The following is a 121,294-nucleotide window of genomic DNA, read 5'->3' on the forward strand; positions in this document are numbered from 1 at the left end:
CCTTGGCTTTCAGAGGTAATGCTTTTATTCCTATTTATTTCTACAGTTTGCTCCTTTAAATTACTCCTTTCTTGGTGGTGGGGAAGTTACTGGGTAGAAATAAGGTAGCCTAATTTGAAACAATTAGCCTTAGCTTTTATTTTTTGATGCAAGTGTTTATAAAGCCAGAGTTGAGGAAAAGCTAGAGATGGGGCACAGAGACCCGCCCTTGCTTTCCCAACCCTGAACGACACACAGTCAGTGGATTGTTCACTCAGTTGTCAGCCTATGTGCCTTCCTAGAGCTGCTGTGATATGTCAAGTTGTGTACAATGCTGGGCATATGAAACTAGAGTATATGATTTCATTCTTTAGGCAGCTGAGAAGACACAACCCAATGAATCAATTTCTTGCCAGCATGTTACATGCCATAATGGAAGTATACACAGGTGCTGTGGAAGCAAAAAAGAGACACCTAGCCCAGGAGACATTGATTATATCACACTGTCATTCTCATTTACACATGTGTTGGGTCTTAGTTATCTATTTTACCAGCATCCTACATAATACCAGCTCATGGTAGTTGACAAACAATTGTTAAATGAATGAATGCATAGCTAAGCATTACCGATTTTGTGAATACAGTCTAGAATGGGAAAGGACCCAGTACTTTGCTTACACCCACAGGTAGCCAACCGGCAGCCACAGACCTGAATCTGATCCACTGTCTTCTGCTCATGCCATGGCTGTTGTTTTTGTTTTTTTTTTAATTGAGTCGTCTTTACTTAAAAATGCTAATTTCCAGCTTCTCTTGTAAGATCAGAATATCTGAAAACACTTTACACTTATTCCAAAATGACTCCAACTGGTTGGAGCTAAGTAGAACTTAGAGCCTATGATGATTAATTTTATGTGTTGATTTGACTGGGCTAAGGGGTGCCCAGATAGCTGGGAAAACAATATCTCTAAGTGTGTCTGTGAGGGTGTTTCTGGAACAGGTGTGAATCAGTAGACTGAGTAAAGAAGATCCACCCTCATCAATGTGAATAGGCATCATCCAGCCCATTGAGGGCTCAAATAAAACAAAAGGCAGAGGAAGGGTGAATTCTGTCTTCCGGAGCTGGGACATCTTCCCTTAGATATCAGAGCTCCTGGTTCTCAAGCCTTTGGACTTTGGGACTTACACCATCAGTTCTCCTTGATCTTATGACTTTGGATTCAGACTTAATTACGTCACTGGCTTTGCTGTTTCTCCAGCTTGCAGACAGGAGATGGTGGGTCTTCTAGGCCTCCACAATTGCATGAGCCAACTCCCATAGTAAATCTCTTTACATATCTATCCAACGGGTTCCACTTCTCTGGAGAATGCTGACTAACACAGATCCCCTTCGATCAAGCACGAGCCCTGAGTTGGCCATGGTCCTACCTGTCATAATGAGAGAACTCTTCTCATTTGTGTTATGGGTCCTGGAGGCATTTGATTATTGGTCTGGACATTCACAGGAAACCCATGTAGAAATAGCAAGTATATCTAGGAAAACTAGGAGAGAATTCCCAGAGTTCTAAGGGCTTATAGAAGTGCAGTGTCAATGAATGCAGGATTGAGCCAAGCTGGAGAGAGGGAGGCTGGCCTGCAGGAGAAGAGATCCTTTACTGGTACCTGAATTGGCTCCTGCCAAGTTTATCTCTGCCGATGAGGAAGCTTTGCCTCTAGTTTCTCTCCTGAGAAGGGAGAATTTCAATCAACCCTGGCTTTTCATAAAGGACTTGGGGCTGCTGGCTGAATAGCCTGTTTGTTGGGGTTCACCCATGGGGATCTGCAAGGAGGCCTGAATCTTCTGATCCATCCAACCTCTCATTTTACACTTGAAGAAACTGAGGCTGAGAGAAGGGAAGTGACTTGGCCAAGGCCACACAGCAAGGTCAAGATCCAAGACTAAAACCAATTGCTTCTCTGTTTTGCTTATTACTACAGCACAGAAATAAAGAAAAAGGGAATGGGAGAGAAGAGGTAGGTGTGGGGAGGCAATATGAAAACATGGAACAAGTGCTCCGCTTTTAGAATAACCAGAACTTTGAGCCCAGAAGATTTCTTTTCTTTTAATAAATAAATGTTTTATAATCTTACTTCTGTGGCTGGTGGGGAAAAAAGTCCTTCAAGTCTCCAATGAATGTTAGGAAAACCTCCATTAAATTCTAGTCTTCAAATCTGAGTCATAATAACTATAATAAACTCTGGGAGTGTTTCTTTAGGGTTTCTCTTTCAGGGTGGAGAGGAGACAGCAAAAAGAATAGGCAAGTTTTCACAGGAAAAACTTGTAAATAGGCAAGTATAACAAGAAAATGTATAAACTGGGATGGCTTCATAATTAGGCATAGCCTAATTGTGCTTATGTGTCTAGTCAAGTGTTCCAGGGGAAGAAGGTGTTGGGGATGAGGGAGTAGGATTGGGTTGCGGGTAGTAGACTATATAAGGCATCATGCTCCTTCCCATGGAGGGCATGTATAATGGTTAATATTAGGTGTCAATTTGATTAGATTGAAGGATGCAAACTATTGTTCCAGGGTGTGTCTGTGAGGGTGTTGCCAAAGGATATTAACTTTTGAGTCAGCGATCTGGGCAGGCACCATCTAATCAGCTGCCAGTGCAGCCAGAATAAAAGCAGACAGAGGAACATGGAAGGAGTAGACTTGCTGAGGCTTCCAGCCTTCATCGTTCTCTCATGCTGGATGCTTCCTGCCCTCGAACAACAGACTCCAAGTTCTTCAGCTTTTGGACTCTTGGATTTACACCAGCAGTTTGCCGGGGGCTCTGGGGCCTTCAGAAGGCTGCACTGTCAGCTTCCCTACTTTTGAGGTTTGGGGACTCAGACTGGCTTCCCTGCTCTTCAGCTTGCAGACAGCCTATTGTGGGACTTCACCTTGTGATCATGCAAGTCAATACTACTTAATAAGCTCCCCCTCATTTATACATCTATCCTATTAGTTCTGTCCCTCTAGAGAAACCTGACTAATATAGCATGTGTATGTGCTGTTCCCTTTGCTTGGAATGCTTGTCCTCACTCTGACCCTAAGCACCACCACTCCCTTCCTTCCTGGAGCTCAGGCCGTTATCCTCCAGGGCTCTGTTGAAATGTTCCCTGGGCACCCCGCACTCTGCTCCACAGCACTCATCACATTTGTCACTTGTGTAATTTGTTGCTTATCCCAGGCTTCCGTATTACACCATAAGCTCCATTAATGACAGTGTTGTCTGCCTTGGTTTTGTTCATGATGAGCACAGTGCCTGGCCCACAGTACCAGCTCAGTAAGTATTTAGCAAAGGGCTTTATGAGGTCATCCCTGGCTCCAGCACCTCACAGTCTTTATGGTGACTGTTCAGAGGGCAGCTAAGCAGAAAAGAAGTTTTCAACAAGTTTTCCCTCTCAGTACTACATGGCAAGTCACATCTCCAAACTGGGGAGTGTGCCTGAAGAGTCAGGTCTGGCAGAGAGAGGATTTATTGCCCTAGGTTTAAACAAGCAATCTCGACATAACTTCCAAAGGCATTGGCTGCTTGGAAGAAGTGAGTCCCTTGGGTCATTCCCTTCATTATTGTGAACTCGTGGCTGAGCAGGACAGAAATGTCACACAGGTGGACTGAGAACAAAACGATTTCAGATACAGGAGCCCCAAAGTGGCATCCCAAGGACAGGTGCTCAGAATTACATGACTTGGTTTTCTGTTGAGCTATTTCTGTCTTGGATAATTATGGCAAGAGCTCTTGGCCAGTGGTGGGAATTAATTGATTTTAATTCTCCTGTAAAGATTCTCTTAAGTAAAAGTAAACCATTTGCAAACTGGAGTTCTTTGAGTTATTGGTAACAACTTACTTTGCACACACCTCATAGCACACTGGTTAATAGCCCCCGCCAAATAACTAATATTTAGGCACTTTGCTAATGTATGCAAAGTGCTTTTAAGTATTATGCTATTAAATCTTCACAACATCACAGGTAGGTATTAGCACCATCTTACCTATTTTATGGCTATCCAAACAGAGGTCTTCAAAAGTTAGAAAATCTGCACAGTCACAGAGCCAGTGGAGCCACAGCTGAGGCGTGGACAGGCTGCTCTCCTACCACCTGCCAGGCCCCTCTTGCCCAGCTCATGAGGTCCAAAGTTTTCTCAACAAACTGCTTGGTGTCAGTGTTGTAACCTGGAGCATTGCCCTGCAGCAGAAAGGTAGGCCTGGACATTCGCATGTCAGCATGGGGCAAATCTGATAATTTCCAGTTGGGATCCAAGAAAAAGAAAAGCTCTCCACATGCCAACAACATTGTTATGAAGCTCTCTTGACCCAGCTACCCAACAGTGATCCCAAACATTTGGTCTCTCCAGTGTGTGTATGGGGGTAAGGGGCAGCTGGGCATGTAGCCTTGTACACTTAGCACTTGGAGAGGTAGGGACAGGGGTCTAAATTAAGTGAAACGCTGCCCAGGGGCTGGCTTTGGGAAGCATGCCCAGCAGCCATGTGGAAGTTCACTGCATTGAGGTGAATTACACCAGGTGGAGTGAGTACAGGAGAAGGAAGTAGAAGTCGAGCCTGCTTTTCAAAATTACCCTGCAGGCTGTTGTCCCCAGAAGAAGAGATCAACCTCAGGGGAGACCAGAGTCCTAAACACAAAACAAAAGAGTAATAAGGGAGGAAGCAAATGAAATTGCTTATCTCATTTATTTATTTTTCTCTCCCATTTCCGCCTATGCTCTTCCAACTGAACTCCCCCTACTCTCTGGTTTCCTGGCCACTATCTGGCCAATAACCTCCACATTAGCATCCCTAGCCCCTCTGTGCCCCCTGTAATCTCTTTTCCAGGCTTTGCTGAGGACTGTATTTACTGCCACACAGGATTTCCGTAGGTGATAACAGCAGGGCCTGGTTGGCTTGTCCCTCTGTTCAGAGCCAACCCTCGGCTTCTTGTGGTGTCTTCTTACAGCAAGGGAAGAATCTTAATTTCTCCCAAGAATGTGACTCCCTTTAAGTGTCTTACCTACACTCAACAACTAAGCAAGCCTCTTGATGAGCAGCCCTTCACTCTCACATCCTCAACACTGTGGATTGAGAATTTACATTTTTTTAAGAAGGCGGGGCACAGTGGCTCATGCCTGTAATCCCAGCACTTTGGGAGGCTGAGATGGGAGAATCGTTTGAGGCCACAAGTTTGAGACCAGCCTGGCCAACATAGGGAGACTCCATCTCTACAAAAAAATTTTTAAAAATTAGCCAGGAATGTGCTACTTCGGAGGCTGAGGCAGGAGGATTGCTTGAGCCCAGGAGGTTGAGGCTACAATGAGCTGTGATCACACCACTGCACTGCAGCAGCTTGGGTGACAGAGCAGGACCCTGTCTCTAAAAAAAAGTAAAAAATAAATGTAAAATCGGGTCTGTTCTGCTCTGTATGTGTATGGGTGCCCCACATGGAAAGCCAAGAGACATAAGAGGTGCTGAGGGGAATTTTCCAAGGCGGGTCACCCACTCACAAATCTCTAATCTGGGGATTGGATTGTGGGACGGACCTCCAGAACCCACCCCTCCAGGACTCTGACAGGCATCGTCAATCCAGGTCCGCACAGGAAGGGGACCCTTGATGGCCATTCTCACAGAACATGTCCCCACCCTACCACATTCGCTCACCCCAGGCTGCTAGCTTTTCACTCAAAAACATATGTGCTTTACAGGGTGATGTGTTCTGTTTTTTAACTTCCTACTAATGTGTAATGCACATTCAGACAAGTACGCAAGTCGCATGCTCAATACATTTTCACAAAGTGGACAAACTTGGGTCATCAGCACCAGATCAATAACAGAGTATTTCCCACGGCCAGAATCTCTTGTCTGCACCCGGCCCCATCACCGCCCACCTCCTTCCCACCCAGTGTAACCACTGTCCTGACTTTGAGCACCACACATCAGGCTTGCCTCCCAGGGGTCACTCTTTAGAAGCTGATTCCAGAGATGCACAGAGAAGACTTTACTTTTTCTTCATCAACAACACCTGAGGTTGGGGAGGTTTGTGGAGCCTGATCTGGGTGTTCTATGTTACTTTTAACTGTCAAGATCCCTAACACCTTAACACCACATAAACCGGAGGAATCATAGGGACAGGATTATCCCAGAGAGAAACACAGTGGTGGGCAGCCGGCCAAGTGTGGAGGAAAGTGAGATGAGATCAACAAGATGAAGGCATTGTCAAGAGTCAGGAGCTGCAAGAGGTCGGGGCCCCCAGGGACAGACTGCAAAGAAGGCAGGAAACTTAAATATAAGCTCATATTTTTACCAAAGGGAGAGAGAAAAGAATTCCAATCCCTTCCTGCAGTCTTCATCCCATCATTGTATCTTTCAATTTCTTCCCCATTCTAGGGACACTATTATAAGCAAAGCCACACCCTCTATCTCTTTAAACACCCATTGCACAATAGAAATATAATGTGAGACACACGTAATTTTTTATTGCAGTAAAAGATACATAACATTTACTATTAGTGGCATGTAGTGCATTCACAATATTGTGTAACTGACACCACTATCTAGTTCCAGAACATTTTAATCATCACAAAGGAAACCCTGTACCAATTACACAATCATTTTCCATCCTCAAAACCATGGTTAGATGCCACAAAGAAGTTGGCAATGCCAAAGTTATATGAGTGTTGTACAGGCCTCTTCCATTCTTGTCAAGGGGAATGCTAACCTTCTCTTCTTTATACAACACTCACATATGTAATTTAAAATTTTTTAGTAACCACATTAAGAGGTGAAAAGAGACAGATGAAATTAATTCTAATGCTTTCTTTAACCCAATATTATATAAGCTATTATCATTTCACATGTAATCATTATAAAAAAATTACAAAAATAGCTTACATTTTCAATTGTACTGAGTCTTTGAAATTGGGTGTGTATTTTACATGCACAGTGCATCTTAATTTCTACTGGCCACGTGTCAAGCACTCAATGACCACATGTGGTTAATGGCTACCATGTCAGACAGTGCAGCTCTAAATAATTCATAAGATGCTATCAACATCCTAAATCATCTTTTTAAAAAGTGATTCTTACATATGCAAAGATTCTAGGCTATGGTTTCAATATAAATTTTATGAATTTTAATTAACGACATTTTAAATGGAAAAATTAATATTAATTTTAACATAGGCTGGGCACAGTGGTTCAAAACTGTAATCCCGCAGCATTTTGGGAGGCCAAGGCATGTGGATCACTCTTGAGCCCAGGAGTTCAAGAACAGCCTGCGCAACATAAAAAACCTCATCTCCACAAAAAATACAAAATTTAGCCAGGCAGGGCTGGGTCCCAACTACTCATGAGGCTGAGGTGGGAGGATGGCTTGAGTCCTGGAGGTGGAGGTTGCAGTGAGCTGAGATTGCACCATGGCACTCCAGCCTGGGTGACAGAGCGAGACCCTGTCTCAGGAAAGAAATTTAATATAAATTCACTTTCTTAATTATAAAAAATAAAATATTTGGAAGCTACAGAAAGAAAAAGTAGCTGTAAGTCCTAAAACAAGAGCAAGGATAATCACTTTTTAGCACCAGGTGTGTTAGGACTTCTTTGTGGTTCTTTGCTCATCATATAGCAAATGAAAACTAAATACCAACACAGCCACTCACCCAGAGACAAACATGCAGACGTTCAAAGGGTCATGACTATCAGCACACAAGGCCAGGCAGGGTGACCCCTGAGGACAGCGGCAGATTTGTCCCATGGCCTGACAACCCTCCTATTTCATCAGCAATTTTCTAGCAAACCAGGAGCTTGCACCAGCCAAATCTAGAAACCTGGACTCAGCCCAGCATCATGGGAAGCTGCCCTGGCATTTTTAGGGGATGCAGTTGGTCCCTTCCATCAGGGCCCTGTGGAAGATACATCTAGAATGGTCATACCTTTGCGCCTCTGCAACCATGTGCCTGAGTGTCCCAACTCCACCACCACCAGAGCTCCCTCCCTTGTGCTGCCTTGTGCTTATTGGGGTGTCCATGAAGACTCCCTTTATCAGGAAGTCTTTAAAAGAAGGGGAAATGTCCCTTTTGTTGAGGACTCAGGTGGGAAGAGGAGTGAAGGCAATGGATGAATTCACTCCCCTTTCAAAACTCCTTCCAACCTTCCAACCTCCAGATCTTTCTAGCATTCTCTCTCCCACACATTTGGACCTAAGCTTAAAAATATGACCTGGGCAATGAGGAGGTGAGTTAACTAGTTTGTATCCAAGAGCCTTTCCAACCCAAACATTCCAGGGTGTTAGGATGCCATTCATTCCTCCACCTGACCGACATACAGACACACACACACACAGAAATCCACACACTGCCTGAGTCTCCAGTTCCACCCCATAGAGAAGCACACAAAGGAAGGAGAATAGGTCTCCTCAGCCCTGCTAACTCACAGGAAATACACAGATGGCTAAAAAGAAGCACTGTTATTTAGCATCCATGCTCAGAAAGAAGAAAATCTAGCAGAAACCAGAGCTGATATCCAAGAACGCAAAAATATTTTTGGGGGGATGCTTCATGCCACAATGCCCCAAGTTGGAAAAAAAATGCGCTATTTCATATGTTTATAACAACATCTGATTTAATATTATACAGTTTTGCTTTGTCACAAACCAGAACAAATACTGTCAGATTTATTACATCCTTCTATTCTGAGACTTAAGTAATCATAGTTAGTAATGGAGCCATTCCACAGCTTAAGGGAAAGCTTTACAATTCTTTGGGACCTATGATTCCTGAGAGGCACGTTATTTCAAGAAGAATTTAAGGTTTTGAAGGTCTCAACAGAGGTTGAAATTCATCCCTTCCATTTCACAAGAAAAGAGTTTCCTCTGAAGCTTGGCTGGGAGGGAGGGAGAGAGGAAAACAAGTTGGCACAGACTGTCACTGAGCTCTTAGCGAATGGGGCCATTGTTCATCAACATTCCCAATCTTTACCTTGCCTTCCTTTAAAAAGAAAGAAAGGAAAGGTAGAGAGGAAGGAAGGAAGGAAGGAAGGAAGGAAGGAAGGAAGGAAGGAAGGAAGAAAGAAAGAAAGAAAGAAAGAAAGAAAGAAAGAAAGAAAGAAAGAAAGAAAGAAAGAGAGAGAAAGAAAGAGAAAGAAAAAGAAAATACCATTGGCACTCATGCTTTTAAAATTGTTAATGCTGTATTTGGGACCCCCTTATTTGTTGATTCACTAAAAGAAACTAGTTGATTTTTATAAGGAAATTAAATTTTCTTACAAAACATGTTTTCTCATTTACTCCCCCACACATGCATGCACACACAGTCATTTGTTACATGATTTGTGGACAATTGTTAAGCCCCAAGCATTGCCTCTGCTTGGCTGACAAATTCAGGATTCGTTAATGATGTGGTCATTGACTCTGTTGCGTGGAGGCTCAGGTTGTGGGTTTGGTACCTTCAGAGCTTCGCTCCCTTTCAGGGCATACACAGTCCTCTCCTGCATCCAAAAGTGGGGCTGTGGTCCCCTGAGGGCTGGGGGAGGTGTGTTTGGATCAGTGTGACCCCATCACTCAAAATGAGCACATCCATGCTTAGCCATGAAGTATTCTAATGGGTTCCATTTTTCTCAGAAAGCCAGAATTTGTTACCCCAGTATTTCTTTAGATACCACTAAGAAGAATGTCAACATTAATGTGGGGTGAGTAAGAGTGATGGAAACTTGGTCTACAGAAAATCAAGTAAAATTTTGAACAGCTTGGAGTCTTTATAAAAATGAGAATTTCTAGGTTCCATTGCAGAACTACTAAATCAGGATATCTGAGAATCTGACAGAGGAATCTACCCATGGTTCACAGGTGATTCAAATACACACACCAGTCTTAAAGGTCCTTTCAGTAAGTCATAAGCAATCGTTTTAAAACAAGACTGTAGGATCAAACCAGTTTCCGGATTAAGGTACTACCACTCTTCGAATTCATTCTTCCCAACTTATTTTGTAGCATTGCCAGAAGGCACAAGCCTTGAGTTCTAATTCTAGCCCATCACCTATAATGTGGACAAGTTACTTAACCTCCCCAAAGCTCAGTGACATGCGTTATACATTCAGAAGAAGAGTGATGATACGTAAGCAGCTTACAAAAGATTTTCACATCTATCCTACCTCACTGGGTCATCAGCAAGATCTAATCGTATAGGGTGGATGAAGGTGCACTGCAGGTTTCATGGCACTTTACAAATGCAACGTACACTTAGAACGTGGTCCTTCTGGGTTTTGTTTGTGGGTTTTAGTTTTATTTTGTTTTGTTTTGAGATCAAAATATCTGCTTTTTTTCTGATAGAAATTCCATTGCTTTTGTATTCCTAAACTACATCCTCCAGCCTAGGTTTTATCAATAATACTGAATCCCAATATTGAATTTATCTCCCCAGCCTTGGGCAAAACTGGAGAACTACAGGCATCTCCCAACTAGGGAAGGGTCTTTTCTGCCAAAATCACCACTTGGACCAAAGGGACCAGGGTCCTAGCACCTTGAAAGCAGCAAGAGCCCAAGTAGAAAAGAGAAGGAGAAAGAGCAGAGCTCAAACTCACTGCTTCCAAATTTACCAATCAGATCTCCCCCAAACAAGAGAGTGTGAGGAGGCAGAGAAGGGCCAAGACTAAGGAATGTCTCTTCATTTGGACATACTAGGGATAAGTGTGGTTATAACACATTTATTGTAGCTAAGTTGTCTGTATCCCCAAATTCCTCAATTTTTTGTTCTTTGAGCCCATTGTGCTTACACATTAGGCCCAGTCATATATAGGAATATATAGATTATAGGGATAGCATCTTCAGAGAGGGAATCAACTCCTACCCCCATCTCCAGTGTCACTTCCATGTAGATCTTTCTAGAAAGGTACTGTGTTTTGCCCCATAAGGCTCTGAGATGGGCCAGTACAGTACATTGTGTTCTTCAAGGCCTTTCTGTAGTCAAGATAAAAGTTGTCGATCCTTTTCTATTTTCCATCTCAAATTATGTCCAGACATCGCACTGCCCAACAGAACCTATCAGAGACTGTGCAGCAAAATCAAGTGATATCACAAAGGTACCTCAACAATAAAATGACAATAAGATGATCTAGATTTGAATATAAACCCCCCTAACACCAAATTACCAAGGAGTCTGAAGTCCAAAATTAAATTCCAAGTTAAGGGCCAAAGAAGGCAAAATGAGAAATTAAAATCTGAAGTTAAATTATCTCACTCTCAAGTTCAAAAACATTACATTGCAATTTCTTATTCTTTTTGGTGTCAGCAAGAGGAGTTCTGAATGAGCTGCGTGGTGTTGGTGTTCTTTCAGCAGCAGTAGCCTAGGATGCCTTTCCAGGAAGGGATTTTAGAGTTGGGATTAACGCAACTCCAAGTCTCTGAAGTGTTGTACCATTTTAAATTATTTTTTAATTGTGGTAAAATATACATAACATAAAATGTACCACCATAACCTCTTTTTTATTCTTTTAAAGACAGGGCCTCACTCTACCACCCAGGCTGGAGTACAGTGGTGTGATCATAGCTCACTGTAACTGTGAACTCCTTGGCTCAAGCTATCCACCCACCTCAACCTTCCAAGTAGCTAGGGCTAAAGGCATGCACCACCATGCCTGGCTAATACTTTCATTTTTTGTAGACATAGGGTCTCACTATGTTGCCCAGGCTGGTCTTGAACTCCTGGCCTCAAGTGATCCTCTTGCCTTGGCCACCACAACCATTTTTTTTTTTTAAGTGTACAGTTCAGGAGTATTAACCACATTCACTTTGTTTTGCAACCAATCTCTGGAACTCTTTTCATCTTGCAAAACTGCAACTCTATACCCATGAAACAACTCCTCCTCATTCTCCATTCCCCTCATCCACTGGCAACTAGCATTCTACTTTCTGTTTCTATTTTATATCTAGAACAGCGTGACTGCTCTAGGTACCTTATATTAGTGGAATCATATAGTATTTGTCCTTATATGAAAGGCTTATTTCACTTAGCATAATGTCCTCAGGGTTCATCCATGTTATAGCATGTGTCAGAATTTCTTTCCTTTTCAAGGCTGAATAATATTCCATTGTATGTATAGGCTACATTTTGTTTATCTATTCATCTGTCAGTGGGCATGGGCTGTTTCCATTTTTTCTCTTTTGCTATTGTAAATAATGCTGCTATGAACATGGGTGCATGTACCTCACTTTTTAAATTGCTCAAGAAGTTCAAACAACACAGGAGATGATCACAGCACAAATTTAGAAAATAATCCAGTCCCCAGTCCCAGATAATTTATCCAGACAAAACTCATTCCTAAAGCCCAATACTTGGTGTTGCCAAAAACGACAGCAGATTCAGAAGGGAAAATCACTTTAGAAGATTCTTTAAAGGGAAAAAGGGTAAATGGTTTTAATTGAAGTGCTGATCATTCATTGCCAGGTGACCATAATCCTTGGAGAGGCTAATTATGGCACCATTTTTGTTTTGTTTTGTTTTTTGTTTTTTACCATATCTGGGGGAAATGAGTTCATTCCTGTAAACAGTCTGCTCTGACAGTAGCATTTGAGACATTACTGCTTTAAATGCATTTTCATGGTTCAAAATAATAGCACTATTAAAAAGTGTTTCTTCAACAAGGATTTGTTTTCTCCCTAAGAAGCTTAAAATGTGGACACCACAAATAATGACCAAAGCTGCTGAGTATGGCATAACAAAGAGAAAACAAAGCACTCATCCTGTCCTCCAGATCATGCCCAGAACACTGTCTGCCAACATGTGGCTTGCCAACTGGAATGATGCAAATGTCAGACCCACATCTGTGGAAAAGGGGCTTGTCCCACAGGAAGCAAGCTATTGGGGGAATGGGGAGAATGATATAATTAGAAATTTAAGACACAGTGTAACTCAGAAAAATGTTGGCTGGGCAGCACATTGCTAAGACTTGAAATCTTTATTTTGTTCTCTTTTCAAAAGCCTTGTGAGCATAATGAGAAGAATATGGCTTTAAGAACTAAGATTCACCCCATCAGGCATTAATGGTGTCCAGAAACTATGTGAACAATCTTACTTGACATCCCCAAGACGTTTATATCTGTCCAATGCAAAATCAGAGGGGGGAACATGTTAATTTTCTCAGCCTTTTGATAGCACATATACAAGATCTCTTAGCCCCACAAAAGCTCCAAATATATTCTCTAGGACTTCTACTGCCTTAAAATATAGACTTGCATTTATCTTGGCCACATTAACGAGATCTGTTTGACCAATACATTTATATTTATGATGACTAAGGGCAGATTATGGTTGTTAAAATTTGTCCTTGGGACATGAAAACACTCTTCTGTCATTAATACATTTTATAATATAAACTATGATGTCAGGTCAACATAAAGGGTAAAAACGTTCCTAAAGTATGCACACATCATTTTTTAAAGCAATTGAGCCTAATGGAATAACAAAGGTCATCATAACAAACCATTACAGCCTTGGTCTTGGCAACTCTGGCCACAGAAGAACCTCCAAGAAACGATCATCATTCCTCCAATGTTATGGCATCCAGACGACAGGAATGGCTCGCAAATGAGTCATACGGGCTCAGATCCGCGGTAGCTATGTGAGCGCTGGACGATCAATTATTCATGTGTTTACAAAGAGCTTTCCTGGTTGATGTTAACCAGAGCTGCCTGCAACGAAGAGCTCTCCAGCTGTCCTCGGCCATCCTGGGCCTCGGACTAACAAGCGGCTTTAATTGCTAGGCAGGTCATGTGGAAGGTGCTCCTCCCCTCGACCCAGTAAATTCAATCTCTCTGAGACTTTGTTAGGTGTAAAAGTGTTAATCAGAAATAATTACAACACAATAATTTACTCCCAGTAAATTCTAAAGAGGGAGACAAAAGTTAGACTTAACTTAGTTCCCACAGGGATCCACCAGGATTGGAGACTGACCAATACCAGGTCAGGGATCGGTAGAGGGCATAACAAATGCCAGGGAAGGGGAGGGACTAGGGGTTGTGGGTTTCACAAGGAAGGTAAGAGGAAGAGCAGTCTAGAATGCTCTGTAAAGGTAAAGGAGCATGACTGAGGACCAGCAAGGGTGAATGCACTAGATTGGCCAACAAATAGCCAAATGTGAGTGAACTTGACCTGTCCATCAAAAATGGCCTTGGAAGAGGCTGAATGGGAAGTCACTTCTCAGTCCTTTTTGTTACTTTACACAGCCTACAGCCTGTCCAGGAAGAATAATAATGTAATTAAGGCAACTCTTCTCTCTGAGCCAGGCTGCAGAGCATGGGAGCAGGTGCCCCACCACCCAATTCCTCAGCTGTGTTTGGAGGAAGAGCAGAGTTATAGTCAGAGCTGTGGCCCAAGCCTCTTCCTTTGAAGAGAGTGTGGTCAGAGCAGACCAAGGGATGCCTCAGGGGCTTTTTTATTATCCCAGTTCCAAGAACATTTGTGGTACCGAGCCAGATTCTTCCTCTTGCTTGAAATTGGGTAACTTTAGATATCATCATAACTCATTCATCCATTCAGAGAAAGTGGTTGAAGCAAACAATCTCTGTTCTTGCAGACAGCAAAACACAGTAGTGCTTTGTGCAGACATAGGTAGAGTCAGGGCCATAGGACTTCTGAGGTAATTCTGCTTTGTAGGGTGGAAGGCAACACTAGTTGAGAGGAGTTACAATAGAAAGGAAAAGCTAGGGCCGGGCGTGGTGGCTCACAACTGTAATCCCAGCACTTTGGGAGGCTGAGGCGGGCAGATCACGAGATCAAGAAATCGAGACCATCCTGAACAACATGGTGAAACCCCGTCTCTACTAAAAATACAAAAATTAGCTGGGTGTGGTGGCATGCACCTGCAGTCCCAGTGAGAGGTGAAGCCAGCTGGACTTCCTGGGTCTAGTGGGGACTTGGAGAACTTTTCTGTCTAGCTAGAGGATTGTAAACACACCAATCAGTGCTCTGTGTCTAGCTAAAGGATTGTAAATGCACCAATCAGCACTCTGTAAAAACTCACCAATTGGCACTCTGTGTCTAGCTAAAGGATTGTAAATGCACCAATCAGCACTCTGTAAAATGGACCAATCAGCACTCTGTAAAATGGAGCAATCAGCAGGACATGGGCGGGGACAAATAAGGGAATAAAAGGTGGCCACCCCAGCCAGCAGTGGCAGCCCATTTGGGTCCCCTTCTAAAGCTTTGTTCTTTCGCTCTTCACAATAAATCTTGCTGCTGCTCACTTTGGGTCCGTGCCACCTTTAAGAGCTGTAACACTCACTGCAAAGATCCACAGCTTCATTCTTGAAGTCAGCAAGACCAAGAACCCACCAGAAGGAACCAATTCAGACACACCAGCTACTCAGGAGGCTAAGGCAGGAGAATTGCTTGAACCTGGGAGGTGGAGGCTGCAGTGAGCTGAGATCTCACCACTGCATAGCCTGGCGACAGAGCGAGACACTGTCTCAAAAAAAAAAAAAAAAAAAAAGAAAAGAAAAGAAAGGAGAAGCTAGCAGAAGAGAAACAGGGCACCCCTCCCTGGCGCATGAAGCATCCTGGAGCACTTTCATCACAGGTATTGTTGTAACTTACATCACAGGTATTGCTGTAAGGGCAAGATTAGAGAGAGTCTGGTTTCCCTTCCCTCACCCTGATCCACCCTATCCATCCAAAAATGCATGTTTGGAAAATAAGCCCGAAGAAAGAGAGTGCTTCTCCCTAAGGCCCACAACAGGAGACCTGGTCTAAGACACTTCTCCACACCTCCTTTAACCTATCAAGTCCCAGTTCCATCCTTTTACTCCAGCAAGAGGGGCAAGGGAGAGGACAAGGGGAAGTGTCCCAAGAGAGGTCTCCTTCACATGGCGGGAACTTTTAACTTCTTCAGTCTTCCCATGAGTGCACCCCTCCTGCTAATTTGGATTCCTTGGCTCACTGGCATTCTGCCTAGAGATCAGAGGATCATTTCTCAAAAGACAGTCAAAAACAGACCTTTGGGAAGGGCAGCATTAAACACAGATGTCTTCATGAAGGCCCCTCCAGAGGCTTTTGCCTTTGAAGAGAAGCGAGGCAAGCAGGACTTTCCAAACTTATTGGTCCATGGAATTGTTTTTAGGAGCATCCCTAAAGGCAAACTTTCAGAATTCCATGGACCAATAAAACACGGGAAATGCAGTGTTAGGGTGTGGTAGCAACACTCCTATTATATCCACAATCAAGGTCTGGTCTGAGAGCCACTCCGTCACTTTCAAGGAACTTTAATGTATCTGTTCTCCACCATCATGGGTTGCTTTAATTTGATACACTCTCAGAATGCTGGGAGCACTTGCCTGGAGTTTCAGCCTGCCATCACTGTTGGTGACAGCCTCATAAATGGTTTCCCAAAGTCCCATTTGGCTAGTCTAATTTACCTAACCTCCCCATGCACTCTTACCAAATTGGCAGACCCTCACAAGCTCATCTCCTCACCCTGCCCCGTTATCAGTAAAAGGAGAAGGAGAGGAGGAGTATTTCTCCATGTAGGACAACTGCCTGAATTCCATCAGCCACCCCCCACCCCCCCGCCACCGATTTCTTTCTGCCTTCGTGTATATAAGTTGCTGCCCTGGTCTTTTGGTTGGAAGTTTCTAATATTTTCTGCAGAAGACTCACAAAAGCAAGCCTTTAGGCAGCCCCTCCAGAGCCTGGCTCACATTGTCCTTTTCAAGACCTCCAGCTCTGAGTTTGTGACTCCCCACTACGGCTGCAGCATAAGTTGCCACACAGAGGAGACGCCCACTGAGGGTGGATATTTTGGCCTGACCCCAAATGTCTGTCATTTGCTGTTGTAAGATATGAAAGTCTGGGATGGCCTACATTCCTGATCCTATATTTCAAGTGGAATAGTGTGCAAATGCTCAGTATCCAAAATAAATGGGATATCAGCTTTGTCTCTGGCATTAACCAACTCATTAAATATAAAATAAACACAAGTAAATGGCTTTTAAATCTCACTGACAGAAAGCTTGGCAACTACTCTGAGATTCTAGAGGTCACTGGAACTTCTCTCTTCAAACAGGAATCTTCCTCACACTGTGAGGCACAGAAGGACAGGTCTGCCCAGTGAGGAGGGCTTCTGGGTGCTCCCTTCCATGTGGGAGCTGCCCTGCAGAGCTAGCTGCCCTGCAGAGCTAGCTACCCTGAGAGCCTGGCCATGGAGAATGATGGTTACTGCCCCGATAGGGCACAGAGAAGTGGCCGTTAGTTGTTACAAGTGGTTAGAAATTCAGGACTAAGGCTTTCACTTGCCACTAATTATAAATACCTAAGAAGAGCCACCAAACCTTGGGTTTCTGATTGCTCCCTACCTATTGGCTGTTCCCAGAGAGCCCATATTCACATGGTTTCCTAAATCCTGTGTACACTCACCCTCCCATGGGTCCCCCGGTCCCATTAGTAATGCTACTTGCTGAACACTTCGCTTTGTCTCAATCTATCTGCAGTTTCAACATCAACTGGACTTGTTGGGGAAGGTGACGGCCCAGGTTCTCTGGATAATTGATGTAATTATTCACCTCATGCCAAGCATGCAGAAAACAAATTGTAATAATTCACCAACTGTAAAACAAGCATGTGCACCTCTTTGCTCAGAACTTTACTTCGGGGCTCAGCTAGATTTCAGCGATTACTGACCTCTTTTATAAAATCAAAGTGAAAAAATGCACAGCTTTTGGTAAAAAGCATGTTGCCTTGATAGTCCTTCAAAGGTGGGTGCTTGCCTGGGAGGCTACGGGTGAGCAGGTCCATTATGCAGAAGACCCAGCTGTGGTCAGGTGTCAGAATTATTGGCTTTGCCCATTTACCTCAGTCAGCTTTCTTTTTTGTTTCCTTTTTCTTTTTTAGAGATAGGGTCTCACTCTGTCACTCAGGCTGGAGTGTAGTGGTGCAATCATAGCTCACTGCAGCCTCAATCTCCCGCTCCTGGGCTCAACCAATCCTTCTGCCTCATCCTCCCAAGTAGCCATAGCCAGGACTGCAGGCACGCACCACCACACCCAGTGCATTTAAAAAAAATTTCGTAGAGACAGGATCCCATTATATTGTCTGGGCTGGTCTCAAATTCCTGGGCTCAAGCCATTCTCCCACCTTGGCCTTCCAAAGTGCTGGAATTACAGGCATGAGCCCCTGTGCCCAGCCTCAGTCATCTTTCACAGTCTAACTTTGTGCCAAGAAGTTAGTAAGATCTGAAACTAGTCAAAGTAGCTTCTATTTATTCACAGTTTTAAAAACATTTTTCAAGTTTAGTCAACTTCCCAATATAATCAAGGGACAAAATGGCAATAAAAAATACACTTCATCAGATCTTAGAGTTATACAATCAGTTAAAAAATAGATATTGGGTTTTAAACAACTGACATATGCTTTCCTTTTCCCCCTTTAAAGGTTTTCAGTAGTCTATCTGAAATCACTGAATCACTTTTCTTCTCCTCCACAGACTTCAGAACTTTTTCACCCGGAACTGGAGAAACAGCACTCAGTCATTAGCTGAGGGGAATGGCAAGGATCCAGGGGACCTCCATGACTACACAACCACCCTCCTGGGCACCTTTAGGAAATTCAATGCTGTTGAGAAGCAGCAGGGCCAGATCCAGATCTATGGAAAATTAATATCTGGAGTGCTTCCTGAAGGTCACCTCAGTCTTCATGCCATTTCAAAAGCTAGCCGGAGGCTTGAGAAGAAAAGGGAAGTGGCATTCCAGCCATATTTGGGGAGCATATTTAATTTTCATTGCGTACCTCATGAACAGGGGCAATAACACATTCTAGGACATTCTTCCAGCCCACCCACTCTTCCTCTTTCTCTTCTTCTCTTTCCCTAACAAGTGGTAGTGACAGGATGCAAGTCTGCGCTCTTGGTAGATAAACGGAGAAGCAGGAGAAAGAACTATTCCACAATCAGTTAAACAGGGAGTTTTCAGAATCCTGTCTTGTCACTTAAGTGACTTACTGAAGTCCTACTAAGTTATTGAGACTATATTTCTTTGCTTTTTGCACTGGGACATTGAAGCATTGAGACACGAGAAGTCCAAAAGAGGAAAAATGTGAAAATCACAAATTTAAAGAAAATGTTGAGGTCTCAGTTCTGAAACACCATGATTCAAGTGTTGTCATTTTTGAGAACATTTTTAAAAGGCGTCTAATATTCCAGGACATACAGTTCCCATTACTGGCCCAGCAGGTACACAGGGTCTCCCACTTTGATGGTCCCTGGGTTTTCCAGCACAAAATACTGCCCAAAGAGTGGTGATTTTCCATATAACTTTCGTTCTGAAGGGTCACACTGGCGATAACTGCAATAGGAAAAGATCATGATGAGTCACAGCCAAGCAGACGCAAGAGCTCAACCAGCACGTCGCTTCCATCCCACACAGGGCCTCCACATGCGCAGCTGGAGAGGGCACGATCCCGTCAAAGGTCAACAGAACAGCGCCTCCTGGAGTGGGGCAGTGAACAGCCTGCCCAGCAAACAATGACAGAAGCATAAGCAATGGCCACATCCCCACGTCTTTTCTCTACGTTCATGTTCCCCCTTTCGGCATTAAGACGTTAGATACTCGGCCGGGCATGGTGGCTCACACCTGTAATCCCAGCACTTTGGGAGGCCGAGGCGGGCAGATCACAAGGTCAGGAGATCGAGACCATCTGGCTAACATGGTGAAACCCTGTCTCTACTAAAAATACAAAAAATTAGCCGGGTGTGGTGGCGGGTGCCTGTAGTCCCAGCTACTCGGGAGGCTGAGGCAGGAGAATGGCGTCAACTCAGGAGGCGGAGCTTGCAGTGAGCCGAGATTGAGCCACTGCGCTCCAGCCTGGGCGACAGAGCAAGACTCTGCCTCAAAAAAAAAAAAATTAGATACTCAATGTGTCTAGACATACTTTATCATCTTCCTTTGCCCTAGGCATCTTTCTTCCTATCTCCTCCATGTCTGTCACCTGAACCACCGTCCTAGCCATCACTTGGGCTGGGAGCCCATCCTTTTGCACCACTGTCCTCTCTTCCCACAGCCTGTCCACAGCTGCCCAGTTCCAAGGTTCCTCCTGTACAACATCATTTGACTTGGCTTGCTTTTCCTCATTCCAGCTGTCACGATCTTGCTTCCAGCATGCTCAGACTATCATAATAACTTCTTAACCAACCTCTCTTCCTCATTCTCTACCTGTTTTCAATTCATTGTTGACACTGCACTATATCACTGTTTTAATTGTATTCTGGTCTTATCATTCCTAAGCTCACAAACATTCCATGGCTCCCCAGTGCCTAAAGAATAACATTCCAACTATTCAGCCTGGTGTGTAGGGCTCTACCTGGCCCCAGCCTGCTTTTTCAGACCTGTTGCCATCTGCTCCTTGCCTATGCCTCTGCAGCTCTCTGTTGGATTTCACCTTGCTTTGCATTATACTGACTCGGTGAGTCCTCTGTGATTCCTGTGGGATGCCCCTCCTCCAGGTCCCCATGCTTTAGAATTGTACCTGCCTCAAGGCCCAACTCAAACACCACATCTCCCAGGGAGGAAGCCCAGGTTCCCCCAGCTATAAGTAATTCCCCCCCCTCAATTCTCTTTGCCCCTCTAACACTCACATGTCTTGTCCTGTAATGTCAGGGCACAAGTTTGTCTGTTCTACAAGGCAGAGTCCCTGGAGAACAGGAACTGTGATTAATGCCCTTGTACTGCTCATGCCCAATGCCCAGCCTCCTACGTCACCTGTGACCCACCATTGTTTGCTAGCTGGATTAGTATGCTCACGAGCATAACCATCTGTCAGAGGTAGTATAAATATGAATATTTTTGTCCAGCAGAAAATTAAAGAAGCCACAGGGAGAGGGCACATGAGCAGATGTGTGGGACTCACATGGCAAGATTCCCCCACCTTCCCCACTGGGAAGAAGTTAACCTTCAGTTTTTTATTTAATCTAACCCTAATTTTACATCATTTTTATATTTAAAACATTTTTAGATAAATCATTCATTTTATTCTGCCTTGCTTTAAAAAAAAGTGAAAAAGTGACTGCAATAACTTGGTTGTAATGTTGTTCTTCAAATCAGAAATGGTTAAGGAGAAAACAGAGGGTCAAATCTAGAACCACCTTCTGGAGACCCGCAGCTCCTTCCCCAGACTGTAACCATCCTGTAGGCAGCACTGTGTCCACTTTGTTCTCTGTTGCATTCTCATGGCCTGGAACAGTGCCTCACACATACACTGTACCACTCAAAAATAATGTTGGTTGAACAATGAATGAACAAATGAATGAATGAATGAAAATAATGAGCTGCTGATGCAGGCTTCCCTGCCTTGCCAAGAGTATTTCCTCTCTCTGTAATCGGGTTTCTGCAATGCCCTTGGACCTGACAAACCAGGCATCTCTCCTAGCCTGGCTCTCCTCTTTCAGCATGCAACACTCATGACATTCTGAGATCTATCTGTCAGAGGTGACCTCTTCAGGAACAGGGGACACATCAGCTGCTTGTATGGGTGTGTTTCTGTTGCTGCCAAGCTCTGTAGTCTAAGAGTCCAGACTCTCGTTATCTTGGGGAGAAATTGAGAGTTGGAGTTCTGCGCATCACACATGGATAGTTTATAAGGAACTTTACACATGTTCTCTCTTTTAATCCTTACAACCTGCCTATGTGGGAATTTGTCTTTTCTTCATTTTACAGTTAAGTCTCAGGGGAGTAACAGACTTGCCTGAGATCACAGATCTAAAGGATCCAGCTGGGGCCAGAGCCCAGGCCTGGCTGACTTCAGAGTCTAGTGGACTCTTCCCACCCAGGATGTAACCCTGGTCATCGACATCTTCCTGAGTACACCCGCAGGCCTGAGAAGAACCGAGGGGTCTCCCAATTTAGTCATCTACACCAATTTCTAGCCACTTACATTTTTCACCTATCCCTTCCTGCCAGCCAAGCACATACACACTCACTCCCCCACCAGGTAGTGAGGAGCAGAGGACCGTAAAGAGCGGCTGCCCCTCCCGGCACAGCCTCCCTAAACTGCACAGGTCGGGGTGAGGGAGTTGCTTTGTGAAAGTGCAGGTGTGGTCACCGACTCACAAGTGGCGGTCCACTCCGCTGTCTAGGAGTAGAAGCGGGAAGAGCTATGGGAGTGGAAAAGGGGTTCTCGGCGGGCCGGCCTGCCAGGGCTTTCCTACAGCTGCCTGGTTTTGCTGCGGGCTCTCACCGCCTCCTGCACCACCTCCTCCTGCGCTGCCGCTGAAGCCCGCCTCCAGGATGCGGGAAGACTCAACGAGGTCACTAGCGGCCCCTTGTGGCACTATGAGGTATTGCAAGCAGTCTATGAATTCGTGTGCACACCAAGTTCAACACTCTGAAATAGTATTCTTTCATACATGGGTCTTCTACGATCTTTTAAATATACGACTTTTCATATGTGTATTCCTGCTGGTATTAATAAATTAAAACTCATTTAAAATCTTCCTTAGTGCACTTTCTCCTTAAATGAATACGAAACATAACTATTCTAATGAGCAGGAAGCCCAAGACACTTTATTTAGCTTAAAACCGAGGTCTCTACTATTTACAAGGTGCAATGTAAATGGAAACAGTTTGTTACCTTTAAAGTGCCATGCACCACAGAGGGCTGCTCCTTGTTTACACTGCCTGGTTTACGCATTCACTGGTCAACGTCCAGGCCATGACTCCAGGCAGAGTATCTGGTCACTGCCTGATCCTACCACTGGCGTTCATGGGACCATAAGTCACCAGGGGCAGAAGCCATTCCTGAGGCCTCATGACTGCCTATCTCTATGGCCAGGTTAAGAATTAAACAGCATTGTTAATCACAATATTTTGGGAAGCCAAGGCAGACACGTCACCTGAGGTCAGGACTTTGAGACCAGCCTGGTCAACATGGTGAAACCCTGTCTCTACTAAAAATACAAAAATTAGCCAGGCATAGTGGTGCATGCCTGTAATCCCAGCTACTTGGGAGACCGAGGCATGAGAATTGCTTGAACCCAGGAGGCGGAGGTTGCAGAGAGCTGAGATTGCTCCACTGTGCTCCAGCCTGGATGACGGAGTGAGACTCTGTCTCAATAAATAAATAAATAAAAGAAAAGAATTAGATGGCATCGTGAATGTTCCCGGGAGAGGTGCCACAATGAACCTCCAGAGGCTGGCCACTGGACAAGTTCATGTTAGGTTTCATTTAAAGCAGCCTCTGCGTATAGGAAGAAGTGCGCTCAGGCTTCTCCTCCTCTCAGAAGGTGTCAAGTTTATAAATGGGGACTCTCAATGACTGCAGCTTACATGGTCACTGTGTACAGTATTTTATCATCTATAAAAATCCTATATCTTGCCTTATTCCAGTCTACCAGAAGAGGTATTACAAGTCCAGTTTATATACCAATAAACAAACTGTGAGTTGAAGAGCCTAAGCAACTTGCCAATGTCACACAATTAGGAGGTGACAGCCAGACTAGGGTGGAGAGTCTGTCTCCTCCCATGGAGCTACCACTGCTATATCTTCTGTGTTTAGCTCAGCAGAGCACAGCCTGACACAAGTGGCTGCTGGCAAACGTCATCACTGTCACAGTATTCGTGCATCCAGCAAAACGTTTTTTTTGAGTACCCATGCAGTAACTGTGCTATATTCTTTCCATTCGGGGCAAGATGTCATGGAAGCAACAATGGCAGACTCCAGCCATTCCTTCAACCATGGGGATCAGTGTGTACATCACTTTCCCTTAAGAAAGAAAAGAAAAATTCCATTTTCATATTTTCCTGTTAGCAGACAGGCCTCCACTGTGCCGCCCGCTGTGAGTATTTTACAGACAAAGGCTCCCCTATGCCTCTGTATTTCTTTTTCTTGCACTGCCGTGCCACCCCGGGTTCTCCCTGTGGGTGACTAACATCAGGAGGCAGGGCTGGGCAGGCAGAGAGGTCTCCCAGCTGAGCGCTTGCATTCCAGAAGCAACCCCAGCCATGGGCACCATGAGTGCCCAGAGGCAGAAAGCGGTGAGGCTCTGAGCAACCTGCCCAACAGCAGAGAGGCTGTGGACACCACTGTTTGCTTCCCTTCCCATGATTTATGGGATGCGGCCAGGACTTTCTCTTCCCGATTTATGACCACCTGTCTTGGGAAGAACATAAATTACACATCCATGGCAATTTAAATCTCAGCAAGAGATAGGAGAAGACACCTAGGCTGGCCGCACTGTCTCCTGGGGTATTAGAAGCAATTAGGGCTGGATTGTTGGGCTTCACAAAGCCTGCAGAAGATCAGGGGGGTGTGCTGGCTCCTTGTGCCCCCCGCCTTCCCACCCTCACTCTGTGTTTAGGGTCAATTATCCTCCTTCTATAAACACAGGCTCCCAGTGGAGGAAGAGGGGCACTGAAGATGCAGAGAACGAGCCCAAACTCGTGAAGTGCTTTGCGGAGGCCGTTTCTGCAAGAGCATAAACCTTCTAAATCCAGAGGGAAGGACGCCCCACACCGAGCAACACACTGGGGGAAGAGAGAGAACAAGATGGACAAAAAAGGATGACAGCCAATTCCCCAAACCACTTGGCTGATTTACACAGAATCATCTACTTCTGTCCTGCCTCCCTTATTTTATAGGGAAGAACACTCGGGCCTGAGTGGGGCTGGGGGTAGGAGCACAGCAGTTGGTGTGCTGCAGATCCAGGTCTCCTGACTCCCAGCCTGGGATCTTCCCGCTGGCCCACCCTGCTTTCTACCCCTATTAGCTCCTCTGTGGCCATGGAAAACAGGAAGATTGAGTTCTGGTTTGTTCTGATGGTGGGTGAGTGCATTTCAAAGAACAGCTATAACCCTGCCCCTCTCATCAATGTTCTGTCACACATAGTGACATTTCCCCCAAAATTTTACTATGAAAATTCTCAAACAGGCAAATGGTGAAATAATTTTACAGCAAACACCCATTTACCCACTGCTTGAATTCTGAGGTTAACACTTGACTGTATATATTTTTTTTTCTTTTTTTTTTTTTTTTTTTGAGACAGAGTCTCACTCTGTCATCCAAACTGGAATGCAGAGGCACAATCTCAGCTCACTACAACCTCCACCTCTCGGGTTCAAACGATTCTCCTACCTCAGCCTCCTGAGTAGCTGCAAATACAAGTGACCACCACCATGCCCACCTAAGTTTTGTATTTTTAGTAAAGACAGGGTTTCACTATGTTGGCCAGGCTGGTCTCGAACTCCTGACCTCAAGTCATCCACCAGCCTCAGCCTCCCAAAGTGCTGGGATTATAGGCATGAGCCAGCGTGCCTGGCCTTGACTATGTTTTCTTTATCACACATGTATCTATCCATCAATCCACTGTATTGTCTTTTTGCATTTCCAAGTAAGTTGCAGACACTAGTACATTTCAACTCTGAACAGTTCAGCTTGAATATTACCTAGAGTAAAAACCATTATTTGCTTTTTTTTTTTTTTGAGGTGAAAGTTACATGGAATGAAATGTACCAAACTTAAATGCTCCACAATATTAGCTTTTTACGGAAAAGCTGTTAATGTTTTGAGTATTGAGAAACATCCCTCAAAATATTGGGATTCCCTTAGGCAGGTCTGTAGCCCCCTCTTTGAATGTTGCTGCAAATCACACCCAACGCTGTTGGAGCCAGGTAGAGATGAGCCGCTTGCTATCCACCTAGGATTCCTTGAGTCCCACAAACTCCCTTCTCCGTAATTCCCTCCACCCACTCTGTTTGACTTCCCTGCTGACCACTGTCTCTCTGCCAGGTGGCCTAGGCCCTCATGGCCACCTGCTAACCTTGCTGCAGCCTGGCCCACACCCTGGGACTTATCTCCTATAGGATGACAGGTGCTGGCCAGAGAGGTCAGGCCACAGCCTCATGCTCAGGGGTGAGGTGACAGCAGGGATGACAGCCCTCCAGCCCAGGGCTTCAGCTTGCCCAGAGAGGGGGCCAGATCTGGGACAGTAGAATTGTCAGGGAGGGATTGGTGCTGATCAAAGACTGAATCGTTGGCCCCCAAAAAGGCCATGAGGTTTGTGAGAGGTGGAAGGAAGGGGAGGCAGACAGCCTCACGTTACAGGGAATGAGTCCAGCACACAAAGCCTAGTGCAACCTCTCTGTCATGCGCTCGTTCATGATGGTTTTGATACAAGATAGTCACATCTCAACTGCATTCCTTCCTCAAGATTCCCAGGGCCCTCCCTTCTACAAGTTATACCTGGGGGTGCCAAGTCAGGACCAAAGCCAAGGAAGGGTCTTACGCAAAGCCAAGGAAGGGTCTCAGGGGCTACAGAGATGAGACCTGACACCTGGCCTGTGACTCAGCATTCACTGTCAAAAGGACCAACGAAGAGAAGCACCCTTAGTTCATTTCCAGAGTTTCAGCAATTTCCTGGGTCCCAAATTTGGCAGATAATAGCACTGAAGTGCTTGGATACTAAACTGTTATTGTTGTTGTTTTCACAAAAGTAATGCAGAGTAATTATAGAAAGTTTAGAGACTGCATATAAGAATAACCCTTTTCCATAATTCTATGGCTGTACCAAAAGAGTATCTCCATTTTGTTTTATATCCTTTCAGCCTTTTATCTACTCATACATTTATATGCTTTTTAAAAAGTAAAATCAAATAAAAATGAAAAAGTAAATAGTGCTATTTTATAATCAACTTTGTAAAATCAACACGGCATCTTGACTATCTTTATATACAATTTAAAATGATTCTCGGTACTGTGTCTTTTACTTAAAATTTTTCCTTAAGAAATTTTAAAGTAAACATAAAAGTAGAATAGTGCAATAAACCCCCACATAATTATCACCCAGATTCTATTTATGAAGATTGTGACACATTTTTAAAATGTACTCATCTATCCTTTTTTTCTTTTTGCTAAAATAATATATAGCAAGTTCCAGATGTCACATCACTTCACTCCTACACACATACTTCAATCAGCTTCTCTAAAATATACTGACATTTCTTATATAACCACAATGCCATTAGGACACCTAGTACATTTTTTGGTATCATCTAATACTCAGCCCGTAATAAAATTTGTCAAAATACATAAGCAATTTTTAAACATTGATTTATTTGAATTATGATTGCTAAATGAAAAATAAAAGTCTTTGTTTAAGCAGACATGTTGGTGTCCGAAACACCAGGGAATGTTTCCCAAATTATCTCGTTAATGGGACCCTCTTGAGTTTCAAGACTATGTGGGTGGTGTTTTCACTGCTTCCTCCTATGAACATTAAGCAACAAATATTGCTTCTGTTCCCAGCACCTAAACCCGAGGATGAGCCCCGTCTGCCCAGTCCTACCTCTTCAGTGTTTCCAGCGGCTCCTTCCTGCTCATGACACCGGTGTCTGGGTCCACTGTGGTTAAAATGCATCTGGACACACACACAGAGCATCATAAGGGGGACAGAGCAGAGTGACCTTATCCCCACCCTCACCCCACAGGGACAGAAAAGCACCTTACCTGGAACAAGCCATCACCCTTTTCAGTTCCACGTCACCAATAAGAAGCTCATCCCAAGAATCCTAGGGGACAAAGCACAAATTCCCATGAGCACCTCTGGGCCCTGCCCCTGACACGTGTGCAGAGACTTCCCAGGAGCCCTCGCACCTAACGATGTTACCCACATCAGCGATGGCAGCCTTCTGCTCTCCCCCAGCCCTGCTCTGCCAAGCGAAACCCACACACCTTGGCGTTCCCTCTCTCTGGCTTTGATATGCCAGTTCATTCCTCTGAGATGAGATTTCTCTCTCCTCTCACTTGTAAAAATGTCATGGAAACTCACCTCGCTCAGGGAGGCTCTCTGATGATCCCACTTGACTGGTGGTGGGAGGTGGGGTGCACAAAGTGAATGGGGTGGGTGAAAGTGGGGAGGGGGACAGATGGGGGCATTGCTCATTACTTCAGATTATATCAGATCCCTCCATGCCTGCCTGAAGTCATATGGATCAAGAGCCTTAAGTCACTGAGTATGTGCATGTCTCCCTTGGTCAGATACGGACACATCAGGAGCAGGACCAGCAGCCTCATTCCTCTTTGATTTTGGCTGGAGCATTTACGAAGCACTGCAGCCAGGGGAGCTGTGGGCTGGGTCAGTGGAGCCTACTTTCCACGACAAACCACATTAGTGGACCAAGGCCCTCCAATCCAGCAGCCGAGATAGGCCATACATACATGGAATTCTAAAGATCAATATTTTATTTTTAAATGCCAGAAATATTTACAAAAGCACTCCAAGGCAGCACGTCATGTGTTGGTTTAACTGTGCTGGCAATACTTACTCTGGGGATTCAGAGGCACAGCTCTCCAGGCTGGTCTGGTTAGAGGAAGTTTTATAAGGAATAGGTAAGATGGGTGCTGAGTCTAAAAGGGCAGAGAGTTTGAGAGGCACAAAAGAAGGGTAAGGGGACTCCAGGCAGAGGGGACAGCGATAAGAAGGAAGGGCACCAAGGAGGCAAAGGACATTTGATTATAGTCCCGACCTTCTTACCCTTGGAGAGAATTGCCCACCACACGAGGGCGGAAGGCAAAGACCTGAAGTTAAAAAGCAAACTGCCTTGTCCTTGATTGATCATGAGCTCAGAATTTTAACTCCAATAGTGTGTGTTATTCTTGATATATATGACACAGGGGTTTTGTTCTGTCGTAAATCATAAAATGGATCTCAAGCACATATTTTCAACAGTCCAGAAAACTGGGCACAGCGGATTAGCACAGCCACAGCCTGTCCTGTGAACATTTCTCCACAAGGGGGCACTATGGTCACAAAAAAACACATAAAACGGGTATAAAAGGAGAGAAATAAGGGTTCCACATAGGAAATTAAGTTATTATTAATTAAAGAAATACTTCCAGAGCCCCTTCTATGTCCAATAAAAACTATTGGGGATTGAGTCAGAAGCACTGATGAGCCCAGGAAAGTCTTCCTACAGCACCTGGAGGGAGGTGACCAGTTCAAACAGGACAAGCCTGGTATGGGAGAGGCTCAGAGCACACCATAGCTTCAGAGAAGGGAGGGAGCGCTTTGAGGTCCAGCAATCAGAGCAGGCTTCCCAGGGGAGGGGGCTTTTAATCCAGGCTTTTAGAGAATGTCAAGAGTTTTAAGTAGGGAAGGGAGTAAGATTCTCAGTGACCAGGAGACACCAGTTTGCAGTTTGCAGCTTTCACTGGTGATATGGTTTGGCTGTGTCTCCACCCAAATCTCATCTGGAATTGTAGCTCCCATAATCCCCATGTGTCATGGGAGGGACCCAGTTGGAGGTAATTGAATCACGGGGGCAGGTCTTTCCCATGCTTTTTTTGTGATAGTGAATAAATCTCATGAGATCTCATGAGGGCAGTTCCCCTGCAAGCACTCTCTTGTCTGCCACCATGTAAGACGTGCCTTTGCTTCTCCTTCACCTTCTGCCATGATTGTGAGGCCTCCCCAGCCATGTGGAACTGTGAGTCCATTAAGCCTCTTTTTCTTTATAAATTACCCAGTCTCGGGTATTTCTTCATAGCAGTATGAAAATGAACTAATACAGTTGGTAATAAAGGCTGGAAAAGCAGACTGTGGCAAGGTTACAGAGGAATGTAATGATTGAGTGGGAAGTTTGGACCTTTGCGACATGGAGAGCCACTAAAGGCTTCTGAGCAAGGCAGCAACACTGATGATCTGTTACAAACTTTTAGAGCGGGAGAGAACACGCTGATCAGCTCTGGGAGGCTTGGCTGTGGCAACATTCAGGAGGGAGCACTCAGTGGTCCAAACTTGAAGTAGCAAACGTCCGATCTGGCTGGTGGCTAAGAATAGAAAGGGGAGCTGACATGGCTGGGGCTGGGAGGAACACAGCAGAGGGAGGAGCCAGGGCCGACTGTCATGCTCTGAGCCTGGGTGAAAGGAAAAAACATGCTGCCCTGGATAGAAACTGTGAAGTCAACAGAAGGAGTTTGGGGGCCAGGCGCAGTGGCTCATGCCTGTAATCCCAGCACTTTGGGAGGCCAAGGCGGGTGGATCACCTGAGGTTAGGAGTTCGAGACCAGCCTGGCCAACATGGGAAAACCCTGTCTATACTAAAAATACAAAAATCAGCCGGGCATGGTGGCGTTTGCCTGTAATCCCAGCTACTCAAGAGGCTGAGGCAGGAGAATCGCTTGAACCCGGGAGGCGGAGGTTACAGTGAGCTGAGATCATGCCACTGCACTCTGGCCTGGGTGACAGAACAAGACTCTGTTTCAAAAAAGAAAGAAAGAATGAGTTTAGTGAGGTGGGGTGAGGGTGTAGGGGCTGGGGTGGGAGCACATAAGTCTGAGTTTCTCTGTCAACCAACAAAGAGTTGGAACTGTGGCGCAGCACTCCAGAGGGAGTCCTGGGTGGACATTTGAGGGACCTATGTCAGGTGATAGAGGGCAATGCTGCAGGAGACAGTGTGATCACCAAGGAGGGGAGAGAAAAGGGTCAAGGCCAGAACTCTTGGAAGTAAGGAATGAGGACAAACAGCAGAGAAGCAAGGGCAGTACAGCTAAAGGAGAAACGTTTCAGTAAGTAGTGCCCATGTGTCCTCAGAGCGGGGTGGTGGCGACTGAGAAACAGTCACTGACTGTGGCAGGTGGGGTGGTTGTCTCTACTGTGGCTTCAGGGAGAGTGAGGTGTAAGAAATGAGTGTGGGGAGTGCCGATGATGAAGGGAGGCAGAGAAAAACCACAGTTGCTGAGAAGGTAGGTTCCGAGATGAGGAGTGGGTCTGCTTTCTGGAAACTTCCATGCAGGTCCTCGGCCTGCTCTCCCAGCTGCACCCTGGCCCTGCCTGCTCTAATCCTTCTCCAGGCTCCTGGCAGAGGCAAATGTGTATCATGCAAATCGGATTCAGTCACTCCCTGGCCAAAAATTCTTCCCAGACTCCTCAAAACCTGACACCAAGTACCTGTGCTCTCAGCTCCCCTCCTCTCCTGAGCCCCAGCACTGCAAGATGGCCATTCTCTCCTACCTTCATAGCCCTGTGTATGCACCCCTCCCTCAGTGCCCCCCGTTCTCCTGGACAATACTTACCCAGTCATTCATTTAACAGATAATTAATGCACACCTTCTATGTGCCAGGGGCTCTCCTAGGGACTGGAGATACAGCAGCCCCTGTCCTCAAGGAGCTTGCATAGGGGAAACAGACAATACACTGATACCTGAGTACACATGGCTTGTTAGGTGGGGTGTGCGCTGTGGGGGGCTGGGTGAGCGGGGTCAGTGAAACGCACAGCAGGGGACTGAAAGAGGCACTGGAGTGAGCCATGAGGCCTGTGAGGGAAGGTATGCCAGGCTGAGGACCCAGCCAGGGCACAGAAAAAAGGCCAGTATGGCTGGGGCACAGTGAGACAGCAGAGGGGAGTGAGAGGAGAAGGGGCTGGGAGCTGGTGGGGTGCAGGTCATGTTGGGCCTTCAAGGCAATCCATAAGGATCCCATCTTTTACTTGAAGAAAGGTGGAGAACCATGAGAGAGCTTTGAGCAGACGAATCACATGATGTTACTTACATCAACAGGGTAACCTTGACGGATGTGCTGAGAACAGCCCATGGATGGTGGCAGGACTGGGTCAAGGGCAGGGCAGGGAGGCCAGTGAAGCCAGGCTGTTGCAGCACCAGTGGTGACTGCATCCGGGTAGAGACGGGAGTAGGGGGGAAGGCCCAGCCACCAAGATCTGTCAACTGTACGAACTTAGGATGTGAGAGAAAGAGAAGAAGAAAGGGTGGTTCACAGTTTGGGGCCTGAGCCAGCGGAAGTCAGAGCTGTTGTGTGCTGAGATGGGCGAGACAGCACAGCAGGCTTTGGGGTGGAAACCTGACCCTCAATTTCAGACATTCCGATGTTGGATTAGACATCCACGTGGAGATATGGAGAAGCAGGGGAAAGCTCGGGCAGAAGGATATAGTTAGGGGTCCTCAGGGCAGAGAAGGTCTTAAAAACAGATGATAGAAAGAAAGAAAGAAAGAAAGAAAGAAAGAAAGAAAGAAAGAAAGAAAGAAAGAAAGAAAGAAAGAAAGAAAGAAAGAAAAGATCAGAAAAGTGAGTGCAGACAAATGAGAAAGGGTCTGAGACCGGAGCCCTGGGTGCCCCACGCTTCAGCTCACCCCATAATGCAGGTGTTAGTCACGTCCCCACGTCTGGCTGCTCACCACCCTCCTGGCCGTATCTCACTGGGCTGTGACTGCTTGTTCACTATCTGACCACACTGAGCTCCTTAGGAGAAGCAAGTGCATTTCTTCAACCCTTGTTCTCATGTGTCTATTCACAGTGCATGCCACACAGTGGCAGCAACCCACTCAATGATGGGTGAATTACTAAAAACAAGGCCGGCTCAGCCACCACTGTGTTACCGCCCAGCTTCACATACAGAATGTTCTCAATTAGGAAACACTCAGAGATAGAGAGACAGGGGTTTTTAGAGTAAGATTCAACTGAAAGAAATCTCCGAGATCTGGAGTTCTACTCTGGGCCATCTCCTCTTCTCCTGTCATCTGAATCTTACTGTCACAGAATTTTGGAGTGGAAATGCCTTCAGCATGACCCTCGGTGCACAGATCACACCAGGGGGAAAGAAAGCTTAAAGTCGATCATAGGGAAAAAGCTGGTGTCTGAGCCAAACTCCCAGGAATGAAACTCTTCCTTACCTCTCTGCGGTACTTAATGTCCTAGAACTTTTCCACAAATTGTCATCGACCTTGATTCTCACAGCTCCCATCAGGCAAGGGAGTCATTGAAATTGCCCGTGTTTTACAACTGCAAGAAGCAGATGCCTCGGCGGGTTTGGTGACCTGTCCAGGCTTGTACGGTCACTTGCTGACGCAGGTGGATTAGAATCCAGCTGTCCCAGCCCCACACATATGCCCTAGAATTCTCAGGGTTCCTCTGGCCTTGTACAATTGGGGTTCAAAACCCAGCCCCTCCTTGCTGTGGTATAGCCTAGGGCAGGCCACCTCACCTCCCCAAGCCTCTCTCTTCTCTCCTGTAAGATAGGAATGACAGCTTTATCCCGCTGGGCTGCTATGAGGCATAGAAGAGACAACATACTTAAGCACAACACAAGTATTCATTCAAAACCCTCCCCATTCATTTCTCTTTTCCTGAGAAGGAATGTTCTCAGGAGAAATGGCTCTCTTAGCCGTAGCTGGTGGGAGATGAATATCAAGGAGATGGTCAAAGGCAACCAAACACTGATTATTTTCCTGTTGTCTAAGTCAGGCTGGCCCATGGTGCACAGGAGCAGGACAGGCAGAACTTCCTCGTCACAAAGAAGCACTGAGAGATGCCCAACCCAGGACCATGGGGGACATGCACACAGTCCACCAGCCTCACACTAGGAAGTTATCCGCCATCTTTAGAAGAAACGCTACCCTTGGAAGTTTGGAGCAATGAGTATTTTATATGAAGCATTAGCGGTGGATTTGGGCGTACTTTTATTATCCTCTATCGACTGATATTGCTTTTCTATGTCTCATAAATTACATTATCCAAATTGACCCTTCAACAGACCCTTAAGGTAACCCTAGGCAGAAATATGATCATCTCATTGTTCAGGCAAGGTAAATGGGACTTAGCGGGGCTGCTCAAAGTCATGCAGAAGCCAGCGCAAAAGCTGAAACCAGCCCTCACATCCTCTGGTTTGAATGTGGCAGTCAAATTCTTAGATTATGTCTCTTTCAGCACATTTTGCCTCCGTACAGCAAAAGTGAAGAACAGAATTGGTTCCTCTGAGTATAAAAGGTTAAAACTCAATTGCTTTGACTCCATTTTTCCCTGTTATGGAGGAAATGGGCAGACGTAAGAACCACTATATTGTCCCCTTTACCTCTCCCTTCTCAACATAAACATGAGGCACAACCAGAGCTCCTGAATTCCTAGCTGGGGGTCAAGGTTTCTATTGAGTATCCACAGCTGGTGGCCATTCACCAAGCCTCTAGGCCACCAACCTCTGCCTTCGTGGAAGCCCAGGGAGAGAATCAGGTTAAACAGCCAAAGGCTATTTATTACAAAGGTAAATTTGCTGCCAGAATCCTGTGGAATCCCAGAAACCAAGCCTCAGGGCTGTTCAAGCCAAGTCACCATGCAGACATCTGAGGGCAGATGGAAGGTGGCACTGCAAGCGTTTCAGGGTAGTGCCATCAAGCTTAGGGGCAACAACCTCTCCCAACCCTCACCCAGCAGCCTTGCAGTAAATGCCTGTCTTCTCCAAGAGAGCCGTCTACTAAACAGGAAGACCATCCTTTAACAAGACAGGAGCACACACTTTCTTTGTTCCATGGCCCACACAGATCATGTAGTCTGTGCAAGAAAATGTGACTCAACAACGAACCTGTCAACTCAGAATTCTCCTTAGAAGCCTCAGATCCTGAACTGCCTCCTTGATAACAGTCTCTGACCCATCAATATTTGCATCCTCCACACAGAAGTCTGCACTTATTAGGTGCTGAATAAATCTAAAAATCAAATTGTTATGTATTACAGAGTTGATAAATAATGCACCCTTCAGAATAATCTAATCCAATGTCAAAGACTCTCATACTTTAAAAAAGAAGTCAAATCCAAGGAAAGATCTAAAGGGGCACAGCGTTACCTCTGCATAGACATCGCATCCTGAAATTACAATATTGGGCCTGAAGTTGGTTGCTTTAACTTTCTTCTCTAGCCTGGAGTTGAGATCCGCCAGCGACGCCTCAGAAAGGATCAAGAATGGGCTGGTGTCTGAGTAAGCAATCTGATAAGGAAATAGACATTGTTGTAACACGTGGCACACCAACTTTCCAGTGATTAGGTGTGCCCAGCTCCTAGAGATAGCCGCCATGCTCCACCCCACCCCACACACAATCTTTCAAAGTAGTTCTCTTGTTCTTTTAATAGAAGTCACAGTGACTCAGAAGTTTTAAATAGCCTTGCTGATAGCAGAAACTGCATGGTGGAATGAAGGGAACAAGGACTCAGAATCAATCCTAAGCTGCCACAAGGCGTGTGCCCTCGGGGATATCACTGAACCTTTCTAAGCCTCCCGTTTCTCAAATGTTTAATAAGGTGATTGAGTTCGATGACCTCATTATGTTTGATTTAAATGTTCACTAATTCCATGAATACTTATTTTATGCAACTTATAAATTAATATTTATGTTGACCATAATTTATGCACTTGCTTGTTTCTTTATTTATATATTTTGAGACAGAGTCTCCTTGTTGCCTGGGCTGTAGTGCAATGGCGCCATCAGAGATCACTGCAGCCTCAACTCCCTGGACTCAAGCAATCCTCCCACCTCAGCCTCCTTAGTAGTAAGGACTACAGCATAATTTATTTTTTTTTATGGCCATGGTAAAAGCAGTATATGGTACTACCAACCCTGCTTTTATGATGAATCCTTGGAGCTTTATGCCATCAAGGCTGATCATTTGAGTCTGTGTATCTCCATACCCATGCCAAGTTGCACAACTGGAATCTGACATACAACTAACTGCAAACCGTAAAAATTCTGGACTCCATGTACAATTACAGAACAGAATGAAAAAAAGACACTGGTGCAGGACAGTTTTGAAACCCTACCGGCATCACAATGCTTACACAAATAGGAAGGTAGATGCTCAAGGGCAAAAATTCAAGAGTCCCCCAAACGAAGAAACAAACAATGCTTCCAAGGGAAGGGCTTTATTTCTGCCTACTGCTTGTGATCTGAGCTACCAGAGGGCTGCCCCGAAAACAACAGAGCCGAGGTCATCAGAGATGCCACCTGAGCCCCCTGGTCTGGGGGTGACTGCTTTCTACCCATGGAGGCAGCAGAAACTCTCACCTGGTCCTTGGGTCGGAACAAATCTGCTATTTCGTGAGGACGTCTTGGTAGCATGTGAGGCTCGAAGTGCACCAGGCGGTAGGGCTGTGACTTCAGGAAGCTAGTTATCCATTGGGCGGCAGCCTCGCCACAGTCCTTGCCCTCGATCTCCAGGCCGTGCACTCTGCAGGGGTGGCAGGAGCAAAGGGCAGACATGGCTTTGAAAATCCATGCACCCTAATATGTGCCAGTTATATCAGAAAAGCTGCTCCTAGCTGTAACGTTACTGTCATTTCTTAATTACCAGAAGATGTAATTTTAGTCCTGGCCCTGACTCCAAACCTGCGTAAGGCCAAATGAAAATGAAAGCAGCACCCCTTTAAGCTTTGCTTTCCCCATTTTAAAAATCAAGTTTTGTACAACTGTGTCTCCCTACCTGGAAGGAATGCAGGGAGGATGAAATGAAATAATATATTTGAAAATGTACTGAGTTCTCCAGAAGAAAACTAATGTATCAGTATAAAGTAAACTTAGAATTACTGCAAAATCTAGTTCACCCAGCTGAATAGCGACCAGAAATCTTTATTCACAGGCCTGGCTATACTTTGCCAGTATAGTAACAGCAACAATATGAAAATGTTCTATAAAGTCTAAAACATTACAGATAATAACTTAATATATAACAAACATTAACAATATTATATTTATTTAATAATAACAATAATAATCTACTGGATTTGATTGCAAGTTATAACTTTGCAGGATTTGAAGTTCCACTCCCCAGCACATAGTCGTATGCAGGGCTGTTCAGCATTATATGAATTTCACAGCTATAGAGAGGAAAATAAATGCTATGGTGTAGGCCAGTGTTTCACAAAGTGCAGGACCATTACCACTGCTGGCATTCAAGAAAATTGTAGATGGCACCTGGGTATAGCATTAAATAACGGTGAATTGCACAGAGAGAAATTCCAGTTTAGTGGTAATAAATCTTCACCTTTTAGCAACACTTGATAATCACCTCTTTTAACAAAGAAAGAACACACCTTAGGTCCAGAGACCTCTGTAGGCAACAGCTTCTAGCTAGAATTTAGTAATGTTTTAGCATATTGAGTGTTTGTTACTTTCTGGCAAATTATATAGGTAGCCATACAAAGTTTGTATACAGGTAGCCATATAAGGTTTATAGGTAGCCACATAAATTTATATATAAACCCATATATATAAATTATATAGGCAGCCATACAAAGCCATATACCTGGCAAATTATATGGGTAGCTACATAAAGTTTCTTTTTTAAATAAATGTGTTTAAGATTAGTTTTTAAGCTGAATCAATTTAAAGAGAAATATTAAGTAAACAAGAGTACAGGCGGTGTATGGTTTGGCCTACTATCGTCGTGGTGTTATGCAAATGCTAGAAGTTTGAGAAAGCTTAGTGGATCAGGTAAATCTACTTGGGTGAGCATTCCATTCCCACAAATGACTAGCTCCATGGCCTCGGTCATAGTTTCTTATTCTGAGACTCAGTTTCTTCATCAATAAAATGGGGGTAGAAGCAGAACTTTGTCGTGATGATTAGGAACAATCCATAAGAAGTCCCCAAACAATTCTTAGGACTGGGATATGCTCAGTAGGTAGTGATGACCTAGGGTCCCCCGACCAAGTTATTTCAAGCTATCTTTGTATAGTTACTCCATAAATCAAACACTTAATCAAACAAAAGCATCCATTCTCTAATAATAATGTATAAATGGATTTTTATATTATAAAATATATTGAGTATAGATTCCTATATTTTTATATAATTTTATTTTATTGCTTTATATCTAAAATGAGAAATCATTACTAACAGTGTCTGGGTTACATTAAGCAGTGAGATTAGTGTATTCAAAGTTTTCACAAATTTAAAAAACTTTTTATTGAAGTGTAACACTCATGTAGAAAAGTGCACTGCTGTAGTATATGACTTGATACCTTTTTGCACACTGTCACCCGCCCCCCATTCTAAATTAACTCCTGAGAATCAGAGGGCTGAAATAGGCACCCAAGGCCTATGAAGTAATGAGACCATTTACAAAGACCAGGAGTGCCTGCCTTACTCTTTTCTGGATCAAGATGAAAAATAAATAAAATGAATAAAATAAACATACCCAAATTTATACACCCAAATGGATATTACCTTTCAGAACAGTCACCTTGGAAAGTAATCATTCTAACCTAATATTAATCGTATCTACTTATTACTACTTTTAAGCCTAACCTCATTTTTTAACCAAAATAAAATGGTCCTGTCGTTTTCTTATTCACAGGGTTTAGCTCCAAATAATTTTTTACTTTTCCCGAAAATCAAATCCACCAGTTCTAGAACCGAATATATGTGGGGGGCTTAGCGTCTGTGTGTGTGTGTGCAGTTTAATGTCTGAAATGCTAATTTCAGAAGCATCTTGTGAAATGGCAGCATTACCAAATATCTAGGTATGGAGACAGCCTTGAAGCTCATCTCCTTGTTAGATGCCTCTTTGTTGGTGCCTATGAGAAAAAAAAAAAAAATCACCCTTCTTTCTCCAGAGTCAAACCCTTACAGCCCACCAAGGCACCCTCTCAGTCTCAACTTGCCATTCGGCAGCCCAGGGCTTCCCTTAGTTGCTTTCATAGGAGGGTGGGAGGGCACACACAGCGGAGGATGTAGACAGGAAGTCTGCTTTGACTCCTTGGGGCTTCAATTGGCAATAATTATTTTTACAAAGTCAAAGCATTTGCATCTATCTTGGGCCATTTAAACATCTGCCCTGTTAATCTGACACTGATTTCCATTGCAATATCTATTTCTAGATCCTGGGGTTCAGGTTCATAATCACCCAGAACTTGAGGCCTTTCAAGGAGTAGAATTTGTTCTGACTTCTTCCTGCTCCTCCCACATTTCTCCTGAGTTCGGATTGGCCTCTGCTGTATCTTGGCCCCAGCACCCCACCTGCACACTGTCCCAAAGAGTGCAAGTGAAGAATTAAAATAAAATTCCAAATGCTCCTATAACCTTTGACCCTTTGACAAAGATAATGTAGGCATGGCTTGAGATGGTTTGAGGTTTGAGGCTGTTTGTCTGAATAATCCATAGCAAAAGTCCTTAATTCTGTGTATCTTATTAGTAGCAGGCAAGGCATGTGAGAAAATCAAGTAACATCTTCGACCATGAAAACAGGCGTACTGCCTGTGATCACGACCCCAGCGCCCCAAGAACTCATCAGAAATCTTTAGGAAACTGTGGGCCGAGGTTACAACTCCCTCATAAGAGAATAAGTTGGGCTGTCAAAAGAAACCTGAGTCCAGAAGATCCTTGGAATCTTTGCTCAAAGAGTCTGTATACTACTGTAGCATGTCTAAGCCTTTTTATTTTGCAATTTCCAAGCATGCCCTTGTTTAGTCTTTTGGGCATGGACCAAATGCCCATATGGGACTGTGAAAAAATTTCAACACAATTTCAAATGAATTAAAAATTAAACAAAAAAATTAACTATAAGAAAATATGGGTAAATATCTAACCATGGCAAATAAACACAAATCAGGACATGGACAAACATGAAATACAAATTGCAATATAAATATTTAAAAGCTTACCTCACTCAGGGAAAAATACAAATTAAATTAACAAGAAATTATCATTTTTGCCCACAAAAATGGCAAAATGTTTTTTAACATAATGGTTAAAATGGAATCGGTAAAACCATTCTGCAAACAATTTAGCAAGATGCATCAAAAGCCTACAGGATCCATATTCTTATTTCAAACAAAACCACTGCTAGAATATTTTCCCTAAGAAAACAACAAATGATATATACAAAGATTTATGCCAAGATATTCATCACATTCTTCTTAATACCTGGAAAAAAATTAAGACAATCAAAATGTTTAATCATGGGGCATATTAAAACGCATTAGAGGACACCCACAAAATGAAATATTATGCCAACATGAAAAATTGTGTCCTTAAAGATTTTTTAACAATATGAAAAAATACTCAACATATGAATTTAAGTATATAAACAATAGTAAAGGATTTTTTGTATTATTTCAATTTGGTTTTTAAGTAGTAGGCATAGAGACTGAAAGAAAATATGCTACAATATTAATTACAGTTATCACAGATAGTTTGTTTCTTTTTTTTTTTTTGGTATTTCCCAAATGTTCAACAATGAATATGTACCATTTTTCTAATCTGAAAAACCACCAAATTCCAAAAAGCATATTATCATTTTTAAAACCCTAAAATGTAGAAATTACATCAGTATTGCATTTTGTGAACTTTTCTGGGTCTTTAGACGTTGTTCAGATCACTACATTTTTTGAGGTGATGCTATTTTTTTATGATAGGCTATAAACTACATGTAACATTCACACTGCATCTTTATTCCAAATGCAGAAACTATAACAATAATATAACTGGACCAACTTTAATTTTCCCATAATGAGATAAGAAATGAACTCTAGACATGACTTCTTGGAGGCAAAACTAGTTTTCCTAGAAGAATTGCTTCGTTGCAGCCCTTCTGATGTTGAGGGAAGGGCTTGTGTACAGAACATCCTCCTGGGTTACATCCCCAGCCTCATTCTGACACGGACCCCTGAGCAGCCGCTGGCTGGATCACTCTTCTAGCTAGAGCTGTTCTTTTCTATTTTGGAACTTCCTTTCATTAGAACTAAATCTTACGGGTCACATAGCCATTTGCAACTCCTTTCCTAACTCAGGTTTGGAAGGTGCCCAGTTTTTCTAAGCCAAGTAGAAAAAGTTCTATGAGAATACATAGATCAAGTCTCACCTCTGCTAGGACACTCGCCCCCACCACTCACACCCCATTTTTGTGCTTGATCTTTGGGTGCTGTTATTTTTCTCTTGCTGACATGTCAATATGCTTTTGTTCTCATGGGTTTCTACATAGCACTTTCATGTCTGTCATCTCCACAAGTTTCTGAAGCTGCTTCCTCCTTTCTCCTTCTTTTAGATCTTCATAATGTTGAGGACTTGGTTCTATATATGGTACACATGCAATCAACGGTTCATTATTGATATGTTTCTCAGGATTCCCTCTAGAGTTTATGCTTTCTCAAAATTGCATGACTATTCATTCACACAAGGGCTACGACCTGCCCTTTCCTTACCTGCACTTGTGCACTGCATTTGAGGTGGGCGTTTTGATGGGCAGTAGTAGGTCCTTTGTGTAGGCTGCACTGAGAGTCAGGGTGTCCCCATCACAGGTCAGGGAAATCAGGACCAGGCGAGGTTCCTGGCGAGCAGTAACCATGTTTCCCTTCTGATTGATCACAAGCCAAAACCTGCCGTTTTCAAAACACAGGATATGTGTGAACCATTATGACAGGAAGCCAGACCCTGGAGGAGCTTCAATTAGACATTGTTGTCATCTTTGATTTCTTCCCCATAAGCCTGGCGTGTGTGAGTTTGAGTGTGTGTGTCTGTCCTAAACATCAGCACACAGGACTGAGTCTGTCACTTAATTTCAAAGTGTTTAATAAACACTCAAGCATCCAACATATATCTGGAGAACAGTTTGAGCTCTTTGATGGCACAGAAATCAAAGATGTTAATTATATTTTCATCTCAATCTCTAGAAAGCCTGATCACTTTCATTAAACATGCCCCAAGCAGATGACAAGAATCTATTTTACGGGAAGACTTTAAGGGCAGGAGGAAGCACAGGGCCTGGCATCTGGTAGGCAATAGGCTCTCATCAGTGGAAATAGCAAGACTGTTGCTTATATTGTTCACAGGGCATGGCGTTTAGCTGAGCAACACACAGTGCCACTTATATCTACCAGTTCCAGCCCCCATCTTTTTAAAATTTTTATGTTCCAATATTCAGTGCTGTCCATTCTGCAATTTGCTAAACTAGACAGTATTTTTTTTTCTGGCCCAGTATTCCTGGCCTACAGGTACTTCCTAGAGAAAAAGATAAATGGAGAAATAAAGGTAATAGAAAGAGCCATTTCCAGAACAAGAACAACACGTTTTTGTAGGTTATCTCTCAGCTACCAAAGAAGCAAAACATATTGGCATTTCAATCCTTACAGTACACACTGATCAAACGATTACAGTTATAGAAGTGAGCATGTGCTTTTGAGATTTGCAGACATACGAAAAAAATATGGCCGGTACTTTAGGTCGTTCGAGATATTTCTTGCATCACTTCCAGCAGGTTATCATGGTTGAGTTGTTCAGCTACTCTAGAAAAATATGCTTAGTATAAGCCCTTTCTGTAACTGCCCTTTTATCAGACTTTGTTTCTGCACAGACAGAGGCCTGCCCTGCCCCAAATCCTTGAGACCAGCAGGTGAATATTCTCTCTAATATTCTTCCTGGTAATGGCAGTTTACATCTTTCTAAAATGCAAATCTAACTTTATGACCCCCTCATTCAAAATCCCTCCATGGTTCCTGCTTTCAGGATAAGACCAACTCCTAAACAAGGGCATGCACAGCCCTTCATGATCCAGCTGCTGCTCCAGCCATTCTTACCTCCTGAGGTCTTCACACAGGCCAGTCTTTTATATATTTATTTTTTAATTGCAGTAAAATATATAGAAAACATAAAATACCTAGCATACTCCTATGTATAGACCCCAAAGAACTGAAAACAGGAACTCAAACAGATATTTGTGTATCAATGTTTATTGCAGCTTTAATCAAAATGCTGAAAAAGTAGTAACAGCCCGAGTGTCCATCAACAGAGAATGGAATTTTTTTAATGTAATTTTAACCATTTTGAAGTGTGCAATTCAGTGGCAGTGAAGTACATTCGCAGTGTTGTGCAACCATCACCACTATTTGCAAAACCTTTTCATCACCCCAAACAGAAACTCTGTACCAATTAAGCAATAACTCCTCGTTTTCCCCTTCCCCCAGCCCCCGGTAACATCTAATCCACTTTGTCTCTATAAATTTATCTACTAGACATTTCATATAATTGGAATTATGCAATATTTGTCCTTTTGTGTCTAGCTTATTTCAATTAGCATTATGTTTTCCAGGGCCATCCATGTTGTAGCACGTATCAGAACTTCATTCCTTTTCATGGCTGAATAATACTCCATTGTGTGTATATACCACATTTTGCTTATCCACTCATCCATCAATGGACCTTAGTTGTTTCCACCTTTTGACCACGTAAATAACATCATAATGAACATTCAACACTCAATGCTGCAAAGAACATTCATCCTATTTATGTCCCAGTTCCTTTTGGGAAATACCTTAGAGTAAGCTTGTCCAACCCGTGGCCCATGGGCCACGTGTGGCCCAGGACAGCTTTGAATGCGGCCCAACACAAATTCATAAACTTTCTTAAAACATTACGAGATTTTTTTTGTTTTTGCTCATCAGCTATTGTTAGTGTTAGTGTATTTTATGTGTGGCCCAAGACAATTCTTCTTCCGATGTGGCCCAGGGAAGCCAAAAGATTGGACCCCCTTGGCATTGACTATGCCAGCCTTTCCCCCAGCATACCCCATCCTCACAAGCCGAGTGTCTTTGCCCAGCTTATTCCCTCTCTAGAAAGTTCTTCTCCCAATTTACTTGCCCAGCAAGTTCTGAATCATTTTCCAGTTTTCAGCTCAAGCTGTTACTTCCTCTCTGAAGTTGTCCCTGACAGCCCCAGCCAGCTTCCAGCACTGCATCCTCTATGCTGGCACCCTGGCACGTGTCACAACCTCTGTTTAGTCGGTTGTCACCTAGGACTGTAAGCCAGTGTTGGCTTCTTTTGATCACACTTTCTGGGAGTGTGTGATGAACGAAAATAAAGAATTTATCATAGTGTCTGGTACAAAGCCCGGCTCTTCTTGTCATCTATTGTAATACGAGCTCAAAAACTGCTTTTTGAATCTAAGTAGTAAAATTCCACTGCCCTTTGCCTCTGGGGCCTACAAAAACTAATTCAGTAAACTCTACCACTTTTCAGAGCCTACTACACAAAACATGGATTTTTTTTTTTTTTTTTTTTTTTTTTGAGACTGAGTCTCACTCTGTCGCTCAGGCTGGAGTACAGTGGCACGATCTCCGCCACAGTGGAGCTCTGCAAGCTCCACCTCCCGGGTTCACGCCATTCTCCTGCCTCAGCCTCTCTGAGTAGCTGGGACTACAGGCGCCCGCCACCAAGCCCGGCTAATTTTTTGTATTTTTTAGTAGAGAAGGGGTTTCACCGTGTTAGCCAGGATGGTCTCAATCTCCTGACCTTATGATCCACCCACCTCGGCCTCCCAAAGTGCTGGGATTACAGGCGTGAGCCACCGCGCCTGGCCCAAAACATGGAATATTTAGGATTCTTGGCTTCCTTCCTGAAGCAAAGATGCATGCATCACTCACCTTTCAACTATGTCATGAATCGCCCTCTGTCTGGGGAGCTGGTAGGAGAAAGGTTACAGCTCCCATTAGTCCTGTGATGCTTGCTGAACTGCGAGGGCTGCTCTGGAAAGGAGTTTCAAGTGCAGCCTCACAATAAGACCCGAGGCTGGCCTGAAGCCAGACCCTAAAGAGGACAAAGCTGCCAGCTCCTGGGTTTTGCAGCCTTCGCTGAACCCCAGGAATCCACGTAGCTCTCAGAACTCAGACAGGACATTAACAAAATCACTCTTTACAAAGCCCCAGTGTGCTGAAGAAAATAAGAGTCCTGGTTCTGCTGCTGTGTGGCTCTGAACTCAGCTTCTTTATCCACAAGAGTGCTTGAGAGAATTGGGGAAAATAGCATCTGCAATGCCCCCTTACCTTTTTTTTTTTTTTTTTTTTTTTTTTTTGAGACGGAGTCTCGCTCTGTTGCCCAGGCTGGAGTGCAGTGGCGCAATCTCGGCTCACTGCAACTTCCACCTCCCGGGTTCAAGCGACTCTCCTGCCTCAGCCTCCTGAGTAGCTGGGATTACAGGTGCCCGCCACCACGTCCGGCTAATTTTTGTTTTTGTTTGTTTGTTTTTAGTAGAGACGCAGTTTCACCATGTTGGTCAGGCTGGTCTCGAACTCCTGACCTCAGGTGATGCAGCCGCCTCGGCCTCCCAAAGTGCTGGGATTACAGGCGTGAGCCACTGCGCCCGAGTATTCGTTGAACTGCTGTCATTACTATTATGAGCTCCGCCTTGTTGCGCTCTTGGAGGGCTGGACTCTACAGTTCCAGCTTTCCCCAAGATCTCAAGAAAATCACTCAAAATAAAGCACCTGGGAACCAATCTCTTTAAGCTAGCCGCCTCCACTAAATGGAGATTAAGAAGTTTGCTCACTGGCAGACACCTGGGAGCGATACCACCCCTCAGCAGGAGCACATGACGCCAAAGAGCCAGTGAGAGGTGGAAATCCGCCCATCCCGGGAAAACGGGTCCACGCGCTCAGAGTCCCAGAGCCCCGGGGTCTGATGCTGGGGGGTGAGGGTTCCTTTTCCTCTTTGGCCTTGTCTCACCCAACTCCCAGTTTCTTTGTAATAGGAGGAGGGACCTGTAAGCAGACTCTGCAGACCTCCTGCGCTCCTCCCTTCTCACCCCCTTGCCCCGAGCCGGATCAGCGCTGCCCCGCGCCCGCGCTTGGCCGTACCTGTCCCGCAGGTTGCCGCTGCGCAGCCCCATGGCCGTGCACTCCGCCTCGCTCACCGGCACCCCCTTGCAGGATTTCACAGGGTAGATCCAGAGCTGCGCCACGGTGCCCACCTGCTGCAGCAGCCGCCGGCGCCGCGTGGGCCATGCGCAGCGCCAGGCGACAGCCCCCAGCGCCACGGCGGTCAGCCCCAGCGCGGCGACCCCGAGCCACCCGGGCCGGGGGTGCGCGAGGAGGACAAAGCGGGCCAGCGCGGAGGAGCCGGCGGCGCCCATGGCTGGCTTCTCCGCGAGGTGGCGGCGGCAAGGCCGGATCGCGCTGGTCGCCCCGGGCCGCTGGGGGAAGGTGCGGCCTTTGGCCCCGAGCCCAAAGGGTGGGCAGCTCCTGAACCCTTCCGGGCCAATCAGAGCAGTGCGTCCTTCTGGGGGGAGGCGCAGGGAGTGGGAGGTGGTGGCTCAGCTTCCACGTGGTCTGCGCCCCACTGCCTCAACAACCTTCCGTCGCTTGCGCTGCAGGGCGCTGTGCCCTCTCCCACGATCGCTGCAAGTGACCAATTTATTTACTTACGTATTTATGGGGTTATTTGACCTAAAATAAACAACATATAACATTTGCAGGACAAAGCGTGACTTTGAAATTAAAAATCAGACAGCGGGCAGCAGCCTCTCCTGGGAATAGTGGAGAGCTGGTCGGCCCTGCCTGGCCTGTGTAGTGTCCAGCTCTCTGCTGCCGCCGCCCTCCCCGCAGGCTGCCCAGGGGCTAGGGAGCTTCCAGAGAGTGGGGGTCTGATGAAGGAGGATGCTACCAGGCCCTCTGCGCCGGCGAGCCAAGGCCAGAGTTCTCCCGGCGGCAGCTCAGAGCGGCAATGGGCGTCTGAGAGCGCCTTCTATGCGTCTCGGGGCCGCTCGACTCCTACCGGCAGGGAGCCTCGAGCTGGAGCTGCATTGGCAAGGGCCTTGGCTCAGTTTAGCACTGCACAAGGTCCCCAGGCTGCTTCCGACGAAGCAAGGGAATGTCACTTGGTCCTGCAGGCACTCACCTCAGTCACTTGTCACTTCCAAATCAGGTTATATTCCAGACAACAATGTCAGCATACCCTGAACAGCCTGGTTTAGGAGTCAGGCTCCTGTTTGATGTACCAAGCTATTAAAGGAAAAAATTACCCAGACACTTGTTAAAAAGGTAAAGAAGACTATTCAAGGCTATTGTAACAGGGGCATCATAATAGGGGAAAGAGATTAGGCTCAACTCTGTATTACAGCAAAGACAGCTCGGGATTTATAGCCAAAGAGCAAAGTTCCTCGGGGTCAATGAATGGAAAATCACTAAGACGAGACATCAAGTGTAGAGGATTCTTGATAAACCCACTTAACAGGATTCTACTGAACAAGGCAAGGACTTACACAGTGAGGGTGACAGATGAGGAATCTGAGCAGACATCAAGGGTGATTAGATATTAAGGATGGGAGAATACTCTGGAAACTGACTAAGCAGGATTCTTGCTAAACTGGGCTCTGCAGGGAGTAGGGTGGCAAGGTCTCATGAAGAAAACGGCTCAGAAGAGGCCGAAGTTTGGTCAAGGAGAGTCTGTGTCATCCCCAGCTCAGCCATGGTCCCCTGAGCCAGGAGTGTACATTTCAAGACTCAGCCAGAATTGCCCATGCAGGGCAAGGGTGCCTTGGATAAGAGAAGCGGGAGTTCGCCAAGAGAAAAGAACAACACTCTTCCTCCAGCTGGCAACTCGCTGCAGAGCAGTTCAGTGCTCAGGGAGGCTCTGTCTTTATTGGCCTGAACACTTATCTGTCCTGTTTTTCTGCTCTATTCTCTTCTCTTCTAACCCCAGGTCACACCCTGTCTGTAAAGGACACAGCTCAGCAGGAGGCACGACTTGATCCTCCTCAGAAAGGCAGCTCCGGGCACCAAATGTGCGTTTCTGTTTATCTCCCTCCTGAATTCCTCTTTGAAAATTTAAGAGGAAAAAATGGCTTCCCTATTTTAATGGTTGACTTTAAAGTTCTGATTTTTCAATTTCATCACTTCCAGAATTTACCCAGGCCTACAGCTCACTTAACCACTTTTACCTCACAGGGTGCGGGGGATGGTGGTGAATTTCAGTCCCAGAACCCAGCAAAGGAAAATGGAGGAGGAGGGAACAGCCACTCCTCACTGACCACTAGGAAGGCCCCTTGCGGACACTGGCCATCCTACCAGACAGGCCACCTGTGCGCCTGCAGCTCGCAACACCCTCGCCCCCTGCCAATGACAGAAGCCAGTGTTTGTGGAGTCAGATTGTGTCTCTGGAGGCAATCAGAAAGGGTAAGGAAAAATAAATTGCAGTGACTCAAATTCTAATATAAAGAGAAAAACCCAGGAAGAAGACTCATAAATACCAAAGATAAAGCAGGGTTGAGATTCACATTTATTATTTGCAAAGAAACCATAAAATTGTAAGTAGGTGAATTCATCCATATACTATTTCAGTGAGTATTTTTGCTTAAGCTCATACCAAAGTTGTTCATTTCTTTGTTACCAAAAAATTATTTGCGCTGAAAAAAATAAGTTCATGCTGTCTTCCTTGCACTCCTACTCTCAAAATTCCATTCTCTTTTAAATGTCATCCTCTTCTTTATCTTACTTGGAATTCCAGGTGGTATATCTGGCAGTTACACACAGATTACTTTTATATGGCTTAGTAAAGGTGTAATAGAGTATGAAAACTATAAGAGAATTTCCATACTCAAGTACAGCCCAGATCCCATAATGCTAGAGTGAAAAGCACGAGTGGAAAGTCAACAGGACTCAACGGCCACGTAAAGACCAATATTTGGCATTTGTGAGTGTGGTAATTGTCCTGCACATCAGGACACAGTGATCTGTTGCTTCCCATTTCTCCCAAAACATAGACTGATTGGTAATAAAAGGCACACATTTTAAAAACATTTTTTGCAGCTTTTTAGTTGATTCATTAAACTTGCTTTATTCATCAATATTAAAGTCAGGAAGTAAGAGCATAATAGCCATGATAACATTCAAAATAGCATTTTTGATGATGTTAATTATTTTTAAAGCCTTCAGTACCTAAAATTTATATATATACTTTCATATTCCCACCTCTAATACTTTCCTTGCATTAACCTGGAGCATACACAACTTTGAAAAGTCAAAAATCAAGATCCAGTTGAAGGCTGGATAATAAGGATTTGCTGATGTATCGTTGCCGCTGTTGTTAAGATCTCAGTCAATCCCTCCTGGTTGCTGAAGCCTGAATAAATAATAAGAATCTCTGGTTATTTGGTTGTTTATCCTACTGTTCATAAATAATTCAAACTCCCACAAAACAGTCACTTATTGAGGTTACACATATAAATGTATGGTGCAGTGCTGTGCAGAAAGCATGGCCCATTAGCTCTAACTCACATCAGCTCCCAGGCCCTACATCAGCTGACCTATCTGAGCCTTTGTTTCTCATCCATAAAATGCCTATTATCATATCTATCTCACAGAGATCCTCTCACAGATAAAGATTACACAAGGCCTTCTGGGGAGCAGAGACAATTGGAAATTGAGGCTGAGTGAACCACAGATGTTTTTGTTGCCTCCATCCACTGCAAAACAGGATCTGGTTGGATGAGTTTGTGACCAAGTGATATGGAAAACCCTCATTCGTTAAGGTATCTCACAGCCATTGGGCTCCCTCAGATGCAGAGAACACATGAAAGCCCTTGGCTCACACACTGATCCAGGTCCAGTCAATCATGACTGGAACAGCAGGACACAGGATCGGTTTCACTCAAGCTAGATGGCTCAGGTTTGGGTCCACTCTCCCCAAATGGGGCTTTTAGAAATGCCAGGCACTTAGGAGCTTCACAGTTTCCTCTCTAGTGTATTATTGTATTTCATCAAATCCAAGATATACCAATTGTAAGATGCACCGTTATTTTATGCATCACTGATAATTTTATGCATCACTGACATTTTTCAAAAGGCATCCTGAATGTTATAAGAAGCTGACTGATATCAAGAGATGTTAGAATAGGATCTCAGAACTGATGAAATATGGTTATGGTTATGCAAATACCCAGTCAAAACAGTCATCAATAGAAGTGTAGTTCCTTTTTGCCCACCTCAAAGACAAAGCCTGTGTCATCTTTATACCCACTATGGAACCTAAGACTGGATCAAGATGGAATGATGGCAATAAAAAACATAACTAATATTTACTGAGCACTTTATTTGTGTTGCAATGCTGCAACTTTATATGAATTAATACTCAAGATAACTTTTGTTGCTTGTTTTGGTAAGTACTATTATTCCCACTTTGCAGCTAAGGGTACTGAGACTTAAAGAGAAGTTAAACATCTCAACCAAGTTAGGAAGATGCTTGGATTACAAACCGAAGTCTATCTAATGCTAGATCTAGACCTTCTAAGCCACTATGTTACATTGTCTTTAAGGACGGTCAGGTTGTGGGTGTCAGGACCACAAAGGCAAGTAACACACATGAGAAGCTCAGGCCAGAATCAGAGAGAAGGATGGTCAAGAGTTTTGGAGATGAGGTGACTTTAAGAACTGGGTCATGGATTTTATGAGAGAACTTGCTTAAAATCTCCAACTTAAGGTCTTCAGACCAACTTTCTTATTCCTTTAATTTGGGAGTTAGGCTTTTGCCTCCAGGAGTCAGGGATGTATTGGACACAATGAAATCAATGTGAGAACATTATTTTCTAACTCTTGATTCAGGACCCAGTCACCATGAGGCACTGATTTTTTTTTTGAAACTTCAATTATACTTTAAAAATACATTTGATAAAAAGCATTCAATTTAAACATTTTCCCAAGTTGATGTTGAATAATTTAAACATTTCCCCTTCTATCTGAGACAGAAAAAATAAATACATAACTCTGAGAATGTACATAACTCTGAGAATCAGTCACCTTCATTTCCCTGTTCCTTAATGACATTCTGTAATGAGCTGTGAACATATACCTGTCTTTCTGCTGAGCCTCTTCCATCAGCATTTTACCATTAAATGGGAAATAGGGGTGGAGAAGGCTGAGGTAGGAGTACACAGATTACTGCAGGGAACAGAAGTTAAGGGCATTTTCCAACTCCAAAGATCAGAATACAAAACTGCTCATTCTCTCAAGAATTAAAGCAGCATAACACAAAAACAAAAAAATTAACACAAGAAAATGCAGCAATGGCTTCAAGACAGCGTATTCAGAAGCAAAGCTGACCCTTTACCATATCACCCTAGTGGATCCATCACTACACCATCCGATACACAGGGTCACCAACTCTCAGGCTTCCAGTTTTTTCCACTGAATAATAGATCCCAAAAAGCGGAGACAACTTGTATAATTCCCTCTCAGAAGGATCACACAGGCGGTAGCTGAAACAAGCAAAAATTCAATCATCAGACACAAAAAGGAAATAATAATCGAAGTATTCTCAATAGAACTCAAGTTTGCCTTCCAAGTTATTTATAAATACACAGCAAGAATTTTCTAAAATGTTGATAGAGAAGTCTGTGGACAATTAGTCAAACTGCAAATAATTCTAGTTTTTCTAGAAGTATCCTGAAAGTCTACGCAATTTCTCCATGGCTTCAGTTTAAGTCCAAAAAGAAAAAAACTTACATGTAAGTATAAAATAAATACTTTGTCTATATGGGTACCTTCAACTTCACAACTCATTGAAACAAATGCCCCTAAAACTCAAAATGGAATGGCCCTGAACTCTACAAATCTTCTGTTTAGTGCATTTAAGCACCATGCTTTCAACCCCCTCCAGGTTTATAAGCCCAAAGCTGGGGTTCAATGGTGAACAAAAATTCAGACAGACATGCAGTTGGCAGATGGGTCTGGACTACTGCAGAAGTTAATTTTTTTCCAGTGTCCTGTCTAAAGAAAAAAATAACTTCTATAGCATCTTAAATAATTATCACTACATCTTAAAAATCAAAAACAAAATAGAATTGTAAATCTGAAGGCATCATGAAATAACCTCTTCTCTAAGCTAAACCCATTGGAAACAATCCACAAAACAGAGGAAAGAGAAACAAAATAGAATACAGCTCCAAAGAATGTTAAGCCTAAATCACTATCTTCATTGGGAACTAAAGTCAGCCAAACTTCTTTAAATAACAAAACAAAAGAGAAATCCTTAGCATAAAAGAAGCTCCTTGGTTAAAAAGCTCTGACAACCCATTACATTCATTTTTTCTAATATTTCATTATGCAGTTTCAATTGTTCTCATATTCCTTGATATTGATTCTAATAAAGGAATTTGAGTTGCAATAAACATGATTAAATAAAGTGTTTGAGGCCTAAATTTGGAAAGACACATATAAATATTATTAAAAATTGATATGAGAGATATTAAAATTTCAAAATGTAGTATTATAGAATTAAAAGTTTATCAAAGCTGGGCACGGTGGCTCATGCCTGTAATCCCAGCATGTTGGGAGGCAGGCGAATCACTGAGGCAAGGAGTTTGAGACCAGCCTGGCCAACATGGTGAAACCCTGTCTCTACTAAAAATACAATAATCACCCAGGCATGGTGGCACACACCTGTAGTCCCAGCTACTCAGGAGGCTGAGGCAGGAGAACAGCTTGAACCCAGAAAGTGGAGGTTGCTGTGAGCTAAGATCACGCCACTGCACTGCAGCCTGGGGGACAGAGTGAGACTCCTCTAAAAAAAAAAAAAAAAAAAAAAAAAGTTTATCCGAAGCACTAGAGGATCCATCCAGAAAAAGAGAGGAAGCAACAGTGCTCTCATTAACTAATAGACACAAATCAGTCAGAAGGTAGAGTGGAAGGTGCTCTGGAGAGAAAGGTCATATCTTCCCTAAAGCAAACATAGCACCTAAACCCATAGGTAGTTCTGGGGTGGAGATAATATTTAAAATACACTGGCCATGGTGGTATTCTACCTCTTCAGGGTGTCCAGTGGCTCTTTCCTATCTATGACTCCAGTGTCTGGGTCCACCGTTGTCAAAATACACCTGTTATGCAATAACCAAGGGTTAGGTGATGCTTAGGAACCAATGAGTGGGCCATACCACAGTCCTGGGGCCTAGCTAGGTTCCTTACCTGGGGCATGCCATTACCTTTTTCACTTCTACACTACCAATTAGGAGTTCATCCCAGGTATCCTAAGAGAAAAGAGAAAGTTATCTCTTATAATGGTGGCTTCATTAGTCTTTGAGTCTATTTATTCTTCAGCTCATATTAAGTATGAAACTATTATAGCAGAAGAAAGCAGCACAAGGTGACACCAAGAAATATCTCCCAGAGGACTCAAAGGGAGGCAGCATGCTGGCAAGTTCAGGTCCACCTCTTGACTCCCAGTCTCAAAACCCTGATTCCATCATCGCAGAGATGACAGATCTTCTATAGGGTGCAGTTTGCCATGAGAGTCATAAATTAACAGGAAAGTCGATGTGTAGATATACAATGAGAAATGTATATATACAATGAGAAATGCAAGACAAGCCCACACTTTCCTTATAGCTAAGCTGCAGTGGAACCCAAGTTACAATCTGAAGGTCCTTTGAAGAGTGGGGACATCACCCAAGAGAAGGCAGTCATGATTGACACATTCACTGCTGCCACCTTCACAGACAGGCAGCCTGCTAATGGTGTCCTGATCCCACTGCCACTGACTGTGCCTTGCCTTCCCACCCTTGAACGTGGGCACCACCAACACTTGCCTCAGGGATGAACTCAATCCTCACAACTTTGAGGGAGGCGCTATCATGAGCCCCATTTTACCCAAAGAAATGGAGGACTAGAGAGATACAAAATTGTCTCAAGGTCACACTGGAGGATATAAAGCAGCTGGGTTTGAAATCTTACTGATTCTGAATGTAGGACTTTGAACCACCCAGCTTTTAACCATATATATGTTTATATGTGCACACACACATATACAGAAACATATATGAGGAATATAGAGATTGTATTATATATATAAAATATGATTTGTTTTTATACACACACACACACACATATATATACATATATAAGGTGGTTATGTGGATTATATTGTAGGGAGGCAAAATATCACCTCTACCTTCTTAGGGTTTTTCGGCTGGGCCTGATAATTAAATTGACATAAGACAGATCGACAAGAGAAATGCATACATATTTATTTAATATAACTTTTACGTGGCACTGGAACCTTCATGACAAAATGAAGACGCAATTAGAGTTGAACACTTATATACAGAACTGGGCAAAGATGTGGCAGGACTAGGGTACTTAACTGGGTAGAGAGGGACAGGGAAGATGAGGATTGGCTTGACAGGGTTTGTACACATTGCCCTCAGCCTCAACTTTTTGTCCTTGATGATAAGCATGACACTTCCTTCTGGTATTGGAAGACATCTTTTACACAGGAATTTCATCTCCTGCTTTTAAGAAACAGAAGGAAGGGCAGAGTGATCTTCTTGCACCTCTGTTTTTCAACTGTCCTTAACTCAAAAAAGTCAATATGCTGGAGCAGCATATTTTGGGGTCATGTGATCTTTACTCCTTCAATATTACATATACATGTATAACATGATATGGTTTGGATCTGTGTCCCCACCAAATCTCATATCGGATTATAATCCCTACTGTTGGAGGTGGGACCTGGTGGGACGGAATTCAATCATGGAGGTGGATCTTTCATGAATGGTTTAGCACCATCACCTTGTTGCTGTTCTCGAGATAGTGGGTGAGTTCTTGCGAGATCTGGTTGCTTAAAAGTGTCTGGCACTTCCCCTTCGCTCTCTTGCTCCTACTTCTGCCATGTAGGAAGCTGGACCCCCTTTGCCTTCCACCATGATTGGAAGCTTCCTGAGGCCTCCCCAGAAGCAGAAGCCGCTATGCATCCTGTACAGACTGCAGAACCACGAACCGCTTTTCTTTCTTTCTTTTTATTTTTGAGACAGAATCTCACTCTGTTGCCCAGGCTAGAATGCAGTGGCGCAATCTCGGCTCACTGCAACCGCAACCTCCACCTCCCAGATTCAAGCGATTCTCATGCCTCAGTCTCCTGAGTAGCTGGGATTACAGTCACGTGCCACCATGCCGAGCTAATTTTTGTATTATTTCGCCATGTTGGCCAGGCTGGTCTCGAACTCCTAACCTCAGGTGATCCGCTCAACTCAGCCTCCCAAACTGCTGGGATTACAGGGTGTAAGCCACCGCACCCAGCCTAAACCTCTTTTCTTTATAAATTATCCAGTCTCAGGTATTTCTTTATTGCAATGTGAGAACAGACTAATACATATATCCAGACAGATTACAACTTTTTGACTTTACGATGCGTTTATTGGAAGGTAACCCCATGGTAAGTCAAGAAGCATCTGCACACGGGAGGGGGTGTATGTAGAGCTATATAAAGGTTTCAGGCCCCTCCGTGAATAGGGAGGCCATCTGTATTCTTTATCTTTAAGGCACCGTGCCTGTCTCTGCTGATACCTACTGATTTAAGGTTTGAATTTCACAGGGCAATCCTCTGTCCAGGTCTCAAGGTAGGAGGCATTGGGGTACGGGGCCTCACTACTGCCTCCATAAATCAACAACCATAGACTGTGAGTCTAAGGAATTCGGAGAAAAAATCACCTTGAGTTAGGAACAAAGAAACATATTCCTACTCCCCTGGCTGCTTCGCTTGGGCAGGAGGCATAAGAGGTCTGAAGTCTCTGCAGGAGGCAGAGCAGGGCAGTGGGTAGGGACTAACCCCATAACTTTTCTCCCTCTGCCACTGATGACCAGACCATGTCTGGTCCTCCTTCAGTGGTAAACCAGCCCCTCCAACCCCCTCCCGGGCTTGTAGTGGTGCTTCAGCAAATGCAAATGGTTCTCCAGTACCTAACCGGGTCTTCAAAACTCAGAAATCTCCTACAGAGCATGACCACAGCTACAGACTAAAGTAAGGAGGTCTCCATGGATGCACTGGGTTCTAAACCATCCTTTAGGAAATTGCTGCTTTGTGGAAATAAATGCCACGGTCCAACCAACCAGTTGAGGATAACTGCGTGTACACATCATGTGTAAGGAATGGAATCGCCATGTCCTACTCAGGACTTATTACAAGCACTCCTAGCCAGTAACTTATTGCGAAAAACTACAAGACAACCACAGCAGGTGGCTAACCTCCTGGCAGATCGTGACCTCCGATGGGGTGTGACCCAGGAAGGCAGCTACTGTACTGGGAAGTAAGGATCAATGGGTACCCTGGCCTGAGAGGCAGCCAGGAAGGCTGGGCACATACCACACGAGGGCGCTGTGGACCCAGGAATGGAAGCCGACCCAACCGCCCAGTGCTGAACGGACCCTGGCTCTCCAAGTATCTTCCGTTCAATATTTTGTGTGTGAGAGCTGAAGAATTTAAGATTTCCAAGACACATAACGGTGGCAATTCTGCGTCGTTATTATGATAGAAGGCAGGGAGTCTGACAAATTCAGTTAGTCATCTATTCTCACTGTTAGACAACCACAAGGCCGCGTTTAAAAGAGCAAATTGTCTGGATTTGTAAGAATCGTCCGCAACACCCCCAAATGCCAGCTCTAGTTACTTCCTAAAATATTAATCACCACCTATAATCATATATATTCTCAACCTAATCTGATCATTGTCAGCATTTTGGTGTAAAGCATTATTTGCAGTAAAACATTATCCTAATTAAGTTTAAATGCAATTATTAATTCAGTTATTTAAAATAATAAATTGTATACTATTAAAATAAATTTAATAATGCATGAAATTAAAATTTCCATTACATTCTACTAGACATACAAACAGTGAAATATGCTATTCAGCAAGTTCCAGTGTCTTCTCAAAGGAAGACATACACGTGACCAACAAGCACATGAAAAAATGCTCACTATCACTGATCACTAGGGAAATGCAAATCAAAACCACAATGAACTACCATCTCACACCAATCAGAATGGCTATTACTAAAAAGTCAAAAAATAACAGGTGATGAGGCTGTGGAGAAAAGGGAATGTTTATATACTGTTGGTAGGAATGTAAATTGGTTCAACCACCATGGAAAGCAATCTGGAGATTTCTCAAAGAACTTAAAATAGAAACATCATTCAACCTAGCAATCCCATTACTGGGTATATACCCAAAGGAATGTAAATCATTCTACCACAAAGACACATGCACGCGTATATTCATCACAGCACCGTTCACAACAGCAAAGACATGGAATCAACCTAGATACCTATCAACAGTGGACTGGATAAAGAAAATGTTGTATACATACACCATGGAATAATATGCAACCATAAAAAAAACACAGATTATGTCCTTTGCAGCAACATAGATAGAGCTGGAGGCCATTATTCTGAAAGAATTACTGCAGGAACAGAAAACCAAATACCACATGTTCTAATTTATAAGTAGAGGCTAAATGTTGAATACACATGGATACAAAGAAAGGAACAACAGACACGGGGGCCTACTTGAGGGTGGAGGGTAGAAAAAGGGTGAGAATTGAAACACTATCAGGTACTATGCTTATTACCTGTCTGACAAAATAATCTGTACACCAAACCCCCAGCAACACACAATTTACCTATATAAAAAACATGCACCTGTACCCCTGCACCTAAAATAAAAGTTGGAAAGATAAAAATAAATAAATAGGTAGAGAAAAAATTCCAGGGTCTTTCCTAAACACAAAATCAGCTCGAGACGCTTAGTGCGCCCCCTGCTGGTAATCAACCTTTCCGCAGTCTGCTGAAATCCAGGCCCCAATGACATTTACTTAAGAGTGACGGGATAAAATCATGGAGTTTTGAAGATGAAAGAAGCAAGGAAAGGAAGGGGAAAAGGCAAGGAGAAAGAGGAGCACTATACATAAGGGGCTCAGCTCTGAGGAAATAATCCTGAGGATTTGCTATGAATGAATGTGTGCACATCTCGTAAATACTAAATTAGGACTAGAGCACCCAGAGAGAGAAGTGAAATAACGGTGGGGCGGGTGGGTGCTGTGGAACACACAACTGAGGGTGTTTGTCTGTTTGAAACCTTCAGAGATCCATATAGGCATTTGACAAGCAAAAAAAATTGGATGTATGAAACTTAAAATGTAACTACTAATAGAGAGTCTCCCTCCCTTTTTTCCTGTCTCTCTCCGTAGACACATGTGAATGTGTGTACACACACAAACACACACACACACACAGGTCTATATAGACACACAGATGCATGGCTAAATCCACACAGAGAGAGGAAGTAGATACAGATGTAGAGAATATATATCTCTTCCTATATAGTCCATCTCTCTATGTATAGCCAGAGAGAGAGAGTGCACAGTCAGGTGAGAATAGAGGCCAAGATGAGTTCTTAAATACCAGCTGACCACAGAAGGACAAGACCACTGAGAGTGAGGTGGAAACAGCCTGCATGGCCTGCCGTGGCAATGGGCTATGAAAGACATCACTTGTAAGAGCACAGATCAGAGCAGCAGTTCAAATTAGATCCACAACCACCAAGCCTTTGGGAGCCTGTTCCTCGAGCCTGCTGCCACCGTTGTCCCAGCCCCTTCATCTGCTTAATCTCCGTCGCAGGATTGGTGCCTCCCTTTCGCTGCTCCTGGATTTCTATGTATGTGTTTATGATATTGTGTTATATGCACAATTGTTAGAAGCAACTTTAAACTATTTTGTGATAAGTCAAGGGAATAAGTAAATAAACAAGACTATTCTGTTTCTAAATCCATAGCAATTTTTCTGACTTGGTATCAATGACTCTACATGATTATAGAAAGCTCAACATCACCTACTGGAGACTGGCTAAATATACATGGGACATATGTGCAATAATCATTATTCAGGTATTAAAAAAGGGTGTTCCCAGTCTAGACAACATGATATAACCTCGTCTCTACCAAAATTACGAAAATTAGCCAGGTGTGGTGGTGTGTGCCTGTGGTCCTAGCTACTCAGGAGAATTGAGGCAGGAGGATGGCTTCAGCCCGGGAGGCAGAGGTTGCAGTGAGCCGAGATCACATCACTGCACTCCAGCCTGGGCGACAGGGTGAGACCCTGTCTGAAAAAAAAAACGAGGATGTGAGTCTATATCTGTTAACACTGAATACTTTTCAAGGTGTTGCTGAGTGAAAAAAGCACGAGGTACATTTTATATGTGTGTGTGTGTGTGTGTGTGTGTGGATGATTCCATTTACATAAAAACATCTGTATACATAGCTATGTGTATACATTTATAGCAATAAATCTGGAAGCTCCTCACCAAGATTTAAACATTATTTGTTTTTCATAATAAATTTTCTTCTTTTGCCTTTTTTGCTTTATTTTTTATAAGAGGTATGATCCCAACATCACATCTTAAAAATAATTTTTGTCTAGTTTATTAGATTCTCTGTGACATCAAATACATGATGTCTTTTCCAACACCAATTTTGCAATTCTCTGACACCAACTGGGTGTCCAACAATTCAATTCAATTCTGACACTCACTACTAGAAGCACGCAGAGATCCCTTAGGTAAGGGCTCAGTCCTACAAGACTGCCCCTCATCCCAGATGCCAGCCAAGTCCAGGCCAGCCATGCCTCTCACCAACCGGCTATAAATTGAGGGTTCCCACAACCCCCTCCTAAGGTTTGACAAGTTTCTAGAATGACTCCCAGAACTCAAAAAATGCTTTACTGTTGTTCCTGACTTATTATAAAGGACGCAACTCAGGAACAGCCCAATGGAAATGCTGTGTAGGGCAAGGGATGGGGATGGGGGCTCTCCGAGTTTTCATGCCCTCTCTGGGTACACCACCCTCCCAGAACTTCAATGTGTTCTCCAACTCGGAAGCTCTCCAAACCCCATCTTTCAGAGGTTTTTTGGAGGTTTCATTTCATGCAAATGATTGATAAAATCATTGGCCATTGGTGACTGAACTCAACCTCCAGCCCCTCTCCCTTCCCCTGAGATGAGGGCTGGGTGGGGCTGTAAGTCCCAACCGTCTAATCATGGCTTAGTCTTTCTGAGAACCAGCTCCCATACCAAAGCTGTCTGGGGACACCCCTCTTTCCCCAAGTCATCTCACTAGCATAAAGTCAGGTATGATTGAAAGGGGCTTGCTATGAATGACAAAAGAAACTCCTCTTACCCTTGTCACTCAGCAAATTCCAAGAGCTTAGGAGCTCGTGCCAGGAACCAGAGACAAAGACCAAATATATATTTCCCATTATACCAGAGTTAAATGATCTCAAACCAAAAGTTATTTTTTCTATTCTTAAGACATACAAGCTAATGAATATTCCTTAATGTCATATTTCAAAATTTAATCACTCTTCTTATAAAGAAAGACCATGCCATGGTTCCCGCAATTGGATCCAGTTCTTATCAAGCAAGTCTTCAGCATCCACTGCCCCCAAACACACACACACACACACACACACACACACACACATCCTGCCCAGAGTGCCTCTTTCTCACTGGGATCCTGCAAGTCTGATGTCCTGCCTTCAGCTGCAGCCCTCTACCTACTGAAGCCTTGATCCCACTTGGCCCTGAGATCCTTGCAGGCAGACACAGTGAGGTCATCTCTGTAATCTTAGCATCTATCTCAGAGATTAGCACTAGGAAACTCTCAAACATTTGCTGCAAATATGAATATTTTAGAATTTGGGGACTAAGACAGGATGCCATACACTGAGAATTACCAACTTACATAGGACATTACTTTTCACTTACTAAATTAGTAAAAATTATAGCAATGCCAGCAAGAGCACAATGAAAAGGGCACGCTTATGCTCACCTTGAGGGAATATAAATTGGCATAAGGTTTCTGGAAAGCAATTTGGCAATATACACAGAGAGCCTTTAAAATGCTGCATTAGCATTTCCTAAGAATATTTTTGGAAATGTAGATACCGACCTGCAAAGCTGCTCATTATTTATGTAAGAGAAAATGGAAAACACCCTAAATGCTCAATCATAAGGGAATGGTTAAACAAGTTATTGCAGAGTCACAGGATGGACTAATATGGAAACACTGGAACCACGCAAATGAAGGATTTGCAAAGACAGAGCTGGTTGCCATGTGCCATTAAACGAAAATGGTGGAATTTAATACTATTTATACAATATCATATAATCCATACTGGAAACACAACAAAATGTTATCACAGACTACCTTTTAATAGTATGATGAGGAATAATTTTTTTTTTAATTTTACTTTAAGTTCTGGGATACATGTGCAGGTTTGTTACATAGGTGTACCTGTGCCATGGTGGTTTGCTGCACCTGTTAACCCATCATCTAGGTTTTAAGCCCCGCATGCATTAGGTATTTGTCCTAACGCTCTCCCACCCCTTGTCCCCCACCCCCTAGAGGCCCTGGTGGGTGCTGTTACCCGGTGAGGAATTTTTATGCGTTTCTTTAATCTCTACTGTGTTTTTCAAGCTGTGCAAAGAGTATGAGTTACTTTTAAAAATGTCTTTCATAATCAGAAAAAAATCAACTATCTGAAAAGCTTCTTGAAATTAATCATTAAAATGTTTTCACAGCCCTGGTTCCAGACTCCCTGGGCTTTTTCATGACCCCATGTTTGAATGGCACTGTGTGGAGACCGAGTGTGCTTTATCCTTCAAGGATAAGTATCCTCACATTACACAATAGCTGGTGTATGCTCCTACGGAATCACATGAGACACATTTCTGTAAACCTTAATGCATATTAAATCTGTCTGGAGGCATCTGTTGTTTGGGACACTTGGACCTGGAAAATCCTAGCAGAAGAGAAAGACAGAAGCCTAAGGCTTTTTTTATTATTATTATTTGAGACAGAGTCTCACTCTGTCACCCAGGCTGAAGTGCAGTGGCACGATCTTGGCTCACTGCAACCTCTGCCTCCACGGTTCAAGCAATTCTTCTGCCTCAGTCTCTCAAGTAGTTGGGATTACAGGCATCCACCACCATGCCCAGCTAATTTTTGTACTTTTAATAGAGATGGGATTTCACCATAGTGGTCAGGCTGGTCTCAAACTCCTGACCTCAGGTGATCCGACTGGCTCAGCTTCCCAAATTGCTGGGATTACAGGCATGAGCCACAGAGCCTGGACTGCCTAGCGCTTTTTTAGAAGCTGGCTTCTGTTCTCTGGAGACCACCTACTCTTAGAAACACCAGCAACAGGCTACAAAAAGGGAAGCAGAGCTCTTGAGATGTGGCCGTGTTGCTCTGAAGTGTATTCACTGACTGGGACATTCTGCAGGCTGACGCGGGTCTGTGTGTTCCCCCCACATACCAGTTTCCTCTCAGGGGAGGTTACGGCCACGAGAATTTTAGTGCCTACTGGACATAAGACATCCTAGTCTCCCACTCTGTTCTTGGCTGGGTGGTCCCACATGACCAACAGCAGAGGCTGGGAGGGGCAGCTACCAATTGAATTCCCAAAGGCAGTAGCCTGGGCTGTGCTGGACTGCTTTTCAGCACACTTAGCCCATGCAGTGACTCACAGCCCTCCAGAGGACAGTGAGAGAAAGGTATGGGGGGGTCATGGTCTCCGAGACCACTCCTGCCTACCTCCACTCTGCCGTCTCTCCTCCAACATCTGTATTTGAAGGGCTTGTCTCTTGGGTAGCAATGTAAAGTGAATGACCTCTCCTTACAAGGGATCGATAAGCGTGCGTTCACGTATCACACTCACTCGAGGGGAATACCGTGCACCACCATCTCTGAAGACACACTTCCTCCTTGGTCTGAAATGTAACATATTTAGAAGTGGATGAGGCCTGATAAACACAATTCAGTGGCCAAATCCTTGCCTCGAATTCAGTTCAGCAAGGTCTCACACAAAAGCCTTGTTCACTCAGGGGCAGGGATAAACTAGAAAAAGCATGGTGAAGGACATCTCGAGAAATGGACTTTAAGTGACTGTTAAGATTAAACGACTTCACTTACAAAAAAGCTAGAACACAGCATGTGCAATATGAGTTTTTGTTTGTTTGTTTTGTTTTTGGTTTTGGTTTTGGTTTTGGTTTTGGTTTTTTGAGACAGAGTCTCGCTCTGTCACCCAGGCTGGAGTGCAGTGGCACGATCTCGGCTCACTGCAAGCTCCGCCTCCTGGGTTCACGCCATTCTCCTGCCTCAGCCTCCCCAGTAGCTGGGACTACAGGCGCCTGCCATCACGCCTGGTTAATTTTTTTTTTTTTTTTTTTTTTTTTTTGTATTTTTAGTAGAGACGGAGTTTCACTGTTTAGCCAGGATGGTCTCGATCTCCTAACCTTGTGATCCGACCGCCAAAAAAAAAAAAAGCCAATGCAGCGGTTCTATCAGAGAGGGCATTCTGAGAGACATTTATGAAAAAGTGCCTTTACCAACCACACACACACACAGAGAGAGAGAGAGAGAGAGGGAGAGAGAAGAAAGTGCCCAGGGAATTAAACAACTTGAGGGCTACAAAGAGCCTTTAAAGTCCCTTGGTAGAACCTGTTAACTTTAAGATCAGAAAATCATGCTCAGGGAGGTTAAGGCCAAGCTCATGACGATTTAAAGGCCACTCTGGTCTCCAGGCACATCCACAACTCCTGCCAGTTACGACTTTGCTCCCCTGGAAAATCCTAGCCCAGTGGTTCCCACCACTGGCTGCACACTAAAAACCCCAGAGGAGCTTAAAAGCTCCCTCTGCCCAAGCTGCACCTGAGATGGAGGCACCAGTGTTGTTTAAGGCTGTCCGCTGGCCCGATGTGCAGCCAGAGGGGGACCCCCCGGCCCAGGTAGATCTCACTGCAGGTCTCCTGTTAATCCATCTTCCGCTGCCCACACTAGCTGCGGGCTTTCCAGGGGTGTCTCGCTTACTCACTGGGTCTAGTGATAAGAAAGCTGTGTGAGGCTGTGAGGAAGGAACCTGGCAGAAGCATCTCCTCCTTCTCCTTGATGAGAAAGAGGCAAAAGCCCTGTAGTACTTTGCCGCGCCATCTTCCACTCCCTCTTGCCCAACCCCTAAAAGCCCCTCTGGAAAATATTACAAATGACTCAGGTGTAATCAAAAAAGCAAATGTAGAAGGAGATCTCCTTACGTAAAGGAGTTCTGTTGGCAAATTCTTCAGAAATGTGAATGTATTCCTACTCCATCCACTCCTGATCCCTATCCTCCTGTTTCAATCATTGGAACTTCTCCTAATCAAGGCAAATCCATCCAAGACTCTTGCTGGAGTCCCCTAACAATATACGCATGTCAGAAGCTCCCCAGATGAGGACATGGAACTTTTGCCTTGAAAGGAATGCCACAAACGCCTGCAGGGAGGGGACACCTGCATTCCCCAGGCCCCTGCTTGGTTCTTTTCATTAAGAAAGAAAAATGACTGTCAGATGCTTTCAGCTTGCTTCTAACAGAGATAATGAACATGAAATTCAGGCTAATCTTCATTATGCCAAAGCTGATACCTGTTCTTCTTGTCCATTTTTTACTGAGCACAATTGTCCTGCTTCTTTCAGAGGGCAGCCCCTGACACCCATGACCCCCCAGCCCACCCACAGTGACTGGGGCCCAATACAGGTTTGCCAAATGACCTGAAAATGGCTTTAACAAGGTGGCAGAGTTGTGTAGTTGGCTGATATTCAGGGACTTTTGACAGCCAGCCAGAGTGCAAGTCCTCAGTTGGCCACACGCTGGCTATGCGACCTCGAGAGCAAGTTACTCAACTTCTCTGAGTCTCAGTTTCCTCATCTGAAAAACAAGGATCAAAACACTACCCGCCTCAATGGCTATCAGACATTTTCCACCATGACCCGCAGTGAAAACTACATTTTACATTGTTTCCTAATACCCTCCCATGTGTACACATGAGAGAGTTTTGCAAGACAATTCTTAACCCTTCTACCTATAGTTTACTCTGATATCTTTTATTCCATCCTATACTTCTTTTAAAAGTGTTAGTCAGGACTCAGTACAGTGATATTAGAACCCAATAATGGGTTGTGACCCACAGTCTGGAAAGGGAACTAGAATTAAATGAGATAACGCATGTAAAGGGTTTGGCACGGTGTCTATAACGTAGTAAGTGTTCAATAGCAGTGAGTCATGATTCTTGCTGTTATTTTTGTATATTGTTATCATTACTGCTACTTCAAGAAATCCCTGAAGCCTGGTAGAGACTGCTGTTCTTACACCAGAAAACAGACTTGTTATCTCAAATCCGAACCCATCCAAACTCAGGTTCTGGGGACTGAAAAGTCTAGTGATGATGATTTACAAAAACTGTGTTTCTCAACAGCTGGAAAGGATAGGACTGGGAGGGCCCAATCCACACAGCCTGTAAGCAGTGAGGCTCAGAGTCCAAGCACGGCTGTTCAGCTTCAAAATCTCCCTCTCTGGAAGTTTCCTGGAGAAGCACTTCCTGAGTGAAAGATAACACACCAAGAGTTTTCTGCAAGCTTCTCCACAATTCTTTCATAATGTGGAGTGAGGACTGATACAAACAAGTTATTCCATTAAAAATATCAAGCTTAGCTCATCAGGACAGTGAGCAAAGATCAGTAAACACTGACCCCACAATGGCCAGCTACAGAAATAGGAAGCATCGGTCAATTTTATTATTTCTAAACTTCATTTTGCTGCATTCCCAGAACTCAAGCACACCACACCAACCCAAGGAAGCAGACTTTTAAAAATTGCTTAATATTCTGAGCTACATGGACAAAGTACAAAGTAATTTAGGCCACAAACAGTAAATGTTACACAATACATTCTCCTATTACTCTGTGTTCTTGCAATAAACAATGGCCTGAATTTCATGCTGAGGTTTGCTAATTTTTAATGATTAATTGGCCTATTAAATATTTATGAGTTCTATCATTTTACATTAATATTTAACAGAGTCCTACTCTTTGAAAGAGTTACAGTTTTGTGATGGTACCAGGTAAACAGATTAATGCATTAGGCCTTTAACTACTGGGCTTCCTAATTTAAGGAAGAATAAATCAGCAACATTAGCATCATTTAATAAGAAGGATTTTTTTTTAATGTGCATGGCCAGAGGACTATTCCAGAAAAATCAGTATTCTACCTTATTTGCTACTTCTGTAAGTCCATCATAGTGCAGGAATAAAATGACAAATGGACTTGGGAGCACAAATTCATTTAACAGTTTATTTTTTTCACTTTTAATTAATTAATTAATTTTTTGTAGAGATGGGGTTTCACCATGTTGCCCAAGGCTGGTCTCGAACTCCTGGACTCACACAACCTGCCTGCCTTGGCCTCCCAAAGTTCTAGGACATGCCTGGCCTTTTTTTTTTTGGACTTTTATTTTCAGTTTATTATTTAAAAAAAAAGAAGAAGAAGAAGAAGACAACTCCACTCTCACTGCCTAAGAAAGCAGGATTAGGTTTACATTAGCCTTAGGTTAGGTTTGACAAGTTATAGGAGAGCAAAAATTATAGGTTGGCAAGGTACAGGAAAGCAAAAATGCTTCAACCAGGGACAAGAGTGTCTTTTTTCTTATTTCCTTGGCTCAAGATTTTAAACTAAAATTAATACCAAAATAATCTGTTCTTTGGTGGAAACAAATCAAGAAACATTTTATTCCCTAAAAGAAAGTTTCTCAGAAAATAATGGAAGAATTACAGGATTCCTGTGGAAGAACTGTTGCTTCACGGATTAATTTCTATTCCATGAACTAATTTCCATTCCAATCTTTAGTAACATACATTCTTGAAACACAGAATTTCATTTGTTGTTTGCCAAGCATTTAATGAATCCGATTTTATGTACATCCTACTAGACAATGGGGGAAACTAGAACTGGGAAGGGCAGGTGGGTATACTGGGAAGCCACTGAGGCTTGAGCCTCAGGCCCCTTATTTGCACAGAACCTTTCAAGGCCTTGAACCTAATTTTATTTTTGTTAATTTTATATATTTTTGTTAATAATTTTATTTTTTTCTTAAAGGGGCCCCCAAATTGTATAAACTTCAAGTCCCACCAAGTCTAGATTCATTCTTAGAAAAATCTAGTTCCTTCCCTCAAGAAACCAGTCTCCTGAGTACATCAGGGGCCTCTTCCTCTCTGGCACTCTCCATTGCCCTCCCAGCCCCGATCCTGTATCATCTCTGACCCCAGTGGTCCCTGCACTCTCCTAGCTCAGGGCTTCTCCAGACACTGTGGGCATGCGATTCACCCGGAATGCTGCTGCCAGTGCAGAGGTGTGGGCATTGTCACAGTGCCCATGTAGATTTCAGGTAGGGCCTGCTAATCTGCACTTCAGAAAAAAGACTCTTAGCTAGGTGAGGTAGCTCATGACTGTAATCCCAGCAGTTTGGGAAGCCAAGGCAGGCAGATTGCTTGAGTCCAGGAGTTCAAGACCAGCCCGGGCAACATAGGGAGACCCTGTCTCTACAAAAAAATACAAAAATTAGCCAGGCATGATGGCATATGCCTGTAGTCCCAGCTAGTTGGGAAGTTGGGAGGCTAAGGTGGGAGGATCACCTGAGCTGGGGAGTTCTAAGCTGCAGCGAGCCGTGATCGTACCACTGTACTCCAGTCTGGGTGACAGAGTGAGACCTTGTCTCAAAAAAGAAAAAAAGACTCTCCAGTGACTGGGCCTGGCCTTGGTATTTCTGTCTCAGGCTTCCCCGCCTTTCAATGAGTGTTCAAGAGAGTTGCCAGAATAATATGTGCCTGGCACACTGTATAGGCCTTCAGCAGATATTTATTGGAAGAATGCAAATCATAATTACTTCCTCGCTCAGAATCATTACCAGCTCCTCAATGTCCACAGTATAAAATCTAAACTCCTTGGTGTGGTGGCCTCCAGCCAGCTCCAGTCCAGCCTCCCTAACATTTCTCCTTTACCCCCATGCTCCTGTGATTCTAAAATGCTCCCAAGCACCCCTTTATTCATGGCCTCTCATGTTTCTAGGCCTCCCAACCGCCTGTGCCCGTAAAGAGCCTCCTCGGCCCCCGGCCTGCACACAGTCCACACAAGTACAGGGTGAACAGCATCGCTTCCGGGGAGCTGGACCTGACCCATCCCCATACCCAGGACTCCCTTCTCCAGGCAGATTTAGGCAGTTCTACTTCTACACATCTCTGCTACCTTCTAAGTGTGTACACTAAAGCACTTCTGACACTGGGCTGTCATTGTCTCCTGGCCATGCCCCTCATATTGGAACATTCTGAAGAGCAGGATCCATATCTTTTCATCTGTATCTGGGCTCCTACAAACCATGCCTGACCCATAATAGATGATTGAATTTTAAAAATTAACAAAGGCACAGAGGAATTCAACTAGATAACAAATGACAAGATAACATCATCAAATAGACAACTTCTGTATACATTACTATTGCTCTTTTCTTTTTTCTTTTTTTTTTTTTTTAATAGACAGGTTCTTGCTCTGTCATCCAGACTGGAGTGCAGTGGCACAATCTCCGCCCCCGGGCTCAAGCCATCCTCCCGCCTCAGCCTCCCAAGTAGCTGGGACTATAGGCACACACCACCATACCTGGCTAATTTTTGTATTCTTTTAGTAGAAATGGGGTTTTGCCATGTTATCCAGGCTGGTCTCAAACTCCTAAGCTCAAGCAATCCTCCTGCCTCGGCCTCCCAAAGTGCTGGGACTATAGACATGAGCACCTGCAGCACCTGGCAGCTATTTTTCAAATTGTCAGATAATACAGAATGCCTACATGTACAATGGTTTATACTAGGCTCAGTGCAAAGGCTTATCCTAAAGAACAATGTTTATCAACAAATTAGGGGCCGGGCACAGTGGCTCATGCCTGTAATCCAAGCACTCTGGGAGGCGAGGTAGGTGGATCACCTGAGGTCAGGAGTTCAAGACTGGCCTGGCCAACATGGAGAAATCCCATCTCCACTAAAAGTACAAAAATTAGCCAAGTGTGGTGACATGTGCCTGTAGCCCCAGCTACTCTGGAGGCTGAGGCGGGAGAATCACACAAACCCGGGAGGTGGAAGTTGCAGTGAGCCGAGATCGTGCCACTGCACTCCAGCCGGGGTGACAGAGCGAGACTACGTCTCAAAAAAAAAAAAAAAAAAATTAGGCACATTTTACTCACACAAAAGGAAGTACGGTCATTCAGGGGAGCAAAGAATCGGGAGGGTGTTTAAGAGCCTCTCCTCTCAGAGTTAACTATTTGGGATCTCTAAACTGGAATTGTCACCCCAGCTCTACGGATGCTGGAGTTACAAGTCTTGTGTTCTAATGCCAGCCACCATTTCTCTGCTAGGCAAAGTGTATAACACCTCTGAGTTTCATTTTCCTTATAAAAAGGAGACAGTAACACAAATTTCACAGGGTTATCATAAAGATCAAAAAAGTAATTTATCTGAAATGATTATTTAGCTCAATGCCTAGCCCCCAGTAAACACCCAATAAATGGTATTTGTCATTGTTACTTCCACTGCTCAGAAAGTTTAGCTCACCCCTCAGGCTTAATATGACAGCTAATGCTTCTTATTACCAAGCAACACCCAGCTATATGTATACCACATACAGAGTTCAGGGTTTCTACTGGGTTCTGATGTAGTTTTCCCTTAAGACCACAAAAGTGTGTCCTTGAAAAGGGTGGAAATTTCTGGTGTCAATTCCATAAAAGAGCATGTGGGTGCCCTGGGAGAGAACTCGGGCCACAGCATGGTATGTCTCCAGGGGCAGATTGCCTGTGTCCTCTTGGTCCACACTTTGGGGCATGGGGCTTCTAAAAGTCTCAAATCTTTGAGAGCACTGCTGAGTGATAGAGAAATGGAAAATGGCTTTATCTTACTCTTTATCTTCGCTTCCCTCAGTTATCTCTGAGCTATGATTACATATTCCAACCTCAGATTTGCTACAATTTCGAGTTTTGGCTGTTTGGGGCCAAAGCATTAACGGGTGAGAGCAACGCCCCCCTGAGGCCAGTGCGTTGATGGCAGCAGCAATGAGTGAACGACTCTGCAAGCAATGAGTGATGGCAGCAGCAATGAGTGAATGACTCGACCTTGGTGGATCTGAGTTGGCTCTGGCTAGAGCAGAGTTCCCTTAGCACCGTGAGCAGCACATCTGAGCACGATGCACAAAAGCAGTGGGTCGCTTACCTCCTCAAAAGCATCACAGCCGGTCACCACGATATTTGGCCTGAAATTCTCCATTTTCATTTTCTTCTCTATCCTGGTATTCAGATCTACCAGGGAGGCATCTGTCATGATCAAGAGCGGGCAGCTGTCTGGGTAGGCCACCTTGCCAAGAACACAGGACAGTCAGGCCCCACCACTCCACAAAATGGCCTAGACCAATTGCAAAGCTAAGTAATGTCCACAAGCAAAACCACTTCAGTGCAGAAGAGGGGAGCAGTGTTCAGGAAGGAGAGAGATGTGACTTTGGGCTTGCAGTGGCCAGGAGCTGGAGCAGTTCCTGTCCATACACAGGGACAGGGCTGCAGCCAGGGCCGGCTCTGGGCCAATGTCACTCACCAGGCTTCCTCTTCCTGGGTTCCCACTCCCACCCCAGCAGTGACCCCCTTCCCACATCGTCCTCAAACAGCGAGGACCTGCTACCAACCAGCTATACTCCAGTAATAATTTCCTCAACAACACCATTCACTCACTAGGCATTTACTGAGCACCTACCAGGCACTGTTCTAGGGGGAAAACAGCAGTAAAGAAAGCAGATAAAAACCCCTGCCCTCAAGGAGCTTGTAGTTTAGGGGCTATGGAGAGAAACTCCCTGAGGTCCTTGTATTTTAAACTTTAGCTCATGGCAGAATCAGAGGCTTTGGTCTTTGGTTCAGGGGACAGTTTTCCTTAGGGGGAGGTGCCTTGCCAGCACCTGAAATAAGCACACCTCACAGATTGTGAGGGGCGGGTCAGAACAAAGTCCGCTTCTGTAATTCCAGGAAACTTGGATTTAGTCCCAAACAAACTTCTCACTTTTGTTTCTCCAGCCAGTTTTCTCTTACATCCCCATCTACCTGGGAGTCACCCCCAGCTCCCCCCTCCATAATATCTCCCATATTCAATCCTCCATACACCCTAGAGATCCCACTTTTGAGACACCTCTCATATCCACCTTCTTTTCCATCCCCCGGTACCTCTGCCCAGGCTGTGCCCTCATTATCTCACCAGGGCCATTATCATATTTTCTTAACTGAGGTCCCAAGAGAGGCTCTTTATCCACCGGTAAGGAAGCCAGAAAGGGAAGGGTGACTAGTAGCAGTGAAGGTAAACTCTCTGTAAGCTCACCTGGTAGTTCAGATCAAGAGTAGGGAGAAGTTTTCTTGATGTTCTTCCCTTCATGTTTGTCTCAAATTGAACCAATCTGTACGCTTCCGTTTTCAAGAAGTTGGTGAACCACTTAGCTGCCTCATTGCCACAGTCTCTGCCTTTAATGTCAAGGCCAAATATCCTGGAAAGGTCACAAAAGAACACCAGGTTACTTACTTATATCAATACACTGAGGGATGGTGTCAAAAATGAACAGCTGGACTGTTGGGACCTGACCATCCCAGAGGGCTGTTAAGTGGTCCTTGGGTCAAAGCTGGGCAGAAGCGCAAGAGAAAGGAGTAGAGTGTGCTCTGGGGAAGAGCTACCCAAACCCTAATGTACATGCAAATCCTCCAGGATCTTGTTTGAATGCAGATTCTGGTTCAGTAGGTCTGGGTTAGAGTCTGAGATTCTGCATTCCCAACAAGCTTCTGGATGCCTAAGCTGCTGGTCCATGAAGGCAAGGATTTAGGACACTTTCACAAGAGGAGAGGGGTTGCCCTGTGGCAGATGCACCCTGAGCTTAGAATCCAACAGACCTGGGTCAAATTGGAACTCGGCCATTCTCTAGTTCTGTGATCATAAGCAAATCATTTAACTCCTCTGACTTGTCTCCAGTTGTAAATTGGAGATAATTATATGGTACCTACCTATGCCACTTGGTGGGAACAGATAACTTTAGATAACACAGCGGCCCTCAAGGTTTTCTTGCTTAAATTCCCCTAACGGAGTTTTAAAAAGCTATGGACTCTTCACAGAACTATAAGTTGACAGGTAAACTTTTTCATCATAAGTTTAATTTGTTCTGAAAGACATCATTTCCATTGAATTCTAAACACTGACATTTAAAATAAAATGATTACATTATGCTTTTAAAAGTACGTAATGGGATCTAAATGCCATGTTGGTTTGATATCCACCATTATCCATTTAAACATTTTTGTATTATTCCTCCTTTTATTCATGAACACATATGTATATTATTTTACTTATGTAATTTTATCCTAATGTATTTTTATGGCTATCGCTCACTTACTGTATTTCTTTTGAATCAATTAAATGTGGTTTGTTTCTTAAGCTTTCAAGTGTGAAGAAATGTTTTCAGGATTGAGTTATCATTACAATTACGATTTATATACAATTGATCATAATAAAATAGATATGCTATATATTTTTATAATTACTGAACATAAAAGTGAGATTTTATTTGAACTTAACCCTATAAAATATCCATAGAACTCTGAATGAATCTCACATATTGCTAGAATAAGACAAGGTTCAGTATCAATTTTATTTCTTTCTTTAAATTTAGCCCTGAGGAATTTTTCACACAAATAAATAAATAGAAATGGGAGTTATAGTAATTTCACTTATTCCTTGAATCTCTAGGCAATATTTGTCACATAGTGATTTGTCATCAAAAAGTATTTTTAATGATTTATCAGTAACAATTTGATTGGAGGCACCTTCATTTTAATGTAAGACAAAGAGTTGGAACCCCTGACTAGTACAACAATCTTACCCTGTCATTAATGTCACCCTCTTTATCAACACCAGCATTTTTCATTGTTTGGGTCCCTGTATGCTTTTCCCTCCAAGGGCAATGTCGCTAGTAAGATGTGGGGTGGACAGACAAAAGCCTTTCCTCTGTACAAAGAGGAAAGGTTTATGGTGAGACAGGAGAACTTGCCGATTGTAAATATGATTCACAGGATATGGAAACTGATTCCCCTACCCTCATCTACCATGGGAAGGCCTGCCCCCCATCATGGGAAGGCTCACCCCAGTGTGAGGACTCCTGAGGCGATGCACGTGAGGGATTTCAATGTGGACACCTGAGGTGCTCCCAGTTAGATGAACCCCTGTGTACCCTGCAACTCACAATCCTGGTCTGAGGGTAGAGACTCCCTACCCTCTCACCTCCTCTCCCATCTACTGTCAAATCTCAATGCTGTTCCTTTCACATTTCTTGGGCCTTTTCCTTCTCTCTAAACCCCCTTCTCGAAGCCACCGTTTCACCTCTGATTAATTCTTGGCTCTACAGACATCTCATGATCCTCTCCTGGCCTTCTGCCTTTCCCCTAAAACTGATTCCATCCTCTGTTCAGCAGTTCCTTAAGTATATGCTCCTGGATGGAGCTCTTCCCTCATCCCCTCAGAACAGCACTTGTACGTAAGTGCACACATATTACCAACAGCGTCCACCCACCTGGGGAAGCTTATGGGTGGCACTTTGAAAAGTAGAAAAGCCCCCAACAGGGCAAAGGAATACTAATTAACCAGAGCCCCTTCTCCCTGATGGAAGGCATCCCTCCACCAGCCCTGTCTCCCATCCCTGCACCGGATAGTATCGCTCCCTCTGCCATGTCATCTTCTCCAATTCTTGCAGAATTTTCTGCAGAATCCACTCTCTTCTACATTTTGACACAAAATGTCTCATCAGCAACATTCCATAGAAAAAACTGACCCTCACTCTGGGTTCAATAAAACTTCATTAGTAAGCAATCTCTTAACTCACAAATCAAAAGTAACTCATTAAAATTATGTAAGAGGACATAAAAACTTGAATAGACTCTTACAAAGAAAATCCAGATACTTTTACTGGCAAGTTCTATCAATAATTAAAGAATAAATAATACCAATCTTACACAGCAACCAAAAATGTGTTTTTAAGACTTGCTATGTAAAAGTGGAAGAAAAGAGTAAATGTTTAGGACTAAATCTAACAAAACATGTAAAATCACATTACAGATGAAATTATAAAACTTTATTAAAGAGATAAAATAAGACACAAACAAGTGAAGAAAAATACTATTCATAGATAAGGTGGATTAATACAATAAAGATAATAGCTATTTAAGACCTAATATCTAGTTAAGTGCTTACTGTGTACCAGGTCCTCTTGCAAGTGCTTTATTTAATACACACACACACACACACAGACAAACACATACACACACACATATTTTCACATCAATTTTCTCTAAATTGAGCCACAAATTCAATATAGGGTTGAGGTCATGTCTTACTTCCCCCTACTTTAAAACATTCGCGTCACCTTTTAAGACAATAATCAGGCCATGCATGGTGGCTGATGCCTGTAATCCCAGCACTTTGGGAGGCCGAGGCAGGTGGATACCTTGACGTTAGAAGTTTGAGAACAACCTGGCCAACATGGTGAAACCCCACCTCTACTAAAATACAAAAATTAGCCGGGTGTGGTGGTGCATGCCTGTAGTCCCAGCTACTCAGGAGGCTGAGGCAGGAGAATCGCTTGAACCCAGGAGGCAGAGGTTGCAGTGAGTTGAGATCACGCCACTGCGCTCCAGCCCGGGTGACAGAACGAGACTCCATCTCAATAATAATAATAATAATAATAATAATAATAAAATAAAATAAGTGTAGAATAATACAAAATTCATGACACTTCAGCCTTGTCCAAATGTCTGTGAAGGGACTTCTTTTTTTTTTTACTAACTTGAGGTTGTTGGTTTATGTTATTTGATTCTGGGCTCTGGTGGGCTGGCTGTGGTAATCACTCTGTCACTTACTATCTGTTAGGGGTTAAATGTTTGTGTCTCCCCAAAATTCCTTTGTTGACACCCTCAACCCCAATGTGGGGCCTATGGGAGGTAATTAGGTTTAGATGAGGTGGAGCCCTCATGCTGGGATTGGTACCCTTATAAGAGGAAGAAACACAAGAATGCTCTCTCTCTTCATGCAGGCACCAGGGAAGGTCATGTGAGGACATAATGAGAAGTGGCCATCTACAACCCTGAAAAGGGACCTCATCAATCTACCAGCACCTCGATCTTAGACTTCCCATCCTCCCAAACTATAAGAAATAAATGTCTGTTGTTTAAGCCACCCAGACTATGGTATTTTGTCACAGCAGCTGGCACTAACTAAACACACTACCTATATTATTTCTTCGGTTTTTAGCAGTTCCCTTGGCAACCAATCCATTAAAAATAGTTTATGAATACAGGCTGAACTAGTTACAGCATGTCTAACCAGCTAGAGAGGGCAGTGCGCTGACTACACCTCTACATCAAACCAAATGCACATTTTCACCAAACTGCCAGGGTTCCAGGCTCTCTATTCCCACCTCATCCAGATCTACAATTCATGCATGGAACAGAATTACATAAGAAGAGGCTGCAGGCCGGGCGCAGTGGCTCACGCCTGCAATCCCAGTAGTTTGGGAGGCCAAGGCGGGTGGATCACCTGAGGTCAGGAGTTTGAAACCAGCCTGGCCAACATGGTGAAACCCCATCTCTACTAAAAATACAAAATTAGTCGGGCGTGGTGGCGCATGCCTCCAATCCCAGCTACTCAGGAGGCTGGGGCAGGAGAATCGCTTGAACCTGGGAGGTGGAGGTTGCAGTGAGCCAAGATTGTGCCATTGCACTCCAGCCTGGGCAACAAGAGCAAAACTCCATCTCAAAAAATAAATAAATAAAAAAGAACAGGCTGCAATTGCTGTCTTTTTCAGACCCAGGCAACTCACCTGTAAGGTCTTCCTCTTTCCCTCTTTCCATCCAGGAAGGTGTGTGTGTCCCTAGATTTCTGCCTATTTAGCTGGTAAAGAACCTTGGGGGAAAAACTTGCTCACTGTTGGCAACACAGTGAGTCTACAGGACAACACCCATATTACTCATGTGACACATGTCAGCTACGTATTTACCCATCGCCTTCACTTGTCTTCCAATTAAGCCAAGATGGCTACACTCTTCCTCTTCAATGAATTGATGGGCTCAAAACCTGTCATTTATGGAAAAGCTTTTCTTCTCCCTACACATACACGTTAAAGGCAAAAGCCTTAGGAGGGAAGTGGGTTCAAATCCCAGCTCTGTGTTTTCGTGGCAGTGATCTAAGATTTGGTTTCCTCATTTGTAAAGTGGAATTAATGACCCCCCTCATGGGCTTGCTAAGATAATTACCTGAAATACTGAATTCAGTGAATTATTGCTTCAGACTTTTGAAAATTGGGAACCATGAGTGGTGGATTTCAGCTTAGACACTTTGCTTGAAAAAGCGTAAGATAAGAGTTCAGGGAGTAATCTGAGGCTCTCCTCTGAGCCCTGGGACCTTGGACAACACCAACTTCCACACACTTAACAAGCTCAGTTGGTGACAAGGGATCCAGATCATCCCATGACAAGCATCTAAAACTTCTTAATGTGGAAGGACAAGACCCCAGCAAACCACGGAACTTGACACCCCAACAGAAGTCCCATAGGCCAAAAGGAAGCCAAGGTCTGAGGTGTGTCTTTGGCCAGAAGTGGAAATCCCTTACACCCAAGGAATATGCCTTCATCTCAACCACAAACTTCAGAGGCTGCAGAGTCAACTTGAAAGCTCTGGAAGCTCCAGCATCCTTCTCACCCAGCCCTGAGATACAGCTGCTAAAGTCTCCACTAACTCCCTTGTCTGCCTGGTTGGAGAGCTGACAATTCTGAATGAAGATTTGAATGAAAGGAGAAGAGCCCTAAAGAGCACATTGTACCACCTTTATACTTGTAGTAATCCCGCTTTTAATTTTCTGCACGTTTTACGCTTTGACATCTTGGAGCCTTGTTGACACTGAAGAAACTACTTCTCCCAGGACCGACCAATTCCTAGAAATAATAGACTGATGACCTGCAAGTGTGCCTGTAATAGGAACACCAACCTGTCCAGAGTCTGCACTCCCAGTTACCTCCTTTATTTGGTGCTTACATGCCGGGCCACTAGTCCCCTGCCCTGGTCAACCCCAGAGCCAAGTACCAGACAACCTGTGTCCCAGAGCCTGCTGAAATTATTCAAACTAGCCAGCCCTAAGCCTGCCACCCCTGCCTTGCTTCTCCTTTCCTGTGGAAAACACAATAAAAGCCCTTGCCCACATGTTCCCCCTGCTCCCTCTGCCTCCTGACCCACCCTGGTGCTTCCCCACTTGGCCTTGTGTGGCGTGGCGTGCCTCCAGTTTCTAGAGAATCTGTTGGTATAACATCTTCATTTTTCAGGACAGTCATTTCTGTGTCTGCGTGTCCAACCATACCTGATTAAAACAAATCCTAGGTACCCTTAAAACAATACCCTGCATCATCCACTCGTGCCCAATCCCAACTCAAACTGCACTTCTTTTAAATATTTCCTTTACCAATGTCATCCTGTACTATAGAAACGATAGCAAGACAGCATGAAAGGAGGAGCCTGAAGAGAAATCAAGCCTATTGCAGTTCTGTGGATGCCCCCAAGCAGAACACCTGCAGTTGTGGAGTTTGTTTGAGGAAGGCTGCTTGCTAGGCAAAACCAGCTGGTCCATGTCTGGAGCCCTGAGGATCAGGCAGTTGTTCTCATAAGTGATGGAGACGAGCACGAGGCGAGGCTCTTGCCGGGCAGTGACCATGTGTCCATCTTCCTTAATCACCAGCCAAAACCTGCAGAGAAACAAACCAGGGCACACTCAGAAAATCCTCTTCCACCTCCCAACAGCTTCCCTCCAGCTTTCTACTTCCTCGAAACTCTCCGCCCGCCCCGACTTGGGACCTAACAGTCATTTTCCAGACAATTATCCAGGTCTGGCCAAATGATTTGGGTCTAAAAGTTGGTGACCCCAAAAAGAGCTTATGTGGCAGAAACAGTTCTGGGAGAGCGTCAGGCCAATGTATGGCAATCTCCAGTTTCAAAAACAAGAACATGAACCTAGCTCAGAGACTCTCCCTCATGGCTCAGGCAACCCTGCTGCTTGTCTGGGGGTTCTGCTTTGGTTAGAAGCTTCTGTAGGTCTGTTAAATATGTCTCTGTGGCCCTGGGAGAACTAAAATGGCTTTCAGGTCCTTTTGTTGTAGAACAAGATGAGGTTGGCCAAGTGAATTGGAGTCTGAGACAAAGTTCTTGCAATGTTGCTGCCTCCAAGAGGAACCAGGCCGGCCTCTGCTCTGTTTAACTTGCTGTGGCATGCGGGGGTCCTACATCAGGAAACCTCCCAAACAGCCTTTCCTCTTCATGCACACATTCTGACATAGAGAACAAAGACTCACAGAAGTCACATGTTAGATAAGAATCCCACTCATTTCCCAGAGAGGCTACTGTACTGGACTTGGTTTCCTTACTTTGTATTTCTACGGGATGAGCTGAAGAGTGAGGGAAGGCTGGCCAGGCCCGGTTGGCTAGGCTTTTACCTACAGCCTAGCATATAGGTTGGGGCTGTACCACAAAAAAGACTGTGTTGCCAAAAGGAAAAAAATCTTCCACTCCTAGGGAACATAAATTTCAATATCACCGTTTAGTTTCATTTCATTTTGTTTCATTTAGTTGTTTTGTTTCATTTCGTTTATTTTGAGACAGAGTCTCACTCTGTCAGCCAGGCTGGAGTGCAGTGGCACAGTCTAGCTCACTGCAACCTCTGCCTCCTAGGTTCAAGTGATTCTCTTGCCTTAGCCTCCCGGGTAGCTGGGATTACAGGCGTGCACCACCACGCCCAGCTAATTTTTGTACTTTTAGTAGAGATGGGGTTTCGCTATGTTGGCTGGGCTGGTCTTGAACTCATGGCCTCAAGTGACCTGCCGCCTCAGCCTCCCAAAGTACTTGGATTACAGGCATGAGCCACTGTGCCCAGCCCAATATCACTATTTTAGAAAGAAGATAGAATCTGCAGACAAGCAAGTGAGGAAAATGCAGGCACTGATGAGTAAAAATTGCCTGAAAACCAGAGGCTTTCCAAATGTGAGGAGGATAAAAAGCACAGCCCCTTCCAGAAGCAGGGGCGGCTCCTCCCAGGGAGACATTCCAAAATATGACCAGAGCCACCAGGGAAAGCCTGAGGAGACCTCAGGAGGACATCCAATATCCCAGCACAGGGAGCTCCGTCTCTGCCCTGTCCTGACCCTGACAGATAGTCTTACATCTGCAACCTCCTTATCAGTAGAGTCCTTTCCAGGTGCTGGCTAAACTGTCCCTTCCCTGCAACCACACCAGAAGACAATGGCTGGCAGCCTGTGCTCTGCTAACTGGCATTATGATGGTGTGGCAGTGTAAAGGCATTCCAGTAACTGTCTTGGCTACCCCCTTCCAAAAAGCTAGTGACACTGGGTAGCAGCAAGTCCCCACCCCTCTGAGGAGACGACCTTTTTCTTTCTTTTTTTTGTTTTTTTGTTTGTTTGTTTTTTTGAGATGGAGTCTCACTCTGTCACCCAGGCTGGAGTGCAGTGGCACAATCTCAGCTCACTGCAAGCTCCGCCTCCCAGGTTCGTGCCATTCTCCTGCCTCAGCCTCCCATGTAGCTGGGACTACAGGCGCCTGCCACCACACCCGGCTAATTTTTTGTATTTTTTTTTTTTTTTTTTTAGTAGAGACAGGGTTTCACCGTGTTAGCGAGGATGGTCTCAATCTCCTGATCTCATGATCTGCCCGCCTCGGCCTCCCAAAGTGCTGAGATTACAGGTGTGAGCCACCGCGCCCAGCCCACCTTTTCCTTTCTAAGTATATATATGCATATGTGTATTATTTATTCATTTATATATATTTATACTTAATTAATAAGAGAGAGGGAGACAGGGTCTCACTCTATCACCCAGGCTCTAGAGTGCAGTGGTATGATCTTAGCTCATGGCAGCCTTGAACTGCTGGGCTCAAGCGATCCTACTGCCTCAGTCTCCTGAGTAGCTGGGACTACAGGCACACACCACCACGCCCAACTGATCTTTTTATTTTTTGTAGAGATGGGGTCCCACTGTGGTCTGGACCTCCTGGCTGGTCTGGAACTCCTGGCTCAATTAATCCTCCCTCCTTGGCCTCCCAAAGTGCTGAGATTACAGATGTGAGCCATCCTGCCTGGTCAAAGATGCCTTTAGATCCCACAGTTCTCTGGTTCACTCATCCTGGGGCTGGGTTCTGTAAATCAGAGGATGTCTGCCCAGAGAATGGGGCTACAGTGAAATAGGCAGGCATCCTCTGATTTAGATGCCTAATAGGGCTGGGCCCTATTCCCTATTTCCAGCCTTGTCCCTTGGTGCACAGTTCTTGGTTAACCTCACTAAAGCCTTCACCCTTAACTTCCAACATGCCCCTTCCCCAGACAAGACTCCCTTTGAGATCTGCACACAACCAGAGCCATATCCAAACAGGAGTGGCAAACCTGTTTGCACATTATTTCTGACATTATTTCTCCATGGGCTGAATCTTCTCATCTCCCATTCATCCCTTACTAATGTCGCCCTTCACCGTGGCTCACAGCCTGGCCTGTGGCTCCAGCCTATTGTATAATAACACAGGCATTAACTGCTGGGGTTAACAGTGGGAAGTAGTCACTAGAGGTTTCCCACTCATCACTGTCACTGAACAAGTGGCAACTTACAGGGAGTCCAATTTTGGGACAGGACAAAGACAGCAATCACAGGTTAAAAGGTTGCCATTTGTAATATACCCCAACCATCTCATTTCCCTGTCAACCTGGGCAATATTATTTTTCACCTCTTGTGCACAAAACGGTGCCCAGTGAATGAATAACTAGTTCTATTCTGCCAGATCTGAAAGAAGAGATAAGTCTGGAGTATGGATTTCATCATAACCAAGTTACCCCAACCTAGTCTGCAACACTAAAAGCCGGCACCTTGAATTTACAGGTAAAACATGAGTATGTGGTAGAGGGATCAGTGTAGAAGCCTGGAGCCCCGATTCCCCAAAAGAGCTACAGTGCCCCAAACAACCAACAGCAACGGGTAAGTGGAGCCCAAAACAACAGAAAAAAATCTCATTTCTCAATTACAAACTAGCCTGGGGAGCAGGAAGTACTGAAAAATGAGGGAAAGCAGGAACTCTACCACTGAGTGTGGGAGGAGAAAAACAGCAGGAATTGGGCAGGGAATAACACCCTGGATAATAATAAACGTAAGGGATTCCTTTCTCCAACAGTTAATCATTTGTGCAGAAGAAATAAAGGACTGGCTTCAATAAGGGTTTAGACAGATAAAACTGATCAACTCACATATGGCTGCTAAGGAGAGCAGAGATTTCCAAGGTCAGAGAAGACAAGCACACCCTCCCAGCAACTGCACCAGGCACCGAATGCCAGCATTCTGCCAGGTGGACTTTTAAACACTCAATGCTTAGCCTGCTCAAGCCAAATGTTCACAAGTATACTAAGAGCTTTGAACAAAATACCTTTAGAAATTTGAGACCCTGCCAGAGCACTTCCAGAGGAAAATCCCAGCTCCTTCGAACAGTTAGTTCCAAAGACACAGGTTCAGAATGGAATTCATTAAATGAGGCCTTTCCCTGAACTCTAGGAACATTTGTAGTAGTGTTATTAAATTGTCAGGTGGAGAGAACAGCAGCCATTAAACAGAGTTCTCTCCAGCAACCCTGCTTTCAAATTGTTAATTATCCTTTGATAAATAAAATGTAGTTAAAATGGGGCTTTAGAGACCATGAAGTTCAATCTCATTCTTTTGCAAATGAGACAACTTTGTAAAAGTTCGCCCAAAGTCTCCTGATCCTCAGTGCAATCCTTATACTTTTATATCATTCACTGGTTTCATACAAACAGCGTAAGTTCTGTACTCACACAGATCTGAGTTCAAATCCCCACGGCACACACTGGTTTTCTGGCCTTGGATGAGATACTCATTCTTTCTCATACTGTTTCCTTATTTGCAAAATGGTGATAATAAAATCTAGCCCGCAAGATTGTTATGAGGTTTAAGTATGCTAATCTATGCGACAGGATTTAGCTCAGTGTCTGCTGCATTTTAACATTGCATAACATTAATTTCATTGCCTTTCCCTCTACCCCAGGCTTCACATCACCCCACCCCATCCTAAGCGTTTATTGTTTAAAACAAGGGAAAGGTAATACAGTTGTATTTACTTTAGGATGCCAATGGGAGCAAAAAGCACAGGAAAAGGACACGTATTTTCTTTCCATGGTTGCAGTAGTCACGGCAAAGCAGTGACAAAGAGAAGTGGGAAAGAAATCGTTCTTCAGGTATCAGAGGAAACACAGATTAGAACTGGAAACTGTGAAACCAATCCTTCGAGTGAGGAAGGAAGTAGTGCAACCTAGTCTGCAACACTAATTTTCTCTGGACGTGCAGCGTGAGAATTTGGTTCTCCCAGTTTTTTGGAAGGTGTCCAGTCCCACAGAGCCTGAAGTCTTTCCAGCAATAGGAAGGCTTTTCTTATCCTTCATATTTGAATAAGCTCTAAACATCCTCTTCTTCTTCATGGTCTCGGATAGAATCCTTTAACTATAGCGTCGAAATCATCAGGGGGAGATTTAAACATTCTACGCGAGTTGGCCCCACTCTTGGTGATTCTGCTTCAGTAGTCCAGGGACGGGAATCTCAGGAAATTATAATTGAAAAAGCTCTCCAGGATAAGAAATCTGGGAGGCTGAGGCAGGAGAATTGCTTGAACTTGGGAGATGGAGGTTTCAGTGAGCTGAGATAGCGCCACTGCACTCCAGCCTGAGCCACAAAGTGAGATTCTGTCTCAAAAAGAAGAAAGAAGAAGAAGAAGAAGAAGAAGAAGAAGAAGAAGAAGGAGAAGGAGAAGGAGAAGGAGAAGGAGAAGGAGAAGGAGAAGGAGAAGGAGAAGGAGAAGGAGAAAGAGAAGGAGAAGAAGAGGAGGAGGAGGAGGAGGAAGAAGAAGAAGAAGAAGAAGAAGAAGAAGAAGAAGAAGAAGAAGAAGAAGAAGAAGAAGAAGAAGAAGAAAGAAGAAGAAGAAGAAGAAGAAGAAGAAGAAGAAGAAGAAGAAGAAGAAGAAGAAGAAGAAGAAAGAGGAAGAAGAAGAAGGAGAAGGAGAAGGAGAAAGAAGAAGAAGAAGAAGAAGAAGAAGAAGAAGAAGAAGAAGAAGAAGAAGAAGAAGAAGAAGAAGAGGAAGAAAGAGGAAGAAGAAGAAGAAGGAGAAGGAAGAAGAAGAAAGAAGAAGAAGAAGAAGAAGAAGAAAGAAGAAGAAGAAGAAGAAGAAGAAAAAGAAGAAGAAGAAGAAGAAGAAGAAGAAGAAGAAGAAGAAGAAGAAGAAGAAGAAGAAGAAGAAGGCATCTTAATCCTAAGTATGAAATGTCTATGTGTCAGGCCCCAAAATCCCAAAGTTCCAGGCTGTGAACAACTCTGCCTATGGGAGAAGGAGGGACACTATTCCCTTAATGGCAAGTATCACCTCTGCCCCAGAGTCCCCATGCCACTTGATCATCCTTCGTCAAAGTGTATCAGGCCTCCAGGGCACCCCCAGGATTGGAGAAATGTGAGGAACAAGGCCCAGCAAGGCCTAAGCCAATGTCTTTGAACAACATTTGGTTTCTTTCTTGCTGCTTTCTAGTGCCAATAGCTTTATTTTTCTACTTTGGTATACTAGGATAGAATCACAAACTTTAGAGCTAAGGAGACTTGGAGATACGGGTCAGACCCCCTCCTGTTACAGAGGAGGAATCTCTCGTCTAGGGAAGGGCAAGGGATTGCCCCTACCTACTTTACCAAAAATAAACCTGGCATGAACTTGGCCTTCCCAGATAAACCACCAACGGCCCAACAGTCAGCCCAGAAACTCAGGTGGCAAACCTCTAGAGTCCTTCCCAGATAGATCGGGCCCCACCTGCCCCCTCCTCCTCATCGCAGGCAGGCTCCGCGCTGCCCCGCGCCCCCGCTCTGCCGTACCTGTCCCGCATGTTGCCGCTGCGCAGCCCCATGGCCGTGCACTCAGCCTCGCTCACCGGCACCCCTTTGCAGGATTTCACCGGGTAGATCCAGAGCTTCGCCACGGTGCCCACCTGCTGCAGCTGCCGGCGCCGCCTGGGCCATGCGCGGCGCCAGGCGACAGTCCCCAGGGCCACGGCGGCCAGTCCCAGCGCGGCGACCCCGAGCCACCTGGGCCAGGGCCGGGCTGGGAAGCCGAGGCGGGCCAGCGCGGAGGAGCTGGAGGTGCCCATGGCAGAGCGAGGGCGGGCGCAGATCTGCTCACAGACCCGGCAGCGACCGGAGCCCGGGAGGACGAGGAGGCCCTTAAGGATCTGGAAGGACGAGGAGACCCTTAAGGATCCAGAAGAACTAGGAGGCCCTTAAGGATCCGGGCGGGTGGGAGGAGTCAAAGTTGACTCAGCCACTGACCCTCTCACCCTTTCACCGCCGAAATGGCAGAGCGGTTCAGCGGAGAGTGGGAATGCCTTAATGCGGTGACAAAGCCTGCGCGGTAATGGCGGAAGACAGGCAGACAGCGGCCGGGGTACCCTGGGCGCCGTGGAAGCGACGCCTCCCAAAGCAAGCGAGCTAATGGGGCGGCCTCTGGGGTGGTCAGTGTCTCCTTCCTCTTCCCCGCCCCTACAACACGACAGTTAACCATGCAACGTGACCTTCAGCGCCAGCACTCTGCCACCCCCTTCTCTGCTAATACTGCTCGCTTAGTCGCTCGACAAGATCACCGCAGAACGTGAAGGCGGGTTGCCAAACGGAGGATTTACAAACATTTGGGAAGGACTTTTTCTGGCAGGTCGCTGTGAGAACTGCAGGACTTTCTGCACACAAAGACTCAGTCTAAACCTCTGCACTCAAAGACGAGGAACTCTAGCGTGGCTTATAGGAGCATGACTCAAGGTCCCCCACCCTCCGCTGCCCCCTAACCTCGACCCCAGTAAAATGTCTTCCCGAGAAAGCTCAAGGCGGCCAGGAGAATTCCCCGTTTATTCTAGCCAACACCGATGGTAAGGCCCCTGACCTCCCTTTTTTTAGGATATTTTCTTAAAAGGGCTTACAACTGTGAATCCTTTCTCTGTTGCTTTGAGATGTATATGTATCGCCTACACCTCAGAAGTGTCTTTCTCAAGGACCTGAAAGCCATTGCTTTGAAATGCAATCATGGGGAGGATAGGCCTCTGTCCCCCAGTCTCTGTGGGTGGATAGAATCCCAGCTTCATAACGGCCAGCTCCAGGCATAGCTGCCCGGTCCTTAATACTGACCACCCCTTCATGATTTTTCACTTGAGCCTCTGCTAGCTTCCCCGCCCTACTCTCTCCTTCACCCTTTAAACACCCAGTCTCCTATGCACAAATGAGAATGGTCAGCTTTTTCTCCTACTGTAAGTAGTTACTGAGTAAAATCTGTTTTCATGCTTTAACTAATGTCTGGCTTTGTTGATCTTTAACAGCTCCATTCAAGCAAGCTATTGGGTTAACAGTGGATTTTCTCAGACAAATTAAGGTTTGAAGTCTTTCAAGTTTTTTGTTGTTGTTCTGTTTTTCAAAAGTTTGTCCCTTAAACTGTGGCACAGTTCTAGAAAAGTTTAAGGAGGCCAACCAGTGGGCCACCTCCCAAATCTGGGCTGGCCACCTCCTGGGAAAGGGGCCTGCTCTGGAGTGTGGGAAGAGACTCCGGGAAGGATGGAGAACCAGAGGAGCCAGGTTCCCTTCGGCTGTTCCTTGTGAAAAGTGAAAGACAAAACAGGGCCTGAATCCCTCCCTACCCAGGAAAAAACCTCAGGCCAGCAGAATTAGTCCTTCAATCCCCATACATTTACATCATGCTTGGCAGCTGCGACTTATGGATTTGTTTTTTAAGCATGGTGTGGTGAATGCGATACGTGTACACTTGTAGCGGACCCCCTTTGCCTCTCCCAACTCCTGAGGAGGGTCAGAGCCCTCCCTGCCCACAAGCCTGCTGTCAGAGTGAGGGGCTTACAAAGCCATCGCCTCGCTGTACGTGAACTCCCAGACAGGGCAAATGTCTTATTGATTAATCGTCTGTTTCTTTCACCACATAGATATTGATCATTCACCAGGCTTTGTCCTAGATTGGCACTGGGGATTTAAAGTTTAGAAGAAGCTGCCCCTCCATCCAGTTCACTGACTCCCCAGAAGACTGACACCTCCCCTGCAAGTCTAGAGGAAAATGGCAGAGGAGAAGCAAGGTCAAGATGCAGAGGAAGCAGAGGCAAAAGAGCAGCTGAATCTCAGGACAGTGCTGTTTTCAGAGGGCGGAGCTTTGGAGCTGAGACTTGAACATGAGGAGGGGCTTGGAGATGGGTAAAGGCGAGGATTCTGGGCAAAAGGAGCAGCACGTGCAATAGCCTGAAAAAATGGAAGGAACAAGAGAGTGTGGCATGTTTGGGCAACCACCAGCAATCCAGCTGTATTAGGATGTACCTGTGCATGCAACAGGTGGTGGGAGTTGAGGCAGCACAGGTGGGCAGAGGTCAGATCAACATGCATCTTATCTCTACTTAATGTGGAGACACCTCAGAATTCTGAAGAGCAGTCTGGCATGATTAGACTTGGGTGCTAGGAAGGCCATTCTTGCTGCTCTGAGAAAAAATAACACCAAAGTTGGTTAGATGAGTTGCAAATGCCCTAGTTCAGGCTGATGTAATTCCAAATCAAGGAAAAATAACAGTGGGGCTGGAGATAGACATGTGGTTAGGAGAGATGGTCAGGGGACAGAATTAACAAGAGCTAGTGATGACAGAACACAGAGCCAGAAGGAGAGGAAGAGCCCACGGGGCCTCCCAGCTCTGTGGCATAAAAGTCTGGCGTGGGGTGGGGGTACCATTCTCAGAGATTAAGAATTCAAGAGAAGCTGGGTGCGGTGGCTGATGCCTGTAATCCCAGCACTTTGGGAGGCCGAGGAGGGGGAATCACGAGGTCAGGAGATCGAGACAATCCTGGCTAACACGGTAAAACCCCGTCTCTACTAAAAATACAAAAAATTAGCCAGGCGTGGTGGTGAGCGTCTGTAGTCCCAGCTACTCCAGAGGCTGAGGCAGGAGAATGGCATGAACCCAGGAGGCGGAGCTTGTGGTGAGCTGAGATCGCGCCACTGAACTCCAGCCTGGGCGACAGAGCGAGACTCCGTCTCAAAAAAAAAAAAAAAAGAGTTCAAGAGAAGAAGATAGTCTGGGAAAAAAAGATGAGCCTGTTGTGGACAGTGAGTGGGAGGTATCTGTGGGACTCAAAGAGGAAATAGTTACTTAGATAGATGGGTAACTTGACCTTTCCATGCTTCCACCTCCTCATGTGCAAAATGATGGGGATAGACAGCAAGTGAGGAACTTTGCCATGGTGAGTGCTGCCAAGTCTTTGCTGTCTTCACCAGCCATTACCTATCATAGCCTGCCCTGTTTGCAGCTTCACCAATGCTGGGGTTGGGGGTGCCTTCAGGGGAGCAGGGAAGTTCCTTATCAGTAATGTGTACATTTGCAGCCCAGCATCTTCATTTGTAGAATTAGTGAGGGGTGATGAGAGGCTGTATTAGTCCATTCTCGCACTGCTATAATGAAATACCTGAAGCTGGGTCATTTATAAAGAAAAATGTTTAATTGGCTCATAGTTCTGCAGGCTGCACAGGAAGAATGGCGGCTTCTGCTTCTGGGAGACCTCAGGGAGCTTTTACTCACGGTGGAAGACAAAGCAGCAGTGGATGTCTTACACTGTAGGAGCAGGACCCAGAGAGAGGGGGGAGGTTCCACATGCTTTTAAACAGCCAGATCTCATGAGAACTCACTCTCAGGATGACAGCACCAAGGGGAATGGTATTAAACCATGAGAAACCAGCCCCATGATCCAATCACCTCCCACCTGGCCTCAACTCCAACACTAAGGGTTACAATTGAACATGAGATTTGGGTGCGGACACAGATCCAAACCATATCAAAGGTTGAGGATTCATTAGTCTAATTGGATATTTGCATATCCTTTTTTCCCTTCTGATTTGAATCAACTTATCTTTTTTTGTTGTTAATTTATAAGATCTTTTTGTAAATTAAGAAAATTACCCTTTTATCATGCCTTCCCAAGTCATAACTTTTTCCCCTAGTTTGTCATATTTTGGCAACCTCTGCTTAGGAAGAATCTCTCTTTCTAGGGAATAAGACATCATTGTCTGCCTAGAGGCACTGATATAGATAAAGAAAACTCTGTCACTTAAAATATCAACCAAGAAACCAGAGAAATAAAGAAGCCTAAAACCCAAATATTGCCTTGCCCAGCCAGGCCCTCTTCAGGAAGGTGAGTACCCAGCAGCCAATGGAAGTATTCATTAGCGCCATGCAGCAGTTTGTCTTGCCCGGGGAGATGAGCACATCAGATTATCAGGCTGTGAGGACAGTCAACCTTCAACCCATATAACAAATCTCATGACTCAGGCTAGGCTAAAATATTGTAACAGCCTCAACATCTCAATGCTCTAACAAAATAAAAGTTTATTTCTCACTTATATCCCAGTTTGATGCAGGCCAAACATTAATCAAAGGTCCCTTTAGGCCAGGCCTAGTGGCACACACCTATAATCCTAGTGCTTTGGGTGACTGAGGCAGGAGGATCACTTGAGCCCAGGAGTTCAAGACCAGCCTGGGCAATATAATGAGACCCCGTTTCTACAAAAAATTTAAAACAAAAAAAGAATGAGTCAGGCATGGTGGTGCATGCTTGTAATACTAGCTACTCTGGACACTGAGGCAGAAGAGCTGCTTACACCCAGGAGTTTGAATGGATATTAAGCATATACATAGTGGAAGAAGAACCATGGCTAAGTAGTCAAAGTGCCTTAGTGACTATGCAAATCCAGCCACATGACCAGGGCTCAAAGCACCAGATTACAAACTCAAGCTTGATAGTCAGTACATTCAGCTTTGAAAGGAAGATGGCATTGGATCTCTCACTTGCTTTCCTTTGAACACATAAACCAAGTGGTAGGGACAGAGCAAGATGGCTAATTAGAAGCCTCCCCTGATCATCCTCCATGCAGGAACACCAATTTAACAACTATCTATATTACAAAGCACCTTCATAAGAACCAAAAATCAGGTGAGCAATCAAAGTACCTGGTTTTAACTTCATATCGCTGAAAGAGGCACTGAAGAGAGTAGGAAGGATAGTCTTGAATTGCCAACACCACCCTCCCCAGTCTCCCGGCAGTGGCCAAGAGAGAATCCGTGCTCTTTGGGGAGGGAGAGCACAGTGATTGTGGAACTTTGCATTGGAACTCAGTGCTTTCTTATCACAGCAGAAAGCAATATAGGCAGAACTCAGCTGACACCCATGGAGGGAGCACTTAGACCAGCCCTAGCCAGAGGGGAATCACCCATCCCAGAAGTCACAATTTGAGTTTCAGCAAGCCTTGCTTCCACAGGCTAAAGGGCTCTGGGTACTAAATAAACTTGAAAGGCAGTGAAAGCCACAAAGACTGCAGCTTTTAAGCAAGTCCTGGTGCGGTGCTGGGCTCAGAGCCAGTGGACTCGGGGGCCATGCAACCTAGTGAGACACCAGCCAGCGCATCTAAGGGAGTTCTTGACCCACCTTACTTCTAACCCCAGGCAGCACAGCTCACAGCTCTGAAAGAGCCTTCTTACTTGAGGAGTGGAAAAGGAGAGTAAAGAGGACTTTGCCTTGCAACTTGGATACCAGCTCAGTCACAGGAGAATAGGACACCAGGCAGAGGTGTGAAGCCCCCATTCCAGGCCTTAGGTCCTAGGTCCTAGATGACATTTCCAAACATACTCTAGGGCAGAAGGGAACCCACTGCCTTGAAGGGAAGGATTCAGTCCTGGCAGAATTCATCACCTACTGACTAAAGAGCCCTAGAGCCCTGAATAATCAGCAGCAGTACCCAGGTAGTATATGCTGTGGATATACTACACAGCATATACTAGTTTGTAAACCTAGGTTACAACACCCAAGTCCCTGTGAATACCTCAAAAGTTTTCCCAAGAAGGAAGGGTACAAACAAGCCCAGACTGTGAAGACTACAATAAATACCTAACTCTTCAATGCCCAGATGCTGACAAACATCCACAAGCATCAAGACCATCCAGGAAAATATGACATCACCAAATGAACTAAATAAGGCACTAGGGACCAAGTCTCAACTTGGGTGAGACTCTGAAACATGCTGGCTTCAGGTGTGACCCAGCACATTCCCAGCAGTGGTGGCTACAAGGAGAAACTCCTTCAAGCAAAAGGAAGAGTAAACAGGATTTTGCCTTGCCGCTTGCAGCTTAGGTGCCAGTGTAGCCACAGTGGAGTAGAGCATCAGGTGGGCTCTTGGGGTTCTTGGTTCCAAGACCGGGCTGTTGGATGGCGTTTCTGGACCTGTCCTGGGCCAGAAAGGAGCCCAACGCCCTGAAGGGTGAGTCCCAGGCCTGGCAGTATTCACCACAAGCTGACTGAACAGCCCTTGAGCCTTAAGCGAACATCAGCAGTAGTTTGGCAGTACTCCGGTGGGCCTATGGCGATGGTGACATGGAAAGAAGCTCCTCTGCCTGTGGAAAGGGGAGGTAAGAGTGGGAAGAACTCTGTCTTGAGATATGGGTGCCAGCTCAGCTGCAGCAGAATAGAATACCAGGTAGATTTCTAATGTTTCTGACTCCAGGCCCTGGCTCCCTGACAGCATCTCTGAACCCCCCTGGGGCCTGGGGGAACTTGCCACCCTGAAGGGAAGGATGTAAGACTGGCTGGCTTTGCCACCTGCTCATTGTAAAGACCTAGGGCCTTGAGCAAACATAGGCAGTAGCCAGGTAGTGGTCACAGAAGGCCTTGGGCAAGACCCAGTGCTATGCTGGCTTCAGGTGTGGCCCAGCAAAGTCCTATGGTGGTGGCCATAGGAGGGATGGTGTCACCCCTTCCCCAACTCCAAGCAGCTCAGCACAGAGAGAGAGACTCCATTTGTTTGGGAGAACATAAGAGAAGAGAACAAGAATCTCTGCCTAGTAACCAGAGGGATTTTTTAAAAATCTTATCCAAGACCACCAAGGAAGTACCTCTACAAGTCTGCAAGAGACACAGAATTACCAGGATTAGTGTGCCCCCTAATGCAGATACAGCTGCAGGGACCAAAACCTAGATTACAACATGCAAGTCTCTTTGAATACCTGGAAAGCTTTCCCAAGAAGGATGGGTACAAACAAGCTCAGACTGTGAAGACTACAGTAAAAACCTAAGTCTTCAATTCCCAGATACTGACAAACATCCCTGAGCATCAAGACTATCCAGGAAAACATGACCTCACCAAATGAATTAAATAGGGCACCAGGGATCAATCCTGGAGAGACAGAGATATGTGACCTTTCAGACAGAGAATTCAAAACAGTTGTTTTGAGGAAACTCAATGAAATTCAAGATTACAAAGAGAACGAATTCAATATCCAATCAGATAAATTTAACAAAGAGATTGAAATAATTAAAAATTCAGGCAGAAATTCCAGAGTTGAAAAATGCAACTGACATACCGAAGAATGCATCAGAGTCTCTTAATAGCAGAATTGAGCAAGCAGGAGGAAGAATCAGTGACTTGAAGACAGGCCATTTGAAAATACACAGAGGAAACAAAAGAAAAGAGATTAAAAAGGAATGAAGCACACCTACAAGATTTAGAAAACAGCCTCGAAAGGGCAAATGTAACAGTTATTGGCCTCAAAGAGGAGGTAGAGAGAAAGATAGGAGCAGAAAGTTTGCTCAAGGGAATAATAACAGAGAATTTCCCAATCCTAGAGAAAGATATCAATATTCATATACAAGAAGTTTATATAGAACACCAAAGAGATTTAACTGAAAGAAGATTACCTTGAGGCATTTAATAATCCAACTCCCATGAAGAAAGGATCCTAAAAGCAGCAAGAAAAAAGAAACAAATAACACACAGTGCTACTCCAATACATCCAGCAGCAGCCTTTCAGTGGAAACCTCACAGTGGAAACTTCACAGGAGAGAGTGGCATAACATATTTAAAGTGCTGAAGGACCCTAGAAGAGTATATCCAGTGAAAAATATCCTTTAAACATGAAAGAGAAATACAGACTTTCAAACAAAAGCTGAGGGATTTCATCAACACCAGACCTGTCCTACAGGAAATGCTGAAGTGAGTTCTTCAATATGAAAGAAAAAGACATCAATGAGCAATAAGAAATTATCTCAAAGTGCAATAATAGGAAGTACTCAGAAAAACATAGACTATCATATTATACCACTATTATTGTGGTGTATAAACTACTTATATTTTAAGTTTCTACTTAAACACGACAAGACTGAAACATGAACTGATCAAAAATAATAACTACAACAACTTTTAGATATAAATAGAAACAACAAAAAGTTAAAAAATGGGCACTAAGTTAAAGTGTAGAGTTTTTTGTTTTCTTTTGCTTGTTACTTTGTTTAATCAGTGTTGTCATCGGTTTAAAATTATGGGTTATGATATAATATTTGCAACCCTCATGGTATCCTCAAATCAAAAAACATATAATGGATACACAAAAAATAAAAAAAAAAAAACAAGAAATCAAAACATACAACCAGAGAAAATCTTCACTAAAAGGAAAACAGGAAGAGAAGACCACAAAACAGTTGGAAAACAAATAACAAAATGACAGTAGTAATTCCTTGCTTATCAGTAATAACACTGAAAGTAAATGGACTAAACTCTCCAATCGAAAGACACAGAGTGACTGAATGGTGAAACCCCATCTCTACTAAAAATACAAAAATTAGCCGGGTGTTGTGGCAGGCGCCTGTAATCCCAGCTACTCAGGAGGTTGAGGCAGGAGAATCACTTGAACCCAGGAGGTGGAGGTTACAGTGAGCCAAGATCGTGCCATTGCACTCCAGCCTGGGTAACAGAGTGAGACTCCGTCTCAAAAAAAAAGACCCAACAATCTCTCGCCTACAAGAAACCCACTTTACCTATAAAGACACAAATGGACTGAAAATAAAGGGATGGAAAAAGATATTCCATGCAAATGGAAACCAAAAAAGAGCAGGATTAACTATACTTATATCAGACAAAATAGATTTCAAGATAAAAACTACAAAAAGAGACAAAGAAGATCATAATGATAAAGAAGGGGTCAATTCAGCAAGAGGATATAAAAATATAAATGTGTATCCACCCAACACTGAAGTGTCAAGGTATATAAAAGAACTATTATTTGAACTAAAGGAAGGGATATACCCCAATACAGTAATAGCTGGACTTCAACACCCCGCTTTCAGCATTGGACAGATCTCCCAGTCAGAAAAATCAACAAAGAAACATCAAACTTCATATGCACTACAGACCAAATGGATCTAATAGATATTTACAGAACATTTCATCCAATCGCTGCAGAATACACATTCTTATCCGCAGCACATGGAATTTTCTCAAGGACAGACCTTATGATAGACCACAAAACATGTCTTAAAACATTCAAATAATTGAAATAATGTAAAATATGTTCTCTGACCATAATAGAACAAAACTAGAAATCAATAACAAGAGGAATTTTGGAAACCATACAAATACATAGAAAATGAACAATATGCTCCTGAATGGCCAGTGGGTCAATAAGGAAATTAAGGAATTTGAATAATTTATTAAAACAAATGATAAGGGAAACACTGTATACCAAAACCTATGAGATACAACAAAAGTAGTACTAAGAGGGAATTTTATAGCTATATGTATAAAAAAGTATAAAAGTAGGTCAGGCACAGTGGCTCACGCCTGTAATCCCAGCACTTTGGGAGGCCGATGCAGGCGGATCATGCATGAGGTCAGGAGATCGAGACCATCCTGGCTAACACGGTGAAACCCCATGTCTACTAAAAATACAAAAAATTAGCCGGGCGTGGTGGCGGGTGCCTGTAGTCCCAGCTACTCGGGAGGCTGAGGCAGGAGAATGGCGTGAATCCGGGAGGCAGAGCTTGCAATGAGCCAAGATCACGCCACTGAGCCCCAGCCTGGGTGACAGAGCGAGAAGCCATCTCACAAAAAAAAAAAAAAAAGAAGTATAAAAGTAAAAAAGTATAAAACTTCAAATACACTATATAAAACTACATCTTAAAGAACTAGAAACATGAGAGCAAACAAAACCTAAAATTAGAAGAAAAGAAACAATAAAGATCAGAGCAGAAATAAATGAGCTTGAAATGAAGAAAACAATACAAAAGATCAACGAAATGAAAAGTTGGTTTTTTGAAAAGATAAACACAATTGACAAACATTTAGTCACACTAATTAAGAAAAAAAAGACAGAAGACTTGCCACGATGTGATTATTGCATATTGCATGCCTGTATCACAACTTTTCATGGATCCCATAAATATATATACCTACTATGTACCCACGAAAATCAAAAATAAGAATTATAAAAGAGAAGATCCAAATAAATAAAATCAGAGATGAAAAGGAGACATTACAACTGATACCACAGAAATTCAAAGGATAAGTAAAGCTACTATGAGTAAGTATATGCCAATAAATTGGAAAACCTAGAAGAAATAGATAAATTTCTAGACACATATAACCTACCAAGATTGAACCATGAAGAAAATCAAAATTTGAATAGACCAATAATAAGTAATGCGATCAAACCTGTAATAAAAACTCTCTCAGCAAAGAAAAGCCTGGGACCTGATGGCTTCACTGCTAAATTTTACCAAATGTTTAATAAAGAAGTAATACTAATCCTATTCAAACTATTTTAGAAAATAGATGAGGAGGGAATACTTCCAAATTCATTCTACAAAACCGGTATTACCTGGATACCTAAACCAGAAAGACACATCAGAAAAAGAAAACTATAGACCAATATCCCCAATGAACACTGACGCAAAAATCCTCAACAAAATACTAGCAAACCAAATTCCACAACACGTTAAAAAGACCATTCATCACGACCAAGTGCAATTTATCCCAGGGATACAAGTATGGTTCAACATATGCAAATCAATCAATGTGATGCATCATATCAACAGAATGAAGGACAAAAACCATATGATCATTTCAATTGATGCAGAAAAGGCATTAGATAAAATTCAATATCCCTTCATGATAAAAACTCTCAAAAACGGAAAATAGAGGGAACATACCTCAAGAAAATAAAAGCCATATATGACAGACCCACAGCTAAATATACTGAATGGGAGAAAACTGAAAATCTTTCCTCTGAGATCTGGAACACAGCAAAGATGCCCACTCTCACCACTGTTATTCAACACAGTATTGGAAGTCTTAGCTAAGGCAATCAGACAAGAGAAAGAAATAAAGGGCATCCAAACTGGAAAGAAGTCAAATTATCCTTGTTTGCAGATAATATAATCTTATATTTCAAAACACCTAAGGACACAACCAAAAAACTATTTGAACTGATAAACAAATTCAGTAAAGTTGCAGGATACAAAAGCAAAAATCAAAAATCAGTAGCATATCTATATGCCAACAGCAAACAATCTTAAAAGAAATCAAAAAAAGGAATTCCATTTACAATAGCTACAAATAAAATTAAATATCTAGGAATTAACCAAAGAAGTGAAAGATCTCTACAATGAAAACTATAGAACAAAGAAACTGAAGAAGGCACAAAAAAGTGGAATGATATTCCATGTTCATGGATTAGATGAACCAATGTTGTTAAAATGTCCATACTACCCAAAGCAAACTACAGATTCAATGCAATCTACAGATTCAATGTAATCTCTATAAAAATATCAATGACATTCTTCCCAGAAATAGACGAAACAATCCTAAAATTTATATGGACCCACAAAAGACCCAGAATACCCAAAGCTATCCTAAGCAAAAAAATAAAACTGAAGGAATCACTTTACCTCATCTCAAATTATACTACAGAGCTATAGTAACCAATGCAGCATGGTACTGGCATAGAAATGGACACATAGACTAATAGAACAGAATAGAGAACACACAAATAAATTTATATATCTACAGTGAGCTTATTTTCACAAAGGCACCAAGAATATACATTGGGGAAAGAACAGTCTCTTCAATAAGTGGTACTGGGAAAACTGGATATCCATATGCAGAAGAAAAAAACTAGATCACTACCTCTCACCATATACAAAAATCAAATCCAAATGGATTAAAGACTTCAATCTAAGACCTCAAACTATGAAACGACTAAAAGAAAACTTTGGGGAAACTATCCAGGACATTGGACTGGACAAAGATTTCTTGAGTAACATCCCACAAGCACAGGCAACCAAAGCAAAAATGGACAAATGGGATCACATCCAGTTAAAAAGCTTCTGGACAGCAAAGGAAACAATCAACAAAAGGAAGAGATAACCCACGAAATGGGAGAAAGCATTTGCAAACTACTTGTCTGACAAGGGATTAATAACAAGAATGCTTAAGGAGCTCAGACAACTCTATAGGAAAAAATCTAATCTGATTTTAAAATGGATAAAAAATCTGAATAGACATTTCTCAAAAGAAGACATAAAAATGGCAAACAGGCATATGAAAAGGTACTCGACATCACTGATCATCAGAGACATGCAAATCAATACTATAATAAGATATCACCTCAGCTCAGTTAAGATGGCTTTTATCCAAAAGACAGGCAGTAACAAATGCTGGTAAGGATGTAGAGAAAAGGGAACCCTGGCACACTGTTGGTGGGAATATAAATTAGTACAGCCACGATGGAGAACAGTTTGGAGCTTCTTCAAAAAACTAAAAATAGAGCAACCATAAGATCCAGCAATCTCACTGCTGGGTATATACTTAAAAGAAAGGAAATCAGTATATGAAAGAGATATCTACACTCCCATGTTTATTGCAGCACTATTCACAATAACCAAGATTTGAAAGAAACCTACTACATGGCCATCAACAGACTAATGGATAAAGAAAATGTGGCACATATACACAATGGAGTATTCAGCCATAGAAAAGAATGAGATCCTGTCACTTGCAACAGCATGGTCGGTACCGGAGGTCATTGCATTAAGTGAAATAAGCCAGGCACAATAATACAAACTTCACAGGTTCTCACTTATTTCTGAGATCTAAAAATCAAAACAATTGAACTCATAGAGATAGAGAGTAGAAACATGGTTATGGGAGGCTGGGAAGAGTTGGGAGTTGGGGTAGTGGGGATGGTTAATGGGTACAAAAAATAGAAAGAATGAATAAGGTCAACTATTTGATAGCACAACTGGGTGACTATAATCAATACTAATTTAATTGCACACTTTAACTAAAAGAGTGTAATTGGATTTTTTGTAACACAAAGGATAAATGCTTGATGTGATGGATACCCCATTTACCCTGATGTAAATTTTTTTTTTTTTTTTTTTTTTTTGAGCGGGAGTCTCCCTCTGTTGCCCAGGCTGGAGTGCAATGGAGCAATCTCGGCTCACTGCAACCTCCACCTCCCGGGTTGAAGCAATTCTCCCATCTCAGCCTCCCGAGTAGCTGGGACTACAGGCGCCCGCCACCACGCCTGGCTAATTTTTGTATTTTTAGTAGAGGCGGGGTTTCAGCACGTTGGCCAGACTGCTCCGAACTCCTGACCCCAAGTGATCTGCCCATCTCGGCCTCCCAAAGTGTTGGGATTAGAGGCATGAGCCACCGCGCCCGGCTTTTTTTTTTTTTTTTTTCTGAGACGGAGCCTTGCTCTGTCACCAGGCTGGAGTGTAGTGGCGTGATCTCGGCTCACTGCAACCTCCGCCTCCCGGATTCAAGTGATTCTCCTGCCTCAGCCTCCTCAGTAGCTGGGACTACAGGCACGGCATGCGCCACCATGCCCAGCTAATTTTTGTATATTAAGTAGAGACGGGGTTTCACCATGTTGGCCAGGATGGTCTCAATCTCTTGACCTTGTGATCCACCTGCCTTGGCCTCCCAAAGTGCTGGGATTACAGGCGTGAGCCACCGCACCCGGCCCCTGATGTGATTATTATGCATTGCATGCCTGTATCAAAATATCTCTTGTATCCCATAAAAATATACACCTACTATGTACCCACAAAAATTAAAAATTAAAATAAAAACAGGAGTTTGAGGCTTTAGTGAGCTATAATCTTGCCACTGCACTCCAGCCTGGGTGACAAAGCAAGACTGTGTCAAAAACAAAAGTCCCCTTAAAAAAGTGATTGAAAACAAGAAAGGAAGGAAGGAAGGGGGAGAATGAAATGATAAGCTATGTATAGTGATCTTCAAAGTTAAAGAATATTTTTTAACTTGAAACATTAGTAAGTAAAATGTTAATTTTTAAAAATCAATGTAGCCTTTTTTAGGGCCTTTAGGGCCTTGTAACAAAAATATATATACACACATATATACATATCTATTTATATATAATATATTTACATTTATTTAATATAAATATATTATATATTATATATTTACATTTATTTAATATAAATATATTATATATTATATATTTACATTTATTTAATATAAATAAATTATATAATTACATAGTTATATAGTATAGTCAATTAATTATTAATTAATTATAAATACATATTTAGAATATACATAATTTATAGTATATATTTACATACTATAAATTATATCTTACATATTATATAAATATAAGTATATATCTTATACATATTATACGCATGTATAATATGTATCCCTGTGCCATTTTATCCATTCATAGTGACAAACATCTCTGCATGCCCACAAGTTTCTCTTCCTCCCTGTGAGGATTTGAACGGGGAGAACAAACCAGCTCAGCTCAAGGAGAGTTACTTGTGTATTAGTCGGGCACCTCTTTAAATTGCAAGGAGAAGACACACATTGAGATGAGGTTAGGGTTGGGGGTTGTCATCAGGATACCCAGGGAAGTAATGCCTCAACGGCCAAACATGTGTCCCAGAACAACATCTGAGGCTAAGAGCTCAGAAGGGCTCCAGGAGAACAAGCACAAGGGCCAGTTGTTGTTCAAGGGTGAGCAACTTTCATTCACGCCCTGCTATATGCTAGATGCTAGTATGTAGTCTTTAATAATGATAGAGGAAGATAGTCTGATCTTGAGAAGCCAGTAAATTGCTAAGGTCACATATCAGGAAATAGACACTTCACTCCTGGCTGGAAAGTAGAGAGCAAAGGCCAGGAAAGAGGAGTGTACTAGGAAGGTAAACAAGCACAAATGGTAGAAAAAAATTATACTGCACGCAGAGGAATGTGGACTTCATCCCACATAAGTGAGTAACATCATGTACCAATACGAAGAGAAACTGGGTGGCTGGAAACATGGATATAATGGAAAGTTTTCATTTGTATACTTATACTTTTTGAATTTTGAACTGTGAAAAGTATTACTTGTTCAAAAAATTCAAAAATAAAATTATTTAAAAATCCAATGCAATGAGTCTGGTGGTGTACCAGGCTCTGGGAGAGCGAAACAGCAAATATTCCTTATCAGCCTACAATCTACTAGATATTTTAAAAGTTTTATGGCTCATTGGTGACACAACACAGCTTTGGGTAGATTCCCAATGTCAAAACGTGTGTAAACAAACAATTATAAGAAAAACAGTAATTGTTTTCCTAAAGATATGGGCTTAGAGCTTTGAAAGTGCATGTTGGGGGCTGGGCAGCTTATTCTGCTTGAAGGTTAGTGGGAGGTAAATGTAAACTGGGATATGAAGAACGCATGCATAGGAGCTTCAAAAATGGAAACGAGAGTAAAAGCAATTAATCAACGAGAAATACAATTTTCCGAAAAAAAAATGAAATGTTTTTGGAGGAAAATAGTTTGGTATGATGATCGGACCAGCAAAGGGAATGACAGGAGGTGAAGCTAACAGTCGGGATGAGACCAAATTGTGCAGGCTTTGCCTGTTGTCTTAAGAACTATGAATTTCTACCCCAGAAAGTTCAAAAAACCCTTCATGGACATTGGTATTCTGGAAGTTGGTGCATATGTACCTTTAGGAAAATGGATTTTATCTCCAAATAGTGGGGGAAAAAATTAATGGGAATTTCTTTTTCTATTTTGAGTTTTTTCCCCATAATTTTTACTGAAACTTTCTGGTTTTATTCTGGTTAATATAGGAGGTTAAGAAAATCAGTATATAGCCAGCAAATACAGATGGGAAAACTCAGAAGCAAGTATGTTAAGTATGTTTGTTCTTTTTTTCTCCTTGTCAAATATGTTCACAGTTGTGATTTTATATATCATATAAGATATCTTCTGTTACCAGGATCGCTCCTTGTCAATGTGTTGGGATTAACTATCATCAATGTTTCATCTTTTCCACAAGGAATCAAAGCTTCCTGACGGTTTGCAGCCCCCTACAGCCTGGCCCATAACTTGTTTTATTTGGCTTACACAGTTGTTTTAATCGGGAAGTGTCTAGCTTGTCTTTTAAAATCAAAATATCTGGCAATATGAGGTCTATATTCAGCATAACGAGAAGCAAACGGACCTAACTGGAGCCTGTCCCCTGTAGGCATCACCGCCCTGTAGGAGTCCCAGTTCCCACCCACCCAGAGTTCAACCGGACCCCCTCCTTCAGCTTTTGACTTTGGCCCGGTTAGACGTGGGATTTCCCGGGCAGTTGCTCTGGATTTACACGAGGGGGCGCTGTGATCAGGGTTTTGGACGGAAGGGTGGGGAGGAAATGCTTGAAGCTGGTTCTAACGGGAAGTGAAAGGAAATCCTCCTTTCCTTTCTGGTGAGTAAGTCCTAAGGAACAACCTCCTGTTACCCAACTCAGTGAAGAGTCGGGACTAAGGGTATTTTGAAATAGGAGGAATACTATATTTGAAATGTCAGAAGTCATAGAAAAGTGTGGGAGAAAAAAATGCCACACTTTTCTATTTTCCCTGCCATTTGAATAATACTTTGCAGTCTATAAAACTCTGTCGGAAGCAGAAGGCTATTCGGTCCTCACAGCAATCCCATGTCCGAAGTAGGAGAAGGCACTTGCTCCTGCAGTAGCCGAGCCACTCAGAGTTCCTCATCTCACCTAGGAGCGCCTACCCAGCCAGAAAGGGGCAGGTCCCATGGCTGCTTCCTCACACTTTCCTTTTTAGGGGAGGAGGAGGAGGGGGAAAAGCCCTGGAGAAAGACAGGATGCCAAGAATATGTGGCGAGAGGAAGGGACAGGCCAGAAGAAATAAGTTGAGAGATCAGTCCCAGGAAACTTCCTACCTAGAAGATGCCCTTCCTTGGCTGGGACTTGTGCCTCTCCCTGTGTATCTCAGGCACAGTAAATCTCAGTTTGTATTTGTTAAGTAAATAAATTGTCCAAGGCATCTGTTGGGCCTTAACCTGTATATGGGAAGGGCCCTGTTATTCCATCAATATTAGTTACAAAATTATGAGGGCTTGGGCTGATGACACTGAGGGTCCGGGGACCTTCACACCTCTGGTCAACCCTGCCCTGGATGGCCCCTAAGCTCCATCAGTGGCCGTGACTGTGTGTCTTTGTGGCTTTGATTTTGACGATGTTATCAGCCAGGATGCAGAATCCTGCTTCCTCTCCCAGTTTTCATTTGCTTTTTTTCTGTGTTTGTTTTCTTTGGCTGCTACAGGGAGATTTGCTTTTTCATCTTGGCAGCATGTGCCCCACTCAGAGTGGAAGAAGGCTATGGCAGGATACAGTGTTTTGGGAAGGGAAGAGAATCTCCTTACTTGGGGACATCCTTTCCAAAACAAATTCCCTGTAAAGTCAAGTCCTTCTAATGTTTCCCTCCAACCTCTCTGTGTTCTACTACTTGCCCAAGAAAAAGATTATAGGAAGTGTCCCCTCACCCATGGTTAGTCACAAAAGACCTCTGTTTCCCAGGCTCCCTTTCATTCTACTTATTCATCAGTTCATCAATTGATTCGTTCATTCATTCATTTATTCTGTGACAGTCTTTACTCTTTCCTAAGTATGACCAGAAAATAATGACGTAAGTATGATCTACTGTACAGCATGTAGGTTGTAAGCATTGTTATGATCTTTTTTAAAATTAAGATACAACTCACAAAACATAAAATGTACCATTTTAAAGTGCACAATTGTATTTGTCCCTCTTCATGCTGCTGATAAAGACATACCCTAGACTGGGTAATTTATAAAGAAGAAGATTGATGGACTCACAGTTCCACGTGGCTGGAAAGGCCTCACAAACGTGGCAGAAGGTGAAAGGCACATCTTACATGACAGCAGGCAAGAGAGAATGAGAGCCAAGCAGAAGGGGAAACCCCCTATAAAACCATCAGATCTTGTGAGACTTATTCACTACCACAAGAACAGTATGGGGGAAACTGCCCCCATGATTCTATTATCTCCCACCAAGTCCCTCCCACAACACGTGGGCATTATGGGAGCTATAATTCAAGATGAGATTTGCGTGGGGACACAACAAAACCATATCAACAATCCATTAGTTTGTAGTATATTCACCATATTATGCAACGATCACTTCTCATTCCAGAATATTTCTATCACCACAGAAGGAAACCTCATACCTATTAGCAGTCAGTCCCAGCTCTGCTCCCCTTATCCCCTGGCAACCACTAATTTGCTTTCTGTCTCTGAGGATTTGCCTATTCTGGACATTTCATATAAATGGAATGACACAATATGTGGCTTTTTGTGTTTCACTTCTTTTATTTAGCATAATGTTTCCATGTTTCATCCCTGAACATACAACATATAATAGTACATTCCTTTTTAATAGCTGAATAATATTTCATTGGATGGATAGGCCACATTTTGTTTATCTAGTCGTCAGTTGATGAACTTTGTTCTGGCCATTATTAATAATACTACTATGAATACTCATGTACATATTTTCTTTTTCTTTTCTTTTTTTTTTTTTTTTTTTGAGTCAGGCCTTATTCTGTTGCCCAGGCTGGAGTGCAGTGGCACAATCACAGTTCACTGCAGCCTTGACCTCCTGGGCTTAAGCAGTCCTTCCACCTCAGCCTCCCGAGTAGCTGGGTCTACAGGCACACACCGCCACACCTGGCTAATTCTTGTAAGATAATATATTTTCAATACTCATGGGTCTATATTGGAGTGGATTCATTGGGTCCTGTGCTAATTCTGTGTTTAACTTTTTGAAGAACTACCAAATTATTTTCTACAGTGACTGTAACATTTTAAATTCCTTCCAGCAATGTTGAAGTTCCCTTTCTTTCTTAACACAAGCAATTTAAGGGATTGCTTAAATGGTCTTAGATGAATCTGTCATCAAGGAGTGGGGGGCATGAATTGATATTTGCACAGTGCCTGTGCAGAGACACCTGACAGTAACCCTTAGGATGCTGGATAATTTATCCCAAGTCATGGTGAGGAAAATGGGAAGGAATAGGGCAGTCAGTAACATAGAGCAGATTTGCCAATCTCTTACCCTCATCAATTTAGGGATTGTGTTGGTCTTTAACAGATAGAGAAGAGGTCTGAGAACATTTAATACACGTCCACTGTTGAAGGGGCAAAAGAGTGTAGGCCTGCATTTTGCGTCTCTACTGTAAGATTTCTGAGGTGCCTTTGAACCCAAGCCTCAGAGAATGAACAGCAGTGGCAAAGACAATGCCCTTTATAAGTGTGTAGAGGGTTGAGGAAATGGTTGGGGTGGGGGGCTTTTCTGTAGAACTGCCCTCTTTTCATGTTCCCTTCAAAGGGTACAGTTAAACAGAATACTGTATTGTCAACTAATTTATAAAAAACAGGCTCAATACATCCTGCTATAGAAATTCCATCAATGTACTAGAAAACTTACATTTATCAGAGTTCATCTATTGAATAGCAGCTGGAGTTGTGTGTGTTCATGGATGTGGAATAAGAATACAGAAGTTCAATCTTTATAAGCACAGAGCAGAAACACTGTAGGTAGAGGGGTCAATTTGAGACCATCCCAGCCCATCTTTGATTGGCCTGTGAAACACAACAGGAAACTAATTCATCTGAAAGATGTGCTAAAAACACTTGTTGGCTTTAACAAAAGGAATCTTGGCTGATTTTACATTAAAACTTCTAAGAAAGGAAAATAAATACTTTTGGGTGGAGAACATGTCTTTATAACCAAACTCCACAATTGTTACTATATAAATAATTTTTCTTTATAAAAGAATAAAAATATATATGTACCTACATATATGTATGTGTATATGTAAAAGACAAACATAAAACTTCAAATAAATTATTTTGCTTTGGATAAGTCACTTGAGCCTTTGACAGTGTGAGAATGTTTTTCTTGGCCGGGCGTGGTGGCTCATGCCTGTAATCTCAGCATTTTGGGAGGCCAAGGCGGGTGGATCACTTGAGGCCAGGAATTTGAGACCAGCCTGGCCAACATGGTGGAACCCATCTCTACTAAAAATACAAAACTTAGCTGGGTATAGTGGCGCACACCCGCAATCCCAGCTACTAGGGAAGCTGAGACCAGAGAATCGTTTGAACCCGGGAGGAGGAGGTTGCAGGGAGCCAAGATGGCACCACTGCACTCCAGCTTGGGTGACAGAGCAAGACTCTGTCTCAAAAAAAGAAGAAGAAGGAGAAGGAGGAGAGAAAATGTTTTTGTTTGTCTCTCAGTAATCAAAATGGGGAACCAATACATTTAGTAATGCTCACCCCACTTGGCCTCATCAGCATCTTCCCCACGATTATCTCTTTTAGTGTTGTTTGCTCACCACAAGCTGTAATATTGATACATATGAATTATGACTGAACATCTATTATATGCAAGACTCTTACATTTGCAAAACAAATTTGGGAGCGTTCTTCTCCCTATGATCTTAGAATCAAGTGTATAAAATATACAGATACATAAATGCATAAATAAATAAATATACAAGGTGGAAAGTGATGAAGGTTATGTGGGAGGTTGGAACATAGTGATATAGAGATTCAGAGGGAGGAAAAATAACTTTTGGTGTGGAGTCAAGAGAAAGATTCTATTCTTGTTGAGAAAGGCTGAAGAGCATATTTTGAATGGGGAGCTCACTCTGGTACCAGGGCAGCTATTAAGAGAAGTTTTAAAAGGAAATGCCCAATTAGACTTAGGGTGATTATGCTAGATACTCAGTTAAAAGAAGAGAGAATTTGTACATGTGCCTAATTTAGGCCTTGTTCCCTTCCTTTTGCTGCATGAATAATTAGTTTTTGAGACCTAAAAGTCCATCTTCCACCCAATTAGTTCCTCTAATTAAAAGCCATCATGATGACAAATGTTTCCTCTCACATCCTTCATTTTTCCAAATCTAAATGCACAGCTTCTAGAGGTTCTCTTCCAGTTCGAAGTTTTTACAATTTGTTTTAATATTTGAGAATAATGAAAAAAGGACCAGCTTTCCCTAATCATATATATAGGAAAGTGTGTACCTTAGGATTTTGATACTCCTTGAGGAAGGCCATGTGGATTTCCTTTTTTTTTCTTCTTTTTTTCTTTTCTCTTTTTTTTCTTTTTTTCTTTTTTTCTTTTTTTCTTTTTTCTTTTTTTCTTTCACACAAGCACGTGTACTTTATTGAATGACACTGTAGACAGGTGTGTGGGCATAAACTGCTGTATCTAGGGGCAAGACCAAAGGGGCAGGGCAAACAGCCCCAGCATGCAGGGCCAGCATTGCACAGTGGAGTACTAAGGTTGCAGGCTATGGGCAGCCACTAGTAACCCCGTTTTTCCTGTATTATCTGTAACGTAATATGGTAGACTGTCACAGAGCCAAACACCAGTAACAGGATGAATCCAGTGGTCATGAGGATGCCCAGAATCAGGGCCCAGATGTTCAGGCACTTGGCAGTGGAGGCATAGACCTGGGCCCCGGTCACGTCACCAATCATCTTCCTGTCCCTAGACTTCACGGAGAAGGCGAATGCTATGAAGCCCAGACAGCACCAGTTCAAGAAGAGGGTGTTGAATAGGGACCAGACAACATGGTCGGGCACAGAGGTCTTGCTGTGGATGTTGATCACGGTGGACCTTAGAAGGATGGTGCTGGGGGGGTGCCCCCATCACAGTCACCTCGTGCTCCTCCTTGTGCATCTTCTGGCTTTGGGGAAGGAAGTGTTGAGTGAAGGTTTGAGAAGTGTGGTTTTCCACGTGGAGCGAAGGGCCACTATGGTGTCCGGATGCTGAGACGGTGCTCAGTGAGCCCTCCTTGTCTTGCTCTGTCGCCCAAGCTGGAGTGCAGTGGCGCCATCTCGGCTCACTGCAAGCTCCGCCTCCTGGGTTCACACCATTCTCCTGCCTCAGCCTCTCAAGTAGCTGGGACTACAGGCGCCCGCCACCACGCCCAGCTAATTTTTTTGTATTTTTAGTAGAGATGGGGTTTCACCGTGTTAGCCAGGATGGTCTTGATCTCCTGACCTTATGATCTGCCTGCCTTGGCCTCCCAAAGTGCTGGGATTACAGGCGTGAGCCACCACACCTGGCTGGCCATGTGGATTTCAAATGTCATACAGAAAGCCCAAGTCCACAGCTTGGAATGTTCCTAGTCATTATTAGGATGATTAATGAAAAAATTCCGAAAGCCAATATGGACTCAGATTAGAAGCATCAAAAACTCCCCACTCTGGCTCACTTTATCGTGACTCCGCTGATCATGTGGTATAGTAAAGACAGTGGGTTAATTAGGAGAGAATATTATAGTAAGGAAATATAGGTCTTACCTATAGAAACTTCAGGAAAGGTTTACTGCTTTAGCTTGTCTAGATATGGTACAAAGCCCACTTCCATAATTCATTCATGCAACAAACTATGTCTGGTAGGTACTGAGGATCTAATGGTAAACAAGAGAAAAACAATCCTGCCTTCAAAGCGGCCACGATGAAATCATCAGTGTTTCCCAGGTTTCTTTGGGCCAAGCTGACTGCTTTCTTTTGCAGTATCCTAAAGCGCTGAGGAAGCAATAACTAAAAGGAGGAGTCTTTGGCAACGATAACAGCAGTCATTATAAAAACAGAGGCCTGGTTTCCAATAATATTAAATAGTAGACTAGAAAACTGAGACACATACAAGAACGTTTTGGACAGCATTATTGGTGATAGACAAAACCAACCCAAATGTCCATCAACAGCACAATAGATAGATAAGTTGTGGTGTATTTATACAGCAAATGAATGTACAGCAAATAAAAATGAACAAACTGTAGCTACACCCACGTGCGCGCACACACACACACACATGAGTTAACCTTTTTAAAAAAAATAAGCCAAAGAATCCAGACAAAAAATAATACATACTGTGTGATTCCATCCCTATAAAGTTCAAAACCGGGAAAAACTAAAACACGATGTCAAGGGATACACAAGATGGTGGTGAAACCACAAAAAGACGCAATCAGGTAATAACCATAAAACCAGGCTGTGGTTTCCTGTAGAAGGGAGAGTAGGTTATGTGACTGGGAAGAAGCAGGGGGAAACTTCTGGGGCCTGGAGCATTCTTTTCTGTGGCTTGTTCAAGGGTTACAGAGAGGTTCACCTTATAATGATCTGTCCACTATTACATTATGTTTCCTGCACTCTCAATATGCGTACTGTCGGGAGAATGACAAAATAAGGAGAATGACAAGCCAATACCCACATCAGGACAGCAGAAAGGGGTGCCACCATCCATCATGTTCTGGGGCAGTGCACAGTGATCTAACAGAGTGGAAAACAGACACCTAGAGTGGGGCATTGGTCCTTGGGCTCTGGGGCTTTTAGGCTGCATGAATGGGAGAAGAACCAGCTCCTCTCTGTCATGATCAGTAGCTGGAAGTCAATTATAAGCTGAAAAGAGAGACCCTGGGTTTCCAGCCCAATTCCAGCACCTCAGTGTTTATGGCTGGGGGAGCACCAGCCCCCTACCTGCATAACCAGGAACTACAGGCAAATCCTTGCAGTTGCAGCTCTACATCTATCCGGTAGTGAGTTCTACCAGCATTGATTGGCTTCATTCAGCCTACCCTACAGCTGGTGTTCTTGGAGGTCTGCAGAAGACCAGTGCTTTCTCTGGGAGAGCTGTCTACAGGGATCAGCCTCAGCTCTCGTGTGTTATATTTCACAGTAAAGAAGGAAAAGAAGATAGGGTAGGCAGAAGTATAACTGATCAAAGATGTCCACATCATAATTCTCAGAACCTGTGAATATGTTACCTTACATGGCAAAAGAGACTTCACAGATGTGATTAAGTTAAAGATTTTGAGATGGGAAGATTGTTCTGGATTATCCCGGTTGGCCCAATGTAATCATGTCTCCTTATGAGGGAAAGAAAGGGGCAAGAGCGTCAGAGAAGGAGATTTAATGATAGCAGAAGTTCGAGTGATGTGATTGCTGGTTTTGTAGACAGGAGAGGGCATAAGCCCAAGAATGTGGCAGCCTCTGGAAGCTGGAAAGACAATACCAGAAAGAAATGTATAACATATGCAAATATGTGAAAATCAAACACACTCCTAAATCATCAATGGGCGAACAAGAAATCACAAGGGAAATTAGAAAATACCTGCAGATGAATGAAAATGGAACCACAACATACCAAAACTTTAGGAGATAAAGCTAAAGCAGTGCTTAGCAGGAAGCTTAGAGATGTAAATGCCCAAAAATCCCAACTCAGTAGCCTAATGTTCTACCTTAAAGAAAAGCAAGAAGTGCAAACTAAACCTAAAAGAAGGGGAAGAAAGGGGTTGATAAAGATTAGAGCAGAAATAAATAATACAGAGAATAGAAAGGCAATAGAGAAAAGCGATGAAACCCAAAAAAAGCTTGTTCTTTGAAAAGATCAGCACAATTGACAAACCTTTAGCTAGACTAACAAGAGAAAAAGAGAGAAGACTCAAATTTATAAAATCAGGAATGAAAGTTGGGAAATCACTACCAATCTTACAAAACTTAAAAGGTTATTAGAGAGTATTATGAAAACTGTGTCCCAACAAGTTCGATAAACTAGTTTAAAATGACTGATTCCTAGAAAGATACCAATTATCAAAACTGACTCAGACCTGTGCAACATGACAAGACCTTGTCTCTACTAAAAATTGAAAAATTAGCTGGGCATGGTGGCATACACCTGTGGTCCTAGCTACTTGGAAGGCAGGAGGTTGAGGATGCAGTGAGCCATATTTGTGCCACCTAACATCTTTCCATGGTAAATATACTGAACAAATTAGCAACAGCAGGGAACTTCCTTAATCTGAAAAAGATCATCTAAGAGAAACTCGCATCATACCTAATGGTGAAAAACATAATGGAATGCTTTCCTCCTAAAATCAGGAGCAAGACAAGGATGTCTGCTTTCACTACTTCAATTCAATATTGTATTGGAGTCTCTTGCCAGAGCAACTAGACAAGAAAAAGAAAAAATAGGATCTATATTGAAAAAGAAGTAAAACCATCTCTACTATATCATAGTCTTGTATATAGAAAATCCTAAGTAATCACTAAAAAAACTATTAAGTCCAGTAAATAAATTTAGCGAGATAGCATAATACAAGATCGATATCCAAAAATCAATTGTACTTCTATACACCAGCAAATGAACAATCTGAAAAGGAAATTTAAAAAATAATTCTACTTACAGTAGCATCAAAAAGAATAAAATACTTAAAAATAAATTTAACAAAAGAGATGCAAAACTCATATTCTGAACACTACACAACATTGTTAAAAGAAATTAAAGAAAATTTAAATAAATGGAAAGACATCTCATGTTCATGGATTGAATGACCATATTAAGATGACAGCATTCCCCAAATCTATAGGTTCAATGCAATCCTGTCAAAAATCTCATCTGGCTTTTCTTTTCGTGAAAATTGATGAGCTAATAATAAAATTTATATAGAAATGCAAGGAACCAAGAAAAGTAAAACAATTTTTAAAAATACCACAAAGATGGAGAACTCACACTTTCAAAACTTACTACAAAACTACAAATATTAGGACATTTTTTATACTGTCACACAGTCCGGCATATAGTCCATTGGAATAGAATTAAAAGCCCAGAAACAAACCCTTATATGTATGTTTAATATACATAGCGGAGTCTCACTATGTTGCCCAGGTTGGACTTGAATTCCTGGGCTAAAGTGTTCCTCCAGTCTTGGCCTCCCAATGTGTTGGGATTACAGGCATTAGTCAGGGCACCCAGCCTTCGATTTATTTTTCACATAAATCCCAAAACAATTTAATGTGGGGGAAGAATTGTCTTTTCTTTTTTTCTCTTTCTTTCTTTTTGAGAGAGTCTCCCTCTGTCACTCAGGCTGGAGTGCACTGGCAGGATCTCAGCTCACTGCGACCTCTGCCTCCCAGGTTCAAGCAATTCTCAGGCCTCAGCCTCGCGAGTAGCTGGAATTACAGGCGTGCACTACCACACCCAGCTAATTTTTTTATTTTTTGTAGAGATGGGGTTTCAACATGTTGGCCAGGCTGGTCTCAAACTCTTGAACTCAGATGATTCACCTGCCTCAGCCTCTCAAAGCACTGGGATTACAGGAGTGAGCCACCAGGCCCGGCCAGAATTGTCTTTTCAATAATGGTGCTGTAACAACTGAATATGCACATTCAAAGTGCACCATACAGAAATTTAACTCCAAATAGATCATAAACCTAAATATAAGAGTTAAAACTATATTTTTATGTAGTTTTATAGGAACTAAACTCTTAGGAAAAAATAAAAGTGTACATCTTTATGACCTTGGATTAGGCTAAGCCTTCCTAGCCAGCACCAAAAGCACAAGAGACAAAAGAAAAAAAATAGTCACAGTGGAATTCGTCCGTGAAAGGAACATTTTGGGACCCCCAAACTACTAAGCTAAAGGCAAAAGTCAAGCTGGAAACTGCTCAGGGCAAATCTGCCTCCCACTCTATTCAAAGTCATCCCTCTGCTCACTGAGATAGATGCATATCTGATTGCCTCCTTTGGAAAGGCTTATCAGAAACTCAAAAGACTGCAACTCTTTGTCTCCCACCTCCCTGTGACCTGGAAGCCCCTTCCCTGCTTTGAGTTGTCGCCACCTTTCTGGATGGAACCAATGTGCTTCTTACATACATTGATTGATGTTTCAGGTCTCCCTAAACTGTGTAAAAACCAAGCTGTGCCCTGACCACCTTGGGCACATGTCCTCAGGACTCACTGAGGCTGTGTCACGGGCGCGTGTCCTCAACTTTGGCAAAGTAAACTTTCTTTTTTTTTTTTCTGAGACAGAGTCTCGCTCTGTCTCCCATGCTGGAGTGCAGTGGGGCGATCTCGGCTCACTGCAAGCTCCGCCTCCCATGTTCACGCCATTCTCCTGCCTCAGCCTCCCCAGCAACTGGGACTACAGGCGCCCGCCACCACGCCTAGCTAATTGTTTTGTATTTTTAGTAGAGACGGGGTTTCACAGTGTTAGCCAGGATGGTCTCTATCTGCTGACCTCGCGATCCGCCCGCCTCGGCCCCCCAAAGTGCTGGGATTACAGGTGTGAGCCACCGCCCCCTGCCGGCAAAGTAAACTTTCTAAATTAACTGAGACCTGTCTCAGATTTTGGGGTTTGCATTTTGGTAACCGCGAGGGATTCTGAGTGGAGGTGCTCTTGACCTTTGACAAACCTCCTATCGGTGCTTGGTACCAGCATGAGCTATGTTTATGGCTCAAACCAGTAAGACAATTTGCTGAGGTCTGGGAACACCCCCTCCAGGCAATCCCTGATCTCACAAAATTTGGTCGAGATCTAAAGTTTATTTTGCTGTACAGCTCCCCTTTTTTGAAGTTTTACTTGCTTCCAACAAAGAAGGCAAGACTTCCTACTTCCATGACGATGGAGTTTGAGCTCACTTCCAACAGAGAAGATGAGTTTTTTCCTGCATTTAGGATGGCAGAGAGCAGTCTTCAGCCTGAAACCCATCCCTAGGTAAGTAGCTGACTTGGGGTTTTGTCTTGGCTAAAGTTAACCAGCTGGCCTTAATTTCTCCTTACCGTTAGAATGCTCAGTAATCATGTAAGTTTTGCAATCATTTGTTTTGCTTAACTTTTTTTTTGTTTTTTGTTTCTATTTTTGTTGTTGTTTCGGTCTTTTGCCCATTGGGTTTGACTAACTTTATCCGACTTGATCAAATCCGAAGGAAGTTTCCAAATTATGGGTAACGAGGGCTCCAAAGTGGCTAAATTCCCCCCAACACACACAAAAAGGTGGTGTGGTGGGGGGAGAAAAATGGCCAGCAAAAGAAAAAAAAAAAAGGAAAGATTTTTTATTTTGACTATCTAAGGGGCTTTATTTACATGACAAAGCCACCTTTTTGCTAGCCAGGCCACACTGAAAGAGCAATGGCTGTCGCCCCATGCTGCAGTTCCATAGCTAAGGTCTTGCTTTTTTTTTCACCATGACAGCCTGGGCTTAGTTTCTAAATCAAACCCTTTTTGGTTTGATACTTGGTACTTCTAGCAATTTATCCTAGCTAAAATATGGTAATAAGATTTAGAAGAATTTTTTTTTTTAAGGAGCTCAATGGTTAAAAGCCACCTTAATTAAAAGGCTAACATCCAAGATGTGTGTGTGTGTGTATGTGTGCATATGTGCATGTTTGTATTTAAAAGGTCTTAATGGTTTTGTTTTGTTTTTTGAGATGGAGTCTCACTCTGTCACCAGGCTGGAGTGCAGTGGTGTGATCTCGGCTCACTGCGATTCTCCTGCCTCAGCCTCCCAAGTTGCTGGAATTATAGGCACGTGCTACCACACCCAGCTGATTTTTATATTTTTAGTAGAGATGGGGTTTCACTACGTTGGTCCAGGATGGTCTGAATCTCCTGACCTCATGATCCACCCGCCTCTGCCTCCCAAGGTGCTGGGATTATAGGTATGAGCCACCACTCCCAGCTGGCCTTCATGTTTTTGTTTTTTGTTTTTCTCTCCTAGGACCTTGTCTTTTTTTTTTTTTTAAAGCCAAAGTTTTTTGTTTGTTTGTTTTTGTTTTTTCCCTCAGTTGACTGATTTCTGTTTTCAGCCGATGCTTTGACTAAAATAATTATAGCAACAGAGGCTACTCTTGGGTTTTTGGGGGAGAGTGTAGTTTAGACACTTAGAAATATCTTTGTTTAAAAAACAAAGAGATTGTTAAGGGCCAACTTTGAAAGATAAAATAAGTTCAGTTTCTCTATAAATTAATCATTAATGTCAAAGGCACACTGATGCAAGACCAGCATATGGGCCCCTGTGTCAGATTAACAAGGTTTTCTCAAAGCATTATAAAAGGCTTATGGAAGTTAAATCTTATGGTCAAGATTAAAATTTTATAGGTTGTTTATAAAATTTTGAAAAACAAATTTAATTGGCTTCATTCTGTTTTTATTAGGGCTTATTGTTTGGAAAATTAAGCTTCCTCTCTCAAAGAATGAAGGTTTTCACCTTTTTTTTTTTTTTAAATCCTTGAGTTATTATTTTGGTTAAATGAATGACTATTTTACAATGACCTGTGATCCTATTTTGTGATAACAAGTGTTTTAAACCTTTGATACTTGACAAACTTTCCAAAATCAAATTATAAACTATGTCTATTTCTGACCTAATTAATTCTTTAAGATATTAGGTTCTCTAAAATCCAAAAATGACATAATTTGGCTTATTTGGTGCAAAAATTATACAGGAAGCAATGTCAAATATTGTAGCAGGACGAGCTGTGGACAAAACCCCTCAGACACCGAGTTAGTGAAAGGAGTGGCTTTAATCAGCTGGGAGCATCGGCAGGCTAGCGTCTTAAAATCCGAGCTCATCAGGTGCTCAACTTCTGTCCCTTTTAAGGGCTCACAACTCTAAAGGGGTCTGCATGAGAGGGTCGTGATAGATTGAGCAAGCCAGGGGCTACATGACAGGGGCTGCGAGCACCGGTGGTCAGAGTGAAACAGAACAGAATGGGAGGTTTCACAATGTCCTTCCATACAATGTTTGGAATCTATAGACAACAACAGTTGCTAGGTCAGGGGTTGATCTTTAACTACCCAGCTTAGGTCACGCAGGCCCAGGCCTGGTTTTGGGTCTCGTTCCTAGGCACCAGGGCTACCTGCTTTTAGTTTCGCTTCTCTTTCCGCTTCTGAGTGTAAAACAATATAAAACAATATGAGAGGGTCTCTCTCTTCCCTCATTTCCCTCCTTTGAGACTCTCACTTTTTATTAGTGGGAGTTCTCACTCTTATTTTTGCTACTTATGTCTTCTTGTGCAATAGATTGATAATGATTCATATAGTACACTTGTGCTGAAGCGATGAAGCTTTTTATCATTTGAAGAAGTACAGGTAGCAAACAAGGGAGCAGTAAGCAGGTTTCTATTACTATTATAACTCCTATTATAAGAGTTTTAAATTCTCCTAGTGCCAGGAACCACCTTCTAAACACAGCTTTAGGGTTAAATCTGTGCTACACTTGTACGGGCACATGTGCCAGTTTTGTCATATTTCTAACGATGTCTTTAACTACTTGCCTTTGATTATCTATGTGCAGACAGTAATTAGTAAGGTTAAATTTTTTTTTTTTCTACTGAATGAGTCTCTTTTTTTTTTCTTGGTAATCTCTTCCAGTTAACTACTTCAGTTGTAGGTGATGAAATGGGTAAGGCTCCACACTTCAGATGTTGGCACTGCTATGAGCATGGTCTTTCCCTTTATTGCAACTCAAAATCAAAACCTTTGATTCTTTTTTATATTCCAGTCCCAGAAGTAGTCTCCACTGTAGAAGTTAATTGATGAGTAGTAGCCTACAACAAGGCTTTAGCTTATCCAGGAACACCACAGGATGAATTTAGTTTAAATATGCATTAAACTAAAAGGCATTCTTTCAAATGAGTTTAAATGCATTTTATTTTTAGACAACCTACATGACATGTTTTTCTTAAAAACAATGCCTCCACTCCAAATAAATCATGGTCAAAATAAATGAAGAGCTCAAGATGACACCAGTCCCATTTGTCTTAAGTCCTGGTGTTGTGTGGATAACAAGCAGAAGCCAGTTATGATGACAGGTGAAAGATCCAAAGTAATTGCCAAATTTGTTAACATTTTTCCATTTCTAAACCATCCTTAAAGAAAATCATATGTGGGGTCACACCATCCTCATGGTAGTCCAATAGAGCAACCATGCCATCTGGATTCATGTTTTCACCAATAAAGAACTGGTAGTTTTTGAAATTAGCAAGGATGTGCTTGATTTGTTCTGCAGCCCCTGTCATAAAAGGTTTTACTCTTTCTGGTCTCTGTTCTTCAAGTTTCCCTTTGATTGATTTCATGTAATCTTTGATGTACTCCTTGTAGGCTTCGTTTGTGAAACTTGTTTCCTGCAGGTGATGGTTCATGACAATATCGACACCACTGATTACTGTGCTTTCGGTACCTTTGCCCTCGGGGCCTTCAGTGGAGGCATTTCCACCAATGAGCGAGTCATCAATGTTACCTTCTGTCCTACTGACCATCTGCTTCCCCTCCACCTCCAGGCACAGCCCGTCCACGGTGTCCCAGATCTTGTAGATGTGGGAGAACATCTCATCGTGGCTGATAAGGTCCCGGTTGATAATCATGATGGCGACTGAAGGGAGATGACGGCGGCGCTAGCTTAGCAGGAGCCTGAAACTCAGAGCGAGCATGGTGCAGCCGGAGCAGCCGGAGCAGCGCTTGGGGGGAGGGGGGAGCGGGCGGAAAAGCTGTAAGGTTAAATTTCTTATAGACCTCTCTTTCAGCTGCTAGCAAGTAGTCGAGAGCCAATCTATTTTGATAGATAGCATTTCTTATCTGAGTTTCTTGCCGGGCCAGAATAGTCAAGACTTGACCGGTTTTATTAGTAAAGAGTTCTAAAACAGCTTGCAACCATATGATTCGGTTGAGCATGTAAATGGGGATCCGGTATCCCCATGAGCCATCTTGTGTCTAAGTGGCAGGCCTATAGTATTGTATAATTTTTTTAGGAGGTCATTCATCATCTTTTTAATTACTTATGGCTACGTTTTGCTTTTTGCGGGAAGCATAGACAGGGAAGCCCAGGAGTTTGCCTGTTTTTATGCGCAGTAGAAAGAAAGATGGTTTAATAGTGCCAATAACACAACTACCTGTCCACTGGTCAGGCAGCTTAGCATAGGCTCTATGTCTACCTATCCAGTATAGCCCAATGGGGGCTGTCTAGTCCCGGTGGGATTCTGGGTGGGCCTAAACGGTCTGCAACTTTGGAAATTTATTGAATGGATTTTTATCTGTATGGTTTGAACTCCACCACATAACTGTTTTTGTGGTACTATTATACAGTTTTTGTCCTAGGCAACTAAGTCATCCTACAGAATGAGTGAATTCTTTTCTTTTTTTAAGCTATGTGATATTATCTAATAATTGAGACTTTTAGAACCTAGAAATGATCAGGGTGATTATTTTGAGCCGGGAATTCATCAGGAACTGGGTCTCTAGGCAATAATTCTCAGGCTTCTTATGGCCATTGATCTCCTATTACAGTTTCTCCACAGAATATAACATGAAGTGACATTTAGAGACTGGGCTACATGCTCGGCTAATTGCAAAAACAAATTTCCGGTTCTTCCTGGAGTTTCTGGTACTGGCACATTTAGTTCATCATAGAAAGTCTGAAATAGTGGTTCCAGAGAGAGTTTACGGACCTCCTTTTACTAAGATATTTACTCTAGGATCTAGTCCTTTTCTATCCATGCCCAGAGATATGTGTTCTCCTTTTTCCTACCTTGGGTTTAAGGGATTTGTAATTACTAATTTCAAGGGGTTGCAGCTTCCACTCATACAGGAGGGGCTGCCTTCTCCTTTTTGGAGCTAAACAGGATCTTTTTCATCCTTTTTCTAAGTAGTCTAGATGACACAAGACCAGTAATTACACACATTTGCACATGAGCCTGATTCATGGCAGATATACTTATTTCCTGCAATGTAACTTTTTTTTTCGATTTAAAGAACTGCATCTTATTCTATGCCAATTGCTATTGATAGTGGCACAAGCATTAAATTTTAGGATTATATGCTTGGGAACCCCTGTTTACTTTGTCCTAGCTATTACTTTACTTGTGTCACCTAGGAAAGGATCAGTCCTTAATTTTATTTTAAAAACTGTGATCATGGGAGGCTTAAAATGGGTTGTAACACGCATCAGGTTGGTTATTTCCTGGGCTGCATACCTTGGATACCATAGCATTATACAAACAAGTTTCTTTTAAAGTCCTGGTACACTTGTAGTAACCATAAAATAATAGGACTGTAGCAATCTTTTGTCCTACCTCAGTTACTTGATGTATATACTGGGAACAGTCCCAAGTCTGAGGAAGGTCAGTTGAAGTCCTTACTGTACAAGTCCAAATTTTAAGGAAAATGAGTCCCGTGATGAGTTTCCTCATGCTTCGGCCGTGCGTGGACCAGTCGGCTTCCGGGTGTGACTGGAGCAGGGCTTGTCGTCTTCTTCAGAGTCACTTTGCAGGGGTTGGCGAAGCTGCTCCCATCCACATACAGCTCCCAGTCCACTGATGTTTAAGGATGGTCTCGGAGGTTGGGCCCACTAGAATAAACTGAGTCTAATACTTCTACACAGTTATGTTTAACTGGGCTTTCTGATACCAGGAGCGAGGTGGCGGGCTTTAGGGAGTTGTAAACTTCAATGGTTATGTGGGGATTTTCACAGAGCAAGCTCTGGTATCTAGTTAGTCTAGCATTCATTAGCTAATGATGTCCTTTGGTATTGATTAAAGTCGCCACAGTGTGGGGGGACTTTATGTTTAGGTTTTGCCTAAGAGTTAGCTTATCTGCTTCTTGTGCTAACAGGGCCATTGCTACCAGGGCCCTTAGACATGGGGGCCAGCCTTTGGAAACCCCGTCTACTTATTTTGAGAGATAGGCCACTGGCCTTGGCCAGGGCCCCACGGTCTGGGTTAAAACTCCAACTGCCTTTTTTTTTTTTCTTTTTGACACACAGAGTGTAAAAGGTTTTGTCAGGTCAGGTAGCCCCAGGGCTGGGGCCGACCTGAGTTTTTCTTTTAACTCATGAAAAGCTTGTTGCTGTTGGTTGTAATAGATGTAGTTTATCTAATTTATATTTTTATTGACTGTCATCTACCAAAATATTGACTTAAATCCTGTAACTATTTGATTTCAAGCTTTAAGTTGATCTGGTATTCCTTGCGGGGCTCTAATTGCATTTAGGTAGATGTGAGAGTTGAAAGACCTATAAGGGGCTTCTCACACTTTACAATGTCTTAATTTTTTTCTTCCTCTGGTTGATGAAATGCCAGGGTGAAAGGGATAGCCAAATGGACTAAAGCACAAGTGCCACTCTAGTTATTCGGCAGAGTGCCCAGTAAAGGTCCACCACAACACCACCACACATCTGCTCGGGGATGAACAAGGGCTGACTGATTGAGAAGCTCTTGAAAATTCTTAAGCTCACTGCATCCCTTCAGGTCTCCAAGGAGTGCTAAGTTTCCTCCCTGTCATGAGAGACACGAAGTGAACTTAGTGTTGGGAGACAGAAGCTGGATGGCCTTCGGGGGCTGACCCGCAGGGTGCCGGACTTTGGGATATAGCAGAGAGAGCTTGGCACCACTTGTTACTCTAGGCTGTCGAATCCTGGAAAAGAGCTACCATGGAGCCCATGCTTAGTCGACTGGAGGACCACCTTAGTGGAAAGGGGACAATCTGGGACTCTGGCCTGCCATGTGCACAAGCATAATAATTGCTTTTGTTTAAGGTGTGGATGGAATATTTGATCCATTCCAACCAGGCATTTGCATCTTGTTATGCTGTCTTAATTGCCAAAGTTTGTTTTAAGTCCTTAACTTCTATGATCCTCTAGTAAAATGAATGTTTCCTTTAGCACCTATTTTTATTAGTTTTTAGACCAAAGAAAGCTAAACATCATTTTATATTTAATAATGCTTCTTGTATGATTTTTATACCAGAGAAGCTAAACTTTATATTAGTGTGTTATTAATGCTAAATTTAATTTTAATAAAACCTTGTAGACATATTTATCCAAATTTTCATGTTTGACCATAAGGTAAGATTTTGTAGACTCTTTTTAACCTTTTATAATTTTTGTTTAAGAGCAGGTTGGTGCTTTAAGAAAAACCTGTTGCGTTTTTACTTTAATGTCCAGTTCACAGAAAAACTGGATGATACCTTTTTAACTTTAGCTAATACGTTTACACGCAGAATTTTCTTTAAAATTGATGTTTTAAAACTTGCTTAAACTTTCAAAACAATAATTTTTTTAACCTTTTAATGTAGGTAGAAATCCACATTCTTATGCCTCCTTATAATCCTTTTACCAAAGGCATATTTTACTTTTCTTATACACCTTGCACATAAACTGTTTCTTCAATAGTACTCAGGAGGCCTTATTACTTTTTAAATTATACAACTTTTTTGCATAAAATTTTTTTATAACTTTTTTTCTTTTACGACTTTCGCAGACAATTCTTCGACATGTCTCAACTTTCTGACTCATTATAAACATTTCTTTCTTTAAACAACCAGTTAATTTATTTCAGGACAAGAATTTACCATATAACAGTCTTTTTACGTAAATTCTGCCTCCCCCCTTTTTTCCTTTTTTTTTTGAAGATAATCATTTTTTTTTAAAGTGAACTTTCTTTATATCTGTGGACTAGATTGTCTAAGGCCACAAGATTAGAAGTTACTATAGTAAATGTTACACTGTTAACTTTAGCCAACTTTACTTTTGTTGAAAACCTTGTAAGTTTGGGATTTCAATTATCCTTTGCTATTAATAAGACCTTTTTTAGTCTAAATTAACTTGGAATTGGTATAGATGGCCCTTTTTTTTTTTTTTTACTTTTTTTTTCCATTAGCAAAGCAGCTGCTGCTACAGATTGAATGCATCTGGGCCATCCGCGGGTTACTGGAGTAAGGATTTTTGACAGGAAGACCTCAGTGCTTTCGGGATATGCCCTTGTTTACACTGACAACAAAGTGGTGTTAGAGTGTTAAAGGGTTATGGAGAATACCTTTAATTATCAATTATAGGTTTTAAATTTACCTTGGCTTTTAAAGGAATAGGGTATACTGTTTTTTTCTTAACTACTTGTATATTTCTCTTTCTCTTTTTCTTTCTTTCTTTGACTTTCTCTCTCTCTCTCTCTTTGACTTTCCTTTTGCCTCTGTCTCTTCCTCTCTTTCTGCCTCTCTCTTTTCTTGACTCCTTCTTTGTCTCTCGGTCTCTTGCTGTCTTTTCCTCTCTCTCTTTGCCTCCTTTTTCTCTCTGTCTCTTTCCTCTCTTTCTCTCTGCTGTTCTTTCCTTGCCTCTGCCAGCCACTTATGCTGCTGTTCTCTTAACTACTGTTTGGGGGAAGGGGGTCTAAAACCAGCTGTAACTAAGTGTCTCTACAGAAACTGGTCTGGTTGCCCTGCCTTACAGGTTACCTTGTGCCATACCTTTGAAACAAGGGACCTGTCCAGGCTTCCTTCTGATGGCCAACTCACCTCTAATGCTGGCCAGTCTATTTCACACAAAGTTCTAAGTTTTCCTGGTGTCATAGTAACACCGTAATCTCCCTTAAATCTTTTCTTGAAATTTTTCAACATAGTTCCTAGTGGGGTGGGCTTATTTGTGCCTGACCCATGCTTGTTCAAGACAAAACACCAAGCTCACACCACACGCACACCACAAAACAAAGAGTAGGTAAAAAGGGCACACGCACACTTTTGCAGTTTACACCAAACCAAAATCAAAACCAAAATCAGAGTTTCCAGAAATCCAAGCCAGATCAAAATCAAAATCAAAGTATCAAGCAATCTAAGTCAAGTCAGAAACCCAAACTGCCAGTACAGGCACGCCGTGGGTGACCAGGCCACGCTGCCACTCAGACGGAGTGGGCAAGTTCCAAAGACGAGTCTTACCAAGTTTCAGATGTCCAGACTCCAAGTGCCAGTTCCTTCCTGGTGTTCAGCTACTGTGTGGATCCTCCCCAGGGGCCTGCCACACACTGCTCTGGCCAGGCGTCCCACGGGGGCAAATGCCTACCCGGGAGCACTCTCAGGATCCGTGTCGCTGTGGCTGGTTGGAGTCCCCCACAGGAATGTTCCACAGGGCAGGCTAAAGCCACCTAAGGAGCTGCCTCGACCATCCGTTAATCACCTCGCTTCCTGCTCAGGGAACTAAGAAATGTAGCAGGACGAGCCATGGACAAAACCCCTCAGACACCGAGATACTGAAGGGAGTGGCTTTAATCAGCTGGGAGCATCGGCAGGCTGGCGTCTTAAAATCCGAGCTCATCAGGTGCTCAACATCTGTCCCTTTTAAGGGCTCACAACTCTAAGGGAGTCTGTGTGACAGGGTCGTGATCGATTGAGCAAGCCAGCGGGTACGTCACAGGGGCTGCGAACACCAGTGGTCAGAGTGAAACAGAACAGAACGGGAGGTTTCACAATGTCCTTCGATACAGTGTCTGTAATCTATAGATAACAACAGTTGCCAGGTCAGGTGTCGATCTTTAACTACCCGGCTTAGGTCAGGCAGGCCCAGGCTTGGTTTCAGGTCTGGTTCCTTGGTTTTAGGTCTGGTTCCTTGGTTTTGGGTCTGGTTCCTAGGCGCCGGGCTACCTGCCTTTAGTTTCGCTTCTCTTTTCTTTTCTGAGTGTAAAACAGTATCAAACAATATGAGAGGGTCTGTCTCTTCCCTCAGTATGAAACAGTGTTTGGTTTTCTTTGGGCTGTATTTGTGTAAATATGTTATTTGTGTGTGTTCCAAAATTATGGGCAACTCCTATAATTCTGATATGACTAACTGTACATTATCAGTAATAATCATAATTGTCATGTTAAAATTATCGTGTGCCGCAAAGGTAACAAACTTTCTTGCCAATTGTGTCTTTGACTATGGCTGCCCTACAACATTTTGTCATCCACAGATAATTGTTGTCTTCTTTTGGTACTCTTTAGACGGTTGTTTTATAATCAGCTATAACTGGTGCCCTTGAATGCAGGTTTCTGATAACTTTGGAGATTGTGACATCAGAACAGAGGAAAAAGGGGCACAGCTTGGTTTTATACATTTTAGGGAGATACAAGTCATCAATCAATATATGTAAAAAGTATATTGGTTCCATCCAGAAAGACGGGG

At 43.4% G+C, this 121,294-nt stretch overlaps 3 protein-coding genes and 2 pseudogenes across 7 annotated transcripts; all 5 read right to left on the reverse strand.

Annotated features, from left to right (window-relative positions):
- Positions 1-6,612: 6,612 nt before the first annotated feature.
- Positions 6,613-6,730, reverse strand: LOC115835313 (annotated as a pseudogene).
- An 11,471-nt stretch (positions 6,731-18,201) lies between these two features.
- On the reverse strand, positions 18,202-45,690 carry MARC1 (mitochondrial amidoxime reducing component 1). Of its 3 annotated transcripts, none has more exons than XM_003265077.2 (7): positions 45,350-45,690; positions 40,928-41,101; positions 35,793-35,955; positions 34,580-34,720; positions 27,459-27,520; positions 27,298-27,369; positions 18,202-19,309 (listed from the first exon to the last, which is right to left on the reverse strand). In XM_003265077.2, the coding sequence occupies exons 1-7, from the start codon at positions 45,622-45,624 to the stop codon at positions 19,183-19,185; spliced, it is 1,014 nt and encodes a 337-aa protein (XP_003265125.1). In that variant the 5' UTR covers positions 45,625-45,690; the 3' UTR covers positions 18,202-19,182. The 3 variants fall into 3 exon arrangements, with proteins under 3 accessions (XP_003265125.1, XP_030668702.1, XP_030668703.1); XM_030812843.1 differs by lacking the exon at positions 18,202-19,309 and adding an exon at positions 27,133-27,218; XM_030812842.1 differs by lacking the exon at positions 27,298-27,369 and having other exon boundaries at positions 18,207-19,309.
- A 2,055-nt stretch (positions 45,691-47,745) lies between these two features.
- MARC2 (mitochondrial amidoxime reducing component 2) lies at positions 47,746-83,882 on the reverse strand. 2 transcript variants are annotated; one of them, XM_030812846.1, is made up of 8 exons: positions 83,220-83,882; positions 76,830-77,003; positions 70,561-70,723; positions 69,418-69,558; positions 52,448-52,509; positions 52,288-52,359; positions 50,588-50,742; positions 47,746-48,611 (listed from the first exon to the last, which is right to left on the reverse strand). In XM_030812846.1, the coding sequence occupies exons 1-7, from the start codon at positions 83,489-83,491 to the stop codon at positions 50,619-50,621; spliced, it is 1,008 nt and encodes a 335-aa protein (XP_030668706.1). In that variant the 5' UTR covers positions 83,492-83,882; the 3' UTR covers positions 47,746-48,611; positions 50,588-50,618. The 2 variants fall into 2 exon arrangements, with proteins under 2 accessions (XP_030668706.1, XP_030668705.1); XM_030812845.1 differs by having other exon boundaries at positions 50,595-50,742; positions 83,220-83,880.
- A 20,848-nt stretch (positions 83,883-104,730) lies between these two features.
- Positions 104,731-105,267, reverse strand: LOC100590408 (interferon-induced transmembrane protein 1). Its single transcript, XM_030812847.1, is given in 2 exon segments — positions 104,731-105,227; positions 105,229-105,267. Coding segments are annotated over 2 exon segments (378 nt in total). The 3' UTR covers positions 104,731-104,888.
- Positions 105,268-114,006: 8,739 nt separating this feature from the next.
- Positions 114,007-114,858, reverse strand: LOC100590754 (annotated as a pseudogene). The gene has a single exon (XR_001115683.2). The product of XR_001115683.2 is annotated as a translationally-controlled tumor protein pseudogene (transcript).
- Positions 114,859-121,294: the final 6,436 nt, after the last annotated feature.

The sequence above is a fragment of the Nomascus leucogenys genome, chromosome 5, assembly GCF_006542625.1.
Source record: "Nomascus leucogenys isolate Asia chromosome 5, Asia_NLE_v1, whole genome shotgun sequence".
Classification (NCBI taxonomy): Eukaryota; Metazoa; Chordata; class Mammalia; order Primates; family Hylobatidae; genus Nomascus; species Nomascus leucogenys.

Bases quoted from the DNA above. Each gene is read 5' to 3' on its own strand.
- MARC1 (XM_003265077.2), bottom strand. From the start codon at position 45,624: ATGGGCGCCGCCGGCTCCTCCGCGCTGGCCCGCTTTGTCCTCCTCGCG. The intron at 35,956-40,927 runs GTAAGGAAAGGG...CCACCCCTGCAG, and splicing joins AATGCAGTGCACAAGTGCAG to AGTGCACGGCCTGGAGATCG. The intron at 27,370-27,458 runs GTAAGGTGCTTT...GTGTGTGTCCAG, and splicing joins AGGGTGATGGCTTGTTCCAG to ATGCATTTTAACCACAGTGG.
- MARC2 (XM_030812846.1), bottom strand. From the start codon at position 83,491: ATGGGCACCTCCAGCTCCTCCGCGCTGGCCCGCCTCGGCTTCCCAGCC. The intron at 69,559-70,560 runs GTGAGCTTACAG...GTTCTTGGCAAG, and splicing joins CTCTTGATCTGAACTACCAG to GTGGCCTACCCAGACAGCTG. The intron at 52,510-69,417 runs GTAAGCGACCCA...CTTTTCTCTTAG, and splicing joins GCTGTGATGCTTTTGAGGAG to GATACCTGGGATGAACTCCT.